The sequence below is a fragment of the Eretmochelys imbricata genome, chromosome 8 (genome assembly GCF_965152235.1).
Source record: "Eretmochelys imbricata isolate rEreImb1 chromosome 8, rEreImb1.hap1, whole genome shotgun sequence".
Lineage (NCBI taxonomy): Eukaryota > Metazoa > Chordata > Testudines > Cheloniidae > Eretmochelys > Eretmochelys imbricata.
Window position 1 is genome coordinate 95,182,421 of NC_135579.1, and position 144,179 is coordinate 95,326,599.

Genomic DNA, 144,179 nt, shown 5'->3' on the forward strand with positions numbered 1-144,179 from the left:
CACCTACCGACCGACCTACGTCCTGGTGTAGACAGTGCTGTGTCAACAGGAGGGCTTCTCCTGTCAACATAGCTACCGCCTCACGGAGAGGTGGAGTACCTACGCTGACGGGAGAAGCTCACTAAACGCTACAGTAATACAGCTACACCAGTACAGCTATGCCGCTGCAGTGCTGTAAGTGTAGACAAGCCTCATGTCCCTTCATAGAATGTCTGGAAAGAGAAACTCTTTGTGGAAACCATTAATATATATGTATTTCTTACTCCTGTTTTATGCAACTCCTATTGCTTACCTACCTGAGTTTTGAGTATTAAAAACAATAATGTACCTGTCTTTTTATTCCACTTCCCTGTATGTCTATTTATTCATAGCTATAAAGGATTTATAAACAGGAAGGTTTAATCTCATAGCAAACTCTCCTTGATAACATGTTATTCTGCTACTTCAGGGAGTCAATCCTTTAGCATAAATAAATTATACAGACAAAATAAAGGATTTGATGGCAGTATAACAAATTTAAATTCTCCTCTACTAAAATCGCCAAACATTTTGTTAGTCACTTTCAGCTACAAGGAGCTGAAGCTTTATTTATAATAGGCACATAGGAAAATAAAAACATGATCTCAAAATTTTTTTCCAGTAAATTCAAAGATTTTGGGTGAAATCCTCACTCTGTTGAAGTCAATGGGGAAACTCCCATTGGGCCAGGATGTCACCCTTTGCCTGTGCTGTGCATGCATGGTCTCCACAGCAATACAACTGTTTGTTCTCACAGAGTGAAAATGTTGCATTTGCTGTTTAAGTAAAGGTGATCTCTAAAACACAGCATTGCTTGGATCTGTGAAGAAAAGAATAAACAGCCAGTTAAAAATATAAATCAACACAACAGCCCTGCATCAATATCTCTGCAAAAGTCATTGTACTTGATTCAGTCACATCTTATTTTTAGGCTGGTTGTCTATCCAAGCTAGCTATGACTGCCATCCCAAAAGCTGTCCACAAGGTCATATACTTCTGGCACCTACCAAAACATTAGTGGATACTGCAAAATACTCTTTTGTGAGTAAGTAACATTCTTGGGGGTTCTTAGGTATTTGCATACCATTGATTCTGTAGGAACTGGTTAACTTCTGTAAAAATAACACAATCCAAATAGCTGGTAAATTCACACTATAATAGGAACACAATTAAATCAATCACTGAATACATACCCACATTCCTGGTGACCAAAGTACCCATTTTGATGCTCTAAATTAGGGGTGGAAAACCTATGGCCTGCAGGCCGGATCTGGCCTGTTGCTTAATTTCACTCGGCCCGTGGCAAGCCCCGAGCCTAGGCGCCCCGCAGGGCTGAAGCTGTGAGCACTGGCTTGCCCCACCATGGGCGGGAAGCCCCGAGCCTCGATGCCCCCCTCCCCTACCCCACGGGGCTGTGTGTGGCCCGCCATTGATTTTTTCTGTGGGCCAATGGCCCATGATAGAAAAAAGGTTCCCCACCCCTGCTATAAGCATCCTGTGACCTTAAGAACCCCTCAGTGCCAATTGGCAATGGGATTACAAGAATAGCCTGATATGTACATTCTCGTTCACCGAAGAATATCACGTGAGGTCTTAAATGAAAGCCAACGACATGTTGGTCATTAATATTGTTGTGAAATGTGAGTACAGTAACTACGTAAGGAATTATGTGTGTATATTGAGAATATGTTCCTAAAGTCTGTATCAAGGCAGAATTGACAGACAGGTTTTCTGTCATAAAAATGATGTTTATCACCTGTCTCGCCTGCATGTAAGTTAAGCATATAAGTTAACACAATGGAGACTCACTTACCTATGAAGTCAATGGGAGGGTTGTGAACTCAACAGGGAGGCAGCACACCAGAGAATATGCTATGAGGGTAGGGGTCATCCAAATTCTGAAGTTCAGACAATGAACTTTGGGGAAAATAAGGAGAAAGCAAGGAAGACAACCCTTTATCCTGCACCGAGCACGTAACTGGGTAGTACAATTACATTCACAAAAACAGGATCACAACCTGCCATGGTGGGAAATGCTGCAAAGAACATTTGGATGAGATAAACTTCTTTAGACAGAAAGTTCGCCTGTTAGGTTTAGTCTCTAGAAATCATGTTATAAATATACATGTTTTATTTGACCCTTTTGTTCCCTTTATCCTTTTTCATTGTCTCTTGTATCTTGAACCTTTGATAATAAATGTATTGTGCTTCCTTGCACCCTCCAATACCCTTCTGGGTCTCTAGGCACCACATCCTCTTTGCAATGCTCATTTGGGCGCGTTTGCTCAGCTAACCTCCTCCATCTGGGGCATAAATTCCTTCTAGTGATATCACAGGAAAAATGTGTGCAACTTGGGACCCACAATCTTCCTGGAGGATTATTTGACATCCTCCCCAGTACCTCCACTGAGCTGTAAAACATGGTCTTTGCCTGAGGGCAGTCTCCAATGAACCCTGTCTGGTGAGATGGTAAAAGGCACCTTTGGGACCGGCACTCCTGGTTTCTAAAGTGACTCTGCACTGTTATCACTCAGTGCTACCTCCACACTTGGCCAAAATGTCATCAGTTTGCCCAATATAAAATTACAGCTAGCTAGTTTCAGCACTGCTTGACTATAATAGAGCATCTATCACTACAACTGAGTCCACGGCATTCTGCTTCCCTACTACTTCTGCCTGCAAGCCAATAAGGCTTTAATTCATTCACCTGCATGCAAAATTACAGATGTAGTCTGCTGAGCTGAGTGCTGGGCTTCCTCTGTATAGCCTTAGGCAAGTCACTTAAACTCGGTGTGCCTCAATTTTCCCATCTGTAAAATGGAGATAAATCTGACCTACTCACAGTGTGTTGAGGACTAATTAATGGTTGTAAAGTGCTTCGAAAATGAAAAAGTGAAATGTAAGCACTACTGTAGGTAATATGATTGACTGAAGAGTCAACATTCAACATATTAAATGGATCAACCAGAAATGCTGGAATTTTTCTGGAGCCTGCCACATTTGAGCCTCGGCAGCTCAATGAACTCTAGTACCTCATGACTGGAGTCAGTGTGAATGAAAGTGCCCTACCTTGTTCTGGAAGGTGAATTCCAAAACAGCTCACAACTTCCACACAATTGATTTGTACGTAGTTCCATTAAAAGAGTGAGAGGAATTAGAAAGTCTATATTGCGTGACTTTTTCTGCCCATTGGTTTGTTGACATGAGGAGTGTGATGGCTAGTGACATACTGAAATACAAAATGAGTCAACATTACAATGTCAAGTTGTCCGTTGTTTCAGCTAAAAACTGTGTCTCTCAAAATCTTGATCTTCATAGATAAGTACTGTAACAAATCCAAGGCCATCTGGGACATCAATGTCACTGCATGCCATACCATGGCCACTTGGAATTTCATAAAGATAGTGAAGACGTAGACGATCCTCCCACTCCAAAAGCACAGGTCCTAATTCTTGAGTTGAAGGAGACTCTTCATTAATGGCTAGCAGTACAGAGCCTATGGCATACAGTTGAGCAATTCTAATTATAGTCAGTAGAGGATGTAATTGGGGATTGGTCCTGCTTTGAGCAGGGGGTTGGACTAGATGACCTCCTGAGGTCCCTTCCAACCCTGATATTCTATGATTCTAGGATTCTAGGATACATACACAGTACTCAGCTCATTACAGCATTATAACCAATGCCTCTTTCTTACTTGTAGTGTCCCTGATTTTAGGATCAACTTTTCCAATTTCCTCCTAAATTGCACCCACAGGGTTTGCCTCTACATCTGCAGAATCCACCACGTTTGCGCCCGCACTCCTTGAGCCTGCCTGACCATTTGCACACGTACCTCACATTTACCTCTGTCAAGTCCTCATTTATGCCACCAATTCTGCCAGCCTGTGCAAATACAGGGTTTATGGGCACGGCAGAGATGGGCACAAATAAGCAAAGCAGGCAGAGGCAGGTTTGGGAGGCTCTTTCCCAGTCCTTGCTGCCCGTCCTCTAAAGGACAGGGCGGCATTAGTCTGGAAAACCCTCGTCCACCTCTCTTTCTGTCTCCCCCTAGCATCCTCCTTCTTCTCTCCTTGCCTTGCAGCCTCCTCCATCAGATCCCTGGCAGCCCCCCTCCATTACCCTTCCCCTCCTCCTCCTCCTCCACTCCTGGGAGCCTCCATCCCACTCCCTCAGCCTCCCCTGGCACCCCCCTGCCCTGAGACCCTTCGCCCCCTCTGACTCCCCAGGAGGCGGCATCCACCCCCTGAGAGCCCCTCCCTCCTGTCCCCTCTCCCTGCCCCCGCAGCAGCCTTTTCAGGTTCCCATGGCAACCTCTTCCTCCCTCATACCCCGCCCCTGCCTCGCCTCCATTCATGCCCAAGAAGCCACGCCCCTCCCCTGTCACGTGACCAGGGCCCCAGGCGCGTTCCCCACCAGGGCTTTCCCGGCCGCTTCCGGGTGGGTGCGGGGCTCGCGGTCCTGAGGCGGAGGGGGAAGGCGGCCGTCAACATGGCGGCGCGCAGAGCGGGCAGCGCCTGAGCCCGGCTCCCGGCCCCGATCCCCCCCCCCGGCCCGGCCATGGAGAGCGAGGAGGAGCAGCACATGACCACGCTGCTGTGCATGGGCTTCTCGGACGCGGCCGCCATCCGCAGGGCCCTGCGCCTGGCCAAGAACGACATCAACGAGGCCGTGGCGCTGCTCACCAACGAGCGGCCCGGCCTGCACTACGGCGGCTACGAGCCCATGGACAGCGGGCAGGGCCAGCCGGGGCAGGGCGGGCACGGCTCGCCGGCGGGCGGGCAGGGCTCCCGCGGAGGGGACGGAGACGGCGGCGGGGGGAGCGGCGGCGGCGGCGGCGGCGGGTTCGACCCACCTCCCGCTTACCATGAGGTGGTGGAGACCGAGGTGAGGCGCGGGGGGCTGCCTGGGACGGGGCCCCTCACCGCTGCCTGGGCTCCCGGGCGAGCTGAGCGCTGTCAGCCGGTGCCGGGCTGCGCCTAACGGGCCGGCCGGTGTCGCCTCATCCCCGGGTTAACGGGCCGATCCCCCGCAGGGGCCCGGCCCGGGAGGGTGGGATAGCGACCCTGTGAGCAGAGCCGGTCCGCTCTGCTGAGCTCCCACCGCTCGCCCGGCAGCGTTGCGGGCTGCTCGGCCACCTCCTAGCCCCGGTGCACAAAATACCTGGCCGGGGCCCCGGCATCTTGGTGTAAGGGGGCTAACTCCACCCAACCTGGATGACTGGGCTACTGGGCCAAAGGCATCGGGGAGCTGGTAGGTTTCCAGTGCTGCGTTGGGGCGCTTCCAAAACTCAGTGGGTGCACGGGTGGGGACTGCTCCCTGATGTGCTGGCAGAGCAGAGTCTGATGGTAGCTTTAGCTTCTCCCACAATATGGATCCTGCTGTAGGTTGCCCCCAAAATGGAGCAGCTCTAGCCGTGGCATGTGGTAGCTAGTTTCAGCCATCATCAGCTCAATTAATTCAAGGTATCGCTGCCACTGCCCCACTGAAAGCGTTTTTTTCCTCTTTGGTGGTTGTGGAGAGAATATGCTGTATTTATTTATTTCAGTTTCTGGAAAGTGAAGTGCTTGCCATTCGCTCTAAGCATTTTAGGAACACTGCATTATCTGGCTTTGCCAGGCTTATTTTTTTTTCTTTGCCTCATTGCATCAGCCAGGTGGCTCTACACTGTAATGTTCTTTTATTATTATTATTTTATTTGGTTAAAAGAAAGAAAAAAGAAAAATTACAGTGTGATTACCTTGGTTTATTTTGCACAAATCAAAATAGAGTTGGGTTTGTTACTGGATGCTAAGTTAATACAGATAGAAGTAATGGGAATAAGAATAAATGGCAACTTAAAAGATGGTGAACTGAAATAAAAATGCTTTAAAATATTGATTTTTCAAACATTATAATTTAAACTTATCTGTATTTCAGAATAGCTTTTTGATAAAGGTACTGAAGAATATTGCCCCTTCACAACTTTGCCTCTTCCTACTGGTCTGCTTTTGTCTCTTCTCTCGTCTCTTCTCTGTCAGTTATGCCAGCCTTGTCATCAACCCTTATGCCAGCTTCTCATGCAAACCTCTTCATGCCTCCTATGCTGCCTCTCATGTGGATGCCTTCTCTGACCTTACGTGTAAAGCCATTACCCTTTCTTCCTTCAAATCTGAATTCAAAACTCACCTTTCCCATGATGCCTTTAAGAAATGAGGCAATAAATGTCTAGATTGTTGAATGTAGGGGGAAGGCTGGTGCTTATCTCTGTTTTTTAACGTTGCTATTATATGCGTAGGGGTGTGTGTGTATATATATACACAAGCTGTACCCCTACTTTCACTGCATCACTTTACTTAGGCATATCTTAGGAACGTGAATAGCCCTGTTGAACTCAATGCGTTAAATCTTCAGTAGATGTGCTATGATGAATTATGTTACATGCATAACGTTACTCATGTGGAGGTGTCTGCAAGATCGGAACCATATATTTAAATCAACAAGGTTACAATGGGTAAACCACAAACTGTTTTTTAGTGTCTGCCTTGGAGAGGCTAGTGGGGGACAGGTATCGTGATCCCAATATGTGTGATCTGTTGTCAGTAAGCAGTTTATGACCAAAGAAGGGATATTTAACGTCTTTAATTTCAAATAAACGTGTATAGTTACACATGAGATAAGATGCTTTTTTCAATATGATATTTAAAGGGACATGGGTCATTTAAACATTACATTTGTCTTTTTTTTTAACCTATTCTTGTTACAAATGATATCTAAGATTGTGATACTACCTCTGATAGAATAGAGGGGGGAAATTCCTTTGTTTGTGTATTTGATGCTTTGTGTATAGTGAACTTCACTGTTTCCCTTTCATAGTAAAATATTTCCCTTTTAGTGGTAGTGTTACAAAAACTAGGGAAACAAACAAAATACGGAAAATATGACAAATTGCAGAGGGTTTAGGAGCATTTGGGAGTACAATTTCAGCAATAGGATCCACACAGATGCAAGGGTTCTTCCACAGTGACAGATCTGATTACAAGATTGAGAGCCTAATTTTTTGTAATGTAAAAGTCTTACTCACAGGAATAGTTTAGGGAACAAAATTAGATGTTTTTGTATTGCATTGTTACGGTTCTTTACTTATTCCAATTTTTCCTCTTTAAGGTATGAGCTGTGACCAGCTATTGTATTTTGTGTTCATTTTTTTAAATTGTAACCTGGAGCATTCCTATATATACTCATATTAGGAGACTACTATAATAGACACCTTCTGAAGCAGAGCTTCAGGATATACAATTGGTTAAAGAGACACAGACCGCTGAGAAATATTTGTTTGCAGCATAAGATGCTCTTTCTCTTACTAATGCTAGCTTACATTATTAAAAACTAAAATGTAAACTGGATTTTAAAATGTATTAATTTGTTTTTCTCATCTTGGACAATGAAAATTAAGTTCTTAATGTTCTTAATGTTGCAGTGTTCAGGTTCAAACACTGCAGGGGAGTTGCTTGAGCGGGACTGGTTATGTTTTATAAAAGCTTGTCTTTACAAAATTAAAATTTTGGCCAAATACATGTTGATGCTTTTTCTTGTTTCCTTATAGTAATTTTAGATGCCCCCTTTGTGCTTCAGCTGAGTTGTTTCTGGGATAATTTTAATGAGTTTTAAATAAGGTGTTCTCTCGAGAATCCATGAAACTTACCAGAGAAAAATATTTCCACAGCATTTGGATATTCCTAGAAATGCCTATATATTATGTTTGTTGTGATTACTAGAGTTGCATGTTAAGCACTTGTATTCACAATTTTTGATAAATAAGCAAGGTGATGGAATTTAGAATAGTCCTATAATTCACTTGCTGATTATGATGCATGCCATTATGGTGGGTTATATTATTGCAGAATTCCTACCCTGAGCTACCAAAAAAGTCTGTTCAACCATCATCAACTCCATCCATCTTGGAGATGTATAACGGGGAGCCTGTTTGCTTGCTGCATTATCTGCCTGTGTGGGCATGGAGTCCATTAAATTTAAGGCTTAAAAAAAACCCAAAACACATTTGACATTTTGGAGACACTTCTGCGCTCTTAATTCCCCTTATACTGTCCTGTTCTTTGAGGCCCCATGGGACTGGGGCTTTTGAGCCTGAGGCTTGCAAGAGGAGATTGTGTCTGTGTCTTGGTGGCTCTGGGGTTGTGGGATCTCTTCTCTTTGGAACTTATGGTAATAACTTAATAAGTCCTCTTTAGAAATTCAAATCCTTTTTTATTTCAAATCCTGTCTTAGTATGGCATGTTTCTGATTTTAAGGTTTATTCTCTTGAATTACAAATGATAAACTTTGATTCAATGATTAAAATGCCAAAACTGCTTGTAAATATATGCTACGTACATTTAATAATAAAGTCAGTGATGAAGTACACTGTAATTGCATAAATAATATACTTGTTAATTTGTATTTACATTGCACGTTAGGGATATGCAGTCTAAAACTAGACAAAGCCAAAGGATGAGAATCTAAAAGTTGGAGTGTTCAGATAAAATCCCAAGAAAATACAGGAAAGGAAGAATTTAATCAGGAAGGTAATATCTTGATCAGGAATACTCCGTAGTACATTAATAAAAGTGATGTAATTAATAACATCTCTTGGTTTAAGCTTCGTGGTGAATGGGTGAGTTTCAGTGAGCAAGGCCCAAGGGTCTATCTGCCTGTGCCCACCTTCAGTGACTGGATTAAACATTTGTTATGTGTGGAGAAGAGCTAAGGAACTTTCTCATCCTTTGATGATAGTAGGGAGGATTGTGACTGTTATATTGTTACCATCCTCTAAATGGATCAGAATAAAAATTCTCCTGTGAAGTCAGAAACTGATCTTAAAGAGAGAATATGGTGGTGGTGGTAACTCTCTTACTCTGGTTATTGAGAGGAAAATTTAGAGGGCTGGGAGCTCATTATATAACTTAAACCTTGCAATATGACAGAGTAGTAACGTGCTGTGTGCTTCACCCATACTAGATGCACTTGCTGATCTGCAGTTTTATGTGTTAGTTTCATTTCCTAACTTTACAATTAAAAAGAATCTGGAATTCATATTAGTTTTTCAGGTTTTTTAGATAGGAATTTCCTTGGTGCTCATTCCCTAGTATCTGAACAGTTCACATACCTGAGGTGTTACTGCATTTTTCAGCTACCAGTCTAATTAGCAGTGATGACTGGGAAACTGAAACTATGTGATTCAGTGTCTGATTCTTGCTGTAGTCTGAACCAGTGTCACTGCACACCAAGAGCCAGTAGTACAAAGTTTGATCAGTTTCATCAGGATAAAGCTGTGTACCTTCTATCTCTGTGAATCTGGTTGTTAGTTTTGACCTGAATTAGGGGTCTCCTGCTCTCTTTCTCCCCCCTCTTATCTTCTCCACTGACTGACACTTGTCTCGAGTGCTGAGCAGGGCAGAGCTGAGGCCCTTGCTCAGTACTGACTTCAGGGGGACTGCAAAATGGGATCCTCCAGCTTGGGGAGTACTGAGCAGGCCTTGCAATTCTTGAGCATGGCCAACCCTTGAGATGGGATAGCAAATATAAAGTTCTGAAATGTATGAGATATGAAAAGACAGCATGTTTTCTGTTCAGCATTTACTTCTGGCATATAATGCTGTTTAAAAGTCAGTGAACACAAATTATAATAATAGCATTCAGCATACACTAGCATATTTCTGCTGTTTCTGTTGAACTTCATGTTAGCATTTTAAGACTTGCCAGAAAGTATGCACGGTAGAGTAATTGCCTCTCTGTTAAATCTATTTCTAGATTATCACTTAACAAGTGGCACACAGTGCAGGGATGTTATGCTTTTTTAGATGGTATGTTTTTCTAGATGGTATGTTTCAATACAGTTCATGAACCTGTGGATGGAATTTATTTTTTACTACAGGATGTTTTTCTCTGGACAGAACTGTGGTGGTCTGGTGAATCACATTGTATTAGTGTGTTTGCCTTAAAAAAGTTTCCATTTTTTGTAATACAAAATGGAAGAGCTTCAGGCATATTATAGGTTACAGAATGGGTTTGTATTCCACATTTTCAGTTGGAGTTCTGTTACCTCTGTATAATTCATACTGCAGGTGTAAATAGATTTATAAATGATTGAGTGCTTTATGTAGTGGTGACTGTGAAGGCAAATGTGACCATTATGCAGTCGCTAATGTACGCAGAAACTTGGATGTTAGAATCTGTTATGTTGAGTGAGGGAGAATGTTGGCCAGAACAGAGATGACACTGGATACGTATTGAATGCTGGAAGAATGTCACTTTAAGATAACATGAAGGATACCAGATCAGCTGCCCCTTTTCTTCCCCCCAAGTACTGCAGTGTCAGCCTGGGAGGGGATCCCTGATCATGGTGTGAAAACTGTATGCCTCATCCACTAGCCCAGTGGTTCTCAACCAGGAGTACACATATCCTTGGGGGTACAAAGAGGTCTTCCAGGGGTTACTCAACTAATTTACATCAGTGTTTCTCAACCTAGGGGTTGCACCCCTAGGGAGGTCACGGGTTGGGTTAGAGGGTTGCAAGCGCAGGGCTGACATTAGGGGGTGGCAAGCAGGGCAATTGCCTAGGGCCCCATGAAGGTAAGTTACAGACTTCAGCCCTGCTGCGTGCAGTTCAATCTTCAAACAAGGCTCACAAGTGAAAAACAGCCTGAAATATCACGCTGAAATGTAAGTACAATATTTATATTCAAATTGATTTATTTTATAATTGTAGGGTAAAAATGAGACAGCAAATTTTCAGTAATAGAGTGCTGTGACACTTTTGTATTTTTATGTCTGATTTTTGTAAGCAAGTAGTTTTTAAGTAAGGTGAAACTTGAGGTATGCAAGACAAATCAGACTCTGAAAGAGGTACAGTAGTCTGGAAAGGTTGAGAACCACTGCACTAGCCCAGAAGTAAGGCTGCTACCACTGAGCCATCCTGATGCACTGAATATATTTCGTATGTCATGGTTGAGAAAAAGGGAAAAATTATAAATTCCTCTTTGTATGTAGACTGAAACTTGAACTATACAGCAAGCTAGTTTATTTACTTAGAGTGAACTAACTTTTAACTAAATGTCATTGCAAATAGGTGAGGCCTATCGATTACAGTTAATCTTGTTTGCATCTTCATGCGCATCTCACCAAGAAAAATAAAAACTGAATGTCAAAATTCAAAGAAATGCCTCCCCCCCCCCCCCCAAAAAAAAGGTTTGATTATTTTTGCTACTCTTCTGAAACAGAATTAAGCATCACAGTAGGGTTTCGGTTGCCCCAAAAGGTCCTCCCTGTATAAGGCAAAACACCTTGGACCAGCTAAGTTATACCTGCTTATACAAGTCTTGATTGGGCCCTGTTAGCATAACATAAATTGAATGCATATTAGATTTATTCCAAACGGCAGACAAATTGATTTGGAAAAAATATAGAAATCTGCACACCACATTCTTTAAACATGGATTTTAAATTAAGCTGTTTTCACAAGAAGTATGAAGTGTTTACTCTTTTCATATATCTCTTGCTGATCATAATAGAAGCTGTTGTACATGCTTGAAACAGGGTTGTGAATGAATGATGAAGATGAATGTCAATTTTTTAGCAGTAAATCTACATACTTTCTCTTCAGAGAGTGGTATCAGAAAGTGAGCAAAATGTGTAATTCTCTGTCAGGAGATTGACTTCTGTAGAAGGAAAGGAAGAAAGCAAGAAAACTCAAGAAGTCTGCTTGCCATACAGACTTCCTTAAATTTGAGCATTTACTGAGCCATATAGGAAAAATTCTTCTCCCCTTATGGCCCAGTATTGAGTATATTATGATAAAGCCTCTCCAGTGAAAAATCCTGTCATACTTAAAAGCAGAAGTGCAATATCTTTTTCAGCTTGATTGGCTTTTGTTGAATGTGCAGGATTCTACTCAACCAGCTTCCTTTTATTCCTACTAACATTGCAAAGTGAAATGTGTAGTAAAATTTTAAATTTTGTTTTATAGTGATGTCTTGCCTGGGAGGGAAAGGCTCAAAATGGAGCAGACCCACCAGTGTGCAGAGACCAGATGCAGGGATTCTGTAGCGAGGAGCAGCAAGGGTTTTGGTAGGCAAGCCAGCAGAATGCTGGAAGCATGACCAGAGAGTCCACAAATTCTGTGTGATCCAATAAGAAACCATGACTGATATTAAACTCCCGGAATGTAGGAGCAACCATGCATGTTATAATGGTTGTAGTGTCTCTTTGGATATTCTCTTACTCTGTTAAATGGTTTCTAACCATCATTACTGTGATCTTGTTGTTAAAGTGTGACTAATAGATTGTATGCCTTCTAGCTGTCCCTGACTCACTTTAAATACCACTTTAAATACCACAAATCTTCATCAATTTGTGATGTATGAGTTTTGGTTCCACTTTATACCATATTGCACGAGGATACCTTTGTACTATAGACTCATCCAAGATTGTTTTCAAAGGTAGTTTTATGTTCTAGGTAGAATTCCATCATTCTGCCAACATTCTTCCCACGTTCTACCTCATAGAAAAGAGGCTTTGTAAGGGAAATGGGCCGGTAACCTTTGTGAACAATGTGACAGCAGCAATTTTTCACTAGCTATACTGTACGCATCTCAAAACTGTGTTGCAATAATGAGGCGAGAGAGTAGTTTTGTGTTTAACGGTAATGTGACTCAGGAAGTGTGGATTCTGTTCCTGGCTCTGCCACAGATTTACCATGTGGCTTTGGATATAGTTCTCTGTGCTTTTGGATTCCTTCTGTAAAATGAGAATAACGATACTTGTCCACCACATAAGTGTACAGTGAACATTAAGGCTTTTAAAGTGCTTTGACATCATTGCATAGAGGGAGCTGTATGTTTGCAAAGAATAATTCTTTTGTCATGTGTGATAAATCTTAGTCTTTAACTAAACAAATGTGTTAAATTTAACCCCATGATCTTGCTGTGAATTTCAGACAGTCCTGTTTATTGCACATAGTGATTTTGAATTATACAACATGAAGATCTTTGCATGTAATTCTGGAAGTTTTTACAATGTGTTTTACATAAGAATTGGCCTTGTAAAATAATTAAGTAATCAAATAAAGGTTTGTGGTGGATGCTGTCATTAAATTCCTGTCTAGCTGCCATGTGGCTATCAAGTGGTATTAGAATTTTAACACGCTTCCAGTTCTCTGCACTTGCATTTCTAAAGACTACTGAGTAAGCTAGAGTACGTTTCTTGGTTTTGCCTGTTTAAATTTTTCAGCACTTTTTTTTTAAGTAACTTGACATATCTTTCACTGTTTACAAATCTTGATGGGCCAAGAGTAGAGACAGATACCAAGAAACTACTTGAAGAGGGTAGTACTGGATGAGAATTAGACTGAGTTGCTAATGCTAAATTCTAGCTTTGTATTCAGAGGACTTGCAAATCACTTGGCATGTAATCTGCAGTGTATTGAAGTAGTTGTCACATAAAAATTAATGCTTTTAAATTACTAGATTGACTCAGGACACATGTTATAGAGGTGATGTTTGTAGTCCATGCAGATGAGAAGTCGGCTTCTCAGCTGGGCAGGAAGTCTCTTTGATATAACATTCTCTAGCTGCATTTTCTGGTCATCTTCCCAGTCTAAAGCACTATTCTGTGGCAGATGTTTAATAAGGAAGTGAAATACTGAAGGAAAATGGGGATAAAAACAAATTGCCAGTGTTAGAAGTTAATTCCAGCAGATCATTAGGAATGCTTTTGGATTAGCAAACAGTAGCTCTTTGTAAGAAGAGGGCTGGGAGGGTACGGGAAGTGCTTATTTATTTGTAACCCTTATTTTCAGAAGCCCTTGGGTATGTTAAATTTGCAAGAGGAATAGTTTTCAATATGTAAGTTTCTGCCACACTCTAAGCCAAATTCAGAGGAGTCTGGGGTAGTCTGAATTTACCTTGCTTCTTCAGTTCCTCCACTTGCCTTATTTACACTAATGCAGACTCCCTTTCTACTTGCACATGCTTCACTAATGTGAAGTTCACACCTCCTTGTTCATTGTCTCTGTATGTGGCCTGTGGAGTTTAGGGAGCCTAGCATGGTGTAGTTCGCAGGCTGTAGGGGTAGAGGAAAGGAGTTTTGTGGGGGGAAAAAGAGCAGCTAATAGAAGCGTGTAAGAAGATGAGTTAAAGAAAGCCACCCCCTACTTAAATTTACATTTATCATAGCTCCTTGCTGTGTAAGTTTCGTCATTAGACTCCTTTTACACTCCTACATTAGTAGGTGGGAGTAAGTAGGACTAAATATCTGAGTTAAGCTCCATGTATGGAGGCTTAGAACTGACGTGATATATTATTGTTCTCTTCATGGCAAGCAGGATTAGGCACTTGCTGATTTTCATAAGCAAGATGGCCTAATGGCTAGTGCTACATACTGAGATTTAAGAGAAATGTCAGTTTTGTTATCCTTACTAATTTATTGTGATCACCCTAATTTAATACCTCGTTTAGAATCCTGAAAATCTTTCTCTACTGACTTATTTTGTCACTGGGTAAACATTTTTATATCTCTAGTGATCTTGCAGCACTGTAATGTCAATACCTAGTGTCCTGGCAGCAGCAAATAACACTACTGATGATTTTTTTTTTTTAATTCTGGAAATCTGTCATTCATTAAGGCACAATATTTAATTCCTACTAAAGATTGTTTTTTGGCGTTCTGGCGAGCAGTATGTTTGTGTGTGATCGCTCCAAAATGTTTTATAATTATTTACTCCTCAGGATCGGTGCAATGACTAGACTATAGAATTGCATCTATGAATGTGGAATATACCTGTACACAATTCTGTTTAAAATATTTCTTGTCATAGTATTTAAAACATTTTCACCTTCAGATATGTTTTTACATGTACATGGCATATATACAGCCACAGAAGAAGCTTACAAGTATCAGTGACATTCCTTGTAATGGCTTTATTTTCCCCTTTCCTAGACTAATGCTAGTTACCTAACTTTAAAAATGAGGCCAAACAATGTTTGCAATAGGTGCCATTGTACCTCCTGATCTCTCATGGTTTCCAGGACACATGATGGTTACGCTAAAGCAATGGTTCTCAACCTGTTTACCATTGTGGGCTGCGTATGCAGCTCTCTGTGTTGTTTGGGCCGTATCCACACAATATATATACTACCTGTATGGCCCTGAGGATGTCACAGGGGCTGCAGCTGTATGCTGATTGGGCTGCAGGTTGAGAACCACTATACTAAAGGGATCAATATTGCCCTTCCTTAAGCTACATATCTCCCAGGAAATCAAATATGTGCAAAACATAGGCTTAGGATCCCATTGTCTTTTTTTCAGCTATGGTCCTACTAATATTTGTGCACTGTGCTGGACTCTGAACATCTAGTCAGTTGGGCTGGGGAACACTGAATGGTAACGTCACACCATTACCCTGGAAACCAGGAATTGCAGTTCCCACCAGTACTCTTATAAAATTTTAATTAAATAAGTTTAATTTCTAGACTGGCTTTGGGCTAAGAGGATTTTCTCTTGGAAGTGTGTATAGCATTCCTGTATCCAGTCTTATACAGTACACTGGCTTTGTTTATGTAGCTTGCAGTTTTGAATGAAAAATAGGAAATCGAAGATGATGACTTTATTGGGCCTAATTTTTAATAGTTATTAGGGATTGTAACAAAGAAGATTAAAAAGAACAGGAGTACTTGTAGTCGCTAAGGTGCCACAAGTACTCCTGTTCTTTTTGCAAATACAGACTAACTCGGCTGCTACTCTGAAAGAAGATTAAGCCCACTGATAGACCCTTGGTAACAGTCTGAAGCAGTGGTGAGCTGGAGCCGGTTCGAACAGACCAGTTAAATTTTGAAGCCGGTTTAGAACTGGTTGTTAAAGGGGTGGGCAAACTCCTGCCCACGGGCCACATCCAGCCCGCGGGACCGTCCTGTCCGGCCTGCCTGAGGTCTCAGCTGGGGAGGCTCCCCTGAGAATCCCTTTTTAATTTTTACTCACCCAGCAGTGTTCCGGGTCTTCGGCACTTCAGCAGCGGGCCCTTCAGTCACTCCGGGTCTTTGGCGGCACAACCCAGAGCAACTGAAGGGCCTGCTACCGAAGTGCCGCTGAAGACCCAGAGCGACTGAAGGAACTGGTTCTTCAGCTTTTGGCAGCTCATCACTGGTCTGAAGTAGCCTCAGAGCTTATATCTTGCTCTGTGTGTGTACGCTGACTTAGAGGCTTGATGGGAGCATATTTAAATTCACCTGTAAAAAGGATCCCAGTTAGCTTCAGCTAGATGGAGCTAGCCCTAAGACTTGTGAACTGAAAAGCAATCCTCATATACAAGTGCTACTAAATGTTAATTGCTTCCCATACCTATGCTGCAAGCTACACTTACATTTGTGTGTAATAGCACAAATTTGAGCTAAAGGAGTTGACTTTCTGTAGAAATTAGGTAAATCATCCAAATGCTTAAGCAGTCTAGGACTTTTTTGGTATCACTTTGGTAGCAGAACAGCAATAAAGTATAACCTTCCTGACTTTGCTAATCAGCTAAAACTTCATAATTTTCACACATGAAGCAGTCTCCCTCCTTTACAAAAATGTAATAGCAAAGTGCTGTAGTGGCTTCTTGTCTTGCTAGAACTTAATTATTCTAACCATATATATGCAGAGCACTTATCTAAATATAATGAAGTATTATCAACAATTTAAGCTAGATTGCACTCTCAGAATAAATGAACACTATATTTGTAGTACATTTTGGCATGTACTATACTTACTAACTGGTAAAATTCTTGTAAATCACAATGGGTCTCTGTCACTAACTTGCACTAATGAAGTTCTGCAAAGTTTAGTTTTGATTCTCTTAAGATTAGAAATGGATGCCAAGTTTGCTGTGAGCAGTATGTATTAGATGAATTTAGGGTAATGTTGGGAGTTGAAAATCTTTGGTTCTGTTCCCAGAGCTTCCACTCGTAGGACTTTGAGGAAATCACTTAACCACTGTGCTTATGTCCACCAGTTTATAAAACGAATAGAAGACAAACATTACATCTCACTTTATAAGGTAGACAGTATTTTGAGATATTTGGTTGAAATTACTGTGTAACATGCAAAGAAGTGACTCTGGGTGGTTGATTTAAAAAAAAAAAAATTCAGCTTTCAGCACCTGCCATAATAGATCCTAGACACAGAGACTAAAAGGTGGATTTGTAAAGCTTTTTTTAAAAATTGAGGTTCCCAGACAGACTGCAGAACATACGTGCTGTCTTAAATATGAAAATTCCTCTGGATAGCTAACTAGAAGAGGAACAGGAACTGGAACTGTCGTGTCGATTTCAGGATTCATTTCTGTCTCCTAGGTTGACAGACATCAAACATTACAGATCAGGGAGCAGAGATAAATGCTCCCTGTTTTTATGAGTATCTGATGTAGTGCTTTTACACTGCCTTTCATCTCAGCATCTTGAAGCATTTTGCAAATACTCATGAATCGTGCCTCAACACACTGAGGTAGGGAAGTACCATTATTGCTATTTTATATCTGAGGAAACTGAAGCACCAGGAAGCTGTGACTTAGCCATTGTCACTGAGCCATGCCTATGGAAGAGCTGGAAACAGGTTCCATATGTCTTGGCTCCTCATCCTGTGCTTCTTAAGCACTAGGACGTATTCCAAATGTGTTACTTACTGATCTTAAAATGTGAGTTGTGTTTACATATAGGGACAGATTGAAATCACTGGGGAAGTCTCTGAAACAACAAATTGAGGCACTTAGATCTGTTTTCTTGGCCGTGAGACATTCCCTTCATATTGTAAAAACCACAGATTTATTAGCGGGGACTAGTGAGACTTTTAGGTTGACCGCTAGTATTCATCCCAGGTCCTCAAAGGTTCTGGTCCCCCATTGCTTATTGAAAGAAATATGATTCCATATCTGTTTCTATTTTATGAACTTCATTAAAAGTCTTAAAGTAAAACTAAAATTAAGAAAACATCACCAGAGTTAAGTTGCTATTAATACTAAATTACACTAAGAATAAAATGCTTTGACTGTTAAATCAGAATTAAATTAACAAATCAAATCTTAAATTAATCTTAGTATTGGATAAGTATTGGATAAGTGTTAAATTATCCATTTAATACCAAAAATATTTAATATTTTTAAATTCTGAGAGGGAGTTGAGGAAGGTGGCTGTCTGTTTGATTATAAATCATAACTAGAGAATTTTGCCAAAGTCAATTAAATCTACAATTGGGTCTCAGTAAATAGTGTAATACTGAAACATGCATGCATAGTGCATTTCTGCAGGATATCTGGCTCTCACATCTGCTATTAAACCCTAATTTTCAAGAGCACTACACTAATGCTTTTTTTAAAAAGTTGAATAATAAACCATTTGAATTAGTATCCAAGGATGATATTAACAAAAAGCAGCCAAGCATTTCTAGGGGAGTTACTACCCATTTCAGGTGTGTTGTAAGATACAAAATTGAGTCCTTGGTAGTATAAACTACTTGAAAAAGGCAATAATATTCCAGAAATGAAGGGTCTGAAATTTTACTATTATGAGGTAGAAGCTGACTTTGCCTTGTAAGCCATTTCTGTGTTTGCTAAAGGCCGACGACATAGGCTTGACATCACTTGTAAAGCTGCTTTTGTATCTTGAACACTATATAATTACTATTTAGTTGTTTGATATCTTTTTGGGGCAGGGTTTTAGCAGAAGAAAAACTCAGCTATATTTTCTCCAATCAAAGGAATATGACAAGGGATGCTTTCCCTTTCCCAAAATGATGGCTTAAGTTATTAAGTCAACTTTCTAACCACCCAACATCACCGTTTCCTCATGTAAATGGCATTCCTTTCACTATACTGTTAGTGAAGGTATGTGGCTGACCCCCTCAGAAATACAGCAGATTGTTGGGGGAATTTGTATTTAACATCTCCTCTCTCATTTCCTCAGTGGTACTGACTTGAGTGATCACCTTCTGTTGTATGGTTTTTAATCTCTGTGGGGAAGGAAGCATAAAAGGTCAGTACTGCTGAAAGATAATAGTGACACACACAATGGATATCCTTTAGTCCTGAAGTCCTTTAACATGTTCAACGTGGGTAGTAGCAGTTGAGTATCCATGCCAATTTAAGAATAAGGACTGGTCTACACCTGAAACTTTGGTCGACCTAGCTAAATCGCTGAATTTTTCACAACCCTGAGTGACATAGGTCAGCTGACCTAAGTCCCAATATAGACACTTCTAGATCGACAGAAGACTTTTTCCATTGACCCAGCTACCACCTCTTGGGAGAGTGGATTTACTACAGTGACGGAAAAACCCCTTTCATCGCTGTAGCAAGCGTCTGCAGTTCTGCTGCTGTAGTGTAGCTATGTTGCTGTAGCGTTCATAGTGTAGACATACTGTTAGCCTCTCCTAAAACTGCCAACAAGACGCAAACTGATGCCAGAAGTGGATTTATTTTTTTAAAGAACACTGATGCTTATCCACTAAGAAATGGACTGAGTCCACAACTCACTTCACGTAAACCAATCACTAAAAGGTCATTTTCAGTCAATACAAGCCTGGGTAGGAGTCAGATCGATGACCTAGGTTCTGCACCGATGTGCCACTGACACCTCTTTGAGTTATTTTTCTTTTTTACTGGACTAATAACTATCCTATCTTGTACTAGAAAAAGATGACTCATTTAAAATGTACAGTCTTTTTTTCTGGTCTACATGAAATGAGTTGTGGTTTCAGTCCATTTCCTGGTGGATAGGTGGCTGTAGTAGCACCCTGTTAGCAGTGTTTGAAGAGGCCAAGTCTTAAACTGGTGTGGAGGTTCAGCCGTACTGCTTACATTGTATGTTTTAGAGCAGTGACTCTCAGCCTTTCCAGACCACTGTACCCCTTGCAGGAGTCTGATTTATCTTGCGTACCCCAAGTTTTACCTTACTTAAAAACTACTTGCTTACAAAATCAGATATAAAAATACAAAAGTGACACAGCACACTATTACTGGAAAAATTACTTACTTTCTCATTTTTACCATATCACCTTGATCGATCAGTCCTTCAGCCCTCATATAGATCGTGCCAATCACAACACGCCTTCCATTCTTCTCATATCCTGGCCTTCCTTTTTCATGTGCGGCCATGTATTTTCACGATAAAATCTTCCCATCTCTTTGGAAGTCGTGCGAGTGGGCATTTCAGTTCCGAGGGGTACCACTCGGTGACAGCTGCAGTCCATCGATAGTCAGTGAGCCTTGCTATATGCCTGGCCCATTGCATTTTACTATGCATGCTCTCAAAAACAACATCCTGCACTCTACTCTGCTGTCTGATTGCTTCACTGGGGACTCGGTCGCTGTTGGAAATTCCCAGAATTCTTCTTTCCATCGCCCTCTCTGTGACAGTCAATTGCTGTTCCTCTGTCTTTCGTCAGCTCCCATGTTTTGCTGCCATACAACATTGCTGGCAGTACTGTTGAGCTGAAGAGGCTGGCGCATGTTGCCTTGTTGGTTTTTTTGCTTGCTTTCTTCACGAGAGCTCGCTTTCCTGATCGTGGCACGTGTTAATTTCTTGGCCAAAATAGCCATATTGCTCAACTTCTACTTGTTCTCCTGTGATTTTTATTTGGGCTTTTGGCAAGGTATCAGACCACATAAATTTCGTTTTGGAACTGTTAATTTTCAGTCCGACTTGGCTGCTTTTTGTGTTGAGTTCTCGCAGCATTTTCTATAGTTTGGTAGTATTTTCTGCGATCACACAATATCGTCCATGAATCTGAGATGGTTTAAGTGCTCTCCATTGATGTTGATTCCACCCCTCTAAATCATCTGCCTCATTACCATTTTGAGGCAGGCTGTTAAGAGTTTCTGTGAAACGGTGTCTCCTTATTTCACACCTTCCTTAACTGGGATGCAAAGGGGAATATCAAATAGTTATATTTGTAGTGCAGTCAGAATTTGCTTCCTTTAATGGTTTGATGTAGTTTGTGTCGATGCCCTGCTCTGCAAGAGCTGTCAACGCTGCATTGATTGCTGTCAAACGCTCTTCATAGTCGACGAAGGCAGTACATAAAGGGAATTTGTATTCCCTTGAGTGTTCCAATAGCTGTTTTATAGTGAAAATATAGTCCATTGTGCTGAAATTCCTTCGAAAGCCTGCTGCTCTCTCGGCTGCTGCTCATCCAGACTCTGTGAGAGTCTGTTTGTTGTTACTTTGGTGAACAGCTTGTAGACATGTGAGAGTAGGCATATTGGACAATAGTTCTTTAGATCTTCATGATCGCCCTTCCTGTACAGCAGAATGGTGTTGGACTCCTTCCAGCTAGATGGTATCTTCTGCATGTCCAAGTAATGGCTAAACCTCTGTGCAAGGGTTTCCCAGAGGTCTTGGCTTCCAGCTCTTATAATTTCAATTGTCAGTCCATCTTTATCTGGGGCTTTTCCTTCCTTCATTTGGTGAACTACATGTCAAACTTTGCTGACAAGGACTGGGAGTACGTGCTCATTGGTTGGTTGAAGTGTTGGTACTGGGACATTTATCTGAGAGGCGAACAGTTTGGTGTAGAAATCTTTGCAGACTGCTTTCATTGCTGTTCTGTCAGTTACTGGTTTTCCCTCCCTGTTCTTCAGTACCATTATTGTATCATATAATTATAAAATAAATCAATTGGAATATAAATATTGTACTTACATTTCAGTGTATAGTACAGGGATGGCCAAACCTACTGACCCTCTGAGCTGTGCATGACAATCTTGAGACGTTTGAGAGCACCTCCAGTCCCGAATCCCCTCCTCCCCCCGCCCCACTGCCAGAGGTGATGCATGGGGGGAGGCACGTGGGGTCATATCTCCCCCACCCCCTCCGGATTTTTGCCAGGATTTGCTGGCTCTGCTCGGTCACATGATGCTGCCGGGCCCCCTCCCTGCCAGGCAGCTGCTGGAGCCAGCAAGCTGGGAGCTGTGGCCATGGGGAGAGACAGTGGCAAACAGCTGGGAGCTGCAGGGAGAGCTCCTGCTTTTACTGCTGCCTCTCCCTGTGGAGCTAAAGCAGTGCCTCTCCACACGGAGCTAACACCTGGAAGTTGCAGGGAGGAGCTGCTGTGGGAAGGCGAGGGGCATGCCTGGGTGTGTGTGACTTAAGCTGTTGCAGGGGGCTTTAAATTGTGCCCCCCACTATCAGTAGGCACCAGTTGTCTCGCACAGAAGCTCCTAGACCCACCACCCTGCCACAGGGAAGAAGCCTGAGCTTCTGGTAGGCAGAGAATGGGGGGAGGCGTCGGGGGCTCCGTGAGCCACACTCTAACTGTAAAAAGAACTGCATGCGACTCATGAGCTACAGTTAGGCGACCCTGGTATAGCATAGAGAGAGGTATAAACAGGTCGTTGTCCGTATGGAATTTTAGTTTGTACTGACTTTGCTGGTGCTTTTTATGTACAGACGCTCCCCAACTTAACGCAATTGTTCGGTTCCGGAAAGCCTTGCGTAACTCTAACTTTGCATAAGTCAGAAACGTATACTTGAACGTTATGCCAAAAAAGAAACCAACCCCAAAACCCTCCTATTTCTAGCTTACGGAACTTTTTCCATAAGTGTGAATTTGTGTAAATCGGGTCTTGCGTAACCCAGGGAGTGTCTGTAGCTTGTTGTAAAACTAGACCGATATCTAGATAAGTTGATGACCCCCGGAAGACCTCTGTGTACCCCTAGGAGCACATGTACCCCTAGTTTAGAACTACTGTTCTAGAGCACTTGTGTTGTCAGTTTTGTCTCCAATATCTTTCAGCATAATAAATTCATTAAGGGTATGTCTACTCTGTAGCTAGAAGGTGTAATCTCTGGCTTGAGTAGACATATTCATGCTGCATCTGATGAACTAGCACACTAAAAGAGCAGTGTAGCTGCCGTGGGATGGGCTAGCTTCCCCGAGTACATTCTTAAGATCTCAAATGGGATTGTGTTCAGGGCGATTAACCCATCCCACCACTTGTGCCACTGCAGCTGCGTTTCTGTTTTAAGCACACTAGTTCTATTAGAGCTAGCATGGGTATGTCTGCTTGGACTGAAAATTACACCTTCCAGCTCCGTACATACCCTTAGACTTTCAAAATCCTCTTACCTAAAAAGCTTACTAATGCTCCTCCCTGCCCCCCCCAAAATAATAATTTCAGACATAAATTACATAGGAATGTATTTACCACATCAGATCAGGCTGTTTCAACAGCAGTGGCCAACACCTGATGCTTCAAACGAAATACAAAATCCTATAGTTGCTTGCCAACTACATAGTGTTTTTCACAAAGTTGGATGTGGGGGAAACTGCTTCCTGTCTGCTGACAAGCTTATGCCCTGAAGCTTTGGACTTAATTACTCTTTTGGGCTGTGCAGCTGCAAATATTAATGGTCATGGTATCCAGCCTTGTTCTGTTTTACTTCAGCAACTGTATCCCAGTAACACCTGTAATAGTGAATTCCACGGGTCAGTTATATACAGTCTGAGTTTATTTCTAAACTTACTGCTCTTGAATCACTGTTATAGTTATGTTAGAATTTTTTAAAATAAACTGGACAAAACCTCCATATAGGATGCAGTGAGAACTAGGAGCTCCATTATTTGCTCAAATAGACTAAATTCTTTACCACTTTCTCATGGATTCTGTTTTCTTTTAATTTTCTTTCTTTTGTTCATTTCACTTCCCTGACACTGGTGTGGGGGGTTTTTTGGTTTTGTTTTGTTTTTACACTTGAATATGCTTTGTCCTTGTCCTTCCTCCCCACATTACTCCTAAGGGAATTCTGGCCCCCAAAAATAAAAATTCTGCACACAATATTTTAAAATTCTGCAAATTTTATTATATAATAAACAAATATGGAGGCTCCAGCATTGCAGTGGGGAGCACCCTGCAGCCCTTGCCCTGGGAAAGGGACTCAGCGGTGAAATTGCACCCACCCCTGACAAAGTACAAGGGCTGGACCTGCCCCAGAAGCACCCTGGGGCCCTGCCCTTCTGTGTCAGGCACACCAGTTGTGGGCAGGCAGGCTCAGCCCAGCAGAATCCAAGTGTAGAGGGATTTCATGTGGGGAGAGCCTGGTGTGGGACAAGAGGGCTCTGTGTGGGGTAATCTGGGTGCGGCAGCTCATTGTGGGGATCTGGATGCACTGGGACTCATTTGGGGCTTTCTGGGTGCAGGGGCAGTGGAGCTCTGCAGGGGGGGTCCAGGTGAGGGTGGTTGGGACTAGGCAGGAAGGGTCTGGGTGTATCATGATGGGGGTTGGTGGGGGTTTATATCTGTGGGGGTCTGGGTACTGGGACTGTGGGAAGGCTCATTGAGGTGGTTCAGGTGCAGGGGGAGGGCTCATCTGATGGGGTTCAAAGTGCCTGCTTATTGGGGGGAGCCCCAGCTTCTGCCACCGAGTGGGTGCCAAGTGCTGGGCTCCCGCTTCCCCTATCCACTTCTCATCCTCCTTCCCACCGTCTCCTGCCCTCACTCCCACATCCCTGCCCTATCCCACCCCACTTCCTTCCCTACTGCCTCTTCCCCTATCCTATTCCCCTGCCCCACTGCAGGCACTCATTCCTGTACAGAAGACAGGATGGCTCCTAACACACAGAAAGGGAGGACCCATGAGGCAGCGTCCGAGCGGCACTCTCCTTCAGCTGGGCAGCTCTGTGCTCCAAGAAATGGGAGGGGCAGTAGCATGTGACCCTGAGTGCCCCCCATGCCTAGCCTTTGTTTGGGAGGGCAGTACCCCTCCAAACTAAGCCCGTGGGCATCCCCAGGTCCCCCACCCCCTACGTGGCTTCCCTTTACTTCCGTATCATTTTCTGTGGGGAAGCAAAGAAATCTGCGGGGAGACATGAATTCTCTGCATGTGCAGTGGCACAGAATTCCCCCAGAAGTATCACGTGGCTTTTCTCCTGAGTGCGGTCCTGTTGCTGTTACTACATTTGTGTTTTCACTTATTTCCAACTGGTGAAGGACCTGAGCCAAATTCTGCCTCCTGTTTTCGTGTCAGAGGGAAAATTCCTCTTTGTGAATCCCACTACCCCACCCCACACTGGGTGATCAGCATTTGAAACAGAAGAAATGGTAGCTTGTTTCCCAGGCCCTTATTTTATCTGGCATCACTGCTTTACCTCACGTGGCACTTCACAAAGAATGTTGGGCTAATTTTGTGTGTTCTCTCTGTGTGCAGGAATAATTGCAATTCAGTGGCAATTAAAAGGAAATGGGTAACGTTGATCTGAGCAGATTGCTGCTTGTCCTGTGTGGGAGGGGGATGGGAAAATACAGCACTGCTTTTTTTAATGACTCATTTTGACTGTAAAAAGGGCAGAGTTGTGATTGAGATTTGGGTTTTTTGATAAATCACTACTTTATGTACAGCATATTAGAAATATTTTAGTCTGTCTTGTTCTTAAAATGAGGGAATGATCGTGTCATGCAGCTGAATTACCTCAAATGATACAATATCTGGCCTAGTCAGATGTTTCACAGTGAATATTTAGTAGAGAATAACTGAGATGAAATTGCAGAATTCTGAAGTGAATAGGGTACTTCACACTGTAAGCATGAGACATTTATTATCTTTAGTATGTAATATGTTCTGTGATAGTGTTTAAGAGTACAGAATATTTGGTATTTAATTACTAGAAATCAAATTATAAAAATATTAGGGGTGTTTGTTAGATATTATTTAAATACAGTATTGCTAACCCCAGGTGTTCAAGAATCATGAGGCAGGCCCCCCAAAATTGAGAGTGGCTTAAAAGCTTAAAGCTTAGAAAGAAACCAAGCTTATTTTTAATTTGTCTTCTAGTTTTTGAACCTTTAGGGTTCATGTTTTCCAGCTTTCCTTCACAACCAGGGCAGTTTTTTATTCAGCTAAGATTCTTCTGTCGCAAGACTCCAGGAATATTAATATCACAAGACTTAAGTTTAAATTATTAGTTGGCAAGCCTGGAAATAAGACATGTAAACACACACATGTATAGAGGAAAGTACAGTCCCTGTATCAATGGGTATTCAATTGAAACGTCAAATTCTGCCCTCAAATATACTTGCAACTCCATTTGAAATCAGTGGGAGTTGTACATGCTAATTTTGTCTTAAAGGAGTTGATGAGCTAAGTAATCACGAGCAGCAGCTAAAAATCCCTTCTTCATTTGTATCTCTTTTCATTCACAGAAAAATGATGAAAATGGGAACTGCTCTGGAGAAGGTATTGAGTTTCCTACAACCAATTTGTACGAACTGGAGAGCAGAGTCTTAACAGATCACTGGTCCATACCATATAAGCGAGAAGAGTCCCTGGGCAAGTGCCTAATTGCATCTACCTACCTAGCAAGACTTGGTAAGTTCTGTTTTTGACTTGTTTTTTAATGAGTCCGGTGTGTATTTAGGAAGAGTACTTATGAATTCTGTGTAAAGGTGTATACAGAGGATACGCTCTAGAAAACTGCAATTTTTATACTTACTAACTAGTGCCATACAAAAATATTGCTAGAACAGTTAACAATCTGCTGTTGTGAGCTCATACTGGTTTTGCAAAGAGGGTTTCAATTTTGTCTTGCTCATGTGTGCTTGATTGTGGAATAGAATAGGCATGCAGTTCTTTCTATGTTTTAAAGATTGTAAATATTTTTGTATGTAAAATGGTTTCATTTTAAAAATTACTGTCAATAAAGAGCTGTATTAATTTACTTGGGCATTTATTATTATATTAATGATGTTTGTGTCCAAGCTCACTCCATATTAAGCTGTAGAGTGGGTTATTTGACCAGGCTGTCCTAGTGGAAATACTCTCTATTGCCATATCATAGACGTGGGTTGATTCCTCTCCGGTCAGGGGCTGAGGGTCAAATTGTCAGGGGCTGAGGGTGCTGTGGAGGCAACACGTTCAGCTCCTGAAGTTGAAGGTATACATGAACTTGCTTTTCAGTATGCCCTCTGGCGAGCTAAAAGGAGGTTATGCTATGTTGTTACATTGGTGGAAGACAATACAGTGCGTAAAAAAAAAAAAAATTAGCTGAGTGTACTGTAGGCTGTATGTGAGTTTGTTATGGTGGATGAGCAGCAGCAGAATGATTTGTGCAAGTATCAAAACATAAACTGTGTCGTTGAAAGGAAAAACACCTACAGAGGTGAGGTTCTGTTAATGCCATGTAGTTGTACCAGATGGAATGTTTGGAAACTAAACTGCCCCTAATTTCTAAAAGGCTGGAAATCTAGTTTCTTTGACCTCCAGTCCCTTTTGGTGAAAGATGTAGAGCACGAGTAATGTAATCCCAATAGGATGCTTATTGCTTTGTGTTGCAAACACGTTATTTGTTGAGCTCATCTTCTGTGACCTCAGTAGAAAGGCTTAGATCTAGAGCTCAAGAGCCTGTAGGAAACCAGCCAGAGGTAATCCTAAATTATATACCCTCTATCCTTTCTGAAAAGGTCTTTCTGATTCTGATGAGAATTGCAAAAGATTCATGGACAGATGTATGCCTGAAGCATTTAAAAAGGTAAGGGGGAGGAAAGTGCACAAATCCAACTTCTGTGTTTGGGAGTCCATTTCATGAAATGTTCTGTTCCATTCTGATGTGTCTCTGATATTATGGTGACTGGGGTCATATAAATTTTTCAGTAAAATTGAACGCTTATGCCCCAATCCTGCATCTGTGCTGAGCTCCATTTAAATCAATGGGGTCTTTCATATGGATGCGTCCCCGCATCCGTAGTCAGTTGCAGGATCACGGCCTTAACTGGTATATGTTGATACAGTGTTTTTGAAGGTCTAAAGTTCCATAAATATTAGGATGTATTATTGTTTAGTACTAATGATCAGTCTTCCTCCCTCATTCTTCCATTGCAATTGTTCTGTCCCCCAGGTCTGAAAAATTGGAGTAATCGATTCCTCTCCTCTCTCCATTACCCTACACAGTTAGACCCCTAACTCCTGCCACTTCTGCCTTTTACAGCCTAGCCAAAATTTGTCCCTTCCTTTCTGTGCTTACCACCAAAACTCTCTTCCATGCTTGGTTTTCCTGCCTGGCCTACTGTGAACTCCTTCGCTTTGGAGTTCTCAATATCATCTTGCTTTCCTCCTTCCTATTCCATATGCTGTGGCCTAACTTTGTTCCTTGCCCATCACTCTGACTATATCATGCTATCCCACTTAAAATTACCTTTACTGGCTTCATGTCCCCTTCCACATCAGTCTCAAACTTTGTCCTTCCTTTCAAAGCTATGAACAAACTCTGTCCTGCTTCTGTCTCAACACTGGTTGCATGACACTTTCTTATTTGGACCCTGTTTTCCACTAATTCTTCCTCCAGACCACTCTCTTCCCTACCCCAATAATAGTCTCCATGGCTTATCCTAAGCAGCCCCTACACTTGGAATGGTCTTGCTTACCTTGTATGCTTTGCAGCTTCTATCCCCCTCTCAAATCCTTCCTTACAAGCCATCTTTTTCTACAGTCCTTCCAAACCATGATTTTCTGAGCCTCTTTTAATATAGTAATTTAAAAATATCAAATCCAGATACTGACATGTACCATACCATATGAGCAACTCCATTACCCTGTTTCTGTGTATTTCCCTCTCCATGCCATTGCCCCTTCGTCCCGTGCATTCTCTTTCTTGTCATGATCATGTCATAGAAGCATGATGGTGCACAGACTACCTTATCCTGCTACATAATGTACCATGCGCATCTATGGTCCTATATTCCAATGGTAAGCAAGGGATAGACCTTTGAAACTAACTGGTATTTTAGGAGTTAAGAATAATGGTCTTGTGTATGATTTTCTAAATGTACATCAGTTATTAAGCCCTACAATTTCCAGGAAAAATTATATTTCAGGTAGAAGGATTTAAAGAAAATAACATCATGTTCCAATTGGCTTGAGAGTAATGTCTGTGCTTTTTAACCACTGAGTGCTTTGTACCTACTTAGTTTTCATCCTGTATGGTTGGGGTGTGGGTGGGGAGGAGGAGAGATGGAAAGAGGGTAGCTGAAAGATTCTGTTTGCGGAGTTAAAGTCTTCTGCTGGGTTACATTTACTCTAAAATACCCATAAGCCATTCATGAAGCTTAATGCACTGTAGTTTCTGAAAATCTTAAAAAATAAATTAAATAGTCTTTGGGTTCTGTGAGGTTATAAAGCTTAGTAATTTGAATGCAAGCCCAGCAAACGCAGCGGGTAATGTTTACCTAATTGCTGTTTCTACCTTTTAAAAACCTAATGTAGTTCTGTTATCAGTTTGGCCTAACATGGCGGTTTAATGCTGCCTCCCAATCCATTAAAAATGTTCTTTAAACATACACCTCTTCAGTAGTGACATTTTCCCTCGATTTCTAAGGAAAATTATATTAGAGAGGTGATATAGCAAACCATGACTGCAAGCAAAGTAATGTGGCCATGTGACAAGCTTATTGCAAGAATTAAAAATGGATTATCTAACATCCTACAAACATGTCAACAGAGTTACTCAAGCGTTTAGGAATAAAAACATTAAAGTGAATGGCTCTCTTCCATACAAAGCTTTTCTGAGTTAAATAGTAATTTCCAGGAGAAACCGTCAGTGTATTTTGATGATTACCTCTTAGTGTTTGCTATATCCTGTTTCTAATTAGGAAGTTTTAAAATGGTGGAATTATAACTATCACTGTTGCTTTTCCTACCTTTCTGCTGTATAAAGATATCATAAATAATATTTATATTAGAGTACTACTACCAAATACTGTTACGGAAAAGTGTTACTCTGAAAATAATGATCAGTGCCAGAGATTGATGCATCTTTCTCATTTTGGTAGCTGCTGACATCAAGTGCTGTTCATAAATGGGGTACTGAAATCCATGAGGGAATCTACAACATGTTGATGCTGCTAGTAGATCTGGTCGCAGAGAGAGTGAAACAAGACCCAATTCCTGTTGGTCTTCTGGGTGTGCTTACAATGGTACTGTATTATATCCTGCAATCTCTTGTAATGGTAATATTTTACATCCATGGAGACATTTGACTCACTTGGAGGGAGGATAGAAGTTATAGAAGGAATTAATATTCATTAGTTTTATTAATGTCCTTAAAACATGAAAGTCTCTAGAAATGCATTCTTAAATATCACAGATGATTTGTTTACAATCTTCAGGAAAGCTCTTGTGACCTCTAATATTTCTGCTGCTACTGTTTACCATTTAAAGCATGAACTCAAACTGTGGCCAAAATATTAAAAAGTAAGTAATGATTTTTTGCATGTCTCAGGTTTTGTGTGTCGAACTTGAGAGATCTGACCGGGCCTGATTTTTCAGATTGAGTGGTCAATGCTTTCTGAAAATCAGCCCTCTTTAAGGTATTTCATGTGTAGCATTCAAATCATTGGTCACTTTTTACAATCTTCCCTTGTATTACTGCTCTAAAGAGGCTACCTTGCCAAAAGAATGACCATAGCCCTGGGAGGTGGGAACTCCTGTCCTCTGATCCCTGCTCTGACACTGTTGTGGCCATGTGCAAATCACTTTAACCCCCTTTCAGTCTGTCCTCCCTCTCTGTAGAAGAAAATCAATAAGGGGATATCTATCTGCCTCACAGGATTGTTGGAGATTGTTTATACTGTGTTCTGAAGTTGTAATACTGTATACGTTAAGTACTAAGTATCATTAACCTGAATTATCCATGCTAAACTGTTAATTTGTATTTCACTTGGAAAAATTAGCCATGCTCAAGAACTGTGTTCAACTACTGAAGTCAAATATTAACAAGATCAGTCTTCGAGATTCACAAATAAGCCATGTTGTGACTGGTTTTTAATGTATTTTTTTTTTTCAAGGCTTTTAACCCTGACAATGAATACCATTTCAAGAATCGAATGAAGGTATGCCAGAGAAACTGGGCAGAAGTCTTTGGAGAAGGAAATCTGTATGCTGTCTCACCCATATCTACTTTCCAAAAGGTGATCATACATATTTTTGTCTGTTTTATAGAACAGAAATGCTTTATACCTAGAGTATAAAAGGCTTATCCAATATATGTAAATGCTTATCCAAAATAAGCTGAAGTAAATCTTTAAAAAATATTGAGTGGCTTTTGAATACCAAATGTGGTGGTTCTTTAGAAGAGCATTCCCTTTTCATGATTGCGAGAATGTTCTACCAGAGGGACTGGATCTGGGGATTGGTGCCCATTCCTCTCTAAATCTGTCATCATTACTACTAGTCCAGTAATAAACAAAAGACCATCTAACACAGTGGTCATCAAGTGGTAGATCGCGATCGACTTGTCGATCCTGGCGCCTTTGACAGTCTATCACAATCTTCAGCGCTAAAAATCTGGTGGTGCAGCGGGGCTAAGGCAGACTCTCTGCCTGCCTTGGCCCACGGCGCTCCCGGAAGTAGTCTGCACGCTCCTGTGGTCTGGGGGGGCAGGGGTCTCCACGTGCTGTTCCTGCCTGCAAGCACCGTCCCCACAGCTCCCATTAGCTGGGAATGGGGAACTGCAGCCAATGGGAGTTGCGGGGGTGGTGCCTGCAGGGGAGAGGCAGTGTGCGGAGCTACGCGCATGCCATCTCCCCCCCAGCGGCATGCTGGCCACTTCTGGGAATGGCATGGGTTGAGGCAGGCAGGGAGCCTGCCTTAGCCCCACTGCACCACCTCCCGGGAGCTGCCCAAGGTAAGTGCTGCCCAGTGGGAGCCCGCACCTGAGCCCCATTGTGGAGCCAGCACCCTGTACCCCCTCCTGCTCCCCAGCCCCCTGCCCCAACCTGGAACCAAAGTCTGTCCCAGAGCTTGCACTCCTCACCCTCTCCTGCACCCTAACCCCCTGCCCCAGGCTCAGCCTGGAGGGCCCCCCACACGCTCCAAACCCCTTGGCCCCAGCCCAGAGCCTGCACCCTCTGCCCCAGTCCAGTGAAAGTGAGTGAGGGTGGGGGAGAGCAAGCGATGGGGTGAGCGGGGTGGGGCCTTTTGGAAGGCGCGGGGTAGATCCTGGGTTGCACTTAAATTCAAAAAGTGATCTTGTGCAAATAAAGGTTGGAGACCACTGATTTAACATCTCTAGCTTTTGCTATATAAAATGACCTAGTTGCTCTTGCCCAGATCCTAATATACCAGTGTCCACCTCACAAAACCGCCGTCTTAATTAACCCTCTTGTTAGCAGTCTCAGCAAACAGTTCAAAACTGATCAAGTCTACATGCTCATTCAGTCTCTCGCACCTAAAGGTGGTCCCTTCAGGTCAGGGTGGTGGCACTCTGGTAGAGATGCAGTTTGAGATTTGCAATGCCATTGTGGGTGCTGTATCTGTTGTGTGGATGAAAATTGTTTCAGTCTCTGGTTATCACTCTGTTGCTAAAAAGAAAGCACAGAGCTTGTGAAAACAAAAAGAAACTGCCAAAATTCAGGGAAGGTTCTTCCGTCATATTCCACACTACTGATAAGTTATAATTATGGCTGTGTGTCAGTCAGCAGCCACATTGTCGGTGATGACAGGCATTGTCCAAAAAAGGATGATGGTAATAAGAACAACTCAAAGCTCCAGCTGCACTCAGTAAAGGAGGTAGCATAAACACACAAATATATTCTTTGAAGTAGTAGCACATACATAAAGCTAATTAACCCAAAATGCTAAATACAGCACACAATAAAAAAAGCTGACTTTCACATATTGTTTTAAAATATGTTGCCAATTAACTTTTTTTAATTATCTAGGAACCTCATGGGTGGCTGGTGGATCTAGTAAACAGGGTAGGTAAAGCTAAACTGAAAAGAACTGTTGATAGTATCTGGTGTCTGTCACTTGAATTCATTACTCTTAAAAGTGATGCTTCATATTTGTTCGCATAGAGGATGACAACTGTAGAGCAATGAGTTTTATACTTTAACCCTGCCCAACATAGATGGTAAGGTCCTTGCCAAGGCAATCATGCTGGGTTGCCTCCCTCTTCCTTTCCCACCTTTGCACTACTGATTTGTACCCTTCAGCTGAGGAAGGCCAAAGGTCACCTCTGGGGCTGCCATGCCATTCCACAAACAGCTGCTAGGGAATGCTAGAGAGATGCATCCTGCATGCTGTCCCTCAGCTTGTCATCCTATGTGGATCTTCTATGTTGTGTTCCCCAGTGAGCCATCAAATAGACATGAAAGCACAAGTCTTATGTTAAACTTAAAATCCCACTGTGGAAGATCCTTGTTGACAGCTCAAGCATCTCGTCTTGAATTCTTATTTCAGAGATGATCATTGGAGAACCAAGCTTTATACGCTCCAAGTTAAAGCTTGGAATATTTGCTTTAATCACATATTTAAAATGCAGACAGTTGTAATTCATTGACTTGATACTGCTTTTTGCAGTTTGCAGAGTTGGGTGGATTTTCAGCAATTCAGTCTAAACTCCATTCAGAAGATATTGAACTTGGGGTAAGTTAATCTTCTGTTGATGTCGTTCTTTATATGTTGTTGTTTTATAGCAAGCGATACTGGTAATTTGATACATAGAACGCTTTCTTCAATACTGAAGAAGTACTCCAAAAAGAATGCTGGGAGAATTCTTTGGTATGGGATGGTTGGAGGTCAGGGAACTATATATTTGAGATGAGACTTAGAGTTGGTCTCTACAGAGAGTTGACACCTGGCAAGCTGGGATGTAAATCTACACATTACATTTGCATCCTAACTAGCCACATGTACCCATGTTACCATGCTCTAAAAGTTCTGTAATGCATTATGGTCTACTGCTGCTTGAAAGAAAAACAAAGTCTTGACCACTTGTTACTAAAGATCCCATGAATCTACCCAGAAGAGAGCAGTTATTAGCATTGGTGTCCTGAATTAATTTCAGTTTGGGTAATTATGTTCAGCATCCCAGTTTTAAGTGAGTGTAAACTGTTATATAGTTTTAGCATTCATCACTGAAGTAGCTGCATTTCAGTTACAGGGAAGGTGATTCCCATGTGTAAATTATTTTAAAAATATCTTTGGTTTATATATTTCGTCTGTCTATCTTATCAATGGAAGAAAGCATAAAATCATCACTCGTGAAGTTTGCAGATGGTCCAGTCATTGGGAGAATGGTAAATAATGAAGAGGGCAGGTCACTAAAACAGAGCAATCTGGATCCCTTGGTAAACTGGATGCAAGCAAATAATATCATTTTCATATGGCTGAATGCAGGCCATACTTACACAGTGGGGAACAATATCCTGGGAAGAAGTGCCTCTGTAAAGGACTTGGGAGTCATGGTGGAGGATCAGCTGAACATGAGCCCCCAGTGCTATACTATGGCCAAAAGGGCTAACGTGATCCTTGAATGTGTGAACAGGGGAATCTCAAGTTGGAGTAGAGACGTTATTTGTCACTGGTGCAAGCGCTGCTGGAATTCTGTGTCCAGTTTTGATATCCACAATTCAAGAAGGATGTTAAAAAATTAGAGAGGGTTGAGAGAAGAGCCATGAGAATGGTTAAGGATTAGAAAATGTGCCTTATAACGATAAACTCAAGATGCCGAATCTAGTTAGCTTAACAAAAAGAAAGTTAAGGATTGACTTGATTACAGTCTATAAGTACTTACATGAGGAACAAATATTTAATAATTGTCTCTCCAGTCTAGCAGACAAAAGTATAACGTGATCCCTTCGCTGAAAGTTGAAGCTAGACCAATTCAGGCTGGAAATAAGGTGTAAATTTTCAACAGTGAGATTAATCATTGGAACAATTTACCAAGGGTTATGGAAGAGTCTCCATCACTGGCAATTTTTAAATCAAATTTATATCTTTTTCTAAAAGAGATTCTCTAGGAATTACTTTGGGAAAGTTCTATGACCTGTATTACAGAGGAGGTCAGACTCTATGATCACAGTGGGCCTTTCTGGCCTTGGAATCTCGGCACTAAATAACTCTAAATATGTTAACTACTGCATCAAAATTTGACACATTTAATGACTACATAAACTATACGAGGTCTTAGGTTCATAGAGCCTAATGGTGTTTGGTGTTGAAAGTAATCTAGAAGACTCGGATATAACAGATTTCAAATCTAAATAACCATGTCTGAGAACCAGAATACTGAGAGGAAGCACATTTTTTCAAATTTTAATTGTCTGTAAAGTAATAACTTGTTCATCACCTGCAGTTGAGCTACAAATTTGGAAAATTCTATTTCCTTTTAGTGGGTTGATTTCTTCTTCCTCCCTCTTCTCCTCCCTCTGCCCTCCCACACACACTTATTAAGGAGAGGCAAGTAGTTTATATGTAAATATGAGAGAAGGGGAGTTTATCTCATTAAATTTAGACATTGCTATAGATTCTCTCCTCTTAACTTACTAGTAACTCCTTTCTTAAGAAAGTGATTTTTGACTAGGGACACTTAACTTACAGGCTGTTGGTTGTAGTGAGACACTCACTATTATGTAAGTCATTGCCTCTTCTCAGGAGGAAATTGGTCTTGGTATGTCATAATGGCAAGTGAATTTCCTTTACTCTACTTGAAAATTGATAAAATTTGGAAACCTTGGATCTCAAGATTTTTTTCATTCCATATCTGAAGGAAAGTCCTTGTGTGACTGATCTGCATGAGGAACATTCTTCAGCATTGGGTCCAACACAGAAATGTTGAAGCCATCTGGCAGATAGTGATAGGATTCATGAAGAAGGTGAATGTTGGATTTGGGAGAAGAAATTCTCTTTTGTGGCTTTCCACCAGAGAACATGCATTTGTACTCTACAGTGCTGCAGAGTGAACCATCAAAGCATTTATTGGCTCTTGCATTGGACCAAAACAGACCATGAACAGACTATAATAACAGAACCATAAAATGACCAAAACCACTGAAAGTTGAGATGGTCCTTTTGTGTTAGCAAGCAAGAGATGCAATACTTAATGCATCCCATTATTTTAAGTCTGTTTCTTGAACTGCGTGTTGTCAATCATAACTAGTCAGGACGTCCCTTCAGTGCTGAAACAAAATTGTAAGCAATGGGAGGATAATTGGGATGTATGATAACATGCTGCTTGTAAACCTTCACCTATGTTTTAAAGAATTTAATCATCAGTCTTGAAAGGGATTACTGTGTCTGTGCCTAAATATCTACTATCTTTCTTCCAGGCAGTCTCTGCATTAGTTCAGCCATTGGGGGTGTGTGCAGAGTATCTCAACTCTTCTGTAGTGCAGGTAAAACACCATTTTTATGAGTTAATTTCAGAAAGTAGAAAAACAAACTTTGAAACACACAGCTATATTGCTCCCTTGAGTTTTGTATTTATTTTTCTGTGTTAAAATGGATCTCTTAAAAAATGGCATTCAGAAGGCAACACTACTGGTACTTAAGTTTGGCATGAGAATCGGAAAATTAACATGGAAAACTGAATTAGTTTATCACCGACTTAGTATCAAAGTGGTGGTTAATTTTGAAACACTCTTAAACATGTCTGGTTTAGGGTGCAGGGTACTTGTTTTGCATAGGCTAATAATATTGGTTGAGTGACACATTTTGTGCTGTAAGATGTGCAAATACCAATTTTTAGATGCATTCACAAGTGAAGTTGGGGAAATAAGTTGCCTTTCACAACACATGGCTAATAGCCACCAGGTTTAGATATGTCAATTTTTGAAAACTTTATTGAAGAAGATTTCACCATACTTTCTTCATAAACAAGAGCTGAAGGAAAGTTGCATGCATTAGAGAAATGTCTGCATATTACAGTGGTGGGGAGCTACCCAGAACAAGGAGACCATATGTGCCATTTGTTACCCAAGAGAGTAGAAATGCCATTTTTAATTACAACTATGTAGTCACGGGATGAGATTTTCAAAGTCAGTTGAAAATCTCAACCTAATTTTTTGGTTTATACAGAGTAGAAGGGTTTCTCACCGTGTGAATATTCATTTGCTGAGGATGGTAATCCTGAATCTCCTGATCTTCATCAGTGTAAATCAGAAGCAACTCCTTTGCAGTCAGTTGAACTATCCCAGGGTAAAACAGGTGTGACAAGAATCTGCCCCAATGAGTACCTCTTGCTTTAGACTGCTAGCTTTGTGACTGAGATCGAGTGTGGGTATGTGAGCATCAGTTGGAAAATACGTTGCTAGAGAGAAATGTCTCTGATCCACATACCTTTGCTAAATTGTGGCAGATATTGCAACCCCATGCAGTATCTTTAGGGGCCATTGTATTAAATTTGAGTGGCTTATGTGTGATTGTGTTCTTCTCTATGGGGGAGGGCTACCAGAGCTCCTCTAAAACCTAAAAACAGTGAGGGCGGTTAAAGTGAGTCACTGAGACTGAACAGTTAAAAGAAATGCCACACCCTGCGGTGGTTTGCAAATGTACTGGTTCAAACTGAGTTTTCCAGAGACCACCAGCCAAAGAAAGGGCTTTTGGGGATAAAAAGACTGGATTTAAACTGATTCAGGACTTCTCCCGTTTCTTGGATCAGAAAGGCCCCAGCTCTTGTGAAAGAGTTGGAAAGACTTTGGGCTACTAGGGTCCTGTAAGATTTGTGGGTGACTCCTAGTATGTTGTTTAAATCTATTTATTGTTTTTATATGTTTTTTTTCTGTAATATTTTTACCTTGAGAATAAATGTGCTTGCATAGAAAGAGCTGTGTGGTAATTTCTAGATGCTGGCAATACACTATTCATAGCCTTCAGAGAGAAAGCACCACAAGTTCTGGTTGTAAGGCACACTGGCTTGCTGGGAATATTGCAGCTGGTTTTGTAGGGGGTGGGGGTGGTCACTCTGTTCAGAAGAGTGGCAGATAGGAAGCCACTAGGTGTCAGGTTAACTTCATTGTAGTATAGCAAGTGTTGTGTGTTGAAAAGATTAGGTCTCTTTACTAGATACTTTTATGGTACAACCTGCTGTTAATTCATCTGGGAAATTTTGACTACTTCATTCTCTGTTCATACCAGCAGGATGGTTTATGTATGCCATATTTGTGTTAGCTTATGTATTCAAAGTAAATGTGATCTTAAGTCGTTGTAGCCTTTTTAGAGAGAGAAGCTTTTGTGTTTCATTTTACTGCAACCAGATCTTCCAAGTAACTTGACTTTTTGGAAAATAAAAAATGATTGTCCTTGTATTTTCTCAAATTCCTTAGCCCATGCTGGATCCAGTCATTCATAAAATGATTAAATATGTGCAGAATGTGGAAGAGAAGGACCTAAAAGACAAGGTAACATTCTGATTATATCAAATATACATGTAGAAACTACTGTAAATATTAATGCTAAACCACCATAACTTGAGAACAAATTATACTAGTTTCTGTTTGGAAAGTATCACTTGAGCTAAATTTAGACTGAGAATGTTTGTAATAGGAAACTGTGCTAGTGGGTTTGCTGAACTTACCAGGATCCACTTTAAAATCTTACTCAGTGTTAGACCTTCCTGTCTAAAAAGACTTTTCCCTCATAGTTGTCCAACATGTTCCCCTAGGTCCAGTCATGCAAGGTGCTGAATACCCTCTATTCTTGTTGACTTTCAGGTGCCTAGTACCTTGTAGCATTAGGCCCTGTAGCCTACATTTTTAAAGGCATTTAGGCATTGCTCTGCTGAGTGTTGCAACACCTAACTGACTAAGGAGGCTAGGTCTCATTTTCAAAAGTGACTTAGGTGGAGCAGAGCCTAAATATCTTTTAAAATCCAAGGGCTACATGGCTGCTTTGCTCTGCCTTGGCTGCAGTAGATATAAAATTGCATTTCTTTACAGATACAAATATTATATTGTTTCCAAAAGAGTTTGCTAATCTTTATCAGAGGAGATCATTAGATTTCAACATCTTCTGACATATTTTTGTTCTACATTGTACTGAATTTGTCCTCTATGTTTAATGAGTCTTTATAGTGTCTTTTTCATGAAGCTTATTTTAGGTTATAGCTGCACTGAAATTTTGTGGGTAAAACTTTTGTCAGTCAGGGACGTGAGAGAAACATTCTCCTGATGGATGAAAGTTTTACTGATGCAAAGCCATGCTGGGGACAGCACTTTGTTGGAGGGAGACGCTCCCCCGCCAACAAAACTACCGCTCTTCATTGTGGGTGGTTTTATTTTGTCAGCAGGAGAGCTCTCTCCTGCTGACAAAAAAGAGCAGCTACACTGCGTACGTTACAGCAGCATGGCTGTCGCGGTACAGTAGTGCTGCTGTAAGGTGCACAGTGTAGACATAGTCATAATGATGTGTTGGAAATGTTACTGTTTGTGCACTTAAAAAACAGTGATAGACATGAAATATGTATCTTACAAATTAGAACATTTTAGCACATTTAACTTTCAACAGAAGTTTCTTCATTACCCCTAAACTTTGTCTTCATAGTGATTCTTTCTAGTAGTCTGAGTAATACTTCTCCAGATGTTCACAGAAAGACAAAGTATTGCGGATTATAGATCAAGCAGCCTTCACCAGGTTACTGTTGTTACCCTTTGTGTCTATTATCCAAGTCTAAAACATGACAGGACTTATGCTTAAAATAAAATGTCTAAAAATCTGTAAAGCCATTACTTTAAAAAAAAATGTTTTTAACAGAGGCTAGTTAGTATCCCTGAACTCCTGTCTGCTATAAAGCTACTGTGTATGCGCTTCCAACCTGACCTGGTAACTGTGGTGGATGATCTACGATTGGACATTCTGTTGCGCATGTTAAAATCTCCTCACTTCAGTGCAAAAATGAATTCCCTCAAAGAAGTAAGTCTGAATTTTTGTTTGAGTATGACAGGCTATTCTTGCTATACCAAAAGTAGTGTCTGAAAGGCAAAGGGGCAGGGTGGTTTTATGCAAATCATGTGGCCTTAGGGAAGTCTTAATTCCAAGCAAAGAACAAAGGAAGTCAGTCTAACAAGAATTATTTTTGCAAGTTAGCAATGGATGCAAGGGTTTTGGTTTCCTTGGAAAGAGTCCAAGTCATATCAGCCTTCTCTAAGGACTATTGTTTCAGCTGTATTTGTGAGCAGTAGTCTCTGCCATGCCTGGGCCATTCATGGGTATTCCACAGTAAGATAAATCTTAGATGTATCCCAAAGGCTGTGCTGAGCTAGCAAACATTTTACTCCTCATGTGTAACTGCATAAAAAAACAAAACTCTAAATTCAGCCTCTCCAGATGTCACTTACAGTATGCAGATGTAGTCATACCAGCTTTGGAAATAAGAACTGAATATCTTAGTACTCCAAGAAATTGCTTTTTTAAAAGCCCACCAAATTAAATGTATTTGAAGGCTTTCTTGGTTCAGTTCTTGTTTCTGGGATATATTAAACCTTTCTCAATTGTCATTTGAAATCAGTAACTCCAACGTGTTTATCATTAATCTTGGGTCCTTGGTCATAAGTGTATCGCATTCCTCGTGAAATCACATAAATGCAGCATTTTGGGTTTCGTCCAGAACTTGTACTTTGGTCACCTTTATCACTAGGCTGAGCTGAAGTGTAATGGTTCCCTACCATGGAGACAGGGAACTAATTTGAGAGCCACAAAAAGAAACCTGTTCTGCAATAATAAAATTTTAGTAAATCTAAAGAAGTTTGCAGTACAGGAGGGCCCTCCTGTCTGTGACAGAATGGGATTAGGAAATTGATGTAATAATGATACCCAGCAGGCTTTTCTCTTTTTAATAACTGGCCTTTGGCAGTGCATTGTTATATTCTCCTGATGCTTGTACTACTTTGGGCTTTGCAGGAGAGTGCGCCTTTTGAATGGACCCGTGTGTGTGTGTGTGTGTGTGTGTGTGTGTAAGAAAGAGAGACATATATAATACAGCAACAGTTTTAACATTCTGTGATTTATAGGTAACCAAATTAATAGAAGACAGCACTGTATCAAAATCTGTAAAAAATGCAATAGACACAGACCGATTATTAAACTGGCTAGTTGAAAACTCTGTTCTATCAATTGCACTAGAAGGTAAGCTTTTTTACCAATTGTTTTACACTATGAACTTTGAATGAATGTCATAGGCTTCAAGGGACTGTCAGCTGGACTTTTTTAAAATTGTTTTCTGATAGAGTACCCTTTATAAAGAAGTGCTTGGATTTTTCTACAGTGTTTTGATTATTTAGAAGGGTTCTGAGAATACCACCACCAACCATGCTGAAGCACACTTCTTTCCTTTTTGTCGTCTGATGCCTCCTTCAGTTGCACTTTCAACTTTGCTGGTCTTATAGGTTACCACTTGCTGAGTCTAGGGGAGAGTGTGAGGTTTTTCAAAGCTGACTAGATGCGATATGCTGTCAATTACACAGAAAAGCTGAAAAAATAGAGAAATTATGGGTATTTCTTGGATTGTTTTTTCTTTTAGTAATCTTAAGAATTGTAATAATAGCAGGCACAGAATTTTCAGATGGAAATGACTTTTCAAATTGGTACTCTTCCTTTGAAATAAAGTACCAAGTTTCTTGCTATGACTTGTATTAAATTATTCATTTTTTATATTATTCACAATTTCTAATTTAGCTGTCTGTCTGTTCGGTTAGGTAATATAGACCAAGCACAGTACTGTGACCGCATAAAGGGAATTATTGAACTGTTGGGCAGTAAACTGTCTTTGGATGAGCTCACTAAAATTTGGAGAATACAGGTAAGCTTAAGGATTGTTCTATTTTATGTATCATTTAAAAAAAACACTTAGGCCAACATTTTCAAACTTAAGTGCCTAAATTTAGGCACATAACTTTGAAAATAGTGAAAATCTAGCTGTCCATTTATGTGCTGGATCACATCACTTTGTTCATTCCCTGTGGAATCGTGGTGTACATTATTAATGGACTTAAATATCAGTGTAGACTCCTTACATTCAGTTTTCAGCGATGGTCGTTAGCATTTCACTTACCTCATGAGCACCATGGCCCTGGCCACAAAAGTGCTTCTGGGAAAGAACGCCTTAACATGTACACGTTTACCAGTCACTTACTATTGTAACTACTGCCTTCAGCTAAATAAGTTTAGATTCCTGTTTATTTTGTACCTGTGTTAATCTTTATTTCCTAATAAACATCTCTCCCTTCAAGGTTGCACTCCTTGTTCTAGCCCAGTGTTTCTCAACCAGTGGGCCATGACTTTGTGGGGGTGTCACAAAAGGCAGTTGAGGGGATCGTGAGGTATTTGAAAATGTTATTACAATCTAAACCAAATAAAACCTCTCCCTCTTTTCCCACTCACCCTTACCACTTAGTCAATTATTCTGTTAACCTCTCAAAACACATTCACATAAATTAAATAGGCTTCTCATTGATACCCTTTTTTATGCTTTTATAGCGAATGTAAGAGGGTTACAAAAAACTTCGATTTTAAAATAAAGGGTGAAACATTATATTAGCCTATGACCATACTTCAGCATTTTAATTTTCTTGGATGAAGGTATGAATCTGAATCCAACTCTCTATCTGCCTTTAAATAGAGGAAGCTCAAATTCTGTTAATTGTCTCTTAATGATTTCTGCTCTATTACATATTTACTATTGACAACAATCTGTTGGTCTTCTTACACTAACATTAATCAATGTGTAGAAAATGATTCTCAAATTCTTAATGCAAACTGCTGAATGAAAGCTCTCTCCTCAATCAAAACTGCTTGGTCTGAAAGTTAACATGCTAGTGCCAAGTTGTAGTCAACACAGAAACAGTTTAGCCTTTTATATTTTGTACTAAATAGTTTAAGCTTTTTGGACACTTTGTATAAATTCCCAGTAGGATTGGGGATAATAGCAAGTCTCTCTTGCTCAGTGAAGCTGTGACATTGACATGACTCATCTTGCACTTCTGAGCTCAGCTGTAATACTTTGTCTTCCTGCTGGCCTGTTTGTGACATGGCTTTTGTATTAAGGGCTTTGTATCACTTCCCTCTGAAGAGTCTAAATGTGATGGGGGGCGGGGGGGTGAATAGAGTGCCCTGAGCGTAAAACGGTGTAATGTTGGTGGAAGACTTCAATTTTAACTAGACTTTGGGCTCTGTTCAAAATTCCCAGTGTGTAATGTAAAGAAGTTGTTGATAGCTTGGCTGGTCAATGCACTATCGCGTATTCAGATTGTTATTCTGTTATCGGCCTGTTTTCACATCCTGTACAGGATGGTATTCATGTGAAGTTTCCTAGGTTCTTTTAATGATCTGGTAGCTGCTGACACAGCGCGTCACCTCAGAGGAGGACAAGTCAGTGCAGCATTTTAAAGATGCTGCACAAATGAAGCCGTTGATTTTTTTTTTTTTCCTTCCGTTTCCTTCGAGACTGAGTGTGTCCTCTCTGCCTGAAGAGTAACATTTCTGTACACTGCTGAACTTGAAGGCTCTTGGAGCTTTCATAGAAGGCACTCAACTATTTGCATTTTGTTTTTAATAGGAACATTTCAACTGGGCTTCCCCCACTTCTTGCTATGGATTGATTAATCTGGTGTGTAGTGGTGCATTCAGTGTTGATGGGTTTTTTACTTTGTAAAATCATAATGCAAAGGATTTTTTTTTTTTTTATTCCGTATAACTGTTTGGCTGCAGCCAAACAGGACACTTTAGCTGAATGATTATCATGTCATTGTCCAGATCTCAGGAAGAGCTGTGTGAATCTCAAAAGCTTGTCCCTTCTACCAGCGGTATTACCTCACCTGCCTTGTCTCTCATTCAACTTGGTATTTTAATTCCCTCAGTTATAAACCCTACCTTCTGAATGCAGGAACTGTATTGAATGCTACAACTTCCTCATGCTTCCTTCTGGGATCTACCGATATTTCGGCCCAAATCTCCTCTTTCCTATTTTTATTTCTGATTTTATTTTATTTTTAGGAAGATGCATAGCTTAATGGTTAGAACACTACAGACTAGCAGGAGTTTTGGTTTCTGTACTTAGCTCTGCTACTGATTTGCTCTGATCTTGGACAAGTTACCTGTATCTGTGTTTGTTTCCCAGTGTGTGAAATCTTGCCCTGGGGTGTGTACATTGTAAATGGAGTGGGTGGTATGTGCCAAGAAACAAGTGTGTGAGGTGGTGCATTTTAGCCATGGGCCTCATTTGGAGTCATGCTTGTGTTTTTTATTACGTCATGGTCATTTGTGAGGATAACTAGGGTGTGTAGGACACCTGGAAGAAGCATGATGTTGAGGAAAGGATGGAAGCATAGCAAACCTAGTTTTGGGTTTAGAGAGATGCATAAAAGAAGATGCCCAGAAAAGAGAGAATACAGGGTGATGAAATATGTTCTGGGAGACATCAAAAAGATTTGATTGCCCTCCACAGCTGGTGTAGAGTGAAGGTCTAGGTTCCACTTTTTGATGCAGCATCAAACCAGGATGACACCATGCAGTTTAGGTTCATCAGCGTTATGTTTTTGGAGCTGGGATTCCCAAGCCAAATTTTAAATTAACAGCACTTCTGTTCTCATAATGGTAGAAACCTACAGGTCACTGAGTTCAGTTTTCATTTTTCCCCCATCTGGTGAAAGCCTCCCATGCTCATTCTGTGTTCCCAGGTAATGCAATGAAAAGTTCCAGCACAGGAGTCGCGCATACTGCCACCATTGCAGTCAGTGGAAGTGCTTCAGCTGCAGCTCCCCCACTGTAAATGGGACTCAGCAGTTGACAAGATATTTTCTCTGAGAACCGTTGATTCTGGATTTTACTTCTTCCACTACCGTATCCCACAGAGCCTGGGATCTAGTAACTTTCTGGTCACTGTGCAAAGCCTACTTCATCTGTCAAGCACTCACTGGGTTGTATAGATTGATGATTGGGGTGGGAGAAGTGTTTATGGAAAGCTACTTATTTATATTGCTGGTGAGTGTTTGAAGGCTATGTGAAATTCAAGGATTGTGATAATTTTCCTCATGAGGCAATCCCAGTGGTTTCAGTGGGGCTTTCTGGAGGTGCAGGAATTGGGGCCTTAATGTTCATAAACAGAAAAAACATTTCTATATATGTACGTAACTTCCATGAATAGCTTTGGAAAATGTATGTATGGAGAGGAGAGATCTGCAATTGTCATGTGCAGTGGTGCAAGACAATTGCAGATAGCATCAGTACCTTCCTGTTTAAATGTTAAAGTATTTCCATATGTAATTTTAGACTGAACATCTTGACAAGCAATAAACTGACAGCTGTACATTCAGCAGATTGATGGATATTGTGGTTCCTCGTTCTACTTCTGTGGGTTCCACCATCCTACCTTAAATGATGCCATCAAAATTCTGTAATGGTGGCCACTAGGATGTGGAAATCCTGCAAACACCTGTGTTGGCATATCTTTTCCTCGTTCTTAAAATGGTTAAACACTGAAATAGAAAATACTTCTGAAAGAGTGAGCAGTTAATTTAAAGTCAGTTACTCCTGCCCTACAATATCTGCCTAGAATATTTACAATTAACATAGCATTTCTCACAAATATCAACTGTTTCTTTTTGGACAGTATTTCAACCACCTTTGGGGGTTTGGTAGATTGAGAGTACTGTCCTGTCTTGTTCTAGAATGATTCTCTAAATGATTCTCTATTTCCATGAGATGCGGCGATACTCATTTTTTCCATGGTTGCTCAGACATCTGAAGGATTTTACATGAAATGTGTACAGTCTTGACTTTCTCCTCCTTGCAAAGAACTAGTTGTTGTCTCTCATTTCCTCCCCTCTTATTTAGTCAGGACAATCATCCACTGTGATTGAAAACATACACACTATTATTGCTGCAGCTGCTGTGAAATTCAGCTCCGATCAGCTTAATCATCTGTTTGTTCTTATTCAGAAGGTAAATCTTTATCTGAATTTAAATTCCTCACTAAACCAGGAATGTTGATATGTTTGAGCATCTAGTCTACAAATAACATTTCTAAATACAAATTTCTTTTGAAACCTATAATATGACTTTGTGAAGATTAAAATATTTATTTTAAATAACTCAGCTCCCATTGTGCTGTCGATTTAATCTTTTAACTCCGGTTTCAACCATGTTATGCGTTCTTACTGCTAAAGTATGTTCAGAAGAAGATTTCATTATTGCCTCTAGCCACTCATGATAAATTTTTGGAACAGTGTTTGGTGAATTAGATCTCCTATTAATGAAACTGAGTTCACATCTAATCAAGCTGGCAGTGGCACATGTTGAAACTGTGCCCCTTTATTAATTGGTGATATCACAGTAAAATAGGTCATAGGTGGAATCAATTAATTTGAAACTTTGCATTTTTATTGCGTATTTGCTGCTGTAATAGAAATTCTATTTCTTTGTCTTGCAGAGCTGGGAGACTGAGAGTGACAGAGTGCGACAAAAACTGTTGAGCCTGATAGGACGCATTGGTCGGGAAGCTCGCATTGAGACAACCACTGGAAAGGCATGAAAAATAAAATCTGCCATTGTTAGGATAAAGAATAGAATTACATCTTTTGTAATTACTAGTGTCCCTGACCATTCATGCTGTTCTTGAAGGTCCTAGAGGTGCTTTGGGAACTGGCTCATCTTCCAACGTTACCCTGTGGACTAATTCAGCAGGCCTTGGAGGAACATCTGACAATTCTTAGTGATGCTTATGCAGTGAAGGAAGCAATCAAAAGGAGCTACATCATCAAATGCATAGAAGACATTAAGAGGGTTCGTTTCTCTGTAGAATTACCTTTTTTTCCAAAATGGCATATTCTCTAAAGAGTGGCTTGGGCAGTATCGACACTTCTTTCAAATGACATGGAATTGGACACTTGTCGCATCTGTAAGCTTGTACCTCGGGGGACTCTGAGAGGGGGAGATTTTACGTGAGCCAACTTGTTTACCGTGAGACTCATAGTAAGTCTCTTGCCTTTGTTTTAAACAAATTTGCAGCCCCAGGAGTGATTAGTTTGGGGGAAAATTTGAGTGGACTCAGGGTTAGAATTTTCAGATGGAAATACTGTTAAGATATGTCAGTGTTGAAACTGTGTCCCCTTAATATAAAATATTTCAGATTTTTCTTTGAAAGTGTAAATAATGTTTTCTGGTTTGTCTGCTAGACAAGTCTCAAAATACAGATTAGTTTTTAAAAGCCAGTAATATTCTTTGTTTAAAGAAACAGGCATAAAAAATGTCTTCTGGTATAAGAACCCATTTTGCAGCAGAATTTGCCAAGATGTCTCCTGGGCAGCAGCAGCATGCTGTTGCAGGGAGAGGGTTTTGACCACGTGAAATTCATGGCACATAGCTTAAAGGATTTCCCATTCTATTTACAGATCTGCCCATGTAATAAATGATCTTTCTGTAGGCCTGCAAGAATGCACCTGTCCTTTTTCCATAGTCCAAAATGAGCCATTATGAAGGAGATGGCTTGTTGTTACTTTGGTTTCCCCCTCTCATGCTAACCTAAACTTAGACTAGCCTTTCTATCTTTCCAACACCATCCAAGAGGTGGGTTTTTTTGGTGGTTGTTTGGCAGAACAGATATTCCTTCGGTGCCAAGGTACCTTGCATTCTTGCTTTTCTCTAAAAATCAGAAGTGTAGATCTCAAGCTGTCTGCCCTAGGGGAAATGTTTGTTGAAATCCAGAGTATTCTGTATCTGGTGTTCACTTCTCTTTCCTGTTCTTGCTAGAAACTCCTCAAATATATCCTGAGGCATCCTTCTGTAACAAGTTTTTTTTCTTACTGCTCCCTGCTACAGTATCTCCATCTAGAGCTTTGATAGTATGTAGTTTTAAGCCAGTTTTACAAATGCAACATTTACCTATCTATCCCCACCCCAAACACATACACAAGGAGAAATTAAAACAACATTTGAGAGAATATTGGCAGCACTGTCAAAGGTATGGAGAAGTCTTCAGTGTAGCTTTCTTTCTGCCATGAACAGGCTACTGAGAACGTAACATTGATTGTTAGCATCTAACCTAGAACCAAGATGCTGCTTTCCCCAAACCGAATTTGGTGTGCCAGCTTCTAATGTCAAACTTTATGGAAAATAAAGCCCCCTAAGGGTTCAGTCCTGCAAAGTGCTGAATGCTTCCACCTCGCAGGATCAAATCTTAAGTTCTGTTACAAAACTGAGTTTAAATATCTTATCAGAGGGCTCCTTGTGACCCTAAAATGTCTCATTGAGAACCACTGATTTTCCCCCTTCCAGCCTCTGAATGCCATGGTAGTATTATAATAGTTAAGTTCTGTTTTTCCTGTCTCCTCTCAGCACCTCCACAACCTAGTCTTTCATTGAGTAGCTGTATTTGTTTAGAGGGCAAATGTAACCCTTGGCTTGCCTCTCCATCTTACCAGCTGTCAGCTAGCCATCTCCTTCCTCAGCTATCTGGTGTAATTGTGAAAGCTGAAACTGTCAGTGGAGATGAACCAAGGAATAGCGACTGCAGGTTTATGAAAGAAAACTATTATCCTGAAGCTGGGGCATGGATGATAATAAATAAGTTTCTAGGAATCTCTTACAAGAAACAATTCTAGTATTGTTCAGCATGTACATATGTGTAATTATTTTAACTTCTTTTGTTACTAGTCATCCCAACATCATAATCCCCAATTTGTTTGGGTGGTACCAGCTTTACGTCAGCTCCATGAAATCACACGTTCGTTTATTAAACAAACATACCAAAAGCAAGATAAGGTAAGGCACTTGCTAAAGTGTTTTTGAAAGCACAGTTACATCCATCAAACTTCTTCTATAACAAAGTTAAGTTAAAAATATGGTATGTATTTATGGCACTATTTGAATTGAGGCGTTTAATGTTGTGGTAGTGTCTTGACAGTATAATTTTACAATGGTAATTCCTTAATATTCTGTGCTGTCCATTATATGCAGATAAGCTTATTTCTTCTGATATGTCTGAATTATCTCACAGTATCTTTGCTATTACTAACTACAAGTGAACCTGATTGACAAATTTAAGGGAACAGGTTGGTTTTTTTTATTGACTTTTGACTGAAGTAATAAAATCATAGAATATCAGGGTTCAAAGCAGGACCAATCCCCAATTAAATCATCCCAGCCAGGGCTTTGTCAAGCCTGACCTTAAAAGCTTCTAAGGAAGGAGATTCTACCACCTCCCTAGGTAACGCATTCCAGTGTTTCACCACCCCCCTAGTGAAAAAGTTTTTCCTAATATCCAACCTAAACCTCCCCCACTGCAACTTGAGACCATTACTCCTTGTCCTGTCTTCTTCTACCACTGAGAATAGTCTAGAACCATCCTCTCTGGAACCACCTCTCAGGTAGTTGAAAGCAGCTATCAAATCCCCCCTCATTCTTCTCTTCTGCAGACTAAACAATCCCAGTTCCCTCAGCCTCTCCTCATAAGTCATGTGTTCCAGACCCCTAATCATTTTTGTTGCCCTTCGCTGGACTCTCTCCAATTTATCCACATCCCTCTTGTAGTGTGGGGCCCAAAACTGGACACAGTACTCCAGATGAGGCCTCACCAACGTCGAATAGAGGGGAACGATCACGTCCCTCGATCTGCTGGCTATGCCTCTACTTATACATCCCAAAATGCCATTGGCCTTCTTGGCAACAAGGGCACACTGCTGACTCATATCCAGCTTCTCGTCCACTGTCACCCCTAGGTCCTTTTCCGCAGAACTGCTGTCTAGCCATTCGGTCCCTAGTCTGTAGCTGTCCATTGGGTTCTTCCGTCATAATCAGTTATGACCTTTAGGAAAATAGAAATAAATGGCTCCAATCTACTACCAAATTGTGCTTTGCATTATGCCAGCTTTGAGTGGAAGTGTTTGGCTTTGCATGTAGTGCTGTGCAGTGCTACATAGCCAGATGCTGAAAGCGGTTGTCTTGTAGGATGGTTTGTAAATGAATGGGGAAGGATGAAGGTGAACCTTCAAGGCTCCTTTGTGACAGTTTTGATAGTGCTGAAAAAACCCCACAGTTCTCTGATTTTTTTTAATTCCCATAAAAATGCAAAATCTCTAAGTGTGTCTGTTGTGATGCTGCATTTCTTACACTGTCTTCCTCAATGTTTCTGCCAAGAGCATTATTCAAGACTTGAAGAAAAATTTTGAAATAGTGAAACTGGTGACTGGAAGCCTAATAGCATGTCATCGATTGGCTGCATCTGTAGCAGGTCCTGGTGGACTAGTTGGAGCAACATTAGTCGATGGCCGATACACTTACCGGGAGGTACTGAACACTGCTTTGTAATGTTAGTTACTAGAAATTGTCAGTTGAACAATGCTATAAATCACCCCAAAAAAGCCATGGTCAGCTGAAACACAGAAGGCTAGACAATGTACAATATTGGACACTTAATGTACACTGTATCTGTATGTGCTGCATTTCCTCCCTCCAAAAATTGTACTCTGTTTTGTAATTTGGAATAGAAATATACTGAGCTTTATTACTTACCCAATAAATTAAATGGTGGGTTAGCCTCTATATATTAAAACCTGTGGCATATTTAAATGGCTGAATTTGGTGCTGACTACTTAAAACCAAAAAATATTTTCCAATTAGTAGATGGATTCATGTATCCACAGAGCACTTGCAGCACAGTATTATTGCACCTTCGATCTCCTTTTTTATGCCAGGTGGCAGCTCAGGCTAGTTACTGTTAATGGGGATTGGGAGCAACCTGAGTGTTTTCTGAAGGGGCGCCTGAAATGAGGTCTTTTGTTTAAAATAGTGAAAATTAGAAATCATAATTGCAGGCCCTGCTTTGTCCACATGGAGCTTGTTACAGGATCAGTCAGTTTTTGGTTCTTAACACTTCGCAACATGTACAAAAAATAACATAACGTATTTCTAAGTTTAAGTTCTCTTTTGAAAAGATGACAATTTTTTGTTATTCCCTTTTCAGTACTTAGAGGCGCATTTAAAATTTCTGGCATTTTTTCTGCAAGAAGCCACCCTCTATTTGGGTTGGAATCGGGCCAGGGAAATCTGGGAATGTCTTGTGACGGGTCAAGATGTTTGTGAGTTAGATCGAGAGGTAAGAAGCCCAAGAGATCAACATTTGGGGGTGGGAATGGAATTTAATAGCTCATGACTGGAATGCATGTATAGAAAATAAATTGTTTATAATGTTTCTCACATTCAGTGTTTTCAAATGCCTTACAAAGCACTAATGCATTAGATCCTGTTAGTGCAAGGACAAATGGAGCAGCTATTATGTGTTTAACGATAAATGGCATACTGCCATGAACATTAAGACCTATTTAGTTGAAAGGGAATGTTGATCAGGAGTCTAGATGAGGGTTATCCACTCTTTGAGCTGTAACTTCCATCTGAACAGCCAGAGATGTCATAAATGAGCCTTCACTTAATGTTTTATGCAGTAGACAGCACTAGTAATGCCTAGTACCCTAATGGGGCACTGCAGGCTTGTGTAATATGTAAGAACCTGAGTCCTGGTGTGGAATCTGAACCTTTTGCTCCAGAAGAAAGACTACTGCTATCTGAATTATTCTGGTAAATAGTAATGTTGTGTGCAATAGCAGTACCCTTCAGGTGGGAACAGACTGCCGAATGTTTTAACTATCTTGCCTTTTCATGACAGGTCCTTTATCTAAGCTTTTTTTAGTGCACTCATCACTATAGTGTCTGAAGTAATTAGAAAAAGCAATGCTGATGTACTTAAAAAAATCTTTTGATCTTCAAAATATGGACCATATATTTATACACCTATACTTATTCACAGATGTGCTTTGAGTGGTTTACAAAAGGACAACATGATCTGGAGAGTGACATACAGCAGCAGCTCTTCAAAGAGAAAATTCTCAAACTGGAGTCGTATGAAATTACTATGAATGGTATGAAAATGTTTTTGGTCACCAGGTCATAGGAGTAAATATATACCAGAGTACTAGATAGTAGCTTTCTAATAAAACATTAAACTTAGTTTTTTAGACCTGTGAAGAGCTTTAAAAACTAACACTAAGAGGTCTTTTTTTAATGAGTCTAAATTTTTAATTGCTATTAAGAGTATCCTTTATTATTTGTGTTTTTAATGTCCTGTTTTAATAAAAACAGGAATTTATTCTAAATAAAATCTTTCGTGATTTTTACATACAGGTTTTAGTTTATTTAAGACATTCTTTGAGAATGTGAACCTATGTGATCATCGACTAAAACGACAAGGAACTCAGTTGGTAAGTGTGTTGCCTTTTCATTCCTATGAACAGTACATGAGATCTGCGGAACAGGTCCTTTTTAGTACAGTATGTGAGATCTGGGGAACAGGTAGGTCCTTAATTTAAAAAAAACAAAAAAACCAGCCATTTTATATGGTCATATTTGTACTAAAATACCTCAGGTCCTTTTAGTATTTTCATTACAAATTCTTGCTTTTTACCTTGGGAAATTAACGGTGGGATTTTTGTAAAATGCCCAAGCCACCGAATGTTGAAAGTCAATGTAAAAGATTTCAGGTTGGAACACAATAATGTCATGAAACTTGAAAGACCAGTCCCAGTTTTCCTTTGCATTGTTAATGAGCAAATGACGTTCTAGTGTGTGTAACTTGTTTTGCTGACCCCTAAAGAAAAAACCTATTGTATGTTTAGTTATTTATATATCTTTTTACAAGAGAGATGTTTAGTAAATTTAAATCTTAATTACATTGTAATGATTTTTAACTTTGATATGATCCTGCACTGCTATTTAAAATAAAATTATATGACAAAAAATACACTGCAGTATACATCTGGATCTGCTCATTGTCAGGAATGTTAATGTACTTCAGACTTATCTATGATGCTCATAGACCTGTTGTGAAGTTTTGCAAGATTAAGTACATGACCAGTATATGCCACTTGATGAGCATTTTAGCATATGATTTGTTGCTCTTTTGACTTACCTGTGTGAAATAAATGTTTTGTATGATCGTTGAACTCCTAAAATGTTCTTTGAATTCTTCATTATTCCATTGCTTGGTTGAACGTTTACCTCAGAAGTCATCATTTGTCTACATGTAGACAAAGTGGGTTAGACTTAAAATTTCCACTGATTATGTAGGTTTGAAATTATATAAATTTAGTTCATATTGTATAAATATTTTCATAGAGTTGAAACACTGAAAAATACAGCTTCTAAGACTTTAGGCAAAAGTTACTTTTCCAGCAGATCTAAAACAAGCATGATTTTATGATTATACATACTTATAACATGTAACAAAGTCAAATTGTATTTTACTAACGTATTTTCTTTTAAACAGAATGTAGAAAAACTGGAGTTAATAGGGATGGATTTTATTTGGAAAATAGCAATGGAATCACCTGATGAAGAAATTGCTAATGAGGCCATTCAGTTGATCATAAATTACAGCTATATTAATCTAAATCCTAGATTGAAAAAGGTAAGCGTAGTCTGTTACCAAGAAAGGTATTTGACCCACATGCAGAGGTTTAATTCTCTGGAAGTTGTGATATATATTGCAATTAATTAAATTTGTTGTTGACCATTTTATTCTTATGAAATTATTTTTAAAGTGCTAATGTACCTGTCCTTCATACCTTCAGGATTCAGTGTCGCTACACAAGAAATTCATTGCTGATTGTTACACAAGATTAGAGGTAAGTGGCAGACTTAAATTTGTTCATGTTCCTAAAGCCCTTTCTGTCTTCAGTGTATTTTACTTGCAGAATGGAAGCAGTGTTTTGCAGTGTGTTTACAAAAAACTTGCTTTTCAAGAACTAGAGAATACAATCCTATGCGCTCTCCCAAAATATTGCTAATCTTAAATTGAAGGTTTATAGAGGAGAATTCACAAGCTTCTGCATTTTAGCTGAAGATGTTCGAACTTCAAATCACAGTGCAAACTGTACTTTATGTGAAGACTAGAATATTGAATTGTAGTAAAGATGCATGTTAAATTCTTTTGAACTTGAAAATCAACTTTATTGAGGGCTTAAGGAAGATTTTTCTCCTCTGACACACTATTTCTGCAATGTAATTTATGTAGAAAAGCCACAGAATGTACTTAAACTTTGTAACCTTTCCTATTGCCTAACTAGGAAGATCTTTAATAGTTTTCATATAACTTCATCACTCCAGAATAAATAATACAATATAAATGCTGTTTTACATTGGTGCATCTTAAATTCTAGGCAGCCAGTTCAGCACTTGGTGGTCCGACATTAACACATGCTGTTACAAGAGCTACAAAAATGCTTACAGCAACTGCTATGCCTACCGTAGCAACATCAGTACAGTCTCCCTACAGGTAAGTCTGTGTTTGAGGATAAAATCAATATTTTTTTTGTAGGAATACAAGGTAATTGTAGGCCAGTAACACATTCTGGTGACAGTTCCTCTGCATGCTAGATATGACCAACTGGGCTTCCATAGTTTAAATACTGATGCTCTGCTGCGTTGCATTTCTGGTAAATCATTGGCGCACAGAGTCATCGATGAAATATTCAGCTTCTCCTCTTTATAGCCTTCTACATCTCCTTATACAAAACAGGTTGCTCAGTTGTAGTGCTTCCTTTCCCTACTGAGCATATGAAAACAGGGAGCTGAGAACATTGAAGGACATCAGTAGGGAGAGAACATAGAAGGGAGGGGAATATTTTTGTACAGACTTAACTGATTAGAATCTAGTAATTACCAAAATGTAAGTTTTGAGTCATAAGGTTGTCCATCTCAAAGGATCACCACCATCAGCATTCTTGTGGACAAAAATCTCTTAGGTTTTAGAATGCCAAAACTGTGTGTTTGTAGAGAATGGTCCTTTATTTTCACTATCCATCTTCTATTCTGAACAGGAGTGCACTATGCCAAGGTTGCTTACAAACAATCTTCAGGTGTTTGCATGAATGGCCACATACAAGAACAGCAGATCTCTGTATGTGAACTAAGCCTCTGTGTTTAGAAAGGGGAGTGGTTACTCTCCACTGTGTATCAAGTTCCGTTCTTAAATGGCACTGTTTTTTTGAAGTAGCATAAACCAGTTCACATCATGGACCAATATTTGCAATCCTAACTTTGTGTCTCTTCCTTTTCTTGTAATACTTTTGTCTCTAGGTGTAAGTTTATAGCCACTCGCTCAGTAGCTTTTCATATTTACATTAAAATGTATTTGATTTCAGAAGAGATTTTTTTAAACAATCTCAATATAAGGAATGAGACTGGAAGTCTAAATGCTGAAGTCCTCTAAACTACAAAGATTATTGCTGCTCAAGAGCTATTAGATCTGTGGAGTAGGAGATATTGGGCGAGGGGGTTTGACTGTCATCCTTGAGGGGACTGATGTTTCTAAATTTGTGTTTTAGTACCTGGGCACAGGGAAGGGCCCTTTAGATATGCACAATGTATGTCCCCAAACCTAATATGACACAGGAAGTGCAATTCAAGACTTACACTTTGCTTTGCCAATGTGCCTCAATCTAGCTACGCCACCTCAAAGAGTGAGAGTTGTATTTAGTCTCTACTAAATTCAGTCCTTGTCTTCGGCTGTTGTCTTTTGTGATTGAACTGAAATCACTCACCTTATCCTTTTTAAATTTTTGGATACAATCTTTAGGTCAACTAAACTTGTCATAATTGAGAGACTGCTACTTCTGGCAGAACGCTATGTGATAACTATAGAGGTAAGAGATTTTCTTGTTACTAACATTCATGTCCTTTCTCATAACTAGACAAAAATTTAGATGCTAACTCAATATTTTTAACAATACCATGAGTTGTTTCAGCCCATGTACTGTAGAATCAGTTACTACTAATACTGTGAAAATGTTTTTGTTTTTCCAGAATTGTTTACACTGATTTTTTTTCTTTCTGTAGGACCTTTACTCCGTTCCTCGTACTATTCTACCTCATGGTGCCTCTTTCCATGGACATCTTTTAACACTTAATGTTACATATGAGTCTACCAAAGATACCTTCACTATAGAGGTCTGTTTACCCAAGTTACACATGTCATGCCATATTGACCTTACTTATTTGTGAAAACATAGTATTCACTAACCGCGTTATGTTGCATGGATGACTTGAAGCACAAGCTAGAGAAGTGTAACGGGCACAGCTAGCTTCAAAACCCCATTTTTCTAAAAGCCTTGTCTACACACCTAAAATTATAATAACGGAAAGGTTTGTGGAAAGAAAATATTTTCTTGCAGCACTTTCACTCTTCTGCTGTATAGTTAGTATCCCTGGCTGAAAAGACTTTTATTAATATTAATAATAGAGGAGCAGAAAAACCCTTAAAAATGTTAACAGAACACTTAAAAAAAATCAGGCCCTACTGTTTAAACAGCTTCCTCCAAACTAGATCTCGTTTTATTTTACAGGCTCATAGCAATGAAACTGTAGGAAGCGTCAGGTGGAAGATAGCAAAGCTGCTGAATTCTCCTGTGGATAACATACAGATATTTGCAAATGAAAGTTTGGTATGTTAATTAGTTACCTTTTATCTTGTAAGTTTGAATCGTTCCTTTCACCAGAACTAAGTGTTAAATATTTTGTTGCAGCTAACGGTAAATAAAGATCAGAAGCTACTCCACCAGCTGGGCTTCTCTGAAGAACATGTACTTACAGTAAAAACATCAGGAAGTGGAACCCCCTCGGGGAGCTCTGTCGATTCCTCAGCCAGCTCCAGCAACAGTAGTGGTGTCTTTAGTTCATCTTATGTGATGGAACAGGTACAGGATAGTCGTCTGAAATCTGCCTTTACAGTGCACCCTTTCACAAGCACGTCACAACTGGGGTGAAGTGGCAGAGTAAGCTGATGCTGTAGTCCTTCACTTCCAGATTTTATTTCAAATTCTGCTACATATCAGAATTAAAAATGGGAGAGTTTGATTTGCATTTGTTTGTGTTACAAAATAAACACACAATGCAAGACTCATCTCAGGTGATTTAGGATTGGAGTACCTGAGGTATTACAGGACTACAGTTCAGCGTGGTTCAGACCCAGAGAATGAAATAACTGGGGTATTTTCAGTCAGTGAAATCCTTTGACAGAGCGATATGGAAAGCTCGTGCAGTGGCTATATACTATGTGGGTGCATCATGCTTTTCTCAGACCAGGGCTTAAGTAACTATTAATTCTGAGCATTAAATACACACATTTAAAAAAAGAAAAACCACTGAGACTGTAGCAAAACTTTTTTTAATGGTGGCTTTGATTTCAAACAAGTAATTAAAAAGGCATCACCTTTTGTAATCCAACTCAAATGAACTGGATTTAAAAGCTGCTTTCAGCTACAAACAGCTGATTGTGTGTTTGTTTGCTATGTATTGATCACCTCTGCTGTGTCTTCTGTTAAACTTTTTAATCTTAAATTAAGATTTGCATTTGACTTTAAGATCTGGTGATTTGTGGGCAATTAATTCTAACACCAGGTGAGATTTTTTTGAACCAGTGAAGCTCAGGTGTGTTAAATTAAAAATCTGGGAGTGGGTCAAGATAACTACCACTCTGCCATTGCTCTCCAATTCACAGTTAATAATTGGCCTAGAGGGCATGTTTTGTCTGATGTAGATGTAATGCTGCACAGTGATATGCAGATATAAGAGATACATGCAGGGGTTTTGTATTAGAATTCAAATTGTGTCTTGGGCTAGAAAGTAGCTGAGACATCTCTGGGTCATTTGCTTCAACGAAGAATCCCACACAATAGCTTAAAGGGGGGAAAACAACCTTTGTAATTGTGTTTGTTTAATCCTCAGGAGAAATCCCTCCCTGGAGTTGTGATGGCTCTCGTGTGTAATGTTTTTGACATGCTTTACCAGCTTGCTAACCTAGAGGAGCCAAGGTAAACAAGCTAATTAGTTATTAAACATTGGAGAAATACTCTTACTGAAAGTCCAAATAACCACATTAAAAATTGTTACCAATTTATGTGGACTCTTGTCCAATATGACATTGAGTGAATCCTATCGTGTGTGGAATAATTGCTTTGAACTTTCCAGGATAACTTTGCGTGTACGGAAGCTTCTGCTGTTGATTCCTACTGACCCAGCTATTCAGGAAGCACTTGATCAACTAGATTCTCTAGGAAGAAAGGTATGGATTAAACCCATATTAAATTCTTGTCTCTGTAGGGCTAAAAAGAGGCATTTAACATTGGGATTTTGTAATACTGTGTTGGGTGTTCATTTGTGAAGTTTTCAAGTTCTATAAAACTTAGTGATAAGGCAGAATAATATAGTCTCAGGGTTTTTAATGCTTTGTTTCTAAGTGGCTGGGAGGGTGGAGGGGGGTTGTTACTGGGACTATACAAGATGCAGTTCCAAGGCCTACTTCTCCTTAAGTGGGATTCTAAAAGTGTAGGTTTATATCTGTGCTTATTCCTCTCAGAAAACACTGCTGTCCGAATCAAGTTCTCAGTCTTCAAAATCCCCATCCTTGTCTTCAAAGCATCAACACCAGCCCAGTGCTAGTTCGATACTGGAAAGTCTCTTTAGATCTTTTGCTCCTGGCATGTCCACCTTTAGAGTGCTCTACAATTTAGAGGTAAGAAACCCTTTTGTCAACATGCGCCTCAGTTTTCGAGCATTGCAGTTAAAACAATTGATAGTTTCAAGTCCTGCAAAATATATTGTCAGTTGCTAGAAATATCATCAGCTGAACTAGGTTTAATACATTACACAAAACAAGTGATGTAAAGCAGAACATTACATGATAATATAGTAATGAAAAGTTCAAAAGAGCTTGGAGCATGAAGTATGAAGCTTCTCCTTAAGGTTTCATTACAAACCCCAGGCGCCTCTTATCATTGTAATTGTAAGATGACTTTTAAATGTGTTAGTAAACAGAACAGACAATTTTGGAATTTATCTGTATGTTTCTCTCTGCCGTCATAGAAGGCCTTAGCTATTGGTTTAAATCTTTGGCTGGATCTGCAGAGGTTCTGAATGCATGCATCTCTATTAAAAATGAATGGGAGCCAGGGGTGCTCAACATCTCTGAAAATCAAGCCAAATTTAATTTGGATTGTTTGGATTACAAAATAAGCTCTCCATTAAAGTGAGTCACCGTCAGATGTCACTGAAGATGTGAAGGGGGCTGACAAAGCAAAACATTAACTGCCTTTTAAGAAGACATATGCCAAGGCTCACTTTTAGGGCCCAGGAGGTGCCTTTTTAGGAGATGCAATTAGTGTGGTGTACTGTACTTCTGAATCTCCAAATAGACAGGGATATTCTAATGGATACAAATTCAACTGCAGGAAAAGGGCTGAATATATTACACTCACTTTCTCAGTCTCTTCTGTTGAAGCTGTTTCAGTCTCTGTTCCAATGACTGTTTATACAAATGTTGGATGCAGTTTTGTTGTAGCCATGTTGGTCCCAGAATATTAGAGGCAAGGTGGGTGAGAAGTTGGTCCAATAAAAAAATATAACCTCCATCACCTTGTCTCTCTATTTACACAAAGTGGGAGTGAAAATGACCCAACTTCAAATCCCTGCTCCAGTGAACCCAGTCTCCCGCGTCCCGGGAGAAAGTCCTAACCACTGAGCTAAAGCGTGTAAGGGAGACACCACCAATGTCATTGCTTTTTGACTGAAACTATTTGGTGAATGTGTCAGATTTGCAAATAGTGACGCTGAGGGGGAAAATAAGTGCAGCTCTAGGGTTGATTTTATCAGGGCACTGAGATGTAGTGCAGACCCAGGACCTCTTCCCGGGGATGATAGTTAAACTGGTCTGTAATGCTTCAGTGAGGAGTTTGGTGGGGAGTTGCCAGGCTTTTGTGGGCTGACAAGACCAGAAGATATTGAACATCTGGAACAGGGAAGGAGGCTAATCGGTCCCCCAAAATAGTATTTGGTATGGGAGTTATTCAGAGTGATGGGGTAGGCCTCTCCAACAAGGGAGTGCATATATTTTAGCAGATTTAGGTAAGAAATTGTTAACAATCTGGAAACCCAGGTGAGAATACAGGGGGAGACAGATAATCGAACTGCTGCTGTTAGTTTCTTTGTGGCTAATGTCCAGTGCATGTACTTGTTCCACATGAGTCCAGTTCCCTGATAAACTGGAATTGGAAGTGGACTAAGGGGAAGGCATCCCCTAAAGTTGAGGTATGGTGTTGGAGCTTCTAAAGTCTGATAAAGTGAGAAGACAACCTTCTTTCTCCAGCCCCTTCATCTTTGTACAATGGGAGGGCAGTAAGGTCCCAGGAACAGGCTGGGGACCAGCTGGAGGGGTGGGGTCCTGACAGCAGCCCTCCACTAAATTCAGATGACTAGGGAGGGAATCGTGACCTGCACCGTATGAACTATTGTTGGATAATTCCCAGAGCAGTTAAGTTAAACTTGCGGCTGAATTAATCCACATCCCTTGTATATCTTGTCTCCTTTCCACATGTTCAGAACAGTGAGTCAAATGCTATCATAAGATGACTCTTTACAACTCCATTACAGACCCATCTAGATTAACATGTACAGGTTTGGGGTCCCATTGCCAGACAGTGTTGTCAGCAGCAGGTTAATTTCCTAGTGTATTTGGGGCATAAGAATCCATCCTGGAAACAACTGATAGAGGCATACGCTCATCTCTCATCCCTGGTGTCTGCAAAGCCTTCTATAGGAATTTTCGTAATCGCCATTTACCTTCATATGTCTGTTACTAGTACTGCAGTTCTCCACCTTTTCTATACCACATCCCATGTTCTAACAAAAAGTTTCAGGCTCCTCCTCTTCCAATGAGCCATGAAGAAAGGTAGAGTGGTCGTAACCCCCCAAAACCTGTTTACAACTCCCCGATTTGAGAGAGCAGTCTGCTGTGTCACAGTACAGATGCCCTCCTGGATGAGAGGATTCTGTTTTGCAGTGGGACTGGTATCCCAAAATGATTTTTTCACTTCAGAGCAAATAAGTAACAAAATGCTTATTTCCCAGCAGTGAGGCTAATGAGGAAGCAAACCTAACTAAATATTTCTTAAGTCCGATAATTAAATGGATTATATTAGCGGATTTGTTCCTGAAGTTCAGTCAAGTATAATGGAAAATATTTTCTCTCTTAACAAGCCATATTTTTTTTTAATCCCTCATATTTGTTAGTCTGCTAAAGCTATTAAACACACGGATCCAGCCAAGAATATTAGTGTGGCTGTTTACTGAAAAATGGCTCTGCAAATTTGCTACCGAGTCACAGACACAAACATGGAATCTTACAGAATATTGCAGAGAACTGAAAGTCACGATTTGTTCTTTCTGGCTTGTGGATTATAGCTCTTGCATTAGTAAAGGTTCTGCAACTGGAGTAAGTAAACAGTAAAAAAAACTTGTGTTAAATGTTAAACGAAGAAGATTCAACTCGGAATACACATGAGGATCTTGCCTGTCAGATGAGCAGGTCCCTATGTGGTTGCTTTTCTGATCGTCATTGCACTTTATGACTCTCACTGCTGAGAAGGGTACCTTCTTGCAAATGAGAGGAGCAGTATAATAAAGATGACATTCCTAAAAGCCATAAAATTTCTTGGATCCTCTTCCTTTTTTTCACACCTCAAAATAAAAGTAAAAATGTAAAATCAAAACCTCCTTGGGAGCTCTTATTTAATAATTATTATTTTCGTGGAATAACATCTTCTTAACAAGAAAGGTGATAGAATTGTAACCCTCCAGTGCCCCTGTTAAGCCTGAAGAAATAATTCACGTGTGAGTCCAGACTCCTCCCTTCTTACTATGTGAGCCATTTATGATTATGTCAGTCACTTGTCACGGAATAAAAACGGAAGGCAATGTTTTAAAATATTGTTTGGTTCTTTATGGGTCAGATTGTTGCAAGGCTGTATCTTTGAATTACTGAGAGCAGGAAATGCTTGGTCTTAGGGTGAGACTGCCTGGGATATTGGATGCCACTTCAGAGATGCTATAGTTTTTGTATATACTAGTTATGAAATATTTATACTTGCATGCATTTCAGGTACTGAGCTCCAAGCTGATGCCAACGGCAGATGATGAAATGGCAAGAAATTGTGCCAAATCTTTCTGTGAAAACTTTCTAAGAGCAGGAGGCTTGAGGTTAGACCTTATAGACATTTATTTTTTTCCATAACACTAACTTCTTATCAGTGATAACTGTATAGTTTCTGTAATAGGCTCTAACACATTGCTTACAGTATAGCACACTTGCATAGGTGTTCAGTTTTTTTCATCTAGCAGTATGAAAACTAAAATGGATTGGGTCCTGTGAATAAAAAAATACCTGTAGATTTAATTACTTTCACTAGTAATGTCTGAACAGCCACTCTGTATCTACAGTATGTAGTGTATAATCTATATGACGTTAAAGTCTGAATCAAAGCTAATTCATTTGCATTTTTTTCTCTATTACTATAGTTGGTATTTGGGTGCTAAATAAGTAGTCTCACTTCAGTTCAAGTATACAGATGTGCGTATTACACAACCTCCAGGCTGGCACTAGTTGGCATTTTTAGCAGTGTTAGAATGGACCAAGAATTGGTCAGTGCAATTGATCTTTCCACTCTTACCAGGAGGGACCAACTTTACGGATAAGAGTGGAGGCACAGTGGCACTTTGGAAAAACTTGCAGAGCTGCTGCCTGTTGTATCACTTGATAAGTACAGTACTTTGCTCCTACAGCAGTTTTCGCCTCAAAGCCCTTCGTAATGGGGGGAAATAGGGATCTCCTTCTCCAGAGGTATCGGTCTGGTACTTCTGTCAGCACTAAGTCGCTGAGAATGGCTGTGGGGGAAATACCTGAAACTCGTTACCAGCAGTCTCCTTTTTACACCATCTTATAAAATAGTGTCTTATTTTTAAGTTTGGTGGTGAATGTGATGCAGAGAGACTCCATCCCATCAGAAGTGGACTATGAAACAAGACAGGGAGTCTATTCCATCTGCCTGCAACTTGCAAGGTATGAGATTGCCTTTCATTGTATATAAGACCACTAGTAATGCTACTTGCATTTTTTTAGCAGTTGGCCTGTTATCTCGCAACGTAACAGTGATTTGAATTCTGTACTAAAACTCTGGTCACCCAATATTCAAAAATAAACCTGACTCTTTTTTGTTTTTCTTTGTGTGTTTTAGGTTCTTACTTGTTGGCCAAACACTTCCTACCTTACTAGATGAGGATATCCTCAAAGACGGGGTAGAAGCACTGTCCTCACGCCCATTCCGTAATGTAAGCCGACAGGCTAGCAGGCAGATGTCCATTTGTGGAACACCTGAGAAGTCATCCTACCGACAGTTGTCAGTTTCTGACAGGTCCTCCATTAGGGTGGAAGAGATCATACCTGCTGCACGGGTTGCGATACAAGTAAGAGAAGGTTTTAGTCTTGAAGATATAGCACTGTGCTGTAGAGTGAAAGGTGAAACTTGCTCTTAGTTTCTGGAGTTTAAGATGATAAGTGCTGTGAAACTGGTTCTCCAGGCACAGGTCTCATCTCAAGGCTTAAGAGACAATCCAGGTGCTATCCCCCTCCCCCAAACCTCACCCTGACTTTTATTTTTAACTACAGTGTGTCTCTGAAAGATCTATAACATACTGAAGTAGTAAACGAATAGGGTGGCTATTCACATTGGTTTGCCAGGGATGTTTGAAGACATTGAAATGTAATATTGTATTTTGCTGTTCATTTTATTTTACATGATACGTATTGTGTGTCACACTGTCCCATCTGGAAAGAGAAGAGGTGAAGTATTTGATTTCATTGTACCGTCGCATAAAGCAGAATTGAGGGGTGACCAGATGCCTTTTGCCAATGTGACTAGACCCCCCCATGCTTACCTGGTTAAAGTCCTGAAGTTTCTAATCTACCAAAATTGCTTTTAACTGCATTTTTATAAAAATGAAACATGTGCAATAGCTGGGGAAAAACACTTCTAACTGTTTTGTAGAGCAAGATGATGATCTTAAGCATCCAGAATCAGCATTTCCTAGTGATTAATCTGTTGGGAGAGGCCACGTACTAAAACACACTGCTATAAAAGGAATAACTTGACCCATTTTCCTATTGTCAGATTGAAAGAAATTGCATGGGCTGTGATCTATAGCTAGCACAATGTGTTAACATGTGTAAGATCTCAATTTAGGATTCAGTTGGTGCTTTCCTACCGGGAGGAAGTTTGCATGCTTAGCTCCAGATGGAAGGAGGGGAGTCTTTCTGTAGTGACTCTTCTTTCTGTTTCAAAGGCAGTGCTGCTGGCTTTCAATAAGCCATATTAACCACTGTTTCATATGAGCAAAAAGTCCTCGTGTCATGGCACCAGATAATAAGCAAGGAACAAAACTGAATGGAAAGACCATGTGGTTCCTCCTTTCCTCGTGGTAAAGGAGACTATTGGGTGTGGCAAGAGTAACCACTTTTTCCTGTTCTTTCAGACAATGGAGATAAATGATTTCACGTCTACAGTGGCTTGCTTCATGCGACTTTCTTGGGCTGCTGCTGCAGGACGACTTGACCTAGTGGGGAGCAGTCAACCAATAAAAGAAAGTAACACTTTATTTCCTCTTGGGATTCGAAACAGACTTAGCAGCTCAGGTATGTCACTTATAGGTGAGACTGCATCATTTAGTCTAAACAAAATACTCTCAACTTACTCCAGTTTTGTAACACTTCTAGAGTTCTTAGGAGATGAACTCCTTCTAAATTGCTACTTAAATCTACAGTACTTGCTGTGTTCTTACAAGTAGTTTTTAAAGTACTTTTTAGAAGAGAGATGTTGATCAGAAAAGCTTTAAAAACCACAAGTGATTATTACGTTTGTTGTTTCTAATCTAATGCAGGAAGCAATTGTAGCTCAGGAAGTGAAGGAGAGCCAACAGCACTCCACGCCGGAATCTGTGTGAGACAGCAGTCTGTATCCACCAAAGATGCTCTGATTGCTGGAGAGGCCTTGTCTCTACTCGTTACGTGCCTACAGTTACGCAGTCAGCAGTTGGGTATGCAGTAGACTCTTACTAATTCAGACTTTCAGTATAATGTAATTAGTGGGGAGTCAGGTTTTGAAGATGAATTTATACATTTTGTGCTTTCCTCCTTACTGAATTTTGCTCTTATTGACGCATCTAAATTTGCAGACACAATTGAATTTTTAAAAAATGGAAAGGAAGCTTTCAGTCTGCTGGTTTTCTCTCCACGATTTAATATTAGATGGCTTGCTGATATTTTTATAAATGTATCAAGGTAATTGGGATACAATATTTCAGTCGCTTTTTAACAAAATTAATGAGGTGTCTTCTGTATTCATTATTCTGCATTATGTAACTTCACTATAGAACTAGTGCTTTGGGGATGATAAACAATATGCTTTCAATAGCTCTTTGAGGGGTATCTACGATGAGACCAGATGGAACTGAAATGTTTGGGATTGTATACTTTATTGATCAATTACCACAAGTGTGTTGCTGGTGTAGACAGGCTGCATTACTTATTGGCTGCTCTTATGTTCTTTGTCAACTTTTCATTGCAGATTAACCTTTTTTACACTGAAATCTCCCCCAGCATTCATTTCTGAAATAAACTGCAGCAGTGCAATAAACATAATTTAAAATGTGCGCAGGGGTTATGTTTTCTAGGTTTTGATTCAGCAAGATACTTGTATCAGTGGAACTGCTTATGTGCTCAGGTACCTTGCAGAATCATGGCTTTAATGAACTGTGTGTGTTGGGCAAATTTACTTAATGTTAGCATCAAAATGGTTGCTGCTTTGCTTGAAGTAATCACTTCTGCTGATGTTACTGTTTGCCTACCTGTAAATTCAACCATAAGACTAGTAAATCACTTCACTAGCACTTGTGCCTTCACATACAGAGAGGCTGAAACCTTTACTGGGGAGAAAAGAGGAGCTGTCCTATTTATATTAATAATCTACAATCTATGGAAGGGGAGAAATCAAGGTGTAAGAAGATTTTTCCATACCTATATCTCTCATCCTTGGTGTTGGCGAGATACATTTTTATTCTAGTGGTAGTTAAATAAATAAATAAATATAAATTAAATAATAATCAGTTGTTTATATTTTTAACAAGTTCCATTAGCAAAAAACACTGACTGGGATTGTTTCATTTTTAGGATCGTTCTACAGCTTGCCTTGTGTTGCTGACTTCATCATTGACATTCTACTTGGATCACCAAGTGCCGAGGTGAGTGGCTGGAATTAAGATTTCTAAGTCATTCACTGATCCCACTGCAATATAACATCTTGTTTACATTACTGGTCTCAGACAAAAATATTCATTTCAGCACTTTCATTATCTGACTGAGTAATATATAGAACATATTAATCAGACATCACTGATTGCAGTATTAATCCCTGTCTCAGTTAAAAATTATACCTTTTTATAGTATTATGTCATACTGTGAGAGTATAATCTTGATTTGTTAGCTTCATCTATGACTAGTTGTCACAGGGCAGTGTTCCCTTACCCTGGATTCCTCTCTGCAAACAGTCTTCATGGGGGATTTCTGGCAAGTTCAACATCAAGTGCTTTATGTACAGTGTGAATATAACTGAACAAGTTCCCCACAGCTCAAAGTTCTTACATTTTCCCTAGGCACAGGGTGAGGTGGGGAGAGATCTCACCTCCCTGAGAACTTGGGCTTCTCTAGCTCTTTCTTCCGACTACTCTTCTTGTCTCTCTTCTAGATGTCCTCAGCTGATGAGCTGAGCCACCTTGTTAATTGGCTAATTGTTCAGTCCTTAACCAGTTATCTCCCTAACTTTCCCCATGTGGGGATGTTTACCAAGTGCTCAGGCTAAGTCTATTCACGCTCTGTCACACCAATGTTAGTTGAAAGTAAGACTATGCTGACTAGTTTGAATAACCCAGTTTTGGGGAGGTCTGAAGGTTAACACTATCACTCTTCCAGTCAGGACTGAGAATCTCACAAGGGGCTGTTCTTTTTAGCTTTCCAGCCAAAGATGTTTGGAAAAGCATATGAATTCTTAGGTGCTCACCCAAACGTCTGTAACATACAGCTAAATGCAAAAGCCTCCTAGCATTAGTTTTCTATGTGATTGAGAGCAAGCCCTCAAAAGTTTGGATATTCTGAAAGTCAAGGTTGCGCCAACCACACTAATTTGGTCACATAGCATATGCTATATATTTTATGATAGGTAGTTTTTTGCATTCTCTTTTGTCTGTTTACACTTCTTCTTACCTTTTATTAATATATTACAAAATTATATAGCATGTCCACCATGGGCAAGTGAACAACATTTGGGGTTTCTTGGCATTTGGATGCTTGACTTTGCAATCTTAGTGTTGTGTTGATACTAGGACTGTTGATTAATCACAGTTAACTCACGTGATTAACTCAAAAAAATAAATTGTGATTAAAAAAATTAATCGCAGTTTTAATCAACTGTTAAACAATAGACACCAATTGAAATTTATTAAATATTTTGGATGTTTTTCTACGTTTTCAAATATTTGATTTCAATTTACAACACAGAATACAAAGAGCTCACTTTATATTATTTTTATTACAAATATTTGCAGTATAAAAAGGATAAAAGAAATAGTATTTTTCAATTCACCTCATACGAATACTGTAGTGCGATCGCTTTATTGTGAAAGTGCAACTTACAAATTGATTTTTTTTGTTTTGTTTTGTTTTTGAGTGCAGTTATGTAACAATGTAAAACTTTAGAGCCTACAAGTCCACGCAGTCCTACTTCTTGTTCAGCCAATCGCTAAGACAAACAAGTTTATCTACATTTACGGGAGATACTGCTGCCCACTTCTTATTTACAGTGTCACCTGAAAATGAGAACAGGCATTTGCATGGCACTTTCGTAGCCGGCATTGCTAGGTATTTACATGCCAGGTATGCTAAACGTTTGTATGTCCCATCATGCTTTGGCCACAATTCCAGAGGACACACTTCCATGAGGATGACGCTCGTTAAAAAAATAATGCATTAATTAAATTTGTGACTGAACTCCTTGGGGGAGAATTGTGTGTCTCCTGCTCTGTTTTACCTGCATTGTGCCATAGACTTTGTGTTATGGCAGTCTCGGCTGATGACTCAGCACATGTTGTTCATTTGAAGAACACTTTCACTGCAGATTTAACAAAACGGAAAGAAGGCACCAGTGTGAGATTTCTAAAAGTAGCTATAGCACTCAACCCAAGGTTTAAGAATCTGAAGTGCCTTCCAAAATCTGAGAGGGATGAGGTGTGGAACGTGCTTTCAGAAGTCTTAAAAGAGCAACAGTCCGATGTGGAAACTCCAGAACCCAAACCACTAAAAAAGAAAATCAACCTTCTGCTTGTGGCATCTGACTCAGATGATGAAAATGAACGTGTGTCAGTCTGCACTGCTTTAGATCATTATCGAGCAGAACCCGTCATCAGCATGGAAGCATGTCCTCGGGAATGGTGGGCGAAGCATGAGGGGACATATGAATCTTTACCATATCTGACACGTAAATATCTTGCGATGCCAGCCACAACAGTGCTATGCGAGTGCCTGTTCTCACTTTCAGGTGACTTTGTAAAAAAAAAAAAAAAAGGGAAGCAGGCAGCATTATCTCCGGCAAATGTGAACAAACTTGTTTTTCTGAGCGATTGGCTGAACAAGAAGTAGGACTGAGTGGACTTGTAGGCTCTAAAGTTTTACATTATTTTATTTATGAATGCAGTTATTTTTGTACGTAATTCTACATTTGTAAGTTCAACTTTCATAATAAAGAGATTGCACTACAGTACTTGTATTAAGTGAATTGAAAAATACTATTTCTTTTGTTTTTTCAAGTGCAATTATTTGTAATAAAAAATAAATATAAAGTGAGCATTGTACACTTTATTTTCTGTGTTGTAAATTGAAATCCATATATCTGAAAATGGGGAAAACATCCAAAAATATTTAAATAAATGGTATTCTATTATTCTTTAACAGAGCAATTAAAATTCTATGGAGAGTTTAGTAAGTCAAGTTACTCCAGTTGGAATTTGGCCAGCATCCCTATCTATGAATAGAGCCACAGTGCTTAAAGACAACAAGTGATTAGGATCTTACTTTAATATCTCAGCCAAAAGAAGGCATCTCTTCAATCCTCACATGCTGTGTTAGGTCATTGGCTCAATACTGACTGGGAGGGAAGAATGCCATCTATCAAATTGCCAACACTGCTTCTACAGCACTTGCTGGCTCTTTAGAGGTCTGCCATTCTATTGATTCATATCCAGTGCGGCTTAACTTGAGATGTGAAAGGATTACATATGGGATGGCATGCCTTGTAATGACTCCCCCGAAAGGGTCATCTGCAAGGGCTGAAACAGACCTATGGATCTAAAAGCACAAGTCTCTGCTACTTGAGCTGAAGGACCCAGGGCCATTAGCTCAGAGGCAGTAGCAAATTTATAACCAACTTGATATGGTGTTGCCACCACAGGGGGACAAAAAGCCACACTCAGTGGGTCACACAGTCCATTATGGCTTTCCTATTTCTAACTTATATTTTTGTTATAGATTTCTGATCAAAGTATGTGTACCTTGGGGAACGTGAAATACAGAGTACTTTCAATGCTTTTGTTTCAGATTCGTCGCGTTGCCTGTGACCAATTATATACCCTTAGTCAGACAGACACATCAACTCACCCAGATGTACAAAAACCAAACCAGTTTCTCTTAAGTGTCATTCTCACTGCTCAGCTGCCTCTTTGGTCACCAACCAGCATCATGAGAGGAATCAACCAGAGGCAAGTTACATGCATGTTTATTCAGAAAGGAAAATTCACACGTTTTAGAAAAAGTCTTTTGCCTTAAGGATTTTCAAAATCTTTGAAGTGTGAAGAAGATGTAACTTTAGCAGTCAACTAATACCACACCAGTCAGACTTTTTAAAGTTTTCTGTCTACAGTAGACCGTGAACATTAGAGTCCAATTCATTTGTATCTTCGGGTGTAACCTTTAGATCTTGGATGCTGCCCCGGGTGCATGGAAGTGCCACTATGTGCTTCCATCTATCCAAGGTTTAATGGCAAGAAATTTTATTCAGGAGAGTCCAGACTGAATGCCAAACAAAGATGTTTGGTTCTTTGAACATTAAGTCTGGACCCATCAGTTGTGACGCTGACCTCACACATTCCATCCCTGCCCATTACGTTTTAGACTGTAGATATCAATTCCATTGACTTTTCTGAGGAATGCTTTTTAGTTGGGAAATTGAATTCAACATTAATTTTGAAATGCAAATTCTATGTCCACCATGGTAGAAAAAGAATAACTTAAGAACCTGAAGCATCTTATCCTCATTCTAGCAACTGTACGCGATCATCTAATATGTAGTTTTGTGAGGTGAGGGGAAAAAATTGAATTGTCAGTCCAAAATTCAAAAAGTGGCTGCTATGAAGAAATCTGCTTTGAAGCTACAGTGGTGTGCATGTGGAGGTATAAATATGTAGATCTATAACAGTGTGATTGGGTGGGTGGATGGTACATGTTTAAGCAAATGCTCTAAGGTCTAGACTTATTTAAAAACCCTCTCCCCATTTGTAATTACTCATCTTTGTTTTAGGCTCTTATCCCAGTGTACAGAGTATTTTGACCTGAGATGCCAGTTACTGGACGATCTCACTTGTAAGTATGTGTTAGAGGTTGGAATGCGAACTCTAATATGACATTTATATAGCAACCAGAAGTGTTCTAGGCACTTAGACATGTAAGACAAGTCCCTGCCCATGACAGCTTACAGTCTAGGTAGACAAGACATTGAGAAGTCAGGGAATGGGGGCAACACAAGCTTTTATGTTTGTGCTTTTTAAAAAATGGTTCACCCCCTCAACTCATACTGCCTGTACCCTTGCTTAATACTCATTTTTGTTTGTATATTTTAATATTTGTTTTTCATTTTAAGATTCTTTCCCTTTCTCTCCCTTCTTGCCTATTGCCCCTTATATCCCTCCCCTATCTTGTCATGTAGTGACACTTGGCTTTTGACTTGGCTGCCTCCCTGTGTGGCCTGGTTTTCAGAGGTACTGAGCACCTGTGGCCCTCAATGCCTTCAGTTTAGGTGTCTAACTATGAATTGACATGCTTAACTTCAGGCATGCACATTTAAAAATGCTCACCTTAAAGACTTTGACTTCTTATTTCATCTTTTTTACACATGGTTATGCATTACCTGTAGTTATATAGATATGTACATTGCCCCTCTTTTTCATGTGCTAAATTTCTTTTGACCAATTTACAATGAACATCAATAAGTTGGTGGTGAGCTGCAGTTTCATGAGCTGTTAATTAACTGCATAACTAAATGCCTGCTGTTGACATGAAATGTAATGTGCCATATCCATTGTTAATGACTGAATCTGTGAAATTCTTGGGATTGTCTATTGGTATTTAAGTTCTTCATGTCTGTAACTTTGATTTTCTCTGTTTATTCCATAGCTTCTGAAATGGAGCAGTTGAAGATCAGCCCAGCTGTCATGTTAGAAGATGAGATCACTTGGCTGGATAACTTTGAACCCAACCGCACAGCTGAGTGTGAGACCAGTGAAGCTGACAACATTTTATTAGCAGGACACTTGAGGCTCATTAAGACTCTTCTTTCACTGTGTGGGGCAGAAAAGGAAATGCTCGGTGAGTATCCTTTTGTGTACCAAAGTACATAAACCAATTTGAGTTTGATCTCTTTATCACTTGAAGATGTCTGGTTTTGGTTAATGAAGAAGTAGGTAGTGTCTTTGGCAAATCTATGCTTATGATGGCGTGTAGAGTACAGGCAAGACACATGTAGCTACACACAGCAGTGAAAGGCAACCTACACCCACACTTGTCTCTACAGTGTGTAGCTACATGCCTCAGTGAAAGGCTCTGACAGTTCCCCGCTGCCAGAGCCTTTCTCCACTGCTGGAGCCTTTCACTGCGGTGGGGAAAGGCTCTGGCAGCAGGATGCTATGCTGCAAAAAATAGTGGTGTGGACATTTTAGTGGTGTGGACGTTTTAGAGGTGTGGACATTTTAGTCACTGCTTGGGCATGTAGAGAGCATGTGTTTAGGGCACTCTACTCACCAAAGCCATGCTTTCCCTTCTACGCTGCTGTTTATACCCATGCTAGCTGGGCATGCAGTGTTTGTATTTTACACACCACCGTCAGTGTAGACATAGCTTTATGAAGCCATTTTGTACCGGGCGAAGTAGTGAGGAGTTACAAGGAAAAATGTACCTGAGTTAGTAACCATGTTCTTCTTTGCAGGTTGTTTGGGATTTGTAGTGAATTATTTAAAGATATTTTTTTCTGCCATGGTCGGTGTGGAGGAAATTTACAGGAGAATATCAATATTGTGGCTGCATATAGTTTTGTTGCTGCTGCACCACCACTGCAGCATCTAGGAATTCTGAGCATATTTTCCTTTGATGGTTACTAGTGTCTGATTTGAAAAAATCAGTCATGAAGAAAATAGGATAGTTCCTGCTGCTGCTGACAGTCTAGCATGGTGATATTCTAAGTAGGTGGCTTTCTGGATATGGACAAGATTTGACTGTCTTTGTAGCAATAAGGCAGATATTTAACATTAAATGTGGATTTGCTTTCTTACAGGTTCATCTTTGATTAAACCGTTATTAGATGATTTCCTCTTCCGAGCATCTAGGATTATCCTGAACAGCAATTCTCCAGCTGGCAGTGCTGCCATCAGTCAGCAGGACTTTCACCCAAAGTAAAGAAAAGAATTTGCATTTTTGTTCACACTGTACAAGTTCTTGCCTAGCTAGATTGCAGGCTGGAATTGTAAGATATGGGGATTAGTGCAATGGGTCGACTTTCCAGCTATATCTTTGAGTACTTTAATAATCAGCTACTGGTGCACTTGATAAAGGATTGTACCAAAACTTGCCAATTCCTGTTTGCATTTAAACTCCCACTAATCTCTAAATTCCAAAGGATTTGCCTGTCGAACCTATAAAGAACTTCATGTACAGCAGAGAGTTGTACCCAGTGGGCATGGTGTCTTGGCCTACAGGTGATGGAGTCCTCTAGCCTGAAGAATATTCATCACTATGGGGAGATGGCTAAATAACTACTTCTTCAAGTGGTGTCCCTGTGGGTGCTCCACTTCAGGTGTCAGTGCGTCCCAGCACCGTTGATCAGAGATCTTCAGTAGCAGTGCCCAGTCGGGACGCATGTGCGCAGTTGGTGTCTTGCTGCTTCTTTTTTTGATCTTCAGCACAAATGGATCTCTTCCCACAAAATGAGTAGCATTCACTGGTACAGGTCCAGGGAATAAAATTCTCAAAGCAAGTTGTGAATCAGTCACTAAACATCTTTTGATTTTGTTTTCCTTTGGCAATTATAAGTGGGTTACACAGTCTGACTTACAAGATTTACCAGAATTTAAAATTATGGAGTATGACTACCTACCATATAGATCCCACTTATGGTTTTCTTTTTAGGTGCAGTACAGTGGATAGCCGATTAGCAGCTTATGAAGTGCTAGTGATGTTGGCTGATAGCTCACCTTCCAATCTTCAGCTTATTACAAAAGAGCTGCTTTCGATGCACCATCAGCCTGACCCAACACTTACCAAGGAGTTTGATGTAAGTAAGATGCCTAGATGCAATTTAAATTATTCAGTGTGATTTGAAATACTGCTTTTAGCCACTTCCTTGTTCCAACCGCAAATGTTCCAGAGCCTTCATTTTAAAGTGATATAATCAGATCTGAATTAATGCATACCTATTGACCTTTCCCAAGAGCAAGCCCGCTTTTGAGCCTATTAGGCAGTTGTCATCTTGATAAATAAAATTATTGCCTAAAATCCCTGACTGGTTTGATTTAAAAGGTATACAACTTTGTAGACTGTTCTTAGGTATTTTATATTCAATATTGGCTGTACAGCCAATTATAATAACTTGTGTGCATAGCTCTCACAAATTTGACTCAATCTCAGTGAAATGTATGAAAATGTTGTTTAACAGCCAGCATACCTTTTTATAACTGCCTATATAATAATAATGTGATTTAGAAGCTGTTGGAGTCCATAGTTTGTATAATCTACTGATACAGAGAAATGTCAATTTTTCCCTTAGTATCTTCCACCTGTGGACAGTCGATCCACTTCAGGATTTGTGGGGCTGAAGAACGGTGGTGCCACTTGTTACATGAATGCAGTCTTCCAGCAGCTATACATGCAGCCAGGTCTCCCTGAGGTAAATTTAACTTTTAATTTCTGACAGATGCTTTCTGCCAACCGATACTTTGATTTTACTATAAATCAGAGCTGAGTAAATAAAAGGGTTTTAGTCAAATATTTGTCAAACACTGCAAAATTAGTCAAATTATTTTACAAATATTCAATTAATTCTACTGTAAATTCATTTAAGTCCCAAAATAGATTCTTATTGCATATAAAAATGTGGAGTGTGTGAAATATGCTGAATGGCTCAGGACATGCAAATTCTTAAGAGAAATGATAGGTTATAATATCAAAATCTGTTTTTAAAAAGGAATTTTTTAAATGAATCTATTGTTTAGCACTGCAAGTTTTCTCTAAAATGTAAGTTTTTATTCACAAACTCAGTTTTGTCTTCTCGGAACACTTGTGCCTTGTTTAAATGCACAGTAGTAACAGAATTATTAATTTAAATTCTTACGTGACATTTTTGCAAATAAGTCATGTTACGGATGGTTATTTTTTCCTTCCAAGGCATTGCTTTCAATTGACGACGATATGGACAATCCAGATGACAGTGTATTCTATCAAATTCAATCTCTCTTTGGCCATTTGATGGAAAGCAAATTGCAGTATTATGTACCTGAGAACTTTTGGAAGGTATCATTTCCATTTTATTCAACCTATATAATTTTCCTAGTTAGTAAATACGTGGGACTTGGATTCAGACGTGGTGAAACATGTCAATATTTCTGACTCTTACTAGTAATTATACATCTGTCTGGTCTGAAACTAATAAATATCCTTTTTAAAGTACGTAGAAGCCATAAAGGTGTAAATTTCACATTTTACAGTTGTCAAGGTTCCTTCCCCGCTCTGAACTCTAGGGTACAGATGTGGGGACCTGCATGAAAGACCCCCTAAGCTTATTCTTACCAGCTTAGGTTAAAAACTTCCTCAAGGTACAAACTTTGCCTTGTCCTTGAACCCTATGCTGCCACCACCGAGCGTGTTAAACAAAGAACAGGGAAAGAGCCCACTTGGAGACGTCTTCCCTCCCCCCCCCCCCACAAAAATCCCCCCAAGCCCTACACCCCCTTTCCTGGGGAAGGCTTGATAAAAATCCTCACCAATTTGCATAGGTTAACACAGACCCAAACCCTTGGATCTTAAGAACAATGAAAAAGCAATCAGGTTCTTAGAAGAAGAATTTTAATTGAAGAAAAAAGTAAAAGAATCACCTCTGTAAAATCAGGATGGTAAATACCTTACAGAGTAATTAGATTCAAAACATAGAGAATCCCTCTAGGCAAAACCTTAAGTTACGAAAACAGGAATCTACATTCCATTCAGCACAGCAATTTTACCAGCCATTAAACAAAAGGAAATCTAACTCATTTCTAGCTAGATTACTTACTGACTTTTTACAGGAGTTCTGAAGAGCATTCCTGATCTGTTCCCGGCAAAAGAATCACACAGACAGACTGAGCCTTTGTTCCCCCCCACCACCCCTTCGCTCCAGCTTTGAAAGTATCTTGTCTCCTCATTGGTCATTTTGGTCAGGTGCCAGCGAGGTTATCTTAGCTTCTTAACCCTTGACAGGTGAAAGGGTTTTGCCTCTGGCCAGGAGGGATTTTATAGTTCTGTATACAGAAAGGTGGTTACCCTTCTTCCCTTTATATTTATGACAACAGTGGTTACTATAAAACTGCTAATCTTTTTGGTCTTTATAGATCTTCAAGATGTGGAATAAGGAACTTTATGTTCGAGAGCAACAGGATGCTTATGAATTCTTTACTAGCCTTATAGATCAGATGGATGAATACCTCAAGGTAGAAGTGTGTGTGGGTTCCTGTTGTGTTTTTGGTGGGGTTTTTTGTCCCTGCACCTTTGAAAAGTAAGTTAAGAACTGCTGTCATTCTTAACAATTTTAGTCAAGTGCAACAAAATCTTATTAATATTTGATAACAAAATACAGAGGTTTAAAATGAACTGTAGTTTTGCCCTGCCAACCTTCTGCCCTGCACACCTATTGTTCCTTGCATTTTGGATGGGCTTTTGGGAAATGCGGTTTTGATAGACTCTGAGAAGTTCATAACTTGTGGCTTTAGCACCTTAAATTTGCTAAACCGGTTTCTTTGTGCAATTTGCCTGTGGTGGCCAGAATTCTGGCAAAAATCATTTTGGTGATATATATTGATACGTAAATATAATTCCTGCCACCCTAAGTCCTTCACATGATGCCTCTGATTCCCACCACTTAAATTCCTGGTAATGTAACTTTAGGTCAAGGCCCCACATGATTCATGGCCCAAAATATGGCATTTATTCTAAGTCCATCATATAACAATTATGTTGATTAAGACTGTATTTTGGAGGGGAAATTGTTCCCAAGCTTCTCTCCAGAATGGGATCGTTTGTGGGGAAAGAAGTCATTTCTGGTGACTGCATGTGATCTTTTAGAAGGCAGAAAATGAATATGATATATTGATGTAACACAGGTGCATTTTTATTTAAATTATACCGATGGTTCAGTGAGGCCAGTTAAATTATGCCTGTCTTTTGGACTCAGTGACGTGAGGAAGATGTGGCTTGTTTGAGACTAGGATTAAATCTTTGTTTCCATTGATTCTGGTTAGTGATAAAATAGGAGGCCGCATTAAGGTGTGTTTGGGTGACCTTAATTGTTCGTTTACTGGCATTCTAATGTGGAGGGCCTAGAACGCCAATATTCTCAGTGTGTGTTCCCCTTAAGTTATTGACAGATATTTGTCTTTAACTTTTATTAAGATGGGAGTGTTTGGCTTGGGAATTTTCTTTTGGCTAAGAATTGCTCAGTGAGATCAGTTCCCATGGTGCTTGTAAGTTGCCCAGAAATGAACCACATCTCCCTATGCACGTTGTTTCACCCTCCCACACCCAAAAAAGGCCCCCTCTCTTTCATGCTCCAAATGTGGCTTCATGCCTCCCACTCTCCCAGTCATGGGAAGAGACTTACTTTGGGGGAAGGTATGGAAAGCAGTCTTGAAGAGCAGTTTCTGGTCTACTCAATGGCCCACCTTATTATTTTACAGTAGCCAAAAAGTACCAGGCCTCCATAAACGGACTCTCCCTGTCTGGATTTGGGGAACTCACAGCTATATCTGCATTGGCGCCATAATATATTCAGGAACTACTTTAATTCCATCCACAAACTCACCACCTCCCCCTGCCCCAAAAATACCACAGCTAATCAAAGAAATCATTCTTCATCCAGATAAACAGATAAAACACACCTGGAATTTCTAGGCCATTGCAATTCTTAGAGATTGCTCATGTCCATTCCATTGTAGGTGTGTGCGCTCACCCCATGCATTGGTGCCGTAAATTTTTTTTTTTTTTCTTTTTTCCCCTCAGTGGTATAATCTGTAGGGGACTGGCTCTGGTGCCTTCTGGAGTGGCGTGCATATGCCCCCTGCTGGTTCCCTCCCTCCCTCAGTTCTGTCTTACCACCAGAGTCGGTGCTAGAACACTCCCCTTGTTCTAGCAAGTAGTTTCTCTTTCAGTGGTTCTTTGAACTTTTATTGTGTAAATAGTTGTATAATTATCAGTTCCTAATAGTGTTAGTGTACTTATTCATAGTCCCCCGAGGGCCTTAGTCCAGAGATGGGGCATGCCCACCCATGGGCTTCAAGCCTGCAAGAAGCCCATACCGATCAGCAATCCGCATCTTATTTGTTTGAAGTGTCTGGGTGAGACCTACATTTGTGAAAAGTGCCCCATCTGCAAGGCATTCAAGCCCTGGACCAGAAATGAGAGACACATCAGGCTCCATGTGCTCCTCATGGACTCTGCTCTTGTACCGACCTCGGAAATGGCACATTCGGATTCAGTGCTGAGTACTTAGGCATTGACAAGAAGTGCACCCCCAGCACCGGCTGCCTCCTGATGACGGACCTTGCACCAGTACCAGCCAAGAAGCACACTGGGACAGGGCGTTCTCCGGAGTCCCACAAGGATAAGGGAGTAGACGAGCCTGGACCGAGTCAGGCAATCTCGCTGCCACCAGAGCACAGCCACATGGCAGCCTCACCTATTGGGCCTAGTCCACCCCACACTCTGCCTCCTACCCCAGGGAGTGGTAGAAGTATGTGGTACCTCACGCTGCCGTCCACCCCAGAAGCCTTTCAAGTGGCAAAAAACCTCCTCCTCCTCCTCCTCCTGATGCTGCCTACTCCTCGGAAAGAGAGGCCTAAGGATCCCTCCCACCCACCCGTTTTTAGGGGAAAGCCCTCAATGGCACCCCTGCAGAAGTCACCCCCACAGCACAGTACCCACGCCCACTCGCCAGGACTACTGCTGTGTCCCGAATCACAGACCCACAGCAGGTTCTTGACACTGAGCTCCAGGATCCACACATCAGTCACCGGACCCCCGGTACCAGGCCACAGAAGCATGCTGCCAGTCCCCAGAATGCCAGCAATGGTCACCGGAAAGGCGCCGCTCCCCAGTTCACGGTTGCCAGAGCATCATGGATGATCCCCGCACTCCCAATTCCGATCACCGGAGCCTGCGCACCATTCCTGAAGCGGGTGGCATTGTTCTCTAGATTATTACCAGGCCTATGACCAGTGTCGCTGGATACGCATCATGGCTCAGCGGGGTCCCGATACCGCTCCCCGATTGGCAGGCACAAGACTACCAGACATAGTGGGGAAGCCTACTCTATGGTGGCGCCGCTGTGCTCACCAGAGGAAGACCATTCCTCCTCGGGCTCTGAGAGAAAGGAGTAGATGGCCCCCAGGGACCAACTGCCACCTGCACAGCGAGCAGGTTCTTCCCAGAGCCAAGCTGCAAGCATGTGGCCACAGGGTCAGTGGCTTGGGCCCTGGTAAATCTATAACCCCTGGGCAGTGCCCTAGGCTGGCGGACCTCAGGCCCATCGCTCAGTCTCAGAGGTGTTGGAAAGACCTTTGGCCTTGGTGTCTAGACTGCCCCCAGGCTCAGACGTCACGTTGGTCCAAGGAGCCCAAGAGACCCTTCCTCCAGTGGCCGTGGTTCCCCAGGAAGGGGACGTGGAACCCACCCCTCATCCCGGGTTGGCAGCCTCATCATCATTGCCTGATGAGGCAGTAGGAGGCCCGTCGCAGACTGTGCCTCAGGATGATGGCAAAGCCCACCAGAAGCTGCTTAAACGGGTGGCAGCCAACCTGGGATTGGAGGCGGAGAAGATGTCCAAATCCGTGGATTCCCTATTTGATGTCTTGGCAGCAGCGGCCCTGGCAAAGATGGCTCTACCTGTGCATGATGGGGTAGTCAAAATCGTAAAAGCTCTGTGGCAGACTGTCATCCCTGCCCCCCATTTCTAAGAGGGCAGAGCTCAAATACTCTGTTCCTGCAAAGGGGTTTGAGTACTTACATACACACCCCTGCCCTGGGTCACTAGTGGTTGCGGCCGCCAACATGCGTGACAGGCAGGGTCCAGCTCGACCTCGAAAAATAAGGATGCAAAGTGACTTGATTGCTACGGCAGGAAAATTTATTCTACAGCCAGCCTACAGCTTCGCATCGCAGACCAGTAGGCTCTGCTCAGCAGGTATCACTTCAACATATGGCAGTCCACTGCCAAGTTTGCTGACTTGCTCCCGCAGGACATAAGCAGGACCTTGATGCCATGCTAAATGAGGGCAGGGCAATCGTGAGAGCCTCTCTCCAGGCTGCCTCAGATGTGGCAGACTCTGCAGCCAGGGTAGTGGCCTCTGTGGTGGCTATGAAAAGGGTGTCATGGCTTCAATCATCTGGTCTGTCGGCGAAGGTCCAACAGTCCATCCAGGGCCTCCCATTCAACAGCTCGGCCCTTTCTGTTGAACAAACAGACAGCAGATTACACAGCCTAAAAGACTCGAGCCACTCTTCGCTCGCTGGGTCTGTACACCCTGTCCCATGCTAGAAAGAGATTTAAACCACGGCAGGCGCAGAGATTCACAGGCCAGACCAGAGCGGAACCGTACCTCAGAAGAGTAGGGATTTAGGCGTGGCCAAGGCCAACCCTTCCGTGTCAACCAGAATATCTTCCTCCTAGTGTGCTGTCCAAAGCCTCACTCAACCAACGAGGAGAGGCGCCTGCACGTTCAAGAGGTCAGCCGTGCCCTGGCTTTCTACTTGTAGTGCACCAAGACCTTCTGCAGATCAACTCAGCTCTTTACGGCGATCGCTGAAAGAATGAAGGGCCTTCCAGTATCCTCTCAGAGGTTTTCAAGCTGGATCACCACCTGCATCCGCACTTGTTACGAGTTGGCACAGGCTGTGCCTCCACCAATAGTGAAGGCTAACTCGACTAGGGCTCAAGCCTCTTCCTGGTGCATGTCCCTATCCAGGACGTCTGCAGGGCTGCGACATGGCCTGTGGTACACACGTTCCCCATGCATTACACCGTTACCCAGCAGGCCAGAGATGACGCTGGATTTGGCAGAGCTGTGTTGCAACTGACACATCCATGAACTCCTGCCCGCCTCTGGAGGTACTGCTTGGGAGTCCCCTACAATGGAATGAACATGAGCAACCCATCTCGAAGAACAACCATTAAAAACCGGTTACTAATCTTTCATGTGAGATCAGCCTGTTTTTTTTTTAAGCTTTAGAACTTCACTTCCCAAATGCCTGTTCCTATTTGCCTTAAACGTCTGTGAAAAAATTCTAACGTGGCATCGAATTACACATGCTGCATTTTAGGAGGATTGATTTAGCACTAGCAAAGTAAAATGGGGAGGGGGAGTGATGAAATGGGGATTAAAATAAAAGACTATCTCTAATCTTAATTTTAGACCGACTTGCTTTTCAGATTTTTGAGGCGATGCATCTTGGTGATGTAGCTTGTATGAAACACTGAAAATCAAGGGGTGTGTGTGTATATATGAAGTACTCTGTACACAGTGTAAGTAAGTTAACATTGTGATGAGTTAACTTCTGCAGTTTCTGCTTTTGTACTTTGCGACCTTAACATTGCATTAGCAAAGCGTTTTTTATGTAATAGATAAAACCAGGACTAAATTCAGGATGCTGCTCTTTGTACATTACAAAAATATCCGACTGATACTTTAACTTTCTATCTTCAACAGAAAATAGGACGAGACCAACTATTTAAGAATACTTTTCAGGGCATCTACTCTGATCAGAAGATCTGTAAGGACTGTCCTCACAGGTAAGTAACTAGGCAGTATGAGGCGACAGTACATCATGGAGTTCACTTCTGCTTCTTAAAGTAACACATGTGGGAGGAGGAATAAACTTTCAACTCTATTGTAATCTTAGTATTGCAAATCCCTTTAATATTCGCTGACCGTTTGCCCTGTATAACATAATTTCCTTTACCTGTGTCCTACTGGCTCAGAATTCAGGACTACTTTTCTTTCTTGTTTAAAATTGCTCATATATTAATGTCACGTGAGCAAATTTGGAACCTTCTCACCTAGTTGTACAGTACCATGTGATGTCTCCAGTTGTAAAAAGGAGAGCACAATGGTACTTTGTAAAGAGTTGGTGACTAAAACGCTTCCAGCACCTTGTCTATTATAGGAAAAATCTCGCATTCCCAAGCTAAAATTCTAAGGCTTTCATAATTCCTTATATTGGTCATCACATTTTTTTTCTAATTAGTGGCTCCAAAATAGAAGCTGAAAATGAGAGCAGGAGCCCTGTAACCAGTGGATGGCCACTTACAACAGATCAAATAGAAAATAATTCTAACTCATGGTTCTCTTGTCAAGTCAGATAGATGTGAGAAAATAACCCTAATCAGCAGTTGAAATCTCAACAAAAGTGAAGAAAGCTCTGACCAGAAATTGTAACTACTTTCAGAGTTGATCCTCTTTATACGAGTTATACTTTCCAGAAGTGGCTATTTATCTTTATGAAAACTGATAAGCAGATTATTACTTGTCTGTGATCACTTAGCAAGCCAGTAGCAGAGCTGGGAATAAATCTCACATTTCTTGATTTCCAACCTTTGCTGTAACAATTGAAGATTCTACCTAGGAGGACATATCTAAGCTAGATATGTTTTGCTTCGTTCTCTAATATTTTAATGGGTTTTATTTTCCCCTCTTGAATCTAGGTACGAGCGCGAAGAAGCCTTCATGGCTCTCAATCTAGGAGTCACTTCATGTCAAAGTCTGGAAATTTCATTGGATCAATTTGTTAGAGGAGAAGTTCTGGAGGGAAGTAATGCATACTACTGTGAGAAATGCAAAGAAAAGGTATTTTACTTTAGTGAGGAGAAATTAAAATACACACTGTGACTTAAACTATGTGTATGCTGTGCCGCTGAAGTCCTGCCGCTGTAAGGCATGCAACGTAGCTGCCATGCCAACAAAATAAAACCACCCCCAAGGAGGGGTGGTAGCTTCGTGGCGGGAGAGTGTCTCCTGCTGACACAGCGCTGTCCACAGCTGCGCTTTTTGTCATTACAGCTTTTGTCAGTCAGGGTATGTTTTTTTTTCACACCCCTGATCAACAAAAGTTTTCCTGACATAAGTCAAGTGTAGACATAGCCTGAGTATTAACTTGTTTCCTACATGGATGTAGGAAGAGAGATTTCATATGGCATATGAGGGAACAATGTCTTTCATTCACAATCACAAGATTAAATCCAAATCTATAGCCCTAACCAAACATCAAGTTCCATCCCCTATGACTTGAGTTTTCTATATCATGAACGCTCAGATAAGCAACTGGATAGTATAAGATGTTTTTTTCTAGAGGTGTAAATAACCTAGTCTGCGTGGGTTCTATACACGTCGCTCATTGCTTGTGTGTGTGTTTCTAACATTCATCCGGCACTGTGTACAATTTTGGGACATTATTCTTTAAAAATCATTTAGACTAGACAGGAATTGTACAATGTTTTATAATGAGTATCTAGACAGAGGTGACTTTCTTCTCTCTTTAAGAGAACTACAGTGAAGCGCACCTGCATTAAAGCTCTGCCCAGTGTTTTGGTGATCCACCTGATGAGATTTGGATTTGATTGGGAGAGTGGCCGCTCCATTAAATATGATGAACAGATAAGGGTAAGATAACTGCTCTATATTCTCCCCCTGGGGCTCCTCTTGAATCCCCATATTTCCCTTATCCCTTCCTCAAAAAAGCATTTTTTTCAGAGACCATTGTACAGTGATCTTCTCTGCAGTGATAATGTTTGAATGTAGCTCCCTGTGGAGTCTTTCAAGGGCTTAGTCTGTTGTTTCCACTTTACTCTCAAGTCCTTGATGGCCTGGAAAGCAAGAGCAAAAACCTGCTTCTTAAAGAAATGCTGGATAACTCATACATTGTGCAGATAACAGGCAAAAACACAGCACTTCCATTAGATATTTCCTGTGTATAAGGCATTTATGAGTAAGTCTGTGTTTTTATACAACTACAGTAAGCTGGTAACATACCAGATGGTGTCTTAGTTTAATCCAAGATGTTTGCTTTTGAACAGTTTCCCTGGATGTTGAACATGGAACCCTACACAGTTTCAGGAATGGCTCGACAAGATTCCTCTTCAGAAGTTGGTGACAACGGGAGAAATACAGATCAAGGAGGTGGAGGATCCCCACGAAAAAAAGTTGCCCCTACAGAAAACTACGAGCTTGTTGGTGTGATTGTGCACAGTGGCCAAGCCCATGCAGGGCACTATTATTCCTTTATAAAGGACAGGAGGTAACGAATGAGAATGATCACACACGTTAGTGGGTTAGGACCAAAGCAACTGGGTCTGAAGATGACTTGTTTTAAAAGGAACATCCCAGGTTCCTTGTTAAACGTAGTGAGTCCTTTAAAGCTACCAACAAAGACGCGAGCTACTGAAAAAAACGTAAGCGCTTCTGGAAAAAGTTGAAAATCTAGAGTGAACGAACGTCCAATCCTGTAAGCTACCCCAGTTAATGTCATTTGGTGTGTCTGTGCTGCATCTGATCACAAGCCACGCAGCCAGGGTGGACAGACTTATGCTAGTGAGTAAAAATAGTTGTGTAGACATTGCTTTGACATTACAGCTGGGACTCAAGCCTGGCTGGGGAGGGGCAGGGGGCTCGAGAGCCTGATCTCCAGCCCAGGTGGCAAAGTCTGTACAGCTCTTTTTAGTGTGCTATGGTGAGCCTTGCTATCAGAAGTCTTGTCTAACCAAGCTGGAAGGCTCTTTCCTAGATGCAGTGTAGACATACCCATTAGGGTTCCATGCAGGCTTGCAAGATGGCAGCTTTCAATGATATCTCAACATTAGATGACATGTTTCGTGCTTTTGAATTTTAAATCGCACCTTTTCATTAAAGTAATTCTTATCTTATTTTTTTTGGTAACTTTAAGAATTGTTTTAAGCCCTTGTTCACCATCAAAGCAGACCCAATCTCAGGAATTTCATTGCTAGAGAATTGCTTTTTTTTTAATTTAAGGCACTCAAACATATCTTGTAACTTCTTTCACCTTTCTGTTGTGTTTGACCATAGGGGATGTGGAAAAGGAAAATGGTATAAATTCAATGACACCGTTGTTGAAGAATTTGAGTTAACTGATGAAACCTTGGAATATGAATGTTTTGGTGGAGAGTATAGACCGAAAGTATATGATCAGTGTAAGTAATAAGTATAGGCTTAATGAATAGTGGCTTTGTTTCATACTAATTCACTGCAGAGTTAAAATTAAGTAAATGTTATCCAAACATACTAGGAGTTATTATTTTGAATTAACACTTTGACCCGGAGTGACTAGAATTAGAATGTCTTCAGTTACATTTTGACTAGGAAACCTTCCTAAGCAACTTTTCATAAAGTTTTCCACATTACTGAGGAATGTTTTCACTGCTTATAGAGAGAGGGTTGAATAATACTTATTGAACCAAATTCCCTGTAGCCCCATGCCTTATGTGCTCACTTCCCTCAGAGTAGACTGGGAGTAAAATGGTTAAGATTACTTTATATAGTTTACCTTTTGCATTAATTATGTTTCCTCTGTAGAGATTATAAAGCTAATTATACCTACAAAGACTGACTTGAACCTCATTTTTCCTTAAAGCTAACCCTTATCCCGATGTGCGTCGGCGGTACTGGAATGCCTACATGCTGTTTTACCAGAGAGTCTCGGATCAGAACTCTCCAGTCTTACCAAAGAAAAGTCGAGTCAGCGTTGTACGGCAAGAAGCTGAGGATCTCTCACTGTAAATTTATCCTCCTATCTGAGGCATTGCTGATGCCATGATATCTAGATACCATAGACAAAACTAAGAATAGGATAATTCCTGTCCCCCAAAGGAGCATGCTGTCTACCCTGTTTTTTTGAAGGCTCTTAATGAAAACTTTTTTATTGTTTCTGTCAAGGTTCCCTCCCCACTCTGAACTCTGGGGTACAGATGTGGGGACCCTCATGAAAGACCCCCTAAGCTTATTTCTACTAGCTTCTGTTAAAAACTTCCTCCCCAAGGCACAAATCCTTCCTTGTCCTTGGACGGTATTGCTGCCACCACCAAGTGATTTAGAGACAGATTCAGGAAAAGAACCACTTGGAGTTCTTTTCCCCAAAGTATCCCCCCAAGTCCCTTCACCCCCTTTCCTGCGGAGGCTTAAGAATAACATACCAACCAAATAGGTAAACAAGGTGAGCACAGACCAGACCCTTGGGTTTTTAGGACACTAAAAACCAATCAGGTTCTTAAAAGCAGAACTTTATTATAAAGAAAAAGGTAAAAGAAGCACCTCTGTAAAATCAGGATTGAAGGTAATTTTACAGGGTAATAAGATTTAAAACGCAGAGGATTCCCCTCTAGGCAAAACTTCAAAGTTACAAAAAACAGGAATAAACCTCCCTCTTAACACAGGGAAAATTCACAAGCTAAAACAAAAGATAATCTAATGCATTTCCTTCCTTTACTTACAATTTTTGTAATCTTAGATGCTTATTTCAGGTACGGTTTTAGGAGAGGTTTTTTTTTTCCTGCCTGGTCCCTCTCTCTGTCCCGAGAGAGCAAACAAAGAGAGCACAAACAAAACCTCCCCCCACACACATTTGAAAGGATCTTCTTCCCTTATTGGTCCTTTTGGTCAGGTGCCAACCAGGTTATTTGAGCTTCTTAACCCCTTACAGGTAAAGGAGGGATTTTATGCTACCCTTAACTGTATGTTTATGGCAGCTTCCATGAGTAACTTTCATGCTCCCACCACTGTTGTAGTGAGATGTCTGACACTGACTCAAACAGCCTCCAAAAATATATGTAGATAAGGATCAAAACACTTTATTAAGATGACATTTTCCTGTTGGTATATTGAAAATTGCCTTGCAAGATTCTCTCAGGATTCAGTTATCAGCATTAAACTTGTCTGTCTCTTAGATCTGCTCCATCTTCTCCAGAAATTTCACCCCAGTCATCACCTCGACCACACAGACCCAACAGTGACCGTCTCTCCATCTTGACTAAGCTGGTCAGAAAAGGAGAGAAGAAGGGACTCTTTGTAGAGAAAATGCCTGTACGAATATATCAGGTAAAGAACTCCAAAAATAGGGACTGAATGCTGCTTCTGTCCATTTATTCTTAGGCACAGCAGGTGAAATACATTGTTCTGAAGCTGACCCTAATGTAGAAATAGATTTGTTGAAAACAAAACTAGATTAAAGGTAGAAAATGTTTCAGAACTGTTTAACTCATTCCTATAGTCATCAATCCAGTGCTAATAACTAATTGTACAGCACAGTACTTTTACACCATATTAGTCAAAAACATCGATTGACAGATTCCCTGCCTTGAAGAATTTTTAGCTTAAAACAGTCTAAATGAACATTAAAATCCATGTATATAAGGGAGAGTGAAGAGATGATTGATGAGAGCAGAAAGGATGGAGTCCTTGAAGTGAGTCCTTGAAGAAAAATAGAAAAGATATTTGGCAGATAAATGGGAATTCTATCTAGCTGTCCTTGTTTTTGGAGCAAAAGGTCAGAGCAGTAAGGTGAGGAGAATGGGAGAAACCAAAAGGAAGAGAAGGAGACAAGCTCAGACATACAAATGTTCCCTCTTCCTGTGAGGGCTTTGAAGTTGGCTTGGTAAGATGGGAAGCCAATGGAGGGAGAATTGGTGACCATTTAAGCAGTGGATTTACAGTGCAGTCTGGTGTTTAAAACATGTAGTCACAGAAAACAGAATTTGTTTTAAACTTAGTGTGAGGCTTCTAGTGCAACTTGCTTGGGGGAAACTCTGCATGCATGTACATTATCGTGACTCTTTGTTACACCTGCTAATTTTATGGTCCAATAACTTGTGTAGCACATGTTAGTGATATCCTAAGCTTTCATTTTCTTGACACGTAGTCTTGTAACATTGTTAAATACAAACAAAACCACAAGCTATCTTTTGCTGGGCAAATTTGTGGGTAAATTAGTCTCATTCTGCTAGTGTGATTCTTACCATATTTTGGGAGAAAATAGTTGTCTTTATGGAAATCTTTCAGTACTAACTTCTCCCAAGCAATACAGTGAGCTCAGAGCACAAACAAGTTCATTGCGTGACCATGTGCCAAACACTCCTGATCCCTCTGGAGTAGGTAGGATTGGAATGTTAATGTGAGCACTGTAACCTGGGAGGATGTAATGTTTTCTTGCCGTCCATTACTAACAATAACCACTTTTCCTTTACAGATGGTGAGAGATGAAAATCTGAAATTTATGAAGAATAGAGATGTGTACAGTACTGACTATTTCAGTTTTGTTCTGTCGTTAGCTTCTCTGAATGCTGTAAGTAGCAGAATTTTAATCCTTGGGTGCTATAATATTGGACCGGAGGGCATACAGAAGGCTGTTTGGGCCCCAGTCTGAAGAAAGGCAGCTGGGTGGTTTAATTGAATTCTTGTTTAAACTATTCAATATTTCCAATTACCTTTCCTAGTGACAGCATCTAGTTAAAAGCTGGTGCTGTCTTCCTGTTCCTGATAATGGAAACAGTTGTCATCAGGCTGCAATAAAATGTGCAAAAGTATGATTTAAATTTCTGTAATTAAAAAACTGTATAACAGGAGTGCAAGTTGCTACGCTCTGGCTGGTTAGCATTCCCTTCTATATGAAGGGTGGATCACAATTGATATTAGTCACCATCATATCATTCTTTTTCCAGTTCTTGAAGCTTTGTGTAAAACAACGCTTCCAACTTTAAAGGGACATTATTTACAAGCCTATCAGCTCTGATAGATGCACTCTCCAGTGTCCTAGAGCTCATACAGTCCTGTCTACTCACAATAATGGAACAGTAAACAAACCAGCGTCCTGGGTTGGGTGGGGTTTTCAGCAAGTTAGTTCATATTTTAACGAAGGTATAGCCCTAGTTTTAGATTGCTCTTGTGTTCTGAGCTGGAGAGTCTTCATTTCAGTGTAGGTAAAATTTGGAGCCTGCCAATGTGCCTCCAAATAAAGCAGAACTTTAAAAAATGAGTATTTTGCTATGTTTATTGATTCTTTACAAATATGAACAGAAAAGTGGTACTGCTGGACTGGAGTGAATGTGTTGTTTCTTTCAGACTAAGCTAAAACACCCCTATTACCCATGTATGGCAAAGGTGAGCCTACAGCTAGCAGTCCAGTTCCTCTTCCAAACCTATCTACGAACCAAGAAAAAACTCAGGTAAGGATTCATGTTAGTGTTCTATGGGTATACTCGCTGAGATCTGCTGACTTGTAAATCCTGTAACTTTTTGAAGCATTGCATTTAAACCTCTTGACTCCACAAATCCACTTGATATTCACCAGCACAGCAGTAGTCTCCAGCTGTGGGATTCCAAATACAAATGGAATTTGCCCAACACAAGAAAATCCCGGGAGGGAAACTTGACAACTTATTTCTATTGCAGTTGTCCGTGTCTATCGGTGTCATCCATAACATCGTTGTGGGGGTAGAAAGGATTTAAATACAAGTAAAATGATCAGATTTAATTAGCGTGTATTCTGAGTTGAGAAATAAGAACTCTAAATTCTGGTATTTTATGAGCCCAAGTAAATTCTTAGTTTTTAAATAAATCGATACTCGTTCTGACTATTGCAGAGTTTATGAATAATGTCAAAACCCACCCTTTGGATCTCAGTGCAGGAATGGCTAGGCTGGATTTGAGAGAGTAAAATGCGATGCCTGGTTTTTTTCCCCTAAGTGTTTCACTATTTTGTCCTGTGCTGTCCAACATCTTTTCAATTCAAATCAAGACATGGGTCATTTATGTGCTGTAGACAGGTGAAACAAAAAGAGAGCATCTGAGTTCCTGTATCTTGTTAAATTCTTAAGATATTTTTCAGTGGTGGAAGCAGTAGCTCCCCAGAAAAAGGAGTCAAACCACTCCCCTTTGATTGACCAGTCGTCGGGTCCTGCTGTCCTGAAAGCTGCACAGCAGAATAACTACCTCTAGAAACACCAGATCTTGATGATCAGACAAGAAAAAGTCAGATATGGAATTCTGCTGTTTTACTGATCCTGCTGTCTCTGCTTCATTAAAGGATTGATACGGAAGAATGGATTGCCACCATTGATGCATTGCTTTCTAAAAGTTTTGATGCTTGTCAGTGGCTAGTTGAATATTTGGTTGGATCAGAGGGACGAGAGCTTGTAAAGTAAGTACCAGTATCCTCTCTCAAGTCAATATAAGTAACATTTCTTAAAGGTGTGGTTTGTCAGTTACTAATAAAAGTAGAAGAGCTGTTCAGTATCTTCCGTATCCCTTAATTAGATGTTTAGAAATAATATTTGTCATAATCTGATTGCTTAATTTTTCATGAAGAAGCCAATAAATATAATAAAATAGTGATATCCACTTAAATGGAGAAACAAATGTCCAATAATCTAGTTTTAGTGATTGCTTTGAAATGCATCTTGAAGAGTTTGTGGAGCTCCTTACTAATTTCTGCTACAAGAGGAAGGGAACAGAAAACATGATTAAATATATTTTAAAAGATTGTTGCAGGTATTCTCAATTTTGTTTCTCTTACAAAGATGTAGAAGCTAAAGTATATGCTTTGAGTAAGTTCATCCACCCACTGACTCCTCTACAGTGAAGTCCCTAGATGAGCAATTTAATGGGTCAAGTTGCTCAGAAGGATGTTTCAAACAGCTTTTATTGTACTTAATAGAAGGGGAAAGTAATTTGTGTTCAAGAAACAAAGGCCTCTCCCCCCGAAATGTGCTAGTCAAGTCTTATTTCAGAATGCCTTTCATTGAGAATTCTCAAGTTATTTTTCAGTTCTCAGCTTTTTATGAAGGTGGTTGTTTACAAAAGCTCTTCAGCCTAGTTTATTTCTTTCTTAGGGGCATTTACTTTAAATCCTTCTCGCAGATTGTTGGTTTTATCTTGCACTGTTCCAAGGTTTCAGTGGGGATTTCCACAGCAACTCTTTTGAGCATAATAAATCCAGGCCATTGCTGGTAGCTCTTAGAGTTTAAATGATTGGGGAACCAACAACTTAATACTGCCTTGTTCTGGGATTACAAGAAAATTTTGTTTTGCATCCAAGGCTCTTTTAACTTTTTAGCACATATTCCAATGTATTAGAAAACTTCATGATCTAAGTTTAAGCATTTTCTTAATTGTATTAAATATTTAGATGATAAATCATAATTATTTTGAGGGAATAACTCTTCTGCTGTCATACTACAATGATCAGGTGATCCATGGAAATACGGTATATTTCTAGCTAACTAGCCGTAATAATCACTAATTGAGGCAAGGAAATTCAAAGTTGACGTTCATTCCTTAACTCTAGTTGTGAGAGAACCCCTAACTTTGAGTGGCTTTGTTTTTCTGCGTCAAACTCACCAGTGTTTAAACAGAGTTCTCTCTGAATTACCTATATGCTTTGGGGTATTTTGGATTTCGTATCAGGAAGTAAGTTTGCTGGTTCTTGTTCAGAAAAGGAAATATCTAGTGTTTAGGCATTTTCAAGGCACCTGTCGTGTAATCTAAGATGGAAAATGTTGGAGTGTGCCAGCTCTGAGAAGTTGAGGCAAGATCACATTTAATCACTTCTTAGTGGCTGAGATCATATGCTAGGAATCTGCTATGCTACCCTACTGTATGCTGTGTATAAAAGTGCTGATTGAAGAATGTCGATGCTATATGTATAGATGTCTCTTATGAATTGTATTATAACTTCAGTTTGGTCTTTTAAAGTGATAAAATGCAGTTTCACTGCTCTAAAAAAATAAATCCATTGGAAATTGCAATAGGAGCAAGCATGTGAACGCAAGCTTCAACTCTTACCCTTTTACATGCCAAATGTCAAATTTCAGCATGAAGTAATAGTGTAGACAAATCAAAGATTTGATCCCAAGCTCCCTTCAGCTTTGTTGTGTATTTTCCAGGACTTTCCTGCTGGAGTGCAGTGTAAGAGAGGTTCGCATTGCTGTAGCCACCATTCTTGAAAAAACTCTAGACGGTGCCTTGCTTTATCAGGATAAGGTCAGTGATATTTCATTCTGAATTAGTGTATTGATTTTTGTAATGTTATAGCTGTCACTGTATTGCCAGAAAATACCATGCACCTCTGTTAATGACCAAAGTAGAAGGCTTTAATAACCTCATTCTCCATAGTTCTTCAGTTCTTGAATCTCTTCATGCTCATTTCCTCTAGCCACGATAATACAGTTTACACCAGTCTTGGACTCCCAAGTTGCATATTTTGAATGTCAGGTACACATCATGAGATCTCAGCACTCAATCTATATGTAAATAGCAGTTAAGTTTATTGGGGAATGACATGCACCTTAACTTTGCGGTAACAGAGGATGGAAAAGTCTTGGGAGCAAAATCAGGACCTCTACATGGCTTTCATCAATTAGACAAAGGTCTTTGACTCTGTCAATTGTGAAGCCCTGTAGAAGGTGCTGGCCAGATTTGGCTACCCTCCAAAATATGTTAAGGTCCTAAGGCTTCATGATCAGGTGACTGCCACAGGTCTCTGTAATGGCCTTGAGATGGAATTTTTTGTCATAAAAACTGGAGTTAAGCAAGGATGCGTTATTGCCCCAACCCTGTTTCCATCTGTTTAGCAGTCATTTTGGTCCTCATTAAAGATCACCTCCCCAATCACCACACTAATGCCAGCATCCTCACTGAAGCCAATGTCACCAGCGTGGAAGCAATGATCCTCATGTACCAACTTCGCTGGGCTGGACATTGTGTGAGGATGCCAGACTCTCTCCTCCCAAAACAAGTCCTCTACTCTCAGCTCACCCATGGTCAGAGGAAACTCTACAAAGAGACACTGAGAATATGTCTTTAGAAAACTGATGTGGACATCACAAGCTGGGAAGAGCAAGCCACCAACCGATGCCAGTGGTGTCATATCTTCCATCAGGCAGTGGCCCGATTAGAGGAGAAGTGCCTTACCCTCAAAGCTGAAAAGAGAGAGAGGAGGAAGGAAAAAGAAATAACTTGCTCCCAGCAGGCCGCTGGCCTGCCACAAAATGTCTGTACCTACTGCGGGCGGATTTGCGGTTCCAGGATCGGACTCCTGAGTCATCTCAGGACCTATATGTAAATCCATGGTAGAGATCATCCTTGAAATCAAGGGATCGCCAATCAATCAATCAATTTTAAGGGCTCAAGTTTAGTTAAAACACAATATTTCCTGTAAAAATATATAAATAACATTCAGGTTTGTTGTCTCAAAGAGAAGCTGACCCCACAAAAAATTTTTGAAAAATTTGTTTGGAAATCATTCTTTGTCATGTTTTGATTTATTCTTTTTTGATATTACCAAGAGTGGTTCACAAATTCAGAATCTAAGAGTTACCTGCAGCTGCTTCCCCTTCCTTATCTGAAGTCAGATGTCTCTGACATCAGCATAGTATAGCACGCTGGAGTGAATATAGATGCAATGGTGATTAGAGGATTAACTTTGGGTGAGAGCGTCTCAGTAGGTGAGCTTTTTCACAATGTTCCTGCTTACATGCAACCGTCCCTAGTAATACCACAAGGGAGAAACCACAAGAAATTATGAAACAAGGAGTAGTTTCAAAACAGTGCTGTTTTTTTTTCCGGGTGGGGCAGATGAATTTAGACCTACTGTCATACAATTGTCCTTGAGTTGTAAGAGAAATTGAGATATTTTGATCACTGTTCTGTGCTTCTAGCATATTTCCATTCGTTGCCAATGGGCTTTTAAGCTAGTCTTAATTGCCAGACAACTGTTCACACCGGGAATTAATTTCCTAACGTTGTATATTGACTTTTTCAGTGAATGCTTCTGTGTGATGGATTAAGATAACACTCTCATGGGGAGGAGGATGTTCCTACCCCTTTGGGCCACTGTTCAGGAAGTTGTCTAATTAAGCCTATAAGGAAAGTCTGCTAAATGGCCCAATGAGACATAGCTGGCCAAATTCCATTTCTCTGAGCAAGGTCTGCTGAATGTTGATACTTTGCTTTCATTTTCATAATGTACATATTACTGTCTGAAAGGGGAAAGCTGGTTTTGACCGTGCTTCGTCCTGGTTTGATTTTTCTCCTCACAATAAGTACATCCAAATATAAACACAGTGGTGGTCACTAGCCCTTAACCTTGATGGGGGGTGTTTTGAATGATTTGTACAGTAGACAATTGCCACTCTAATTTAAATATTACTTTTTGACAGTTAAAAAGTCTGCATCAGGTAATGGAGGTGCTACTTGCTCTGTTGGATAAAGATGTTCCCGAGAACTGTAAAAACTGTGCCCAGTACTTTTTTCTGTTCAACAACTTTGTACATAAGGTAACTAAATGAACTAATCACTTTTCACACGATTTTAATTTTAAAAGGACACGAGAAAAGGAACTGGTTATGGATACTCTAGAACCAATTTAAGAAAACAGTGGTAATGAGAACTTTCCAGAATTCAAATGAGTAAAACTCCTATCTCTGTAAAGTACATGACTTTTGAACACTAGATTGGGACAAAAGAGTATAGAAATACAAGCAAAGTATACATGTTAAACCCTTCCTGTGCTGCTTAAGTCTAAATATAATAATTTGACAGTATTTAAAGAAATAGGCTGAAAGGTTTGCGGTGGAAAGCTGAATAGCGGAGAGGATGGTGCTGTACATCACAGCATGGTTTCTTACTGTTTTAAAGCCACACAAAGCTTACAAATCACTAAAGCGGAATTTCAGAAAGCATCCTTTATTCAGTGCTCTTGCTATGTGAAGGTGTAGCTTATTGATAGAGAAACACTTTCTTCGTACATAGGGAATTTAGAGTCTAGTCTATGCAGCAAATTACTTTTGCTCCTGAAAAACGTCATTCTGTATCTGTACAACAATGTAACTTTGCATTCTGTCTTTTGACAGCAGGGTATAAGGGCTAGCAATCTTCTTCTCCAACATTCTGCTTTAAGGCATATGATCAACTTTCTCCTTGGCCCCAACCGGCAAAATAACCAGGTAACTGCCTAAATGGCATGTATGTCGTGTGTGCTTAGGTTGGCTATTCCCATATTTTTTCATATGCTTAAGTCAGAGGACAGACCTTTCATGAGGTTTAAAAAGGAGCATTCCTCTGATTTTATCATTTTCCTTTAAATCTGTGCTTAAACTCCACTTTTGTCTGTATGAATTGATGTTTCATAGCTGTGATGGCCTGAGTGTAATACAGGGAGTTTTCACTGCGTCCAGAGAAGAGAAAGTTATAGATGCTTGGCTTCTTTGAATGCGTTACTACCGATGTAAGTAGGGAGTGATGTATATTTTGCTCCTTCCTTTGCCAAACAGAACCGCAGGTGGAGTTCAGCACAAGCTCGGGAGTTTGGGTTCCTTCACAATACTGTGGCACTACTGGTTTTGCACTCCGATGTCTCCTCACAGAGGAATGTGGGTAAGAGTTACCTTTCGGTTTTTATATGGCACTTTGCTGAGATGATCTTACATTGGCGGAGGGAACTAATCTTGTCATCACTGGGGAAATAAAATTGCCTTGAACATTGAAAACAATAGTGTGTGTGTGTGATGTACAGTTGAGCCCACGTGTTTTTTCACCTGTGTACATGTAGAGATACTTGGATCCCATGGTGAACTAAAAATACGGCTGGCGCTCTAGGAATATGTGAATATATCATTTTTATAGCACCCTGTCATCCAAATGTCGCAGAGAGTTTTACTAGCATCTGTGAATTAAGCCATATCAATCCAGTCTGGGCCATGTACAGACACGACCAGCTTTCAACATTGTACTTTGCTTGCATTTTCCATATCCCTTCCAGCCCTTTCAAAAGGATATTTAATTATTAGGTAAAGTTAAATGAGCAGTTAAGTATCCAGCCACCTGCAGCAGAAAACGACACTCCTGTTAAGCTAAGTGCTGTGGAAGGGATGAAAAGACAAAAGTTGGGATCCTCAGTGCTTGAAGTGGGACTTGAGAGACATCCCCTCCCTCATTTGAAAGAAAAGTTTCAGTACTGAACAGGATTGTTAAATTTGCCAAACTCTGAGATGGGAGTGAGGTTTTAAAGCACTAGAAAGGTGTTAAGCTCTGTTGCACCACTTGAATGTGGTGGTAGTGATTGTGTTAAAACTTGATAGAAGTATCCAAGGTTAACCTATGTAAGTAAACTCGTTTGCTGTGGCCTTTTAGCACTTTATTAAGTTGTCACTAGGATGCTGACAATGTAATAAATGGTTCATTTTCTGTGCTCAAGTGATTGTGTGGTGATGCCTATTGTAGGTGGTGCAGCACTTGAGATGAAGGTTCTTGGAAACTATTTGCTGCCAACAGAGATTGCAGCAAACTCAACATTGTCACAGAATGATGGTGGTTTTTGAAGTGCAGAACAGTGTTATATCCGTGGGTTGTGTGTTCTGTTTTTCTTTTAGCTCCTGGTCTCTTTAAACAGCGTCCACCTCTTAGCACCACTGCCTCAGGTCCACTTCTGTCCCTCCATGAAGAAGTGGAAGCCTTGTTGTTCCTGTCTGAGGGGAAGCCTTACTTACTGGAGGTAGCTATTGTGCTAAATGTCTCCACATTTTGTGTGTTTAAAAGCTGGTGTTACGTTGGTTCTTTGAAATACCACTACACTTGAGATATAAAATGAAAATTTTAGCCTTTGGAACACATATCAGAAAATATCAACTCAGCCTTTTTACACTGAGAAATTTCAATAAAATAGCTCATAAGTGGGCTGCAAACCAAATTACTGTTGAAGGCAAGCTTAGCAGAGATGGAAAGCAGCAGTGTTATGGAATGCTGTTGGGGGTGGACTGACCTGGCCTCCGTGGGGTAGGAAGCAAAATTACATCCCTTCTGAAGGATACTAAAAAAAATCCCGTGTTGAAATGATATGTGTATCTCTCCGTTAGGTGATGCATGCATTCCGGGAGCTAACTGGATCATTGTCCGTTCTCATTGAGATGGTGGTGTACTGCTGCTTTTGTAATGAGCACTTTTCCCTCACCGTGCTACATTTCATCAAGGTACAAAGCTAATCAAAGTAGATTTTCAGCGTATGGTCTGTTCCAGGCTTTGAACTTAAGGTTGTGTTCCAAGGGCTTTAAATATTTTTGTGGGGATCTTAAGTATAGTCTGTACAGCTCCTTGGAGTTTTCTTTAGGTTTTAAGGTTCAAATAAATAGTTCTAAGAGTTTTTTATAAACTACAAACAAGGAATGTTAAATATGTTATATTTTGAACTATTATTAAATTACATCAGATTTATGCGGGTGTGTATTCTACCATCTGATGAATTTTGTATTTCTAACATACAGAACCAGCTGGAAACTGCCCCCCCTCATGAACTGAAGAACATATTCCAGTTACTTCATGAGATATTGGTAAGTGAAGAGTAAAGACTTTTGTATATGAAGCACTGCCCAACCAGGATGGATTACATTTAACTACCTAACTGAAGGAAGGCATTATTATGGTGGTTACAGTTCTGACCCACACATCCTATAATCTTTCCTACTTTCAGCTGTGTTACTTTCTCAATATTGCAATAGTCAGTGAAATGCTACAAGTCTTGTTTTTTTCGTTTTGGATCTGAAGAGAATCAGGTTCATGATTCTAAGGAATGGTAGGAGGGAAAACAGCACAATAAATTTAATGGATTTCAAGAAGGCAGACTTTACCAAATTCAGGGATTTGGTGGGTAATATCCTATGGGAAGGAAGTCTAAGAGGAAAAGCAGTTCAAGAGAGTTAGCAGTTTTCAAAAAGACATTAAGGGCACAAGAGTAAACTATCCCACTGCATGGAAAAGAGCAGAAGTATGACAAGAGACCATCCTGGCTTAACCAGGAGATCTTCAATGATCTGAAACTCAAAAAGAGTCCTACAAAAAGTGGAAACTAGGTCAGATTACAAAGGATGAATGTAAGCAAATAACACAAGTATGTAGGGACAAAATTAGAAAGGCCAAGGCACCTAACAAGATTAAATTAGCTAGAGATATAAAGGGTAATGAGAAAACATTCTACAAATACAGTAGAAGCAAGAGGAAGACCAAAGACAGGATAGGCCCATTACTCGGTGGGAGCGGGAGAAGGGGAACAATAACAAAACGTGGAAATGGCAGAAGTATTAAATGACTTTTTGTGTGTTTTTCACCAAAAAAGTTTAGTAGCAATTAAACATCTAACTTAATGAATGCCAGTGAAAATGAAGTAGAATCAAAAGCTAAAATAGGGAAAGAACAAGTTAAAAAAATATCTAGACAAGTTAGATGTCTTCAAGTCACCAGGGCCTGATGAAATACATCCTAGGGTACTCAAGGAGTGAGCCATTAGCGCAGGGGTGGGCCACATCGGGATTGCAAAGCTGCATCGAGGGCCAGGTAGGGAATGCTGTGTCTCCCCAAATAGCCTGGCCCCCTCCCACTTCCTGCCCCCTGACTTCCCCCCTCAGAACCGCAGACCCATCCAACCCCTGCTGTCTCCTGAGTGCCCCGACCTCTATCTGCACCCCTGATAGGCCCCCCGGGACTCTGATGCCTATCCAACACCCCCGTCCCCTGACTGCCCCCCCTCCCCCCCAGAACCTCCGCCCCATCCAACCCCTCCCTATCCCCTGACTGCTCCTTGGGACTCCCTGCCCCCTTATCCAACCCCACCGCTCCCTGCCCCCTTCCCATGCTGCTCAGAGCAGCAGGAGCTAGCAGCCCCGCTGCCTGGCCGGAGCCAGCCATGCCACCACTCTGCCTGGCAGGAGCAGAGGGCCAGAGCTCTGGCGGCATGGCGAGCTGAGGCTGCGGGGGAGGGGAAACAGCGGGGGAGGGGCCAGGGGCTAGCCTTCCCAGCCGGGAGCTCAGGGGCCGGGCAGGATGGTCCCGCAGGCTGGAGTTTGCCCACCTGTGCATTAGCGATTATCTTTTGAAAACTCATGAAGGTCAGGAGAGATTCCAGAGGACTGGAAAAGGGCAAATATAGTGCCAACGTATAAAAAGGGGAATAAGGACGACCCAGGGAATTATAGACTAGTCATCTTAAATTCAGCACCTGGAAATATAATGGAGCAAATAATTAAGCAGTCAGTTTGCAAACACCTAGAAAATAATAATATGAGAAGTAGTTGTCAGCGTGGATTTGTCAAGAACAAATCATGTCAAACCAACCCAATAGCTTTCTTTGACAGGGTAACAAACCTTGTGGATGCGGTGGGGGGAAGCAGTAGATGTAGTATATCTTTACTTTAGTAAAGCTATTGATACTGTCTTGCATGACCCTCTCATAAATAAACTAGGGAAATACAACCTAGATGGATCTACTATGAAGTGGGTGCATAACTGGTTGGAAAACCATTCCTGGAGAGTAGTTATCAGAGGTTCACAGTCAAGCTGGAAGAGCATAACGAGTGGGGTCCCGCAGAGATCAGTTCTGGGTCCAGTTCTGTTCAGTATCTTCATCAGTGATTTAGATAATGGCATAGAGAGTACACTTATTAAGTTTGCAGACAATACTAAGCTGGGAGGGGTCACAAGTGCTTTAGAGGATAGGATTAAAATTCAAAATAGTCTGGACAAACTGGAAAAATGTTCTGAAGTAAATGGGATGAAATTCAATAAGAACAAATGCAAAGTACTCCACTTAGAAAGGAACAATCAGTTGGACACATACAAAATGAGAAATGGCTGCCTAGGAAGAAGTACTGCGGAAAGAGATCTGGGGGTCATTCAAGCTAAATTTGAATCAACAGTGTAACACTGTTTCAAAAAAAAGCAAACGTCATTCTGGGATGTATTAGCAGGAGTGTTGTAAGTAGAACACAAGAAGTAATTCTTCCGCTCTACTCCACGTTGATTAGTCTCAGCTGGAGTATTGTGTCCAGTTCTGCATGCCCACATTTCGGGAAAGATGTGGACACATTGGAGAGTCCAGAGAAGAGCAACAAAAATGATTTAAATGTCTTGAAAACATGACCTATGAGGGAAGATTGAAAAAAATGGGTGTGTTTAGTCTGGAGAAGACTGAGGGGATCATAACTGTTTTCAAGTACATAAAAGGTTGTTACAAGAAGGAGGGAGAAGAATTGTTAACATCTGATGATAGGACAAGAAGCAATGGGCTTAAGTTGCAGCAAGAGTGGTTTAGGCTGGACATTAGGAAAAACTTCCTAACTGTCAGGGTAGTTAAGCAGTGGAATATATTGCCTAGTGAGGTTGTGGAATCTCTGTTGCTGGAGATTTTTAAGAGCAGGTTAAACAATCACCTGTCAGGGTTGGTCTAGATAGTACTTAGTCCTATCTTGGGTACGGGCGACAGGACTAGAAGACCTCCCAAGGCCCCTTCCAGTCCTACAATTCTGATTTATAACACAAAAATCTGAAGAACCTTTGAGACCATGGTTATAATGAAGAGACGATCTTGCAAGTACCTCTCACATAACACTAAGTTCTACCAGCCTTTTTTGTTTTCTTCACAGGTTATTGAAGACCCTTTACAAGTAGAGAGGGTCAAATTTGCATTTGAGACTGAAAATGGATTGCTAGGCAAGTAGCCCTACTGTGTGAAATGTTGTCATTCTTTCCTTTGAGAAATGTCCAAATAACCTATTGGTTTTTATACCTTGCTGAACTGAAGAACCTCTTAGTGGAATTGATTTCACATGTTATCCAAAAGCAGAGCATAAGAATATCGTGGTGATATGGACTCTTATTTCTCCCAAACAAAACAAATCATTGAGCTGATGGAGGGATGGAGCGTATGTACATCAGGGAAGGCCATTCAGAGTTCAAATTCAGATCAGGCCCAAACTATTGGGGGGCGGGTGTACACACAAATATACAGTATTGTCATAAAGGTCCTCTCCTCAGCCCCATTCTGCAATATAGTCCTTGCACTGGAGACAAGGAGACAAGGAGGAAAAGTGGTTAGTATATAGGAAGCAACCTATATACTAATATTAACATTTTTGGCCTTTCCCTGGAGGGGGGTGGAAAAGATGTGAAGAAAATGTGAAGTAAGTGGAAGAGATGGGAATTTCTCTCAGTTTGCTGGTTGACTTTCAACCCAGTTGCAAAACAGATTCCTTGAGAGAGTCTCTTCCTTACACATCTTAGTATTTTTGCTGCCTCCTCCAGTCTTCCTCCCTTATGAATGTGATGATCCCTGTTCTGATTCAATAATCTTACCAAGGACTGGATGCATGCCTCCTGTCTTTAAAAGAGTGTAAGCCTGTATTCAGGCCATAGGTCATCTCCAGGTGCTTTGATCCTACTGTATCAGAGGGCTGGTGTCCAAATGCAGGTTCTCCATAGCTAAGCTTTTTTTTTCCCCCCCCTACCCCATGAGTCGAGGTTCTTTCCCCCAAAGCTTCTCTGACCTGGAAGGTAAAGTTCAGGGGCGGGGGGAAGGGGGGCAGCAGCCCTAACCTCATATGGAATGATAGTAGAACCTTCTCTTACTGTGTGCAATATGACACACACACACACACACATACAGCCCCATCCCAGGATTTGGTTCTAATGTGTGCTGCCCCCCTTCTAATAATGGTATTACCAAGAGCTCTCTCCAGTCAGCAAGTTGCTGAGCCCTTCCCAACCCCTTTAAGGTGGTGGCACCTTAAAGGCTAACAGATTTATTTGGGCATAAGCTTTCGTGGGTAAAAAACCCACTTCAGATGCATGGAGTTTTTTTACCCACAAAAGCTTTTTTTACCCACGAAAGCTTATGCCCAAATAAATCTGTTAGTCTTTAAGGTGCCATTGGACTCCTGGTTGTTTTTGTGGATAAAGACTAACAGGGCTACCCCTCTGATAATTGCTTTAGAAGTTTTAGCTCCAATTGGAAGTTGGTGAGCTGGGTCCTTTATCCTGGCTTTGATCGTTAATTTGCTTCCTAGTAGATGGAACCATGTAAAAATCTGTGGTAGGATGGATAAGAGGAAGATAACGGTATTACCAGAGATTTACAGCTTGTCTGTAAACTGCGGTTTGAAATCCAGGTACAGTGCATAAAATAATTGCCTGCAGTTTTACTTTGATCTAGGTTAGACAAAAAGGAAGGTTCAGATAAACTGTAAGAGAATCTTGAGCAGAATTAGTACTGTTAGCATGAATATTTAATAAATGTCTAACATTTCTGAAAGCTCTAATAAATTATAGGATACTGGTAGTTTTTTTACTTTAGCCTGATGTTTTCAATCCAATTTGTAGCTGTTTGTATCGCAAAACTGTGTGTGAATTATGTTTTAAAATATTTCTGTTCTTTTTCGAGTGCTTGCTCATGTCAATTCCATTCTAGGTGGGCCCGTGCCCACGTGCGCAGTAGTCAGAGATGTTTGCCTTGGCGGTATCCATAGGGTCAGCTGTGGCGCCCCCTTGAGTGCCAAGCTCATGCGTTGGTATATCAGGCCCTGCCGGCCCTATGTCTCTCAGTTCCTTCTTACCACCCGTGGTGATTAGTCGAAGCTCCTTTCCTTGCATAGCAAGAGCTAGCGATTTCGTCTCTTCTGACTTAGAGCCTTAGGGCCTTGTAAATAGTTTAAGTAGTAGTAAAGTGTAGTTAGAAGTTAGAGTCCCAGCGGGGACTTCGCCCCAGGCAGGGCATGCCCCGGTCTCTCAGGTTTAAGCCCTGCGTGGACTGTAACAGGCCTATGCCTGTAAGTGACCCCCACAGCAGCTGCCTCAAGTGCTTGGGGGAATCACACGTGAAGGACAAGTGTCATATTTTTAAAAATTTTTGACCCAGGACTCAGAAAGAGCAGGATATTCATTTGCGGGCTCTCCTCATGGAAGCTGTCCTTTGTCTGGATTCCGAGCCATCCTGCCAAGACTTGCCTAGTACCTCGGCCTCAGTGCGCAGTGAACCCCCAGCAACAGGCTCCACCCAGCACCGTTCCCCGTCGCTGGTGCCCAGAAAGAAAAAAAAGGCCATCAGGCAAAGGACCCAGTTCGGGCTGCCCTGCCACTCCAGAGCCACATGGACATGGCTCCCCGGTCGGGGCCCTTAGCCCCAAAGGATCCACCACCGACTCCTGGAATCAGTAGGGGACCCAAACTCCTGACTGCATCAACACCTTCCCAAGCTGTCACAGTGTCAAGAGAGCAGAGGCCTCTGCCTGCGCCACCTTGGCAGCACTGCCAGTGGCCAGCGCAGTGGCCTTATTGGAGTGCATGGGACATGCCAGTCATGATGATGCCCCTTTCGCACCACTCCTCAGCCGCTGCCTTGGAGCAACAGTTGGCGGCACCAAACTCTGTTCATGAGTCACACTTTGGGTAGAGGAGACTGCACCCACCCCTAAACCTCCTTCCCCCATGGGGGATGATGCCCCGGGGCCTCACCCAGTGGTACAGTCATCTCTTCATCCCCAGACAAGGCAGGTCACGGGACTCTCGGTGGCTAGCACGCCTGACAACTTTAAAGAACACCAGGCCCTCTTTCAATGGGTGGCCGAGAACTTGGGCCTAGAGGTGGAGGAGATAGCCAAGCAGGCGGACACCTTGTTCAACATCCTCTTAGCCTCTATTCCGGCCCGTGTTGCACTACCAGTGCATGACGGGGTCCTCAAAATTGCCAAGGCCCTCTGACAAACCCCATTTTCCATCCTCCTCATCTCCAGAAGGGACGTAAAGAAGTACTTTATCCCGGCCAAAGGGTTCAAGTACCTTTATACCCACCCACCTCTGGGCTCGCTGGTTGTCTCTGTGGCCAACGAAAAAGACAAGCAGGGGCACACCAGCTCAACTCCCAGAAATAAAGAGGACCTTTTTGAGAGGAAAATTTATTCCACTGCCAGCCTGCTATTCTGGGTGGCAAACCATCAGGCCCTCTTGGGCAAGTACAATTTTAAGTTATGGGACGCCCTCCATACGTTCGAGTCCTTCCCACAGGGTTTGGCCCAAGAATTTGGCACTCTGGTGGAGGAAGGCACCTTGGCGGCTAGTTGCTCCCTCCAAATGGCGTAGGATGCAGTGGACTCAGCGGTTAGAGTGGTCGCGTCGGCAGTGGTTATGAGGCACAGCTCCTGGCATCAGACCCCCGGCCTGTCCCAAGAGATGCAGAACTTGATCCAGGACCTCCTCTTCGATGGGAATGGTCTCTTCTCTGAACAAACAGATGCAAGGCTGCATGGGTTGAAGGACACTCAGGCCACCCTTCGCTTGGTGGGCATGCATACACCACAGTCTTCACAGAAGCAGTTCCAGCTGCTCCTGCCGCCAAGGCCTGGGCAGCCTCGTCAGGGGTCTGCTGAGAGAATGGGTAGACACATGAGCTTTAGTTGTTTCCAGCCTTCGTATTCCCACACAGCCTGGCCCGGCAAAGCATCTTGGGGCCAGAAGTGCTCATTTTGAGGGTGCAGTCGAGAGCGATGCCCCAGTCAATTCCCCAGATCCACCCTGTTCTTTCCTCAAATGTCTTCATCCCTACCGTTCAGCCTGGTTGTAGGTCACCTCAGACCGCTGGGTGCTGGACATAATATCTTGGTGCTATACCCTGCAATTTTCGGCCGCCCCCCCTTCCCACCCCCTCTTCTTTCCCATCCTCCTTCAGGGACCCTTCTCACGAGCAACTCCTCGTTCAAGAGGTTGAGAACCTCCTGCACCTGGAGGTGGTGGAGGAGGTCCCTCAGGACATGAAAGGAAAAGGGTTCTGTTCCCGCTACTTCCTAATTCTGAAGGCAAAAGGGAACCTCAGACCCATCCTGGACCTGCGTCTCCTCAACAAGGTCTCTCAAAAAGTTGAAGTTTTGCATGGCCTCCATCATCCCCTCCCTGGATCTGAGAGAGTGGTACACTGTCCTCGACTTAAAGGACACTTATTTCCATATTTCCAGGTCACAGACGCTTCCTCCATTTCATAGTGGGCGGGCACCATTTTCAATTCACAGCGCTGCCCTTTGGCCTCTGGCTAGTCCCCATGGTGTTTACAAAATGTATGGAGCCAGTGGCCGCTTACCTGAGACGTTGAGGCGACCGGGTCTTCTCGTATCTCGACAACTGGTTCATCAAGGGCAGGTCTCGGGAGCAAGTGTAGTGGAGTCTCAGTCTGGTGCGTTCCACTTGCCGTGACCTGGGCCTGTTAATAAACGAGAGAAAATCCACCTTAATGCCCATCCAGTGAATAGAGTTAATTGGGGCAGTTCTCAAAACCACATGAGCCAGAGCCTGCCTTCCGGAAGCGCATTTTCAGGGCATGTCAGACCTGATCTCCCATCTAAAGAACCACCTCTCACCCAGGCTCACACCTGCCTGCAGCTGTTGGGCCACATAGCCGCATGTACATACATGGTCAGCCATGCTCGGCTCCATCTCCGGCCCCTGCAAGCATGGCTGGCATCGGTCTACATTCCCAGCAGGCATGACTTGGACTGGGTAGTCAGGGTGCCAGACCACATCAGGTTGTCCCTGAATTGGTGGTTGGACCCCAGGTCAGTGTTGGAAGAAGTCCCCTTTGTGATCCCATACCCATCGCTGATCCTGGTCTCCAATGCTTCGGGCCTGGGCTGGGGAGCCCACCTAGGTGAGCTGAGCACCCAAGGCTGCTGGTTGTGGGACGATCTGGCCTTCCACATGAACGTCAGGTAGCTCAGAGCAATTTTCCTGGCCTGCCAGGCTTTCTTGTCCCACCTGAATGGCAAGGTTGTGCAGGTCCCGTCGGACAACAGCACCATGATGTATTACATCAACCGGTAGGGTGGTGCCAGGTCTTTGGCCCTTTATCAAGAAGCTCTCCGCTTTGGGGATTTTTGTGTGGCATGCCATTCATCTGATAGCCGCATACCTGCCTGGGACCAGGAACATCTTAGGAGATCACCTCAGCAACACTTTCTCCTCTCGCCATGAGTGGTCGCTCCAATCGGAGGTGGTCACTATAATCTTCCAGAGGTGAGGGACTCCCCGGGAGGACCAGTTTGCATCCAGGCAGAACAGAAAATGATGCATGTTCTGTTCGATTCAGGGAATGGACAGAGGCTCCCTATCAGACGCCTTCCTCATTCTGTGGTCGGGGGCGCTGATGTATGTCTTCTCACCAGTGCCACTGATTCACAGAGTCCTTGTGAAGATCAGGCAAGACAGGGTGAAAGTTATCCTAATAGTCCCCGCGTGGCCTCGCGAGCACAGGTTCGACATGTTGCTGAGCTTTTCAGTAGCCACGCCGCTGCAGCTGCCCCTCTTGCCGGATCTGCTGTCACAGAACCACAGCAGCCTTTTGCATCCAAACCGGTGCAGTGCTGCACTTGACAGCTTGGCTACTGCATGGCTTTGTGCAGGAGAACGGGCATGCTTGGCCCTTGTCCACCAGGTCTTTCTGGATAGCAGGAAATCCTCCATCAGAGCAACTTACCTGGTCAAATGGAAAAGATTCACGTGCTGGACCTTGGAACAGCGTATTCAGGCTGAGCAGGCCTCGTTGCAGGAGATTCTGGATTATCTGTTGCACCTCAGACTCCAAGATTTGTCCTTGTCATCGATCAAAGTCCACCTGGCCGCTATCTCGGCTTTCTATCCTTCGTTCCAAGGCAGGTTGATCTTGGCTTACGACATGACGGCACAGTTTTTGAAAGGTCTGCAGTGTCTCTACCATCACGTCCAGGATCCCATCCCCTCCCTGGGACCTGAATCTCATGCTGTCGAGACCATGGGGTTTCCATTTGAGCTGCTGGCTTCCTGCTGTCTCCTGCTTCTCTCCTGGAAGGTCTCGTTCCTGGTCACGATAACATCAGCCCGCAGTGTGTCCAAGATCAGGGTGCTTACTCTGGAGCCAACCTATATGGTGTTCTACAAGGATATGGTCCAGGTGTGACCACACCCAGCGTTTCTGCCCAAGGTCGTTTCCCAGTTTGACTGGCCAGGATATATACTTATCAGTCTTCTTTCCAAAGGCTATGTGTCACAGGAGGAGCGCAGGCTACACACTCTGGACGTCGGGAGGGCGCTGGACTTCTACACAGATAAAACAAAGCCGTTCCCTATGTCAGTGCAGTTGTTCGTTGCAGTGGCAGACAGAATGAAAGGTCACCCAGTGTCTGCTCAGAGGATTTTGTCTTAGATCACAGCCTGCATCTGTTACTGCTATGAGCAGGCGAAGGTGTCTTCACCCACGATCATGACAGCACACTCGACTAGGGCACAAGCGTGGTCAGCGGCCTTCCTGGCACAGGTATCAGTCCAAGAGATCTGTAGGGACTCTACCTGGTCTTCTGTCCAAATGTTCGCATCTCATTATAGACTTACCCAGCAATCTTGAGATGACACTGGCTTTGGCAGAGCAATGCTGCAAGATCGTGAACACTGAGCCCACCTCCATTGATACTTACTGCTTGTGAGTCACCTAGAATGGAATCAACATGAGCGAGCACTCGAAGAATAAAAAATGGTTACCTACCTTTCGTAACTGTTCTTCGAGATGTGTTGCTCATGTCCATTCCATTACCGCCCTCCTGCCCTGTCAGAGTTGCTGGCAAGAAGGAAGTGAGAGCACATAGAGCTGCTGGCCCCTGATATACTGATGCATGAGCACGGCACTCAAAAGGGCACCACAGCTGGCCCTACGAATACCTCTAAGGCAAAAATCTCCAACAACCGCACACGTGGGCGCACGCACACCTAGAATGGAATGGACATGAGCAACACATCTCTAAGAACAACAGTTACGAAGAGGTAGGTAACTGTTTTTTTCTCATTCCAGCCTTGATGCACCATAGTAATCATGTGGACAGCAGTCGTTGCTATCAGTGTGTCAAGTTCCTTGTTACTCTTGCTCAGAAGTAAGTAATGGTAAAAGAAAGTGAAAAGTTCCTGTTAAACTCTCCATAGTAACAACCTCACAAATCTTCAGCCTGTCACAAACCTTCCTGTTGCTAATATGGATGCTGTTACCTACACCTTTGTCACATGTAGGCTGGGTTACTGTAATGCAGTTGAAGTTCAAGGGCCTGCTCTTGAAGTCTACTTAGAAGTTTGAAAATGAGATGCTAGGTTCCTTGGAGATGGATTGAAGTTGTGTGGGGGGCTTTTTTTAAATCTACTGGCGGCTGAGTTGGATTTCTCCTGCCACAGCTGATAATACCAACATCTAAAGCCAAAGCAGGAGAGCTGCATTCTGTATTTGTCAGTTCTTGCATGAGAAATGCAGGTTTCTGGCAGATAAATACTAGGAAGGGTTTCAGATCTTTTATTTCAAAATATTTGAGTTTTTAAATCTAATCATGTATTCTATTAATAATTAAAGGTTTAAAGTATATGGTTTTGGCTCATCTTTACCCATAATGGACTATCTGATGTAAATTTCATTCAACTTTATTTGTGTATATGTAATATACATTTTTGCTATCACTAAGCCAATTAATTTTTATAGCATTTGTCTTCAAAAAAAAGAAAACATTGTGTTTGCAATAACGACATGTAGAGAAGACCATGACTGGGATCTTGTAATATGTGTTAAGGAAGAGCGGTCTTTAAATTTCAGATTTAACAGAAAGGACTGCCTTCATTGTGGATAATAAATATGCTCTCAATTTCCAAGGTGCCCTGCTGCTAAAGATTATTTCAAGGAGAATTCTCATCATTGGAGCTGGGCTGTACAGTGGCTACAGAAGAAGGTAATTTGACTGTGGCAATATTATGGAGAGACTGTCTTCTCTTCCCTGTTACATTTGCAGCCAGACTTCTATTATAAGTTGATTTAGGTGACATTTTTTTTAATTTAATTTTTGTTGACCCAAAACTATTCACGAATTTCCCGATAGTTGAGGCTGGGGAAAGGTTTTCACAATCAGCTTCAGAAAACTGTCTGTGTCTGTCCTCCCATTTAAAACTCTTACTCCACTAGTTAGGGCATTTGCCTGGGATGTGGGAGACCCTGTTCCAGACCAGGGATTCACATGTGGGACTTGAACACAGATCTCCCTCCCTCCCTTGGTTATTCTGTGGTAGATTGCTCTCTGTCTCTCCTGTTGAAAGTTTCCATTTTGTATAAATTCGTAAATATTCATTGGAGCAGGTGAGTGCCCTAACCAATGGGCACTAGGCTATTCTGTTGTCAATCTCCACAATTCCACTTTGTATAAATCTATAAATATTCATTGGACTAAAGAGAGAGTGAGAGAGACTGTTGCCTAGTAATTGAGGGACTCACCTGGGAGGTAGGAGATGTGGATTCAGATCTTCTCTCTTCCCGAATCAGGAAAACCAAAACATTTTCTGAACTGACCTGGATGTTGTCCCTGATTTTTTGGGTTTGTTGGCCAAAATGAAAAATTAGTCATTCACCCAGCTCTAATTATAAGCTCAAATCTCCCCTTGCCGTATTTTTGGGATAGGCATGAGTTTCACCTTGGTTTCAGTGATCATTATTATGACAGAGTGCAAGTTTTTCCTGGAATCTCAAGTATTATTATGACATGGCTAAACAGATACATTTGGAAAAAGCACTTTATTTGGCTCCTTACTTTAAAATAGAAAGGTTTGTGTACACACAAATGTACACATAGGTACCAGTAAAGAAAACTTGTACATAGTTTTTATAAATCAGAATATTTTTTAAATCAGTGATGATCCTCCTGGCTCATGTCCCTCCCCATGAAGAAAGCCAACTTTGGAAGCTTTCAGAGGCTGAAGTTGAATGTAGAAAATCCAGTATGGAGACCTTCCCTTGCCAGCATGCTGGTCCAAATAGCCACCTTCCACAGGAGATTTCTTGCAACCCATTGCGGTTGAACACAGAAAAATGTATGTGTTAAACAGACACCACTTTCCTCTCAATTCCCACTGCCATGGCTAGGAACTCTAGTTCCCATTTGCTCCCAGCTAATGCAGGCCCGGCGGTTGCTCTCCAGTACTCAAAGACACTTAAGTGTGAAGTTCAGTAGAACCAGTCCATGTTCTGCTTCTGCAGCCCAGATTAGGCCCCAGTCTCTCTGCGAGCGCTGCATGGGGTATCTTTGCTGTCCCACAATCCCAGACTCTCCAGCTGCGAAAACCTCCATCTTTCTCTGACAGCTTTTACAAGGCAGTTGTGTTGTCAATGCAAAAACCGCACCACACTGAAAATTGAATATGTGGTAACAGGCATGAAATTAAATTTGCTATAAAAATAGAGCAGTGTTATTGTACTGATATTATTCATCTTGGCTTTGGAGCCTTTTCATTAATTAAATAAGAATGTTTCATTGATGCTGACACAGGCTCTCCAGTGTGCTGCACAGGTATGCCACGGATTTGGGGAACCTTGACACAGACTTTTGGCCCATCCTGCTGTGGAATAGACAAGCAAGGCCTTAGGCATGTCATGTGTTTCTGCTGCTCAGGGTTAATTTTGACTTTGGTTTTTATTTAGATGTCCGAACACTATTGGGCTCCACAGAGTAATGTGTCCAATGAAACATCCACTGCAAAAACCTTCCAGCGCACTATTTCAGCACAGGTACGTGTCGTAATCACAAGAGGTAGTGTGCGTGTTGTTTTCGTTTCCCTTTCCTACTCCGCACTGAGTGGCCCTTTTCTTGGCATCTTACTACAGACAGATGTACTTAAGTGCATTCTTCTCGTGGGGGTTGGATCTTAAGTCTGTTCCTGGCTACAGTGGGCATGCTTAAGTGAATCCACGTGGTTACCTCAGTTACTTCCTGCCAAACTATGGCAGGTCCATTAGCATGTGATAAATATTGGCAGATGTTGAGTTTTTAATTATAATCATTGAATGGATGGGGTATATGGCCTTCTTGGCATCTAACCTCCTGAATTTCCATCCTACCCTAGGACACGCTGGCCTATGCCACAGCCCTGTTGAATGAGAAAGATCAATCAGGAAGCAGTAATGGATCAGAGAGTAGTCCAGCCAATGAGAATGGAGACAGATATCTACAACAGGTAAAAAAAACAATCATAATCCAGTCTCGTGTGAAGAATGCATTATGAATGATGAAAGCAATGGGCTTCGTACTAAGAATTCCCAGTGCGGCACACTTTGCCTAATGACTGCATTTTAAAGATGTGATACAGACAAAATAACCCGTCTGCAGGCAGGGTGCTAACGTTTCACTGTATACCTTTTTAAAGAACAATGTGTGTACTACCGTCATTATTTTTGTGTGTTGAAAGGGCTCGGAGTCTCCCATGATGATTGGTGAGCCTAAAAGTGACCTTGACGACGTTGACCCTTAAAGGATATCTACGAACTCAAGAGCAAGAGTTAAACCGAAATATTTAATGCCTGGCACCTTTTTGAAACTGGAGTCCCATCGCTTACACCTTCAGAGGAGACTGGAGAGAGAATGCTTTCTAAGAATCAGTGGCAACCCTGAAGAATTTTGTTTCCCTCAGAGTTAAAAGCATTCTTCATCTGTGAAGGTTTAGGAACTTTAATGCTGCAAAGAACTCCTGCGGTAGCTAGTGTGATTGTCCAGACAGGATGAAAGTTTGTCAGGAAGATTTTATCAAGTTCAAAAAAAGCTAGTGGTTGACATTTTTATTATGTGAACATTAAATGAGTGAATGTAAAACTGTTGCTTTTTCTGTGATGCTGCAAAAAAAGATTCTTTTGGGTTTTATACAGAAAAAAATCAGTCTGCCTTTAGGTATGGGGGGCAAATTTTTACTCTTTCTGATAATATTGAATAGGAATATTCAAAATTCTGTGAAGATGTGTGATGACTTACATTGTAAAATATTAGTTTAAGAATCCGTCTACACAAGGACCTTTGTATTTAATATGTCTCCCCGCTGGTTTGTATAGCGCCTGACAGAGGGGTCGCTAAGAGAGCTCTGAAAGGACTGTGATTCCTTCTAGAATGACTTTGGCACAAGAACTCTGGAATTGGTGAGCTTTTTCTGATAACCTTCTGATGTCAAATTGGGAAGAGCAATAAAAAAGCTTTGTTTTCTCTAGTAACAGGTGTGTATGAAATGACATAGGTGGATTTAAAAAAAAGTTTAATGTTTAAAAAGAAAAAAAGCACTTTAAGATTGAATTGTTGCAGTTTGACTCCATTAAATCATCTTTTTAAGACTTGGAGACATATTGAATAAACTGTAGTCTTAATCATGTGATCTGCAATCATTTGCTTATGCTTTGAAGTTACTGAGAAAGTTGGTATTGGTTGTATATGATGAATAATTCCTTGAGTGAGTTGGAGCCATTGTTGTGTGGATTTTATAATAATTTTAATGCAGGGAAAGAATGATTTGGCTTTGTATTGTCACTTGCGCAGGCAACATCTAAAATGCCACAGCTAGGTTTATTGGCTCCTAAATAACTGGAAACCCGTTGAACTACATGAGCGGAGTTTTGTTTTCCATGCTGAATGCAATTCAGTCATTTCTGATAGCTCGGGATACTAGCTTCTTTTGTGCCAATTGAGTTTTCATATTTGTACATTTTGCATTTTCAGTTTCACATTGTCTGCACTGCTTTTGCCTTTATTTATGGATTCTGCCTTACTTTAAAAAAATAATGCACAGAATTGGGGGCAATCTTAAGGAGTTCCTGCGTACCTCCAAAATGGATAAATTTGCCAAGTCAAAGGCACAACCAGCCAAAAAGTGCCTTTTTTCTTTACTTCTATGTACTGTTGTCAAAACAAGAACTGGCAGATGGCTTTTCACTATTGTGCACTAATCTGGAAATTAACCAGTCATTTCATTGTTGAAGCAACCATCCGATAGGATTTCAGTTGTACAGCTCTATAACTTATTGCCGGTTAGAGAACCTGGGTCAGAAACTGCGTGTTCCAAATAAGGATGGCATCGTAGTGGATATTTTTTTTCAAAATAATGCCGTCATTGAAACATGGCAGAGTTAGCAGATTTTATAAATGTTTCTGATAACATGCTGGGAAATTTTAAATGTGATGTTTTAAATTAATTTTGAATAAATAATTCATTTCTCACTGACACCTCTTTCCCCACCTTCCCTATTACTTCATAACAGGTCATAAATCATCTCAGAAATAGCCCATATACAGTGGTGATGTGATGTCATTGTTGTTCCCAGGGGCCAGCATCAATTGTCACTTCAAATCCCTATTATTTCCTATGGAAACTACGCCCTCTGTTACTGCAGGCCACCGTAGCATCACTTGCAAAACTGCACCAAGATGGCTCAGATCACCACTGTATATTCCACATCAATACAAACTTTTCATGGTTCTGCTCATGCTGGTACGAAGTCAGTGGCTATAATTTTCAGTACTTTGGTTTCCAGCTGCTGTCATTTGAACCTGCTGAAGATGATTTTGGGGGGGGGTTTGAAAATACCGTTTGACAAAAGTAGCTTTTTGTGTGTGCAAATTGTGACGTGTTTCTATGTTGTAATTTTTACTGCCAGTATTTTGGATGAAAATGTTTTTATACATCTTACAGTATGCTCAGTAAGGGAGCAGCCATAGGCTGCCTATGCCCTCTCGGGGATGGATCTGTCCAACTAATGCATAGACACTAGCGCTGTTAAAAATAGGCCGTCTTGATGAACAGTCCTGGGACTCCTGGTCAGTGGAATAAAGTTATTCCTTTCCCAGAAAACGAGGGCAGTCTTCAGATTGTTCATAAAGCTGTGCTGTCATGTGGTTGATCCTCTGATCTTGAACTCTCCCATAGCCAATCCTTGAGGTAATGAGCGATAGATTATTATCCTGATACACTTTTTTGACAGCCCCCATAAATGACCTCTAATTTGAAAAAGGTGAATTACTTTCAGCGCTATTCTACTGCACACCCTTATAGTGTGGCTGTCTGCAAGCACAAGAATAGACAGGTGTAATAGCCATCTGCACCATTCCACCCTGCTTTCTTACAACAGAATAAAGTCACTTGATTAGACTGCCTAAACTCTGTGAATATTTTGCTTGTCACAGAGTAGGATTAGCTGGTAGTTGCCTGAATCTGAGGGCCAGATTTTGCCCTTATACTCACTTCAGTTTGTGCGTGATGCATAAAACAGTGAGATTCTGCGTACTCTCGTTATGCTGGTTCAAAGAAAGAATTTAAATGAAAAGCAGGAAACAAAAAGACATCGTATTTGTTGTTATATGCGCCAGGTCTTCCTCTTTGTAGAAAGAGCAGACGCAATAGCTACAACCAGGTATGTAAGTTGCAATGCTACGTTTCTTAAGGAAACAAAACCCTTCCTGACAGATGCCTACTCCCTGCGGATGAATGGTCTAATCAGCAAAGCCCCTCTGCACTGTTGAGAAGAAACTGTTCTAATCTTCAAGCATGATCAAGGCTGCCATGTCCCATCATGTTAATTACTTACTCAAAACCTTGAGCCAGTACACTAGTGTGAAATATACTGGTGCTTTACCAGTTGACTATCTGGATCTCCAAGCAAGCTATTACTCCACACTTCTCAGGGGCTTAAGCATTATGAGTGCTTTCTCTTATCTCACCCCTTCACCAAATGGAGCGATGCACTTGGCTCATGTATCAACCACGAAGCAGCAGACACCGTACTGGAATTTGTCCGAGGGCTCTGAAGTGCCCTAGCATGCCTCAGGGTAGTAGAAAATACTAATTTGCCACGGGTAATGCTGCTGTTGGGCCTCTAAAGAAAGAGCTGCCCCTGTTGCTACTGTTCTATTATTCAGGCACAGTGGCAATTATTCACTGCTCTCCCTATCATTTAGGAAAACCAATTTTGATCTCCTTGGGTAAGCTGTGAAATGGTCCAATTAGCACAATAAAATGCACATAATTTTCCATACCCTTTTTTGAGCTTTTATTAATTCCGTTTCTGCTCTTTAAGGAGCATCCTACTGACCAGCAATGTTTTCTGCCCTCCAGCCTTCTTGCTTAAGTAGTTTTAAGTTGAAGTGAAAAGGTTTCCTATTCTCCCTCAGATTTAGATGTCCTGAGTTCAAAATCGAGCAGGCTGTCCCTGCTTGCTTAAAAAAAAATATTACACCCCCTCTTGGATCTTTGCAACAATCCAATAAGAATCCTGGCAGCTCTATCATAGGGTGTGTTTTTGGTACAGGTAGGCAGGGGCTAATCTTGTATTAAAACTGATTAATATCTGTAAGGAAACTGAGTAAGTGCTGGAAACATCTCAGGTTGTAATAAGGCTAATCTGTTGAGTGTTTTTGATTTCTTAATGTTAATCACATGACAGTCCTCAAATGGGTGATTTGCTGTTTAGTTGAGCAAATTAAACCCCTTTATGTAGAACAATCCTTGCTTTTAATGTCTTTAAGCAATTCCCTGGGGAGGTGCTTTATCATAATGTGGATGAAAGTCTTCCTGTACTGTGTTCAGATGTGGCATAACCAAGACTCGGGTGTTCTCACCAACAGCCCAGGCTTTTGACGCTGGTCAGTTCCCTAGCTAGCGCACTTACCTGCTTAGTCAAACTAATCTGTCTTCTACACTGGATGAAATTGTGTCTTAACGCTAGACAGCACAAAGGAGCAGAGTCAGCTTCATTCCTGTCGGGGGGTGGGGGGGGATAAGTGCAATAGAGTCATTCCTTGTTTTAGGGTGCAGAGGGAAGAGAGAATTTTGTCCAAGAATTTGAGTGCAGATGCCAGCTGCCCCCATGCTAAGCTGCTATCTTCTTCTCTTCCCCCTGCAGAGCACGCTGCATTGCATGTACTTAAAGCAGAAGTTGGAGAGATGCTGCATCCTAGAAGCCGCCTTTCCCAACCCCATAGCATCCCTACTCGTCGTCTTACAACAGCAAACTGTACTACAGCCACCCTTCTTTAAATGCAGGTTGAGTCCTCCTAGATATATTTTATTTAGTGCACCGCATTGAGATAACTGACTTCTCAGAAAATCCTAGCCAAGGCAATCGTAATTCAAACTGATCATTTTCCCAGCTCATTTGTGGGCTATGGTCCAATTGGGTATCCAAGTCAGTTTAAAGTTCAAACCTTTTACACATTAAAACAGCCCAACTGTTCCCTTATGAAAACTCCATGTACTTCTAAATTAGAGCGCTTATCCGATATTGTTTACTTCTATTCGAGACAATAGCTCAAACGTTCTTAGGAGGTTAGCTTTATTACGGATAGGTAAAAGCAGCTTATAAGTAGAATGAATAGAAGCAAATCTGCGAAAGCCTTTAATTAATTTAATCAGAGGGACAACAATGTGCTATTTATTAACTGGTAACTTTCCATCTAAGGCCTCATTTAACACAAACCAACAGGAAAGTTATGCAGTTCATTCTTGCAGTCAAATCTTTTTATTCACTACTACTGCTATCGTAGGTACCTGTGTCGAAGAGCTTCACTGTTAGTTCCTCTAGCAGAAGTGACTGATTCTTCCCATGGGCTAACAAGTAGTTGAAGGGTACGGGTAGATAATTTTGCCCTTCTAGTACCTCTCCTCAGAGGCTCTGTAATGCTACCCTGTAAGAGAGGGTAACGGAAGCACAGAACAGCTACTGTGTCCAAGCTCTCAGCCCGTCACTCGGGGTCTACGCTGTAGTTGACCCTTCCAGCCCCACGCGGCAGCTGTGCACTAGGGGCTCCAGGTAGCGCTGTAGACGTTCCTCCTCAGGCAAATGTTTGAGTTCTCAAGCCTGCCTGAGCTCCAGCACAAGCTGGACTGTCCACATTGCTGGGTTTAGTGCACTGGCTTGGTTACGTGTGGTTGGAGGCTTGCTCCCAGCTTCATTCAGCGCAGCTATACCTTAGTGGGGCCAGGACTCCTGCTCGCTGTCCTGTACTTGGTCTAACCTCCTGTGTACCTGAGTGACCTGCTTAGACAGGAGAGGAGACAAGCACCATGCAAGTTCCCTGGGTGGTGGATGCCCATTCACAATGCTGAATACAACGGTTAATCTCCTGCCATTTTACACTAAGACGGTTGAGTACACAGATGAACTCCCAAGCAGTGGCATACATCTTTTATTTTAAAAAGACACCATTATCAAATGGGCTGTTTATAAAACTCAGAATAAATATTTTCAAGATACAAATGTAAAAACCACAGTACTATGAAAGCTTTCTTTATAAAAAAAAAAAACTGGTAATGAATTACAGCATGTTAGTTCAAATATATAAACTTCCCCCAAGGGAGGACCCGAAAGGAGACCAGTTAAAGCAATACAGGAGGTCGACATTTACACTTCAACTTTCTTTTGCTCTTTTAAAAAAAAAAAAAAAAGCTAACAAAGCAGCAGCAAAAACTCTTTAACTTTACAGATTAAAATCTGATTAAGCAAGCAATTAAACTAGAGGTTGCAAGCTTGACTAAGAGTAAACGGGGGCCTATTTGCCACACTATTAGGCTACCTTTTGGGAGAGCTAAAGCTCCAAAAAGTGTCAAACTAGATGAGCTAGCCCTGAGGGTGTCTAGTTGAAATCTGAGGAGTAAAGAAAAAAGCCCCCCCAACAGTGCATTTGGTTACAGAGATTCTGGTTTGGCCAAACTGACGATGCAAGTGACTACACCATAAAGATCACTTTTGTACTATAAATGTTTACATAAACAATGCATTGTGGGGTCAGGGATTGTAGTGAGAGATAAACCAAGCCTGGCTAAACTACAGATCATGTCCATTAGCTTTAATGTACTTCCTAGGAATTCATACTGCATTCATCACTGGGGGATTGGTTGTTACCAGCTGATCCCTGCTGCGGGGGCCTAGAGAAGGTGAAGTGATAGTTTCAGTCCAGTTCCTAGTGGCCAGAAGGCTGTATCCCAAAAATAATCAGAACTGACCCTCATGTGGTTGGTCTCAGCTAACGAAGGAAACGGTCCCCGGACGAAGGGCGCTATGCCTCATACACAATCTCTGGACTGAGTGATCCGGGCATGGGGATGGTGTGGCCAGGGAGGAGTGCTGTGGAGGCAAAGGACTGCCAACTAGGAGACCCAGAGGAGGCCTGGGCCAAATTCCTGCTGTTGCCACAGTGGGGCTAACTTCCTGATGTTCCTCTCTGGTGGGTTTTCCCTGGGGGTGGGCAGTAATTCCCTCTCCAGACCTCACCTGCCTCAGCAGCTCAGCGGCAGCTAGGTGGGGGAATCCATGGCACTGCCCGCACTGCTCTGTTGTGCACAGAGGCCTTCACTTTGCACGTTTCAATGCCACGACTGCTGGAGCGGGGGTTGTAAGGCACTTGGGGCTCTGCTTGGAGGAAAGACGCTATAAAACGATCAGAAAACAAGAGATTTTACTAGAAACAAAAAAAATTAAAATCCCTGCTGGGGTTTTTGGCTAATTGCAAATCAGAGCGCGAGGGCCCTGTGCTACGCCTCCTGGAGGATCAGTCTGAGCCCAAGGGGGGGACTACAGTGGCTTTAAGGCACATTTTGGACCCTGATTGGGTGTTGCTGCCAAGGCTGAGACAGCTTAGGCAGCTGAACTGCCTATGGGAGACTGTGCCAGCCAGAATCGCCTTAATGGCAGCCCCTACAGCTTCACCCACACCCCTCACTCTCTGCACTAGGGGATCTAGAGAGAGCCACATAAGTCCAGTTCCTGAGCCAGAGGAATTGTCCCCTTGCCAAACCCAAGGCTTTCACGGCCCCCTCACTGCCACAGCTGCTCACGGGGGCTATAGCAGGAGGGAGAATCCGTCCCCGAGTGCAGAAAAAGGAAGAGGTGGTAACACAAATACCCACAGAATGCTGCAGAGGTAACCAAGGTACCTAGCAACCACAGCTAAGAACAGTGAAGGGCTTGCTGACCTGGTGCAGTAAATACACCTTCTTCGGTCACCCTCAAACCACTTGACTGACACTGAGCTTATAACCTTGCTGCTTGATAATAGAAACAAAATATGCTTACAAACTGGTGGGCAGGACTTCTTGCCAAATGTCGCCCTGCTAGAATCCATATGCAGTAAATTAGGAGGTCCTGTGGAAGGGGCCGGGGGTGATCTCATCCTCAGGGCGCTGGGATTGAGCATTTCCAGACACCACAACCCTTGCATTTTAGATGTGTTATGACTCCCACCTGCAAGCAATTAGTGATTCTTATTCCATCACGATCAGCCCTGACCGAACTGGGAGTAGTGGCCTCAGCTCTGGAATCTGGAAAGGTGATGGTTTTGGAATGCGTCTTTTTTGGTGTGATGTCAGTTTCGTCTCAGCAGGGGCGCCTTGTGGCCATGGGCACTGTCCTCACTTGTAGTTGGAAAAGTGCTTATCATTTTCCAAACGTCTGCTTCTGCAGCAGATGGCGATGGCCGCTGCCCCTTTGCCAGCGAGAGCACTCGTTACCACGCAAGTGTCATCCACGGCGTAGGCGCCAAGGGTGCCGGGCCCCCAGGAATACGCATTGCATCCTGTCAGAGTCCAGCCTTCATCACAGGACACTGCCACCTACCAGGAAGAGGGATGGAATCACTCTTTGTGGGGAAATACTAATATGGGTACGATTGAGAACTGGGGTTAGCAGGGACAGCTCCATTTATTTCAATGACTGGAGTGATGCTACGTAAAGCAGCTTTATGGGGGGGGTTATGAAGAACCGTTAGAATGTGGTAAGAACGATTTCAATAGACAGCTAGCAAAAGGATTCTGAAAATACCTACTGTGATTGGTTCTGCCATACCTTTTCTTGGAAGCCCACGGGTGAATGTTCCTTCACCTGGCATTCAATGCTGGGGGCGTGGCAGCAGGAAGTATGCAAGGTCACGTCTGTTCTACCTACGCATTGGTGGTGTCCGGTCTCCATCCTTAGAACGGGTCTGACATTGTCACTAAACTCTCCAGCAAGAGAATGGGAGCTACAACCTGCCAATAATACAGAACACTTCCAGGTGAATGCTCAGAGCCTGCTCTTGTGAGCAATTAGTTGTCAGGGAAATAAGTTTCTCTTAAAAACATGAAGCAGAAAATAGCATGGAATGGTGCAGGGGCAGCATCTCTGCCAACGCACCTCAAACCGGATATGAAATGCTCCCGGTTATCACCAACGGAGGCCGCTCCAGGGTGGACAATGTCAGTCAAACCAGCATGGCGATTGTGATACATGGGCAAATACACTCCAGAGGGTAAGACGAGACTCAAAAATTGTACTTGTGACCTAAGCAGGGTGTTTAATTTTGAACATCAGGGCTAACAGATTATTCATTTTGCAAACCACCAGAAATCCAGGAACTGGAACCCACAAACAACAGCGAGAGGTGCTCTGAGCCACTGAACCTGTCAGCATGCTAAAGGAATGTGTGTGTCACAATCTCCCATACAAGGAGAACATGAAGTACTGGGAACAGAAACTGAAGTATCAGCTAGCTGCTTAGTTCAGGAACTATCAAACCAGCCTATACGGCACAAAAATAAGACCACGGATATAAATTAATCCAAGGACCTCCAAGCACTTTCTAAATATTCAACTGAACTTCCCAAGTGAATGTAGTAGGATTATTCTGGTTGCACAGGTGACTAGGCGGAGAGGGCGTTTGATAAATTATAAGAAGCTGGAATTAACCCTAAGACTCCCAGGAGTTCCTTTAAATTGGGTATCTCACTTATAAACAGAATGGGCTGGTCCAGCCTCATACAGCAGAGAGTAAGGTTGGATCAAGTACTGCTGCTCTAGTTGTCGTCAGCAAGACAGCCTACCGTACCAGTCAAAACATGGTTCTCCTTGGAGCAGCCCACTCCAGGTGTCGAAGTACCATCTGCAGTCTGGGAGCTGGTGTGAATCTGGCAGTCAGCTTTGGGCCAAATGCAACACCTCGCTATAGCGTAGACACCATGGCCGCCAAATGCATTGTGAGCCACACACTGCTTCCTGCCTCCGTGAACCTACAATTCAGAAGGCACCATTGTAAGGCAACGTTTCCGACATTTCTAGTCCCTGCTCACGGGAGCTGCAGGAGCCTTGAGGTTGTTCCCCACACACACTATTTGCTAAGGGACAAATCTGACAGCCCTGATGGAGACCAAATGCCTCTGGAGTGCTGGAAGGTTTTGCCTGCGTAAGGCCTGATGGGTGGGATCTTCAATGGACTATTGGGTCCTAGGCAGAGGCCTAGATGCTAAGATATTTAGGGGCCGGACTCCCACTGAAATCAATAGGAGTCAGGCACCTATGTACCTCCTGAGGAACGGCCTGAGAGATTTCAACAGGACATGAGATGTATGAGGGCCAACTGCAGCACCCCAAACCTCCCCGCCGTGGAGCATCACCTCAATACGCTCTCCTCGCCGCTTGCCGTTCGTGGAGAAGCTTGAGCAGCTGAGCATCTCCTCGTTCCCACTGCAGCGCACGACAGCTGTCGCAGAGCGAGTGGACCCGGATGGGGCAGACCACACGGAGCGGCAGTACAACTGCTCACCTGAAAAGGGACGGCTCAGTCATCAGTCCCGGGCAGCAGGTTTGCTTCCCGTCGATGCCGCGTCTTCCGGAGCACATGGAATGCTCCAGGGGCCGCGTTCAGTCACGTGAGTAAGTAAAACGGCAACGAGCAGGCTCGGTTCTGCACCAAGCAGCACGTATCGCTGACCACAAGAGGTTTCAGAATGAGAGCAAGCCCCGCTGCGCTCTCTACGTGCACAAACTCCCTGCCAACTTCTGAAAACCGGACCCTTCTGCCCTGCCCCAGCTCTGCCTAGTCCCCCCAAGGCCCCGCCCCCTGCTCTGCCTACTCCCGCCAAGGCCCCGCCCCCTGCTTGCTCGCTGCTCTCCCTCCTCCCCCTTCCAAGTCGCTTGATCCTTTCCTCCTCCCTCCCCCTGCGCAGCTGGGCTCCCTTTGCTCTGGGGCTGGGATGGGAGCTGCGGCCTGAGGAGGAGCCTGCTGCCTGCCTGCCCACGAGATGCAGGTAGGAAGCAGCCTCGGCTAAGCAGGGACTGGTGGGGGTTGATGACCTGGCATCTCACCTGCCACCCTGCCCGCAGTAACCGGGCTTTTGGTGTCCAGTCAGTACATCTTTTCAGTCCCCTTTCTGACTAGACTTTGTGGTTGAAAACCAGCCACATGGCAACCCTACGTGACTTTCTTTGCACAAATCCAGCACAGTCAAGTCACTAGGGATAACTTACCTTAGGCCTACAATGCAATTAAAAACACGCAGCTGGCCCACGTCTGCTGACTCGGGCTGGTGCTAAGGGACTGTTTAATTTCAATGTAGATGCTCTGGCTCAGGCTGCAGCCCAAGGTCTGGAGCCCCCGCGCCCCAACATCTACACCATAATTAAACAGCTGGCACGGGCCATCTGTGTGGTTTTCATTGCAGTGTAGACGTATCCTTAGAAGAGAATTCCAGCCCCTAAGTGGGTGTTGTTTCAGTCATGCACAGCTCAGCCTTAGTACCACGGCAATGCTGTCACCTTGAGCCTCTCCCTTGGCTGCACATCTGCCCCAGGAAGCGTGCGTGACTTACCTGCCATGAGTTTGCTGGGCAGTCCTGCCACTCTGTTGGGCGTGACCAGCCTCTGGCCTTCAGGAAACCAAGCCTCATTGATAACGTTTTTGGTGGAGAAGTGAATTAGCCTTTGCCTCAGCTCAGAGAGCGTCAGAGCAGAGTCAGTGTTCAGAACCATGGCTGCGATGCCTAGGAGAGACGCACACACGCCATTTCGATTTTAAAATGCGGATTTGAAGGTGAGAACGCGTATAGAAAGCCCTGGAGAATATACAGGCAGGCAGCAGTGTGTCTGCTTTAGATTACACCTCCAGGTGCCAGGTCTGCTTACACCTGGCAACGTCATTGCAGAATTTGTGTCACCAAAACCAAGTCTTCATTACACTTGTATTTGCACTGCAGCTATGTCAATTCAGAACCAGGCACATTTCAAAGGGGGAGAGAGACCTGACCACCTACCATGGATCATCAGTTTGAACCCAGGATCTCTCACACTAAAAGCAAGATCTTCTACTTCCCAGCCTAGCCCCTACTAGCTATAGTCAGCTCACAAGCCTCTTTTGTAGATCAGCCACTAGCAGGGGACAATGACCCATACTGAGATCACGTGAATGACATGCGCACTGTCCTTGGAGCAGACATACAGGAGTACCTGAGGCTGTGATCGTCACAGGGTGTAATGAAGAGGGAATGTTGGGAATATTTTTATGATGCCTATGCATGCCTCAGTTTCCCCCTGTGCTTTGCACTGCTGTGCACGAACAGTGAAGGTTACACAGCTACTCTTGGGATAGAACAGAGCACATTAAGTGTTGAGTCACATAACTGCTGGGGATGGTATGAATGGGTCATCTAAGGACTGGCTGAGACCGACCCATATCAACGGAGGATCCAGAAAGAGAGTGGGAACCCCAATGGCCAGAACATTCATAACTAGCAACCAAGAGGGAGGAGATTTTCCCCCACCCCTCGCCAGGAAGCAGAGCAAAAGCCGCAGCTGGAGAACCAAGGGAGAAGGTGCCAGGTGCCTGGGTTAAGAGCTGGCCTTTGGAGACACACACACAGACCTGGGGCCAAGGACAAAGGGACAGAGACTGGGAGAGCAAGACAAGATGGCTTTCACCACAGCCAAGCCAGACTCTGTCTTCACCTTTTCCTCTCTTTGCTAACCGAAGGACTGTTCAATGCTGTAGGACAGGTGCCAACTAAATTGTTAGCTTGTTTTGGAGAGCCGGCCTAGGGTGGCTGCAAATAATCACGGCACCCTGAAGGAGCACCGTACAAGCCTCCCAAAGGAGTCTGGCTTGGATGGATTCACTGCAGGAAACCATGGATCACTGGCACCTACAAGCCCAGTTGCAGAGTCTCGGAGGCCACGGGCTTGCCCCTGTGGCTCTATCGGAGTCCTTGGGGCCCAGCCCACGAAAGGGGTCACTGCCAAAGGGGTCACTGCCAGGCTGGGGGATGCACCAGACGCTGTGGATCTGTGACACGTGGCTACTGGGTCACTGACGACACTGCACCAGATGAGCTCTCCATTCGGGACTGGACCTCATCACACCCTGGATATCATGCCGCCCCTTCAGTCATACTCCAGTGCAGCGCCGGCCTTCCATTTCACCCTGCGATTCATCAGGAAAGAAGGAAGTTCTGCTTTGCAAAACCAATATTCTCCCGACGGGATCCCACATTTTGAGATCCTTAAACTTCACCTCCAGGCAGAAACATTTCAATGCACAAGCTCAGGTTTCTTCTTCATTTAATTCTTCGCTGATACACAGCAGCCTGATGGAGGGAGGTGCACGAGGAAAGAATCATATAGGGAACCACAGGTCCCCGCAGCCTCCTCTCCACAGCATCAGCTTCAAAACCAGTTCACTCCCCTAAATGTTCCCATTAAAAATGTTAGTGACCTAGTATCAAAAAAACCTGTTGCCATCTGAGACTATTTTCCCCTAACATAACCTGCCGCCTAATTGAAAGCGTTCTTTCCTCATCGTAAACGTTTTCTCTTCTTCCCCTGCCTGTTCATCCCGTAGGGACCCATACTCTACAATCCCACTAGGACAGAGCGTGTGTATTTATGGTCTGAGATGGAAACGTGTTGACAGTTAACAGTACTCAGCCTTGGGCCAATGAATCCACAAGACACATCACTATTAGATCACAGCACACAGCCGGGCATTTCCCACTGCTTAATCAGGGCACAGGCATGGATCTGCATGAAGCTGCTTTGTAAGGCTGGAGATGGGGCGGGGGCAAAAACTGATGTACTGATGTAGATGGACAGCACAGGGAGGGCCTTGCCCGATGTGGCCCAGATGCCACAGTACGTCTACACTGCAAAGAAAAACCCACAGCGCGGGCCAGCTGAGTCAGGCTTGCAAGGGCTTAGGCTGTGGGACTAAAATTGCTGCACAGATGTTCCCATTTGGGCTGGACCCCAGGCTCTGAAATGCGGTAAGCAGGGCGGGTTTCAGAGCCCTGGTTCCAGCCCGAGTGGGAACGTTCACACCGCTATTTTTAGCCCCCAGCCTGAGTCAATTGACCCAGGCTCTGGACCTTGGTGCCATGGGATTTTCTTTGCAGTGTAGATGTACTCACAGTCCATACCAATGGTAGCTCTGGGCCATGGCTGTCAAATAGTGTAGCATCAGGCCATGCACTGACTGCTTGCAGCCTTGTGTACTGTAGTTTTATCTTACGCCTTCCCCTGGGGCAGCACGATGCCTGTTTTGTCTGTAGGGCCCCACCTACACTGCATGACTCTGGTCACCTTCCAGCAGCCTCAGAAACAAATCACCTGACTGCAACCAAGTCCTGCCTTGTCTTTACTACAAGAGACACAGCAGTTGTTACCTGAGAGGGATAAAACATGGCTCCGCTTTGCAGCACCGATTAGTATATGGCAAAGCCTAGAAGCCCCAATGGAGATCAGGCCTCCATTGCGCTAGGCGCTGTACAAACACATAACAGGAGAAAGCCCCTGCCCCACTGAGCTACATAGACAAAGGACTATTATCCTAGTGTCACAGATGGTGAATTGAGGCACAGAGAACTTAAGTGACTTTCCCCAGGTAACACAGGAAACTCAAGTCCAATGCCTCCCCGCTCCCGTCCGAGGAGCTAGGACTCATGTTTTAACCACACCCCCGAAGTGCGATAGAACCCAGTTCTGCCCAGGTTGCACTTGTGCTAGTCAATGTAATGTGCTTTGCTGGGGATGGTTCATTTTTACCCTGCTAGGCAGACGGTCACAGAGCCACTACTGCTTGATGCTACTGCTGCATTTAAAAAATACAATCGATTCACCTGCCACGTGTGCAGCGGCTTGGGACGTCCCACTCTGGGAAGTGAAGCAGGTGCTGCAGTCGCTGGAGGCCCCTATGATATCGTCGCCCGGGGCAAAGACATCCACACACCGGCCAAAGTTTGTTCCTAAGGCTCCCATGGAGGCGGGCTGGTCCTGGAAGTCGGTTGCCCCAACAGTGATCACCTGAGGGTTAGAGCACAATGACACGAGTCAACGGGGACGTCAGCAGCGAACGGGTTGTCCATAATTGCATTAAAAGTCCCAAACCAATCCACCCCAGCCTGTACAATTCCTCCTGCTCACCAGGGTGAAAACTATTGAATAATGTTTTGCCTTCACAGGAACACAAAACCACGCCCCTCCTTCAGGATTAGAGGAATTGTAAATGACTAGGACGATATAATTCCTCAGGGAGACTCAAAGTTCATTGCAAGGGTGGGGATAACCAGGAGCCCAGAGCTCCTTCCAGCAGGAGCGATGTGCTTCGGGGCCCCCTCCCCACACCAAACAAACTGCGGTGGGGACTCTGACCCATAGCACGCTTTGTCCAAAGGGCAGGACATTCTACACCCAAAGAAACTTAGGCACAGATGGGGTGACATGCCTTGGTCAAGGCCAGACGACAGCAAACCTGTGGCAGAGTCAAGAATAGAAGCCAGGTCTCTCAGTACCCACTCAGTCAGTGAAAGCAGTGTCCTAGCCCCATACCTCTGGTTCAGACGCAGGTGAGTACAAGCAGGCATCCTCCTTGTAGTTGCCAGCTGCAGCAATCATTACCACTCCCATCTGCACCATCAGCCGACAAGCTGCATTCAAAACACGGCTGTAACCTCCAGCAAAGGGGAGCAACACCACCAAAGGGGTGTAGGGCTGGGCAGTCAGGGTCTTCTTGATAAATTCCAGGCCTGTTGATCAAGCACAAATGAAGCGGACAGAAACCGATCACAGAAAAGGACAGCACTAATGACTCACTCGCATCCTGCTAGCTGGGAAGTGGGGGGTCAGATTCAGCTCTCCCCTCCAGCTGGAAATAAGCAAGATCCTTTTCCGGAAAACATCCTTAGCAATAAAATACAGGGAAAGAGACTCGGTGAATCAGCAACTCTTGCTCAGTACAGGCGAGCAGGCTGATGGGATGAGTCAACAGAACCCCAGCAGAGGTGCCCTCCGGGAGGGGCTCTCCTTCCAGTGAGGTTAGCAAAAGCGGTTAACCCAGCGAGTGCACCGTGTCACAGAGTGTTCAGAGGCACATCACAGTGAGGTGCTAAAGGTCAGTTTCAAAAGAGCTCAGCAGATTGGGTGTGGGGCACTTCTGAAAATCCACTTCTTAGGTGCCTAAATGGGAGTTGAGCGCTTCTGACAATCTGACCCCATGGGCCTGAGCCAAGTGCCACTGGAGCCAACGGGCGTTGGCTTTCAGTGGGCGTTGAATCGGCCCCTAAAATCCCAACTGTCCAGGCTCTCATGAGTTAGACACTACACACCTCAATGGTTCTTACTCACCAATCAGGGTCCCGCTGACCGTGCCCTTGCCTTGGCAATTCAGCACCCGAAGGCTGCGAACGCTGGCTCCCTTAGCCACGCCAGCGTCCCTCCCGCTCACCACGCCGGCCATGTGGGTTCCGTGGCTATCGCACTTGCTGGCCTGCCAGAGAGGGGAAGTCAAGCAAGGCAGCGAACGTTTCCAGAACCATCCCATTCACTGGCACCAATACACACGCTTGGGGCCCAATCCTGCAAACACTCACACGCACGATAGTGCTTCCACTGACGTCAATACAGAGGGACTCATGCATGTTGGTGCATGCAGGATCAGGCCCTGTATTTGCTACCACCATTCCTATCATTACACTTTTATGCTATTCTCTAGCGTATTAGCCATTTTCAGTGATACAGCTGCTAAGTAACACAGGAATTGCTCGCGGGGTCAGCCCCATAGTCCATCTAGCCCAGTATCCTGTCAGACAGTGGCTAGCAGCAGATGCTTCACAGGAAGATTCAAGACGTGGGACAATCTGTCCCCCATGAAGGTTTGATCCTGATCCCTAGTAGTTAGAGACTGGCCTAACCCCTGAAGCATGAGGTTTTATCCCTTCCAGAATTCTTTCTTTGCATTAACTCTGGATAGTCTCGTTATCCATATAACCATCTAATCCCACTGAAGGCCCTGGGCTGTGAACTTGAGATGCAGGTGTTCTTAGTCTTTGATCTCTCTTAGATTTGCTAAGCATAACACATAATAGTGGGCAGAGTCCTATAGAGAGGGGTGGCAATTGTGCAGGGTGCCAACATGCTTCTGTTGCCCTGGGTTTGGGATGCTCACATTACTCTTACGTCAGCTGGGCCCCATTCCAATCACCACAACCTGAGCTGTTCCTCTCACAGGCAGTGAGAGCCCAGGACCCTGACAGAGCCCATAGGCTCGCTCACCTGTCTGTGAAAGCGCGTGCCGTCCTCCTCTGGCACGTTCTCGAAGTCAGTCACAAACACTCTGCCCTCTATCTCCCGATGGTTGCTCTGGATGCTGGTGTCTAGCAGGTAAACCTCAACCAGATCTCCTTTATCTACCAAACACAAGCCATGGCACAGTCAGTGTGAAAGGCAGCAATGCCCTCAGAAAGCACACACACCGTTATGGCCAGAGCAGTCGTAGCTGTCATCAGCCCAGCACTCTAGCCGATGACAGAAATGTTTTCTGGGCACTGCCATCTTACAAACCACATGGCTACATTTTTACAGCCAAGTTATCAATTCCTGCAAACTGTGGCTTGCAAGGGAAACAACAACAAACAATGCATCCATCCAGGTCCTATATATATATCCCAATCCTGCAAACTCTGCATGCATACAGCTCCCACTGACTTCCAGGGTAGTTATGCAAGCTCCCTGGCCCCCCAGAACCATAGCTATAGCAGTTTCTTCGGTTCTCGACTCCATCCTCCTAAGGACGCGCACAAGGCGCCAACGACCTGCAGGGAGAGCAGGAGAAAACAGTGTAGACCAAGGGCTGTGCTCCAGATGTTGCCAACCTGCCCTGTCCTCACATGGTAAATGTATCCCAGATTTGGAGGGGAAGGTTACCACAGAGAGTTGATTGGCTCCGCCCCCTCCCTAGCAAGCCACGCCCCCTCAAAAGCTCAGAGTGCCAAAGACACCAACAAACTCCCTGGAGAAGAGGACATCAATCCCCCTGGGGTAGGAAGAAAGGTTGTGTCTGAGATTCGTGTTCGTTTTCTGCACGCACTTGGAACTACATTTGCGCAGGTTTCCTACCTTCTCTGCATGCATTTGGAGGGTTCAATTTTGCCCCTGGAAATCATCTCCTGCCCCATGAATTCTCCTTTAAAATAAATTCAAATAAGGGGGGGGGGAGGGGGAGAGAAGAGCCCTTACTGGGAGGGTTATATTCGCCAGACTTGTACTGTGCTGGGACGATCCTGCCGAGGTTCCAGGGAATGCTCTGAGCAAACACGTAGGAGTCCTCTTCAATGTAATCAACGTGCGGCAGCCGCAAAGCCTGTGCAAAAGAAACATCACAGAGAGATGGCATGGACACACCCTAGCTACTGAGTACTCGGTGCACACCACGCAGAACAGGAACAACGTGGGATGCGCTCAGCTGTTCTATCTAGCAGCTTCCTTGCACTGGGCCAGGGAAAGATTGCAGCTGCCCAAGGCAGGTGCTTATTCTCTCCTAGGCTCTGATGCTGCACGACTGAAGCTGATGAGGGCTGAGTGCTCAACTGGTCAAAGCCCAACCAGCAGGATGACGCACCCACAGAGCTTTATTTGTCGAATGTGGGGAAAAAAAACAACCTCAAATCAATCCCAGATTCAGAGCTGCCTATTAGGAGCCAAACAATCTGCGGGTGTAAACTGATGCCCTGGAGTCAGCGGCGCTGCACCAGTTCACAGCAGTGGAGAAAGTAGTCCTCAGTCTGAGTCTGAGAGCAGGGTTTGTTACTCCAGGCATTCCAGCTCTATTAGCGCCTGTCCCGTAGCTGTACTAAGGAAGCCTGCACAAGGGACGAAGAACTGACGCCGTGGGAGACGGGGCCATGCCGTAGGCTCGATTTCCAGTGAGACCTGGCTCTACGACTGATGATGGTCACAATGAGTTTCACAATATTCTTGATGTGCCCATTCCGGACTGTCCAGCCCCACCCACATGACCAGTATCTTCCACTAGGGTGGGACAGCTCCAAGCAGAGGTGCAACCACAGACAAAACGCTGGTAGAGAGCAGGAGCCTCCTAATGCATTGAGGTGGCCACTTACAAGATACTAAACCGCCAGCAGTTGTCCCTGTAGCTCCAAGGTTGTGCCCTTTGTAACCCTTGCTAGAACACATGTACCACAGTGACCCTTCTTTCCTGGGAGCAGTGCTGGATGCAGCTCCCTGCAGAGCTCATCAATGCCACTTGCTCTGGAAGGCACAGAGGGGTTCCTAGAGACACAGGAAGCATGGTCTGATGGCTAAGGCACAGATCTGGCTGTCAGGGAATTCGGGTTCTAGGCCTTGCTCTACCACATTCATTTACTAATTTCTGTGCCTCAGCTCTGTGAGGTTCTATTCAGCAAAGCACTCTGAGGTCCTGTGGCAGGTGCAAAGGGGAATTACAGAGACCCGTGCCAGGCACTCCCTCTGCCAGGGGTGGCTGTGCTACCCTGGGAGCAAAGGGCTGGCCTCAGACCTCAAACTCAAGTCGCTATGTGGCAACACGCTTACACGACCCCTGACAGCATGACGGACCACATCTGCAACTGCAAAACGATTGTCCTAAGGCAGCGAAAACAAAGAACTTGTGAATGGCCCAGGCTCCTAAATCTGTAGCAGCCCAGTGAAGAGAGAACATAAAGTAAAACAGCTCCTTAACTGAATTTCTTCTCCTGGGGAAATCCCATGTTCTTCTCACAGTCACCTCCTCAGAAGAGGAGCACTGTATTGCCTCTGCTTAAGTGCAAGTTACGCCCATGTGCTCTTTGATCAGTGAAGACGTATGACTAGCAGCCACAAGTCTGTAACCAGTCATGTGGGTGGAGTACCTGGGACTTGCATCACCTTGGATTCCTGATTGGATCTACCTTACTTTGGATTCTTTCCGAGTTTTACAGACCCACCATTTACAATTTGTTTCAAATATCAGTGAGATCCCACACAAAGCAGCAGGCATCGGAAAGCAGGTATGCAAAATCAGCACAATGACTTTTGTCAGATTGGGGAGGGACAGTCAGACCCAAGGTCCACCTAATCTGGATTCTGTCTTGAAGAGTGGCCAGCACCAGATGCTTCAGAGGAAATTACAAAAAAGCCTCATGCAGGCAGTTATGGAATAATCAACCCACAGGAAAGTTTCTTCTTTAAACCCATAAATTAGAGATTAGTTTATGCCCTGAAGCATGAGGATTTACAAACCTTGCAAACTTTTGGATGGAGAGGTGGGTATTTTAATCCTTACTCTTGCAACTCTAGATGTTCTCACTATCTAGACAGACAAACATTCTCTAGGTTGTATCCTTTTACTTCCAGCATATGCTGCTTTCCTTGCCTTTCAATCTACATGGTTCTTGCCTCAAACAGAATTGTTACCACTGGGAAAAAAAACCTACTCTCCACACTGCCTGCCCTATCCCAGATGCCTCCGAACAGAAAACAAAACCAGTGCAGGCTGAAAAGACAGATGTGCAACATCCTCTTACCATATCCAGCACATCACTGCTCATCTTTACAAGAAATCCCTGGAACAGATCCTGGAAGATGTGAAGGATTTTGGTTAGGTAGCCATGCTTCGCTGCTCGAGCTTGCAGCCTGCGGATGGTTCTCTCTGTCTGGGATTTATGAGTTTCCTCCTTCAGCACCACTATGTACTGCCCGGGTAATCTCCACATGTCCTGAATTTAAACAAGCAGAAGCAGATTTTTCAAAGCCATGCACCTTCACAGAGCAAACACTGCTGTTCAAATTCTCACTGCAAGCTCAGTCACTTGAGCTGTTACTTTAATCAGCACAGCAGAGTTCATTTTGTAATGTAATCTACACATGATCTGAAGGAAGGAACTGAATGCAGTATTGTGAGCCCTAACTATTCAAAAATCATGAGATTGGCTTCACAGTCATGAGATTTTTTAAAAAAATAATTTAGGTTTTCTTTGGCTTCCGGTTTTCGAGTCTGCAGAGCCCACGTGGATCACATTTCCAAACTGTCCTCTGCAACCGGAAGGGCTAGAAACTTACAAAACAAAAGGGAGATTTTTACATCATCACTTGACTCCAGGAGCTGGGACTTGAAGAAGAATTTACGAGAGCTGGCAACACCATGAATGCACTGAGCCTGTATTATTCTCATGGAGAGGCACTGAGCTCTCGCAGCTGCAGATGAAGTAGTCATGGGGAGATGCAGGTGCCAGGTCCATTCAGAGCTTAACAGGGGAATGAAATACCCCACACTTCTCATTAAACTGCATGGACACAGTCACCACAGCAGCTGCATTATACTCAGAAAACATCTTACCAAGTCCCCAAACAGTGTGAAATCACCACTTCATCATGGGGAGGCAGAAGGCAAGAATGGGGGTTAAGTGGACAGTCTAGCAGGTCAGCGGGTGGGACACCAACCCAGCCCCATCCCATATGTTCAATTCCACTCTCAGTGACCAGAACCCTCCCACATTCTCAGGACAAGCCAACCGCCCTCCTGCCCAAATTTTTCTGTACCTGCAGCTCCCTGCATCACTTACCAAACCCTCCCCTCCTCAAGGGGAAGAAAAGGGTCTCCCCAGAGCTCTGTTTCTAAAGTCACGCAGTTGGCTCTAAAAGGGCTTAAGAGCCTGCTCCCGAAAGAGGTAGAAAAGAAACTACGAGGCCAGGTCCACAGCCTAAAGGCACCAGCCCATCGTAGCTGCAACGAGTTAGCGCCACAAGTCACTGCCTGCCCCCGCACACCAATGTGCCTTCCCTAAGCCGCCTTCCCAAGCATGGCTGCTTTGCAACCCCGCACGCTCCACAGCGCAAAGCCGCTCTCCAGAACAGGGGGCGCGTGGCTTTATTTATTTGATTTCTCTGGCTGTCACAGGACACAAGAGACGCTCAACGGACACCCAGGGAGCTCACACCAAGAAGGTGGCATGCGCCCATCCCTCTTGCCATCCCCTGGCACCGTCGCCTCTCGCCTGCTGCCCAAGAGGCTGTAGGCACGTCAGCTCCGTCTCTGCCCCTCCTTTATGCCTTGATCCACCTGATCACCACCACAACCCAGTGCTAACATAGAGACCTTTCATCAGGAGGGCCCGCAGGTGGGCAAGCAGCGGTGCAGCTAGAACCAGCAAAATTCATTTGATTCTTTACAACAGTTTGTTTTATTCATTTTATCCGCGGGGGGGGGGGGGGCGGATCCTGTCCCCCTGGAGAGGGAGGCTTGGGGGAGAATCAGGTCCTGCCCTTGCGGGTGGGGCAGCCTCTCCTGGGGGAAGTGGGGGCTCTTGCCCCTGAGGGATTGGAGGCCTTGGGGGTGGGAAGAGAGTTGCCTCCTGCCCAGCAGCGCGGGAACCATTTTTACAGTGGGGGTGCTGAACCAAACTGGTGTATGATGAAACCATTTCAAGCTGGGGCACCCCTCGTTCCAGCACTTACGGTCTCCCCGCCCCCCGAGGGAGTCGAGTCCTGCCCCCAGAAGGAGGGAGGGGGGGGGAGGCGAGTCCTACCACGGGGTGGGGTTACAGATTGAGCCTCACCCCGCAGCGACGGCTCCAAGTCTCCTGCCCCACGGGGCCGCTCAGGTTTGGCCGCACGGCGGAGAGGGGGGAGCCCAGGCGCCAGGGGGCCGTGGCCGCAGCTGGGCAGCCCCAGGGGCAGACGCCGGCGCGGCGGGGCGAGTTCTTCGTTTGTTCTGCACGGAGCCCCCCCCCACGCGGCTAAGGGACTTGCCCAAGGTCAGCCGAGGAGCCAGAGGCAGAGCCAGAAAGCGGCTCCCCCGGCCTCGCGCCCTACCGCCGGGGCTCCCCGGCCTCGCCGCTCAAGCTCCCCCTCCTGCAGCAGGCGGCTCCCCGGCCCCGTGCCCGCGGGCTCCAGCCCCCTTCCCCGCGACCCAGCCCGCGCTGCCGCCAGCCCCGACGCCGCTCACCTTGTTCGTCCTGTAGAAAGCGGCCGAGCCCAGCTGCCTCCCGACCTCCGTCTGGTTTTCCTCCTCCGACGGGAAGGACAGCGCCAGCTCGTCGTCCTCGTCGTGCTCATCCTCAGCGGCGGGGCCCGGGGCCAGCAGGGCCAGCGTGCCCAGCAGCAGCAGAGCGCGGGGGCAGCGGCCCATGCTCCGGGGAGCCTGAGAACCCAGGGAGCGGGGGCCGCAGCGCCTAGAACCCGGCTCGAAGGCGCGAGGCGGAGCCGAGAACCCGGCTCGCGCGGAGCCTTTGGGGGCGCGCGGGCTGAGCTCTGTGGGGACCCCGGCAGGGAGCGCGATCGGCTCCCCCGGCCGCTCCTGCAGCGGCTGCGTCGGATTCGCGCACGGCGAGTGCTCCCCTCGCGCACACACTCGGTGTGGCCACTTCCCCCCCTCAGACTTCCACGTGCTTCCCGAAATCTTTTGGGCGTGGATGTGCCGGATCACGCCACTATTGTCCCATCGGACCATTCCAGCTTGTTAAACATTAATTGGAGTTTTACTTATCCATTGAGATCAGGTTTCTGCCCCTTTTTTCTTTGCTGGCGTCATATTACAGGATTATTTAAGCAAAAAAAAAAAAAGAATACCATTCACAGCTTGAGGAAGAAAAATGCAGATTTTTCTGTGCATGAGCCACTCCAAATACACAAAGGAGAACAGTCTAATTAAATGCACCTGGGCAGTGATTGCATGTAATAGACATTGCTGTATTTTATACTTGTAATGTGCATGCAGTTTTATGCACACATATTATAAACTAGCAAACAGTCCTACTGTGGGTTATTGTATTGCTACCACATACAAGAAATAGTTGATTCCAGTTCTCCAGGGTATAATAAATTAACATTTTCCCAGTACTTTGATCCTAGGAAAGTATATTTTCCAAGGGCAACTCAGGCGTATCACACAATTGTACTGAGCCTAGCCACAAGTAAATGCTAACATTAAAACAGCAACATACATAGACATATCAAATTAGCCCAGCTAGGGACAAAGCCTCCTGACTGCAAGTCCTATAAATAAAACAGAGCATGGGGAAATTAATTTGTTTTTTTTTTTAATTAGCTATCAAAAATAAAGGGTTAACAAAATCCATTACTAGACCACACACTCCACCAGACAAACCGTCCAGAGGAGGGGCAGCAGTTATGTGGACATCCTGACGTCCCACAAAAGACACAAATAGTAGAAGCTTTGGAAAAGAATCAACCTTAAAACCAGCTAGTACAGTTCTGCATGATCCTCAGGGCAGGGATTCAGTGCTTTGCTTGTCACACATCACCTACTTTAAAAACCTAGGATTAAGGCAGACAGAATAAAATGGCTGCTCCATAAAATCCAGAGTGACCTGCAAACTAATCCCTGCAAAGATCTAGCTAAATTTGGAGTGAGATGAAAGCTGTCCCCAGGAAATAATAACGTCATGATAAGAGAACCCACGCAGTCCACCAGAACATGCTCTATGTATCTATCTTGGTTATCACTTTGCTGCATCTTCTCCTTTGAACAAGTGAATAGCAAACTCTGAGCCATCACTGGCAACCTGCAGAGTAACCCATGTAAGACAACAGAAAAGCCATCACCAGGAGGTGACATTGGCACACTCTCCCTAGCAAGGCACCACAGTAGGGCAGCAGGATCTGTGAACGTTTACAAGCAACATGATTACAGCTGCAGGATTGTCACAGCAGGGGAAAAAATTAATGGAAAGTGTGATCTTCCTATTTGACCACGATCTTTTTGTGTGTCCGTGACTACTCTGCAGCTGCAGCTGCAGCTCCTGTCCCGTGGGGCTGGGACTAGCTCCCCGCTCTGGGCATTGCAATCCAGTTGTGGGGTCACAGATTTGGCTCAGATTTGTCCCAGGCACCCCTGCATCATGATGGTGAGGAGCGAGGTAGCAGGCCAAACCTAAGTGGCACTGCAATCCAGCATGCCAGGTCGCGGCACCTGGAGCAGAGAGCCAGGTTCAGCCCTGCAGGACACAGGAGCCACTAGTGCCCAGGGTGAATGTGGGGTGGGCTCGTTTTCCAGCTCCTGCCTCCCTTCCCTTCTAGGCAAGGATTAAGGTTGGGGTGCAGGGGCAGAGGATGCTGCTGAGGGTAGTCAGTACCCCTTTGTTTGTCAGGGCATGTTTAATCAAAAATCATAGTGCAGACACTAAACCCATGACTTTTACTAAATTTACCATGACTGTGATTTTTGATAAAAAAAATGCCATGACAAATCTGGAACCCTCAACATGATAATTCAGTGCTTTGCACCAAGGAAAGAAACAAAAAGAAAGAAAATTTGGTCCATCGTATACCTTGAAATGGAACTTCTCTCTCTATACAAAAGAAACCAGACTCCAAGTAACACTGAGCATTACTATTTTTAGGCAAATCATTATAACATGAGAACTAATTGCAGCTCAGTACTATTAAATCTTTGCTGAGAAATGGGCCAACACCGCTAGTCTTCTGTGACATTTATCAGGGGTCGGTTGGGGGAATTTCGTTCAGGAATTCTCCTTAAAAACTGATGCCATGTTGTGACCCCTATGTTTGCAAGGGAGCAAAGAATTAGCAAGGTTCAAGTGTAATAACATTGCAGAGAGGGGGAAGAAGAGATCCCTCCCTAACCCTAATATATTCTGCTCAGGACATTTTATTTTTGATGTTGAGAACAAAAATCTAACTGAGACTTTTCATGCATTAGTGAGAGAGCTGGCAAATCAAAGGTGGAAGCTCAACAACAGTTTTCAGAGGAAAGGGTTTGTAAGTCGCTTATGGGCTTCCTCTGGAGATGAATTTTCATGAAGGACTCTAATCCTGTTTAGGAATTTTTACAGGCGCGTCACACACTGCAATGATTTTTTCCCCCAGTGTTCTGGTCTATATTTTTGGGCAGCTGTCAGGATTTCTTTGCTACCAAACCATTAGTAAATGTTTAAAATATCTGCATGAGGACAGTGTATTTAAATAGAGCATCTTTGAGGCAGGAAGCCCACAAAAATTTACCCTAGTTTAGTCCAATATATACTGCATATTGGAAGGCTCATTCAGAGAGGCTGATTAGTTCAATACACTGGGCCTCAGGAGACCTGCGTCCTGTTCGCAGCCCTGCCCTGACCTTCTTGATGACCTGGGGCAAGTGACTTCACCTCTCTGTGCCTCAGTGTCCCCTCTAACGTCTATTTAGACTGCAAGCTCTTCAGAGCAGGGACTGTCTCCTATGTGTTTGTACAGCGCCTAGCACTAAGGGGCCCTGATCTTGGTTGCACCTCTAGGCTCTGCTGTGGCTAAGGAGAAGAGGGGGTTATGTGATAATATTAAGAAATAATAATAACTGTAGTGGGGTGGCTGCCCCTCTCCTATGCTAGATGGGGCTTCAGCAGGCCAGAGAGGCTGTGCAGGTTGGCAGCCAATCAGAGAAGGCCTGTTAGGGAGCCAATCAGAGGCTGAGTAAGAGGCAGCAACCAGGGCCAGGCAAGGCCCTATATAAAGGCTGCCCAGGCGAGAGGTAGTCAGTCTCTCTTAGGCCTTCAGAGGGTGAAGGTTGGTCTCCTGGGTGAGGGGACAAGTGGCTGAGGCGAGCAGAAGGGAACTCCAGCCCGGTACTTGCCAGGCTGCAGGCCCTGAGGGAAGGGCCTAGCTGGTGCAAAGGGGCCGAAGGGGAAGCAGCCCAGGGAGAGAGGTGGACAAGGGGAGAGAAGGAGGGCAGGAAGGCTGCTGCCAAAGGGTCCCTGGGTTGGGACCCAGAATAGAGGGTGGGCCTGGGTCCCCCCCTTGCACATACACCTGGCCATTTGATGTGGCGATAGCAGACTGCACCAGACCCCTGACACAAAGGGTTAGACTTTGGGGAGTGGCTGGCTGCTGCGGCTGGGTGAAGTGAAAGACTGCTGAAAACCTCCCCCTGGAAGGGGGTGAGCGAGGACTAAGGGGCACTGCCAGAGGGCAGTGCCTTGAAGAGGATGCTGCAAGAAGGGAGCAACATGGGTCCAGGTGCCAATGGAGGGTGAGAGACAGATGGGATACCACCAGTGGAAGGCATGCCATGCTGGACTGAGCCAATTCCCTGATGAGCCAGCAGGAGGCGCTGTGGTGGTGAGTCCCAACCCTGTCACAATAACATTTAAAATCCTCTTATTTATATTTTCCAGTACCTTTGGTCTAAATACCATGTGCTGAGCATCACTGAGATAATCACACTGGCTTCTCTTTAGTACAAATGAGCTATTGCTAGGGGCTGAGCTTGCTCTTATTGAAGTCAATAGGAACCTTGCTATTGATTTAAGTGGAAATTTTCAAAAGAGCATAATGGAGTTAGGTACCAAAACCCATTGAAACTCTGTGGGACTTTGGTGCCAAACTCCCTTAAGTCCCTGTGAAAATCTGTGCTTTATAACAGCTGCAGCATCAGGCTCTGGTTTTGGACATTTCAAGTGCAAAAGCAATGAAATTAAATGGACCTTTACAGAAAATAGGAACTTTCAGCTAAACTGAAGGGGCGACAACAACACATGGTATAAAGATGGCTTTAATTTAAAGTCCCAAGCGCATGCATGTCTTACTGGGGTGGGACTTGACCACTAACCTTGTTAAAACAAATTAATTAGCATAATGAGAAGACGGAAGGGGTGACTTGTCCGAGCCCATGTGACATCAGAAATCAGGCGGGGTAACTGAGGGGAGACACAATCCTTTTGCTGCCAATTCTCTGCCTCTTGTCCATTTCACACAGCTGCTGTCTGCTCAGTAGCTCCCTGCAGCTTGGCTGCATCTCTGGGCAGCAGAGGCAAATTGACAAGCAAGGGAGCCCAGCAATGGGCAGGATCCTGAAACTGACATGAATTGCTCCAGCTTTTCAGCCCAGCCAACCCCTGCAGCCCTGAGATGTCCATCAGATGTAAGAAGCTGACAGTACATGGCCCTCATTCTGCTTGGCTGCTGCTTCCACAGAACTCCACCTCCCGTTTCCCGGCCCTCTGTGGAGCATGAAGAGTAAAAGAGCTGGACGTTCTCATCTCTCATGCAAGGAGAGAAATCTTGTGTTAAACGTGAAACGCCCGAGAATCACCTTTAAAAATAACAGGGTCAGTCGACATTTGCAGAGCTGGGAATTAATGCTAGGCTCATAAAGCAGTAGTTCAGCCCCTCAGTACAAGTGGCCTGGTTTTCAAAGGTGCTGGGAACCTGCATCTCCCACTGGCTGGGATGTGATTTGTGGGTGCTCAGCACCGCTGAAAATCAGGCTACTATATTTAGATGCCAACGTATAGATTTAAGAGCCTAACTGTAAGCACCCAATCTAGACCCTCAGGTGGCTATGGCCCTATTAGTAGCAGTATTTCTTAAGCAGCGGTGTGCATATGGGGCAGTAAAGTGAGGAGATTGATCTGTTCTTAAACCTTTCTGGGTAAAGTTTTATGGCACATATTTATCCCAGGGGCTGCACAGCCCTCTGTCCCACTCCTAGCTCAGCGCTTCAAGTGCTCCTGGCGGCATCACAACCCTCACAGCTTAGAGTCGGGTTGGGTTTTTTTTAAACGGCTCATGATTGCAGGAGAAACGGGAGCTTTCTCGTTTATTTATCTATTGCCCTTATGTGATGGGGTTTACAGGCCCCACCCGGACCTGAAAGGGTTAATGTGCTGCTGTAGGCCTAATCAGCCTCTCCTGCTATACCTGTAGGGGTGCCAGGTCTGAAAGGAGGAGGGTAAAAAGGAAGGCCCTGCTCAGGTTGGGGCTGGGTTAGGAGGAGTACAGATCAATAATATTCATGTGGTGAGAGACAAGCCTAGCCTGGAGCTGAGCTGGGATTGATGCCTGATTAAGCCTGCCTGGAGGGAAAGACAGGCATTGATAAGGAACAGTTTGGAAGTACCTGGGGACCTGATGGGCCCTGGAAGTAGGGTGTCTCACCAGAAGAGGTAGGAGAGTGAGAGCTGAGCCCAGGGGATGAGTGGATGAATAGCCCTAAAGGGGATGAGTGCTAAGTCATTTGGGCCAATCACTCCTTTATTTTGTGTTTTGTTTGGACTGGGACTCTGGATTCTGTTCCCCCTGGAAAGGGACTGAAGTGTTGTAGTGACCTGGCTGGAGGGCTGAGCCATGTAAACCACCAGATCAGGTGGGGAAACTGAGGCAGAGGACCTGCAGTGCTTTGCCATCAGGAAGTGCATTGAGGCTGGTAGCCTGCTTGGACCTTGCTAATACCAGCCCCTGTCTCCTACTGTGAGAATGGAGCCAGGCTGTGCTCAGCTAAGGAGGCCACCCACCAGTTCCCTACACAATTCTCAAGTGGAGATGAGGCAACCTTAGTAAGACTGTCCCTATCACTCCTGTTTCCACTGGGTTGGAAGCAGCTGTCTCCTGATCAGCATGTGGTCCAGGGAGCAGGTAGTGAGGGATCAGGGGACATGGAAAGGCAGGGACTGGGCCCAGACAGGTAGACTTACAGGGGGGAAGGTAACATGGGGCGCAGGTAAGAAGGCAGTGTGATAAAGGGAGAATGTGAAGGGAAAGGGCGTTAGAATGTAGGGGAACAGGAAGATTAAAGACCAGGGTGGGGGTGTGGACAGGGGAATTTTGGCATTTGTGTGAGTACATGAGGTTCAGTTTCCAGCCTGAACCCATCTTGTGTGAACCCTGGGGTGGGGGCTTCCACCTGCCGCTTGCTGGCCAGAAAGCGCTGCGGTCAGCACCAAAGCCATGGCTCCCGAGCCAGGCTGCTGAATGGGTCAGGTGGGGCTGGCTGCCGGCCCTGCTGGTAGGTAGGGATTTCAGCCAGGGAACCACACAGATGTTGAGTTGTCGCTTCCACCCGTTGCTGCCAGGTGACCTAGGCTGTGAGGCTGGTTGCTGGAGTCAGCTTGTGGGAATGCCTGAGAGGCGAGAGGCCCGGCGCTGTCTGTGTGTCTGGAAGCTGACAGGTAGCGGCAGCCCTCGGTATAAATCCCTCCCTGCGAGGCCTGCGCAGGAGTGTACAGCACCCAGCTCCTTAGCCCTGTAAAACGAAGCACCCAAAAGGGCAGATGGGGAGACAAGGTCTCGCTAACGCGTTCCCATGGCCCAGCTCGCTGAGGTGCTTTGCCGGGAGCACAGAAGCGAGGCCCTCAAACACAGCCATCCCCCCCTTTGCCCCCAGGCTAGTGGCTAGTACTGGCAGTGTTCTGTGTGCTCTGGGGGCTGTGGGGCAGGGCTGCTGAGGTTCTCTGGTGTACCGTGGCTTGTTTTCAAAGGGGGAGGGCGGCTGACGCTTCACAGGGCTGGGAGGCACCTTGCTACCCCCTTTCCTTAGCGTCACAACATCTTGTCTGGGCCTGCTGTGGGCCAGCTCCTCAACCCCATAGGCCACAGGCAACACCAGCACTCCCCTCTAGGCCTTGCAGGCCCTGCTGTCGCTCTGCAGTTTAGCCATAGGCCCAGCCCGACCACCGAGCATCACCCTGGAGCATCCAGCCCCTGCTCCACAGGATACTCGCCATGCTCACAGATTCATCGCTTCCAAAGGAACATGCAGCCCAGCTTCCCCGTCCCACACAGATCACTGCTATGCTTAACGCACAGCACTTGGATACGGTTCTAGTGAAACCAAGTACGAGCATATTTAACAAAGCCTAGAGCTTCCAATAGAAGTGTTGAGTGAGTTACCTATCCCCATCTCGATATTATGAGATTCCTCATATAATACCTTGCTCTTGGTACAAACACCCTTCATCCACAATCTCCAATTGCTTTACAAAGGAGGTCAATATCCTTATCCTACCCTTCCAGCTAGGGAAACTGAGTCATGGGGCCTTGCCTGAGATCCCCTAGGAAACCAATGGCAGAGGCTGGTACTGAAATCAGGTCCCTGAGTCCCAGTCCAGTGCTCTGTCCTCTAAATCCACAGTGCCTGCTGAAGTGGCGGGTCAGAGATTAAGGCCAAAAGAATCAAAAGCAGCCACTTATCTTGGAGTGCCCAAGTTGATATGCTAGGGCCTGACTGACTCCAGTGACTTTAATTGGCAGTTTGGGTGCTGAGTGTCTCTGAAAATGACACCCTGAACCAGCAAAAGGAAGGACAGGAGAAAAGTGAGTGCCTCCTGTGAGGTAGGGGTTACCGAGGAAATCACTCAGCACACACACATGGTATTCAAGCCCCCATGCTCCCCTCTTGTCAAGTGCAGAAGAAACTTTTTGCTCATGAATTTTGATTTTTCCATAAATCCAGATCACTAGGAAAATTTGTCAAAAACCAGCAAGCAGGTAAATGTTACACTCATTCAGTGTGTAAAATTCAAGCAGGAACCTGTCCTCCTCCCCTGCAGTATTGACAATGCACTGGAAATGACTATATGCGCTTTGCCAGCAGAGGGCAGGAGGCAATAAGGTTATCAAAACTCCAGCAGCAAACTCTTGAGCCGGATGGGCACTACCAAACTCCCTACGGTGTGAGGTAGGGGGTAGTGCACACCTGTGGCGTAGTGCTCTGCTCTGTGTTGCATTCTGATCCTAGGGCTGCTCTGTGCATGGCCACTCCTTTGCCCTCTATTAGAGCTGCTTAAGGGTAGCTCTAACTTCTGCTGGACTGCAACAGCAGTGTGCCAAAACTGCAGCAGAGGATCGGCCTGGCCTAGCATAGGGGCATTGTGGCCATGCCTCACGTCTCTGATTGTACTCCGCTTCCTTTCCATACTGGCACCAAGGAGGGTGAGTGGCCAAAGAACCCTAACATCAGCCACTGGAGGGCCTGGCTCCTGGTATGTAATTCTCCCTCAATGAGGGAAAAACACAATCCTCTGCAAACTTGGAGACAAAACACTCCTTTGGGCAGCCTATGTTTGCTTTGAAGTAGGACATTAAAATCCCCAGGGAAACTGCTCAGTAAATTGTAGGTCAACAGCTGAGCTGCGTAATGGAACTGTGCGCCACAGAAGGCAGACGCGAGTTCACTGCTGGTATTTCTGTAGAGAAGCTTTACCACTGAGCTCCCAAATCTGTTTATACAGAGACCACGCAAAAAACCCTGTATATTTGTGTTGTTTTCTTGTAATATTTAGATTGGGAAGAGAAAAATGGCATATTTATGCCCAGGGAATGTTCCATAATCTTTAGCACTTATTAGGTTCCATTAACTCCCACACAGCTCCTGTGAGGGAGATAAGAATTGTTGTCCCCATTGTTAAGATGGGGACAACTGAAGCAGTGATATTAGGGGATATGCCAATGGGAGGGAATTGGTGCCAAAGCTTAAGGAATAGAACAGGGGCCTGAGTTCTAACTACTATCCACGCTTCCCCTCCCAGGAGAGACTTCATAGAAGTGTAGGACTGGAAGGGACCTTGGAAGGTCATCTAGTCCAGTCCCCTGCACTCAAGGCAGGACTACATAATAACTAGACCAGGGGTCTCAAACACACGGGCTGCATGCAGCCCGCTGAGTTATTTGCTGCGGCTTGCCAAGCTCACCGCCCCCCCCGAGTTATTTCCTATGGCCGCCAAGCTCCCCTTACCTGCTGCCCCCCCTCAACACATTGCATCCCCGCTCGTCTGCCTATCTGCAGGTGCTTCCCACTGCCAAACAACTGTTTGGCAGTGCTTAGCGCTTTCCAGGAGGGAGAAGCAAGGAGCCACATGCTCGGGGAGGAGGTGGAGAAGAGGCGGGGCAGGGGTGGGGATTTGGGGAAGGGATGGGAAAGAGGTGGGAAGGGGCAGGGCAGGGCAGGGGTGGGGCCTCATGGAAGGGGTGGAGTAGGGGCGGGGCTGGGGGCAGCGGAGGGGGGGTTGTCCATGATGCGGCCCTCAGGCCAATGTACTAGTCCTCATGGTGATTCTAGTTTGACATCCCTGAACTAGACCATTCCTGGCAGGTGTTTGTCTATGCTGCTCTTCAAAACCTCCATTGGCAATTTCTGTCAGGGTGGTTAAGCACTGGAAGAAAGTTTTTCCTAATGTCCAACCTAAACCTCCCTTGCTGTGATTTAAACGCATTGCGTCTTGTCCTATCCTAAGAGGTTAACGAGAATGATGTCCTGACCAGTCCTGCACTCAGACCACAAATAATCATAAGTCAAAACACAATGGAGACACTCACACATGGGTATTTCCTGTGTGTATTCATGCTTGTGTACTGTAGGTCTCTTATGTAAGAATACGCTAGGGGCTGAGAAGTAGGCATTAGTATCACTCCTGGCCCAAGAGATTAAATGTTGAATTCATGTAAAGATCTGCCAGTGTAAAGGGTTTAGACCAACAAGGCCATGTCTACACTAGCACAGCTGTTGGCAAAACTTTTGTCACTCAGGGGTGTGAAGAAACCCCACATCCCTGAGCGACGTAAGTTTTGCCAGTATAAGCGCTCGTGGGCACAGTGCTATGTTGGTGGGTGAGTGACATAGCTATGGCTGCCCGTTGAACTGGTTTTATTATGTTGAGGGGAGAGCTCTCTCCCGTCGGCATAACATGGCTACAAAGCGCTCTTACAGCAGCACAGCTGTATTGGTACAGCTGGGCCCCTGTACACTTTGAAGTGTAGACATGGCCCAAGTCATGACCTGAGGGGGTCTTGTGCTCTTGTTTTTTAAATATGTTCTGACTCCTATAGTAGCCGAACTAGGAGCAGCTCTCCTAGCTCAGATAAAACGAGCACCAGTTTGTTTGCACTTGATTGTTGAACCCCTCCAGAGCTCCAGGCAGCTCCAGCAGTGAAAGGCCTGACAGGTGGTTTCCCCTGTATTCGCAGCCCCTGAGAACCTGTTCCCGTGAGCTCACTGGCTCAGTATTTAGGCCAAAGAGGCTCAAAAGCTTTGACTGACCATCACAAGATTGGTTCAACCAACTGCAAGCAGGGCATGTCAGTCTCCACTACAGCTGCCAGAGATGCAGGTTTTCAGAGCCTTCTATTCTGCCACTAGCTCACCCAGCCACACGAAGCCCTGGTTTAAAAACACAGGCTGAAAGCTCAAAGCGGGAGGTTCATCTCCCCAGCCGTGTTCTCAGCCAAGACCTTCCTTTGAGGCCTTGGACACCCACCTGCACCAGATATATACTGTGAATATACAAACATGCCAGTAGGGGTCAGCACTCACTTCCTTCTGTAAGCAGACCCCAGGCCAAGCGCTAGGCTTGATTCACAAGGAAGGGCTCTGGAAAGGCTCTGGCCAGCATTTTCAAATGTGGGTG

General features: G+C 43.1%; 2 protein-coding genes across 6 annotated transcripts; one reads left to right on the forward strand and one right to left on the reverse strand.

Annotated features, from left to right (window-relative positions):
• The first annotated feature begins 4,526 nt into the window (after window positions 1-4,526).
• On the forward strand, window positions 4,527-112,190 carry USP24 (ubiquitin specific peptidase 24). 5 transcript variants are annotated; one of them, XM_077825298.1, is made up of 67 exons: window positions 4,546-4,902; window positions 26,213-26,378; window positions 27,470-27,537; window positions 29,834-29,977; window positions 30,848-30,970; window positions 32,723-32,758; window positions 33,363-33,428; window positions 36,113-36,178; window positions 38,108-38,182; window positions 39,534-39,692; window positions 40,790-40,904; window positions 41,474-41,577; window positions 45,609-45,716; window positions 46,204-46,299; window positions 46,395-46,556; window positions 48,426-48,533; window positions 49,908-50,057; window positions 50,734-50,865; window positions 51,574-51,685; window positions 51,948-52,024; window positions 53,089-53,229; window positions 53,393-53,446; window positions 53,981-54,096; window positions 55,399-55,465; window positions 55,659-55,769; window positions 56,165-56,263; window positions 56,345-56,515; window positions 57,546-57,631; window positions 57,789-57,882; window positions 58,177-58,332; window positions 61,753-61,850; window positions 62,614-62,709; window positions 62,885-63,113; window positions 64,179-64,338; window positions 64,584-64,739; window positions 65,872-65,942; window positions 69,346-69,506; window positions 70,325-70,386; window positions 71,197-71,388; window positions 72,350-72,467; window positions 73,201-73,345; window positions 73,838-73,957; window positions 74,455-74,580; window positions 75,654-75,752; window positions 81,018-81,100; window positions 82,013-82,154; window positions 82,848-82,967; window positions 83,381-83,601; window positions 84,387-84,511; window positions 84,952-85,093; window positions 86,261-86,411; window positions 87,559-87,654; window positions 88,431-88,534; window positions 89,395-89,508; window positions 91,253-91,349; window positions 93,527-93,643; window positions 94,223-94,312; window positions 94,640-94,742; window positions 95,738-95,859; window positions 96,221-96,334; window positions 96,626-96,691; window positions 99,776-99,842; window positions 106,987-107,065; window positions 107,824-107,899; window positions 109,636-109,722; window positions 110,058-110,168; window positions 110,400-112,190. In XM_077825298.1, exons 1-67 carry the CDS (start codon window positions 4,576-4,578, stop codon window positions 110,460-110,462), a joined length of 7,812 nt encoding a protein of 2,603 aa, XP_077681424.1. In that variant the 5' UTR covers window positions 4,546-4,575; the 3' UTR covers window positions 110,463-112,190. The 5 variants fall into 5 exon arrangements, 3 of the variants coding, with proteins under 3 accessions (XP_077681424.1, XP_077681423.1, XP_077681425.1); XM_077825297.1 differs by having other exon boundaries at window positions 4,548-4,902; window positions 94,220-94,312; XR_013346954.1 differs by lacking the exon at window positions 106,987-107,065 and having other exon boundaries at window positions 4,538-4,902; window positions 94,220-94,312.
• Window positions 112,191-118,367: 6,177 nt separating this feature from the next.
• On the reverse strand, window positions 118,368-133,495 carry PCSK9 (proprotein convertase subtilisin/kexin type 9). The gene is made up of 12 exons (XM_077824911.1): window positions 132,992-133,495; window positions 130,572-130,763; window positions 128,266-128,389; window positions 127,303-127,436; window positions 126,376-126,517; window positions 125,581-125,777; window positions 124,872-125,055; window positions 121,578-121,748; window positions 120,384-120,532; window positions 119,819-119,999; window positions 118,801-118,982; window positions 118,368-118,568 (listed from the first exon to the last, which is right to left on the reverse strand). The coding sequence occupies exons 1-12, from the start codon at window positions 133,493-133,495 to the stop codon at window positions 118,368-118,370; spliced, it is 2,361 nt and encodes a 786-aa protein (XP_077681037.1).
• Window positions 133,496-144,179: the final 10,684 nt, after the last annotated feature.

What these genes read in the sequence shown, in the direction of transcription:
- PCSK9 (XM_077824911.1), bottom strand. Translation starts at nt 133,495, where the DNA reads ATGGTCCGATGGGACAATAGTGGCGTGATCCGGCACATCCACGCCCAA. An exon ending in CACCTGCGTCTGAACCAGAG is followed by an intron (nt 125,056 to 125,580) that starts GTATGGGGCTAG and finishes TCTAACCCTCAG; the next exon opens with GTGATCACTGTTGGGGCAAC. An exon ending in GGAGAACCATGTTTTGACTG is followed by an intron (nt 118,983 to 119,818) that starts GTACGGTAGGCT and finishes TATTATTGGCAG; the next exon opens with GTTGTAGCTCCCATTCTCTT.
- USP24 (XM_077825297.1), top strand. Translation starts at nt 4,576, where the DNA reads ATGGAGAGCGAGGAGGAGCAGCACATGACCACGCTGCTGTGCATGGGC. An exon ending in TAGATTCTCTAGGAAGAAAG is followed by an intron (nt 57,883 to 58,176) that starts GTATGGATTAAA and finishes TATTCCTCTCAG; the next exon opens with AAAACACTGCTGTCCGAATC. An exon ending in CCTTGCTTTATCAGGATAAG is followed by an intron (nt 91,350 to 93,526) that starts GTCAGTGATATT and finishes ACTTTTTGACAG; the next exon opens with TTAAAAAGTCTGCATCAGGT.